Here is a 144,179-nt window from a genome sequence, read left to right on the forward strand (position 1 = left end):
TTTTCAATTATCTGTTCCAAAAAATGTAAAAAAACCGGGGGAAGAAATTTTTTAGAATCAATATTATATAGAAAATATAGGAAACTATAGATTTGGTGGTAACAATATTTTCCCCTGTAAATCAGAATGTAGTTGTCTTATTGATACAGTGTTTGCTTACAACAATGACTTTTGATGCGCTATCTCTTGATGAATGCATTATTTTCTCCATGAGCTCCATAAGGAAAGCTGTGTATTTCTATGAATATATATCCTTGACAGTGATCAAACATTTTATTTTGGCATGGTTCCCTGTTCTCCAGGCAGTAGCTCTTCTCCCTTCTGGATCTTCTCTAATATCTCCGCCGTCTGTCTGACCTCCATCAGGGACTGGATTCTCTCCTGATATCCTGGTTTGACTTCATGTTCCTCATTCTGTATCATCAGGTCAATGTATTCGGTGGTTGACAGAGGGTTTGGTATTAGAGCGATTTCACGGAGGCGCTTCAGACTCTGGGAGGACTTCTTAATAAGGTCAAACACGGCTTGTTTCACAGTACTATACTCCTTGTTTAGTTGTATGAACACCTTTTCTGCAGTCATCACCTCTCCAGAAGCTGCTTCATAATTTTTTTTCAACTCTTCATAGGTTCTTTTTTCTGTTTTAGTCACGTAATCCCACTTATATTTCTGATTGTAATGAACATTCCAGATACATTTACCTGGACACACTGTACAGTAGTTATTACACATAGCAGCACAGTTATATTTCTCTTTGTCATCAGCAATCTGACAGGGATAGTGACAGGTAAAGTGACATTTCTGGCAGTTGGTTATGAAGCCATGTGTTATCACCTCCTGTACTGGATCAGTTGTGGTTACCTCATACTCAAAGTCTTCATTTGCTGCCATACGATCCTTCTTGTGCTGCAGAACGTCCTGTGTCTTTCTTATTTCATCCAGTTTCATTAGCCCAGTCTTTATCTGTGGCTGTAAGGCCTGTAGCATAATTTGAAGCTTTTTCCGTTCCTTTAGGACTTCTTTGGTCAGTGTTAGACTTTTGGTTTCTATTTTACTCAAATCACTGAAAAATGTTTTCATACTGTGCGCCCCCATCTTCCACAACCAATCATTGACACTCATGTCACTCTGATTGTTGGCAAATAGAGCTGAATTGTTGAACTTGAAGTGAACGGGGTCATCCTCACTGTCCACAGGGCAGGGGACATCAGCTGCTTTTATGGCCTCCAGTACTGGAGGTCTCTCCCCATCTGAGAAGTTGATCAGCATCAGTATGTTGTCTCTGATATCTTTCCCAAAGATAGAGAAAATAGAATTAAAAATATATTTCTGGGTGTGTGTCAACCGAGCCAAAGAAGCCTGAACTACAAAGCACACAGCGTCTATCTGATCAATACCACCGCCAGCTGTAAAAAATGTATGAATGTCCTCTGTGATCTTCTTGTCCTGTGCTATTCCTCTTGTGTCTCCAAACCCTGGTGTGTCTATCAAGGTGAGGGAATATTCAATTTGGTAGTCACTTTCATGGTTCATCTTGTAGGCTGTAACTAGAGAGGTTTGGCTGTGAGCCTCAGATTTATTTGTGACCTCGTGTACGAGTTTGAACCTAAAGTCATCTTTCCATTCCACACCCAAGATGTAGTTGGCCATCCCATTGATCAGGGTTGTTTTTCCTGTTCCTGTAGCTCCTACTAATAGAATCACTTTATTAGGTATCTGAATATTTTCTTTTCCCAAGCTGTATTTATGATATCCAGACTCACAACTATCTGTGTAAAGCTGATATATGGAAGGCTTTCCTTTTTCTGTTCCCTTTGAGAGCATCATATTTTCTTTAATATGCTGACATTTGCTATAAGAGGATGTTTTATTTGTTGTCATATCTACAATCTTATCACTGGGAGCATTGACCCCAGAGTCACCACATTTGGCCGACACATTTGTGCCTTGTATGGCTTCAGGTGGACTAGTGGGAAGAGTTATTTCACCTTCTGTAACACTACTGGCAGCACTGAGTCCTGGATTACACACTGCAGAGTATCTGAACTGATACTTTCTATGAGGCTTTAGTCCTGTAACTGTGATCTTCTGATCTTTATTCTTTGTTATAAAATGTGACCAGTTCTCCTCCTCAGCAGATCTATAGTCTACGTGATATCCTACTATGAACTCTTTCCCAAAGTCTGCAGGGCTGAGGGTGAGCTCCATACTATCATGGGTTCTACCGCTGATAACTGGGGGATTTGGTTTAGTTGGAGGCTCAAACTTTGCACTCAGCAAATCCCCATCTGCATACAGGTAAATAGAGACTCCAGGATTACTCTGGTCAGTGATAGATGAGATAATGAATTGGGTCTCCTCACTGGATGCATTGGTGTCAGCAAATTCCTGAAATGCTCTCACACATCTTCTGGCATTCTTAACAACATCTTTGTCCTTGAACCACATTGAGATATTTTTATTCTTATAGACATCGTGTCCAGCTGTTTGGAGCCAATTACACATATCAGAAAGATATGGCTCCTCATTTAATGATGTAAAATTGTAACACAAAACATAGTCAATCAGAGGGTCAGATATTAGTTTGTTTCTTGCAGTCTCAGTTGGTAATACTTTGATACTGGGCAGCACTGTGAGATAAGAGCTCACAGTATCCATCTCCTGTTGCTTACTGCTAAAAAACTGTGTAATGTGGAGACTGTCAAATGGAGATTGTTGTATACTAATTAAGAAGTCAGCAAGTGCAGATTCCTCTGATCCCCCATCACGGATAGCGGGTAAGATCTGTGCAAGCTGCTTCTGAAATGTGAGTTTAAATCGATCACACAGCTCTCTGAGCTGAATGATGTTATTCTTGATGTCAGGAAATTTCTCTGCAGCCGGATGTCTCATCAGGTCATTGCACTGTATGGTAACATCTATCATTTCCTGTATCACCTTTTCTGTCCTGAATACAAGATCTGCACTAATATCTCTAACCAATTGGTCAGTTTGACTATCCAGTTTCCTCAGTGGATACAGCCAGACTTTCACAGGTACAGCCTTTTCCCCTCTCTCTCCTAGTAGCTTCGGGAGGTCAGTATAAATCTTTATGGCATCTTCATATGTGACCGGATTACTCTCCAGGGCGAAGTCTCCATGAAACTTACAGCTACATTTTTTAACTTCTTCCTTTTCTTTATCATCCATTTTCAGATCTCCCTTTCCTTCAATTGTAAGTGAGGGAATCTTTTTAATCATGACCTGGAGATTTCCCTGTATATCCTGACTGTTCTCTGATTTAGACAGCTCACGATCAAATATAAAGAAGGCTTGAGCACCATATAAAATACCAGTGACCACATGGGTGGCCGTCCCTTTGTCAAACACATCATGGTTAGTCATGTTCTGGACACCTACATGGTTCATGCTCAGCTGATCAAATCTTGTGGTTCTTGAGTACTTTAGGGTGACTCTGGCTTGGTTCTTAGATGTCCTAGTGTCATTTAGGTAAAGTGCAGATCCACCAACTTCTATCAGACCAGAGAGGAAACTGGCTTTCATAGATGCTGTGATATCCAGGGCTGATGATTTATCAGAAACAGTGTCTGAAGCTATAAAGTCAAATGATGTATTATCTTGCGGTGTTGATGCCACATTCTCTCCCAATGCCTCATGGTTCCATAATGTTATTCCTGAATAATAACAAAAACATTTAGTCACCTGTATCTTAACAGACTCCTTCCTGAATCTAATGTAACCTATTTATTTTACAACACATCAGACATAAACTCCTCATACAAGGAACAAGCTATGACTATATCATTGCAGCAGAAGTAATCTAACAGATAAAGACAAAGGAAGATACATATATATAGTGATTCAAAAGTCGCAATACACCCTTTTTTTTCAAAAACTGCAGAAAATGGGAAAACTGAATACTCCAGTAAGATATGGGTGAGGTGGGCTATCTTTTAGGGTATGTACCGAACATGGGCGCCATCTTGAAATCGGCCGTCTTGCGCTGCAGACACAGTGATAGGATCACTGAGGGTACATACAGCTGTTTGTGCCTCTTGATCCCCTGAAAAGTGTTTGATCAGTGTTTCTAGAAAGGAACCACGTTTTCTCCCTTTGTAAAAAATAACTACAACTTTGGGAGCGTCTAAACATACAAATTTAATTGGGCCAGTAAAGGTATTACATCTTTTGCGCCATTGAAGGTGTCACATCTCTTGATCCATCATTGGCATCATTATTCCTTGCCCTTCGGAATTTTTGTTTGGCTGGTGGAAATTATCATTATCCACCGCATTATATATGTTTAGATTTATATATACCCCTGAGGAGGTCCTACCAAAAAAACAAAACGCATGGGAGTTTAACCTAATAAGGTGATTAGGACACCGGGTATACATTGGCGAGTCCCCACCACTGAGCTCACATCCTGGGGTGGTTGGTGGCACTCATGTTCATGTCTGCTTTATGTAACCTGGTTGTCTCTTTGAACACACCTTGTATGTAATGTTGAAAGTATACATTATATTTTATATTGGATGTTACCAATAAACATCGGAATTTTACTAATCGTAGGTTTTATATCTTTTTGGTGAGAAGTTATTTTCTAGGTGAAATATCTGGTTGAGTACAACAGAGCACTGTATCCTAAAGAGATCTGGAAACTTATTCCAGGTTGGAATTCTCAATCGAGTCCAATAGAAACACAGTGAAAGAAACCAGATATATCATCAATTCTCAAACCCTATATGGACTTTTATATGGACAATTGGTTGTGATACTTTAGCACCCTCCGGGTAATTTTTTTGGTCTACATTGCTTTTGTTCCCGCTAACAGGTGCTGCTCTTGTGAAGCGCGTGAGAGGGTAAACCTTTTTGTATGTATATATATATATATATATATATATATATATATATATATATATAAAAATACGTGTAAGCAGCACTCACGAAACAGGGTATTAGCCGACTCTGGTGCCCTCCTAGGTACCAACAGCAAGGTCCCACATAGCATAGATGAAGAGGTGGCACTCAGATTGAATGAAAGATCAAACGCAGGTAGATGCAATCGACTTTTTCGTCACCAGGATAAAACAGTGTACAAAACATACCTCCTAAATAGCATTTCCCCACCCACGTGTAAGCACCGGCAAACCTGTCCCAGGTGTGTAGATGCCCACATGTGACGTCATTAACCAGAGATTGCTGCTATAGAAACCAACAATACAAAACATCCACACTAAAACAGTATTGGCTGGTATTTCATGCAAATGGAAACAAATTAGCTAACAAAGTTACATTGTAAACTGTATTAATCACGGGAACACCGTTAAAACAGTATGTAACGATTGCAGATTGCACACATTATTGTGAACACGCAATATTATACCCACTTAGCACTATACTAGGATATTTTAATATATACAACAATAGGTGAGCTGGCGCCTGAGGGTTGAGTCAACACCCTGTTATGATTCCTGTACTCCAGACCAGAGGAGATCTTGAGGCAGAGGTCTGAGTACAAGGAAAATATGCTGGTTGTGGGAGCAGGAGAGCCTAGTAACCCCTGGCGCCCTAACTCCGTTGTCTCGCCCGTGTTATCAGAAATCCCCTGCGAGACTATGGTTGCTTGAGCCCATGGCAGCCGCGTTCGAAGGGCGGATTATGTCTGCCCAACCCCGATGCCCCCGCAGGTCTTAATGGGAGACAAGGGGAAATCCGAGACAGGGTGATAACAAGGGGCCCTCTGACTAAGCAACCAGGCCAGGGGTTACAAGCTAACTAACTAAACCAAAAGTATGTGCGGACTAGCCGCCAGGGAAAAGGACAACCAAAGATCCCCTGATCCGTTACTCCTATCCAACACCGCTGGATACCAGAGTGGATCTGTGGGAGCGGAATCCTCCGCAAAAGCTCCAGAACACAAGAAACTAAATAATAAACAGTAAGCGGACAAGCCGCAACACACGGCTGGGCCGCGACTCACGAACACCACAAGATGTTAAAGGTGCTCGGTCAGACTCCAGGAACAGATGACAAACTTCCGAGTAAGGATCTCTGAGGACAGGAACAACCGGATTGAGCAGGACTGGAAACTCTCTGTAGCAGACACAGGCAAACAGGAAGCTATCACCGGCGTCTGTAAGAAGTCCTGAGGGTGCCTTTATTCAGGAACCCTCCAATCAAGATCCAGACAGGGTAATCTACTGAAATGCCGTGCAGCTTGTATGCTGCACGGCCAGCACATAATAAGGTAATCAGGACAGACCCAGCAACGGGGAACGCGGCTGAACGTGGCGTCCCCGTTGCTAAGGTCAGAGCGGCTCCATGCGCCCGGCGTCTAGCGTTGCCAGGGAGCCGGCGGCTGAACGCGCACGGCGTCCCTGGTTGCTAGGCGCCGGGCCGCACCGCCGAGCGGACCCCGGCGCCTAACAGTACCCCCCCCTTGAGGAGGGGTCAAGGAACCCCTAAAGCCAGGTTTCTGAGGAAATTCTCGAAAAAATGCCCTTTTGAGCCTTGGGGCATGAAGGTCCTCATCCAGGACCCAAGACCTTTCCTCTGGCCCATAACCTCTCCAATGTACCAAAAAATAAAGCCGACCCCGAGACAACTTGGAATCGAGAACCTTCTCCACCAAGAACTCCTGCTGACCCTGTACATTTACTGGTGATCTCCCCTGAGATATTTTACGAGGAAATCTACTGGACGAAACATATGGTTTAAGCAATGAGCAATGGAAGGTATTTCCGATCCGTAAAGTTTTTGGTAAATGTAACCGGAAAGCAACTGGATTGACTTTTTTGATAATGAGAAATGGTCCAACAAATCTAGGACCCAATCTGGCTGAGGTTTGTCGAAGTTTAATGTTGCGAGTCGACAACCACACCCTGTCTCCTACTTTAAAAGTGCACGGCCGCCGGAGCCTGTCAGAAATTTTTTTTTCCCGGAAAGCTGCTTTTCTGAGAGCCAGGTGCACTTTTTTCCAAATAAGTTTGAGATGAGAGGTCAGGGCCAGAGAGGAGACAGAGGAATGTTGAAAAAATGAATTAGCTCTGGGGTGAAAACCAAAAACTGCAAAAAATGGAGACACATTGGTGGAGGAATGACAGGCATTATTATAAGCAAACTCCGCCAATGGAAGAAACTCAGACCAGTCATTTTGGAGTTTGGCCGAGTACAAACGCAAATATTGTTTAAGAGATTGGTTAACTCGCTCAGTCTGTCCATTGGATTGGGGATGATAGCCGGAGGTTAATGATAATTTCATCTTCAACGAAGCACAAAAAGACTTCCAAAATTGTGCAATGAATTGTGGACCCCGGTCTGAGACAATATCAGTGGGTAAGCCATGGAGTCTGAAAACATGGCGGAGGAACAAGACTGCCAATCCCTGGGCAGATGGCAATCGGGGAAGAGCAATGAAATGGGCCATTTTGCTAAAACGGTCCACTACCACCCATATGACTCGGCATCCGGCTGACAGAGGGAGGTCCACCACAAAATCCATGGAGATATGCGACCATGGCCTAAGAGGAACATTCAAGGGCATAAGTTGACCTATAGGCAAAGAACGGGGAACTTTATGCTGTGCACAGACCTGACACGAAATAACAAACTCTTTAACGTCTTTGGAAAGACCAGGCCACCATACTGAGCGGGAGACTAATTCCAAAGTCTTAGCGATTCCCGGATGCCCGGCAACTTTGCTATCATGAAACTCCGTCAAAACAGTTGCTCTCAAAAACTCAGGGACAAAAAGACGACCAGCAGGAGTATTTCCAGGAGCTTGATGTTGAAGCAGCTTTAACTGGGTAAATACATCCTGTGTGAGGCCTGCCCGAATGACTGAAGACGGAAGTATGGGAGTAACAGGACTGCTGTCTTGAACTGGAAGAAAACTGCGTGACAGGGCATCTGCCTTAGTATTTTTGGAACCTGGCCTGAAGGTGATAATGAATTTGAAACGAGTAAAAAATAAAGCCCAACGAGCCTGCCGGGCATTCAGTCGTTTAGCTGATTCAATGTATTGAAGATTTTTGTGATCAGTCAAAACTGAAATGGTATGGGTCGCTCCTTCAAGCCAATGCCTCCACTCCTCGAAAGCCCACTTAATAGCCAGCAATTCCCGGTTACCAACATCGTAGTTGGATTCTGCAGATGAGAATTTCCTGGACATAAAGGCACAAGGATGTAATTCGAGGGAATCAGGATCCTTCTGAGAAAGGATAGCCCCTACTCCAACCTCCGAGGCATCAACCTCAACAATGAAAGGCAATTCTGGGTTGGGATGTCTAAGGACGGGGGCTGAGACAAAGGCTTGTTTCAAGGCCTGAAAAGATAACCCAGCTTCACGTGACCAATTGGTAGGGTCTGCTCCCTTCTTAGTCAGAGCCACAATGGGAGCTACTAGGTCAGAAAAAGAGTGAATAAATCTTCTATAGTAGTTCGCAAACCCTAAAAAGCGCTGAATTGCTTTTAAGTTGGTGGGTTGCGCCCAACTAAGGATGGCTTGGAGCTTCTTTGGTTCCATACGGAATCCCCGAGGGGAAATAATGTACCCTAAAAAGGATACCTCTGTGACATGAAATTCACACTTCTCCAGCTTGGCATAAAGGTGATTTTCACGTAATTTCTTTAGCACCTGACGCACCTGGGTAACATGTTGTTCTACAGAGTCAGAGTATATCAAAATATCGTCTAAATAGACTACAACGAACCTTCCCAGAAACTCACGGAGCACATCGTTAATGAGATCCTGGAAAACTGCCGGAGCGTTAGACAGGCCGAATGGCATAACCAGATACTCATAGTGGCCTGACTGGGTACTGAATGCCGTTTTCCACTCATCCCCTGACTTGATTCTGATGAGGTTATATGCTCCTCTCAGGTCAATCTTAGAAAAAATCACAGCCGAACGTAGCTGATCAAAGAGGACAGAGATCAGCGGCAGAGGGTAAGTATTCTTTACTGAGATTTTATTCAAAGCTCTAAAGTCAATGCAGGGTCTGAGAGAACCATCCTTCTTCTCTACGAAGAAGAAACCTGCACTTAAAGGGGATTTAGATGGCCTGATAAATCCTTTCTCAAGGCTTTCTTTCACATACTCATTCATGGCCACAGTTTCAGGACCAGACAATGCATATAACCTTCCTTTAGGCAACGTGGCACCAGGAATTAGCTCAATGGCACAATCATAAGGCCTATGGGGAGGCAGAATATCCGCATTGCCCTTGGAAAATACATCAACGAAATCCTGGTATTCCCCAGGAATAGGTGCGGGAACGGCGGCAGCTACTCGGATAGGAAGCGTAATACATTCTCTACTACAGATGGTACCCCATTGTAAGATCTCCCCCGACTGCCAATCAATGATGGGATTATGAAAGGCCAGCCAAGGGTGACCCAGAACTACAGGAACTGCTGGACAATGGGTAAGGAAAAACTCAATCTTTTCAGAATGCAGAGCTCCCACCGAGAGTAAAACAAGAGGTGTACATAGAGAAATAACCCCATTGGACAAGGGACTCCCATCTAAACCATGCATGGTGACACACCTACCCAAGGTTAACTGAGGAATACCTAAGGCCTTGGCCCATGTTAAATCCATAAAGTTCCCTGCAGCTCCACTGTCCACAAAAACAGAGACCGAGGAACAGAGGCTGCCAAAGGAAACTTTAGCAGGAACTAACAGTGAATTATTTGAGGAGATGAGCTGCAGACCAAAGTGAACCCCCTCACAACTCACTTGGTCAGGAAGTTTCCCGACTTGTTCGGACAACTACGGGCAAAATGTCCCTTACCTCCACAGTATAAACAGAGACCAGAATTTTGCCTCCTGGTTCTTTCCTCCGGAGACAATTTGGAGAGACCTATCTGCATAGGCTCCTCCATGTCTACAGGAATGGAAAGAACACAAGGAGCAGACCCGACAGATGCCCCTTTTTCAGCCCTCCGCTCTCTGAGCCGACGATCTATCTTAATAGAGAGCTCCATGAGTTTATCGAGAGTCTCAGGAGCGGGATACTGAAGGAGACTGTCTTTTATAGATTCAGATAAGCCGAGGCGAAACTGACTGCGCAGGGCTGGGTCATTCCATCCACAGTCGTTCGACCAACGGCGAAACTCCGTACAATAATTCTCTGCGGGATTCCTACCCTGTCTAAGAGCACGCAACTGACTCTCAGCGGACGCCTCTCTATCAGGGTCGTCATACAATAGCCCTAAAGATTTTAAAAAGGCGTCTACAGACGATAAGGCCGGGTCGTCTGTCTTTAAACCAAAAGCCCAGGTCTGAGGATCCCCCTGAAGCAGAGAAATAATAATTCCAACCCGCTGAGCCTCTGTACCTGAGGAGACTGGTCTTAAACGAAAATAAAGTTTACAAGACTCTTTAAAATTAAAAAACTGTTTTCTATCCCCAGAAAAACGGTCAGGCAGATGCATTTTTGGTTCAGGGATGACCCTCGGGGAAGTCCGTAACAGATCTTCCTGTGACCTCACCCGGAGGGACAGATCCTGAACCATCTGAGTAAGTTCTTGAATCTGACTAACTAGAAGCTGGCCAGGATTTGGCCCAACACCGGCGGGATTCATAAGGCCGACAAAATCTCCCAACTGAATAAGTGAAAAAAAATTAACTCCTGTTAATTAAAAAAATTTCTTTTGTCGGGCCGGTGATAATGTTATGATTCCTGTACTCCAGACCAGAGGAGATCTTGAGGCAGAGGTCTGAGTACAAGGAAAATATGCTGGTTGTGGGAGCAGGAGAGCCTAGTAACCCCTGGCGCCCTAACTCCGTTGTCTCGCCCGTGTTATCAGAAATCCCCTGCGAGACTATGGTTGCTTGAGCCCATGGCAGCCGCGTTCGAAGGGCGGATTATGTCTGCCCAACCCCGATGCCCCCGCAGGTCTTAATGGGAGACAAGGGGAAATCCGAGACAGGGTAATAACAAGGGGCCCTCTGACTAAGCAACCAGGCCAGGGGTTACAAGCTAACTAACTAAACCAAAAGTATGTGCGGACTAGCCGCCAGGGAAAAGGACAACCAAAGATCCCCTGATCCGTTACTCCTATCCAACACCGCTGGATACCAGAGTGGATCTGTGGGAGCGGAATCCTCCGCAAAAGCTCCAGAACACAAGAAACTAAATAATAAACAGTAAGCGGACAAGCCGCAACACACGGCTGAGCCGCGACTCACGAACACCACAAGATGTTAAAGGTGCTCGGTCAGACTCCAGGAACAGATGACAAACTTCCGAGTAAGGATCTCTGAGGACAGGAACAACCGGATTGAGCAGGACTGGAAACTCTCTGTAGCAGACACAGGCAAACAGGAAGCTATCACCGGCGTCTGTAAGAAGTCCTGAGGGTGCCTTTATTCAGGAACCCTCCAATCAAGATCCATACAGGGTAATCTACTGAAATGCCGTGCAGCTTGTATGCTGCACGGCCAGCACATAATAAGGTAATCAGGACAGACCCAGCAACGGGGAACGCGGCTGAACGTGGCGTCCCCGTTGCTAAGGTCAGAGCGGCTCCGTGCGCCCGGCGTCTAGCGTTGCCAGGGAGCCGGCGGCTGAACGCGCACGGCGTCCCTGGTTGCTAGGCGCCGGGCCGCACCGCCGAGCGGACCCCGGCGCCTAACACACCCTTTGTTACAAAAAGTACAATAGTAGGTGAATCTCTACAGTCTCCTCTTTTTCTTCAATATATATTCACCTTTAGTGGATTAGCAGTGACAGCCTGGTCTCTGAGTAATTACTCAGAGACCAGGCTATCACTGCTGATCCACTAAAGGTTTTCACCTAAGTGAATTCCTGCTACACCTGAGTATCTAGATTTCACTTTCATGTAGTCGACCCATGAGGATTGTCGGACGACTCAAATAGAAAGCCCCTCTGATACTAAGGGTTTTTTATATTGCTGTGTCGGGTATCCATATCAGCTTATTTTTGATAATACTTACCATACAGTTAAGATGTACCCCTGATGAAGTCTTATAATAAGACGAAACGCGTTGGAATTCTTGTTCTTCCTTTATGATGTCACCTCTGAATATATATTGAAGAAAAAGAGGAGACTGTAGACATCTTAAACGGAAATTCACTAAGTGTGGAGCGACTTATTACTCCTTTTACAAATGAACCATGGACTTTGAACTTGTTTTTATGTATATATAATACATTTTATGATGGAACATGTTGCCACCATGTTTTGACTCTTAAAGGTGTGAATCATAAGTGCCTTTTGTAACACAGGGTGTTGACTCAACCCTCAGATGCCAGCTCACCTATTGTTGTATATTTCTTTTGTCAGTTCCTCCTAGCAAGGAAATTAGGTGAATTAGGCTGCCAGTCATAAATCTTTATCACCACATTAGTTATACTCAAATAGCGCAGAGAGAGAGTATTGTTTGTGTGTATAGGATATTTGAATATTTAAGAAAGCTATAAAACCCTACTAAATCACAGCATTGTTAATAATCTGTAATGAAAAATAATTAGTAGGACTAAAGAAAGCAGTGAAGGTATGGATCCACCTGGCTTCTTTTCTAAGTAAACGTGAGGACCTATCCCCACCTCTCATTAACGGGGGTTCATGGTCAATAATAATATAACGAAGTGACAACAAGTTATGTCCTGCTTGCAAAAAATGTTGTGGAACGGGTTGGTCACTGGACCCTTTTAACAAAGCAGCACGAATTGCTGACTTATGATTCGAAATCCGTTCTCTCAGTGTCCTGTCCGACTTCCCAACATAATAAAAACCGCAGGGACATATCAGCAAATACACTATAAACTTAATTGTACAGGTGACTCTATGATTAAAATAATATCTTTTCCCACTATGCAGGTGACAAAATGAATTGCCAGTTATTAAAGACCGGAAAGTTACACAGTTAAGACACCTAAAGCATCCCTTCTGTAAAGTCAGAAACTTTTGTTCACTCTGGGATGATTGTAACCCAGTGATGTCAGTACGCATTACCCAGTCCCTAATGTTCTTACCCCTAGTAAAACAAGGCATGAGACTGGTACCACCTAGATTCAAGTCAGCATCACTGGATACAATAGGCCACAGTTGTTTGGCCATCTTCGTAATCGTCCCACTCATAACATTAAAATTATTAACCCGTGGGAGTCTTGATTTTTCCACTGTTTTTCTAGAACCTTTAAGTAAGTCACTGCGTGAACAATTCAAGGCTTTGCATTTAGCTTTTTCCAGCAGCCCATGATCATAACCACGGCTAACAAAATTAGAGATCATCCGGTCTATCTGCACTACAGCCTTATTTCTTTCACTACATATCTGTAACGCTCGGATAAACTGAGAGTAAGTAAGACTGTATTTCATAGGTTTAGGATGAAAGCTGTTAGCCTGAAGAAGTGTTGTACGATTGGTCGGTTTGCAGAACAAATCAGTCACAATCAAACAATCTACAATAGAAACCTGAACATCCAAGTAGTTAACACTTACTGGATCTATCACATATGTAAATTTCACAGGATGTTCACTCTAAGCTTTCGCAGGGCGCTGCGCCCTGCCCCTTTTTTGAGTGACAGAATGCCGCCCTGCCCGTTTGTGCCTGCCCTGCTGCCCTGCTAATGACTGCTCTTCTCCCCCCGCCGCGCTGTCACTTCTCCCCCGCGCTGTCACTTCTCCCCCCGCGCTGTCACTTCTCCCCCCCGCCGCGCTGATAGCTCTCAGCTGAAGGCGGAGACAGGGTCAGCGTGCAGTGGGGAGGAGCAGCCAACCAGAGCCTGCGGTGTCTCTCGCCAGTCCTCCGACATGGTTTGACTCCTTCTCACCATGGCGCTGCGCGCTGACCTGGGCACCGCCGTCAGCATCAAGAGACCGGCCCCGCTGACCCGGCACAGCGCTCTCCTCCGCAACGGTGAGTGCCGCTCTGCATCTGCCCTGTGCCCATCCTCCCCTTCCTCCTAGTCCTCTCTCCCTGGTGCAATGTGCCTCAGTGTTCTCTCCCTGGTGCAGTGTGCCTCAGTGTTCTCTCCCTGTTGCAGTGTGCCTCAGTGTTCTCTCCCTGGTGCGATGTGCCTCAGTGTTCTCTCCCTGGTCCAATGTGCCTCAGTGTTCTCTCCCTGGTGCAATGTGCCTCAGTGTTCTCTCCCTGGTGCAGTGTGCCTCAGTGTTCTCTCCCAGTTGCAGTGTGCCTCAGTGTTCTCTCCCTGGTGCAGTGTGCCTCAGTGTTCTCTCCCTGGTGCAATGTGCCTCAGTGTTCTCTACCTGGTGCGATGTGCCTCAGTGTTCTCTCCCTGGTGCAGTGTGCCTCAGTGTTCTCTCCCTGTTGCAGTGTGCCTCAGTGTTCTCTCCCTGGTGCGATGTGCCTCAGTGTTCTCTCCCTGGTCCAATGTGCCTCAGTGTTCTCTCCCTGGTGCAATGTGCCTCAGTGTTCTCTCCCTGGTGCAGTGTGCCTCAGTGTTCTCTCCCAGTTGCAGTGTGCCTCAGTGTTCTCTCCCTGGTGCGATGTGCCTCAGTGTTCTCTCCCTGTTGCAATGTGCCTCAGTGTTCACTCCCTGGTGCAATGTGCCTCAGTGTTCTCTCCCTGGTGCAGTGTACCTCAGTGCTCTATCCCTGGTGCAGTGTGCCTCAGTGCTCTCTCCCTGGTGCAGTGTGCCTCAGTGCTCTCTACCTGGTGCAATGTGCCTCAGTGCTCTCTCCCTGGTGCAGTGTGCCTCAGTGCTCTCTCCCTGGTGCAGTGTGCCTCAGTGCTCTCTCCCTGGTGCAGTGTGCCTCAGTGCCATCTCCCTGGTGCGATGTGCTTCAGTGTTCTCTTCCTGGTGCAATGTGCCTCAGTGTTCACTCCCTGGTGCAATGTGCCTCAGTGTTCTCTCCCTGGTGCAGTGTGCCTCAGTGCTCTATCCCTGGTGCAGTGTGCCTCAGTGCTCTCTCCGAAGTCAAAAAATATTGAAGTACACACATCACGTACAAACTACACACATATGGCTCCGTGCGCGTACTTGTTCTGCCGTGCGTGCGCATATTCGCAATTTGCGTATGATCGCTCCCGCGGTCCTGCGTATTAGTGCGTGGTATGAGTAATTACGGTAGGGTTTGTGATCGCATGGAAAAGCCATAAACACACATTACATATTTAATCCAAATAGTGCACAATGTACACATAGTCTTCCTGCACCACACCAGCAAGTTACACTAGTTTAAATGATATAAGAACAAAGGGATTCACCTTTACAGGATAGGGGGGGACAGAACTAGGTTATAATGTAGTGTTTGGTATCCAGCTGTAGGGTATATTAAGGGCAATATTCAAGTGTTTATTTGCAGACGATCGCACGCTACTGCGAATAGTTATGTGCAGGAGCAGAATATAAATATTAACTGTATGTACTGTACATTTGGTATGCGGCGGGAACCCAGAGGAGACCATCTGCAAGTACACCTGGAACAGACATCGCCCACCTATTCAAACCGACCTATGACCTCTCCTGTACTGTAAATGACCATCCCTGTGTCGTATGGTCTTCTCCATTTGCCTTTTTCTGCTTTAAAGGACCCACACTCAATTTTTATTTTAAATTGTGCGGACAATTTTAGAGTGGTTGGAATCCTGTGGCATTTGGGGGTAATAGCATTACCAATCTGACCGTGGGAACCAGTGATTTGGTGCTGTATTTTATCTATTTTTGTTCCTTTTTATTTTGAATTTTAATGTATATGGATATATCTTTTTAAGATACAATAAATTTGTGTATTTTTTTGGATATCCATCGCTTTTTATCCACATATCCATTCCATACTGGTGGTTCACCAGTGAAAATCCAGGTCTCCTCCAGCAGTGAAAGAAACCTTTCAAGGAATATAGGGCATTGTTGAAAGGTGAGTGCCCTTTCTGAGGGACGGGGCGGTGTTAAATCTCGTGTCTGAGGAATAAGGGTGTCCGAGGAGAATGTTTAAAGAAACCTTTTGAAGTATATATCCCACTTGGAGGAGGTTAGTCGAAAGGTGCGAACCTTTGCCAAACCGCGAGGTGGAAAAAGTCGTGGGATCCCTGTGGTCCAAGAATTTTGGATATTACAACCATGATATTATATGATACCATTTGATTAGTATGTTGTAGCGCTTGTGAACCTCCCCATATTTTGTATTGGACCATCCCTGTGTCCAATGGACAAAGAGATTACAGTTTCCATTGTGTTAGGTTTTGGACTATTGTATAAAAAGCTGGCTGCATGCCCGGCCCCACACAGACTCTGAAGGTCATCTACCTTGATGACTGAGGACTGGGCCGGGAAGCGCAGGCGAAACCAAAAACGTATGTACCATTGACTGTAGCCATTTTTCTATTGTATTGTTATTGTAACCCCCTTTCAGTAATTATATGTTGGTGTGTCAGAACCCGGCATTTTAAATACAATCTGGTGTCGTGTCTCTTTTCCCTGCTAAGGTTATAAGTGTATTTCAGTCACACGTGTAGCTGCTAAGTGCACACAGAGTGTCTTTGGGTGTGTGCGCGCTGCGTGTACTTTGTACGGCCAGCGCCGCGTTTGTACGCAAAGTATGTACATGGGCCCTCATTCCGAGTTGTTCGCTCGGAGTTTTTCATCGCATCGCAGTGAGAATCCGCTTAGTGCGCATGCGCAATGTTCGCACTGCGGCTGCGCCAAGTAACTTTACTATGAAGAAAGTAATTTTACTCACGGCTTTTTCCTCGCTCCGGCGATCGTATTGTGATTGACAGGAAATGGGTGTTACTGGGCGGAAGCACAGCGTTTTAGGGGCGTGTGGATGAAAACGCTACCGTTTCCGGAAAAAACGCAGGAGTGGCCGAGGAAACGGTGGGAGTGCCTGGGCGAACGCTGGGTGTGTTTGTGACGTCAGCCAGGAACGAAAAGCACTGAACTGATCGCACAGGCAGAGTAAGTCTGAAGCTACTCAAAAACTGCTAACTTGTTTGTGATCGCAATATTGCGCATACTTCGGTCGCACTTTTAAGAAACTAAGATACACTCCCAGTAGGCGTAGGCTTAGCGTGTGTAACTCTGCTACAATCGCCTTGCGAGCGAACAACTCGGAATGAGGGCCATGGTACGGAGCTCTGTACGCTAACGGTGTAAAAAGTACGGAGGCTAAGATTTGATCACAGCGGCCGCAGCGGCTCCATTTTAAAGTGTATTTAATGTGTTTTTAAAGTGTTGCTTTTAGTCCTGCATGTAAATCGACATTTACAATTGGGGGCTCCTCCAGTTTTTCACATGCTCACAGGCTAGCAGGTCATAGATTACTTTAATCTATAAGCAAAGGGTGGAAAGATATCTATGTTAAACCTTTTTCTGGTTGCTGGATGTTTTAAAACCCTATTTGTGTGCTGTTAGATTGCGTCTACTCTGTCTGTTCTGCAGAGGTGCTGATAGAACCCGTAAAACAGGGAAAAAGCTATTTAAAAATCTGTGAAACTGTTTTTGGCGCCAAAAGCGTACACAAAGGGCACCAATACCCTCTCACATTGTTGCCGCAAGGTTTAGATTGCTAGATTTGTTTAGATCTATGTGAAATCGGATACATTTGTTGCTATATATGTAAATTTGAAATAAAAGTATTTAAGGAAGTAAGTATAAAGCACAACACGCAAGTCTGGCCCAGTCATAAAGGGTTACACAGAACAAGCGTGAGTTGTGCTTGTGAGTGAGTATAGTTAGCATTGCTCACATTTATAGAGGTTGTGGGATTTGTTTTATTGCGGACGCACGGTTTTGTACATGTGGCTCGGACAAAGTACGGGACCGCGCACGTAGCGTAAAAGGCATGCACCGTCGCGTGGTTACGCAAAGTGCGTAAGAGAGCGGATGCTGAGGACAAATTACACGATAGTTCATTCAATTAAAAGGTGGGATAGTAGCCATACTACAATAGCACATAACTATCCAGTTTCAAAAGCAGATTAGTGTAAGACTTTTCGTTAAACTGTATTGCCTCTGGAGGAAAAGCTGCCGATCAGAAAGAGTGGGAACATTTTCTGTACAGAAAAACGCTGTGTATTTGTGTGAGCTTAAAGCAGGAGTGAGTGGGTTGAACCCTGTGAATTCGGGATCCCGTTGTTTGGTACACCAAGTAAGCGGAGGCTTGGCGGCGTGAGCCGGCTGACTTACGTTAGTATAGATTGAAATACGCAAATCATGAGGAGATTTGCAGAGGAGCATAATAGGGAATTGTGCATTGTGTAGTATTGAAGTAAAAAGGTTTTTTGTTACGCTCCGGCTGAGGGTCGCAGTTTGTACATTGACTCGTGGTCGTAAGGCGGCTAGGTAACAAGTACCTATACGCTATGCGGTTGGACCGCATGTTTGTGGGTGTGATACGTGATGCAACTTGATACCCCTTTTATGAGCTTTTGCGTAAAATCGCGGTATCATTAGCGCCGTGTAGATCATACGCAAGCGTGATTTGTGTATAAGGGAGTTTTCGCTGGTCTCTCTCAGGAAAATCTCCAGCGGTAGATATTTGCTGGAAAAAGGTAAGTTACTCCTAACACTTCCAGTAAATAGAAATCAATTAGGGACCTCACTGGGTACGCGGTGGTCACTATTGGAGTGAGTCGTGGTACATCAGCGGAGAAGGGGTGGGTGAAAGCGCTCTAAGAACTTTCACCGTCTATTCGTGACGTGCATTGGGGATTGTATAAAAGGAAAAAGTCCGCGATGGGATCCAATTGCACAAGCGGTGGACGTATGGTAGCCAGGGTTCAGGTTGAAGAGCCGCGGCCCAAGGGGTCAGCGAGGTTTTTTATGTGTGGGAAATATGGTCCACATGCTGAAGACTTTTTGTCTGAATGGGTACGTATGACTGCAGAAGATAGGGTATCATTCCCTAGGGTGGGCAGCTTTGAGCCAGAGGTATTACAGAACTTAAGGATAAGGATATGTCTAATAAAATCCAGAAAACAAAGGATTAGACATACAGATTGTCTAAACTTGTGGCAGCAAGAGGGGTATGTGCAAAGGGAATTAGCTCGCACAGCAGGTTCCAAACCTAGTGGGAAAACAATGGTGACCGCACCACCACCACCACCACCATATATTGATGGGGAGAAATTGGCTAGAAGCAATGGTGCATTGGTACAGGATAAGAAAGTAATTGATAAATGTACTAACGCTAACCCTTGCCAGCTGTATCCCATTTTAAATTTTCCCCAGGATTATGAGCAGGAAGATGAGCCCAGCACGATATCGACACTCTCTCTAGCGGTCACCATACAGGACACCCAGGTGGGCACGACCCAACCACCAAGAGTAGTAGCGAGGCCCCCTAGCGGAGGGATAAGTGAGGTCGTGTCCACAGGTAAGTACAGCACCATACACTATGCAGAAACAATAGCTCCTCACATTATAGAGTCAAACCAGAATGACATAATTGAATTAAATCCCGTAAGGGTGATTGCAGTCCCCAATGGGAAGACTGATGCTCAGGGAGTAACTCAAATCAGGAACATTGCCATGCATTGTCCTTGGTCCCGGGCAGAGTTAATGTCAATTATGTCAGAATTTCCCGATCCCAGAAAACATCTAGTCGGATGCCAGAAGTTCATTAAAGAGTTAGGTAACGCCCATGAGCCCATGGCCGTAACTAAGGGGGGGCTAGGGGGGCATGTGACCTGGGCGCCGTCTTGGAGGGGGCGGCGAGACTGGCACTTTAATCCCCCCTAACGCCACCTTCCTATACGGCAGCGTTCGCTTAGAAGACAGTGCTGCGCCGCCTATGAAGAAACCGAGCACCGCATCGCTGAGATGAAACTGAAAATAAACTACATTTCCCAGCAGCCCATGCTGCCGGGAGCTGTAGTTTACTTTCAGTTTCATCTGTGCAGCGTGTGATGATGTGCCCGGCAGAGCAGGATTAAAGACTGAGCACAGGGGATGTTACCCCCCTCCCTCCCACCCCGCCAGTGCATTTAATCATTGCAGACAGTGCATTGCTGCACTGCACTGGTAAGAATTATCCTGGGGTCCGAAAAGGGGGCGGGGCTAAACGGCACTTTACACAGTGCCATGCCAGCCAGGTTGTGTCTATGTTACCTTCTGACAGCCAGCCAGCCAGCAGCATGGGAAAGAGGAGAGGAAGAGAGCAGCAGTACAGCCTAAATAGTGAGTATCACTCAGGGAAGGGTCACTATATTAGAGATGAGCGCCTGAAATTTTTCGGGTTTTGTGTTTTGGTTTTGGGTTCGGTTCCGCGGCCGTGTTTTGGGTTCGAACGCGTTTTGGCAAAACCTCACCGAATTATTTTTGTCGGATTCGGGTGTGTTTTGGATTCGGGTGTTTTTTTCAAAAAACCCTAAAAAACAGCTTAAATCATAGAATTTGGGGGTAATTTTGATCCCAAAGTATTATTAACCTCAAAAAACATAATTTACACTCATTTTCAGCCTATTCTGAACACATCACACCTCACAATATTATTTTTAGTCCTAAAATTTGCACCGAGGTCGCTGTGTGAGTAAGATAAGCGACCCTAGTGGCCGACACAAACACCGGGCCCATCTAGGAGTGGCACTGCAGTGTCACGCAGGATGTCCCTTCCAAAAAACCCTCCCCAAACAGCACATGACGCAAAGAAAAAAAGAGGCGCAATGAGGTAGCTGTGTGAGTAAGATTAGCGACCCTAGTGGCCGACACAAACACCGGGCCCATCTAGGAGTGGCACTGCAGTGTCACGCAGGATGGCCCTTCCAAAAAACCCTCCCCAAACAGCACATGACGCAAAGAAAAAAAGAGGCGCAATGAGGTAGCTGACTGTGTGAGTAAGATTAGCGACCCTAGTGGCCGACACAAACACCGGGCCCATCTAGGAGTGGCACTGCAGTGTCACGCAGGATGGCCCTTCCAAAAAACCCTCCCCAAACAGCACATGACGCAAAGAAAAAAAGAGGCGCAATGAGGCGCAATAAAAAAACCACGGTTAGGTGGTATATATTATAATAATAATACAATTATGGATGGACGGACTGCCTGCCGAGTTCCGACACAGAGGTAGCCACAGCCGTGAACTACCGCACTGTACACTGGTTGATAAAGAGATAGTAGTATACTCGTAACAACTAGTATGACACTATGACGACGGTATAAAGAATGGAAAAAAAACCACGGTTAGGTGGTATATATTATAATAATAATACAATGATGGATGGACGGACTGCCTGCCGACTGCCGACACAGAGGTAGCCACAGCCGTGAACTACCGCACTGTACACTGGTTGATAAAGAGATAGTAGTATACTCGTAACAACTAGTATGACACTATGACGACGGTATAAAGAATGGAAAAAAAACCACGGTTAGGTGGTATATATTATAATAATAATACAATTATGGATGGACGGACTGCCTGCCGACTGCCGACACAGAGGTAGCCACAGCCGTGAACTACCGCACTGTACACTGGTTGATAAAGAGATAGTAGTATACTCGTAACAACTAGTATGACACTATGACGACGGTATAAAGAATGAAAAAAAAAACACGGTTAGGTGGTATATATTATAATAATAATACAATTATGGATGGACGGACTGCCTGCCGACTGCCGACACAGAGGTAGCCACAGCCGTGAACTACCGCACTGTACACTGGTTGATAAAGAGATAGTAGTATACTCGTAACAACTAGTATGACACTATGACGACGGTATAAAGAATGGAAAAAAAACCACGGTTAGGTGGTATATATTATAATAATAATACAATTATGGATGGACGGACTGCCTGCCGACTGCCGACACAGAGGTAGCCACAGCCGTGAACTACCGCACTGTACACTGGTTGATAAAGAGATAGTAGTATACTCGTAACAACTAGTATGACACTATGACGGTATAAAGAAAGAAAAAAAAATACCACGGTTAGGTGGTATATATTGTAATACAATTATGGATGGACGGACTGCCTGCCGAGTTCCGACTGCCGACACAGAGGTAGCCACAGCCGTGAACTACCGCACTGTACTGTGTCTGCTGCTAATATAGACTGGTTGATAAAGAGATAGTATACAATACATACAACAATATACTACTATACTGGTGGTCAGGCACTGGTCACCACTAGTCACACTGGCAGTGGCACTCCTGCAGCAAAAGTGTGCACTGTTTAATTTTAAATTAATATAATATTATGTACTCCTGGGGGCTCCTGCTATAACAACCTGCAGTGCTCCCCAGTCTCCCCCACAATTATTATAAGCTTTGCCTTTTATACATTGATGTGCAGCACACTGGGCTGAGCTGAGTGCACACAGACTGAGTCACACTGTGTGACTGGCTGCTGCTGTGTATCGTTTTTTTTCAGGCAGAGAACGGATATAGCAGAGAACGGATATATATTAAAATAAATAAAAGTTAACTAACAACAACTGCACTGGTCACTGTGGTAAACTCTGTCTGACTCTGCACAATCTCTCTCTCTCTTCTAATCTAATTTCTAATGGAGAGGACGCCAGCCACGTCCTCTCCCTATCAATCTCAATGCACGTGTGAAAATGGCGGCGACGCGCGGCTCCTTATATAGAATCCGAGTCTCGCGAGAATCCGACAGCGTCATGATGACGTTCGGGCGCGCTCGGGTTAACCGAGCAAGGCGGGAGGATCCGAGTCTGCTCGGACCCGTGAAAAAACCATGAAGTTCGTGCGGGTTCGGTTTCAGAGAAACCGAACCCGCTCATCTCTACACTATATGTGTGTGTGACTACTATATATGTGTGTATGAATGTGTGCTTGCGTGTGACTACATATCTGTATGTGTGCTCATGTGTCAGTGTATGTATACATGTCACTATATATGTATGGGATGTAGTTATGTAACCGGGTCACATTACCGGCACCTACATCCCGCCCCCTGAACATCCCGACAGTCAGCATGCCGACTAACAGAGACTATTTCCACCCATGGGTGTTCACGACACCCATAGAGTGGTAATAGAACCTGTGTCGAGGAAATAGAACCTGTGGAAATAGAACCTTTGTTGCGCTCATCCCCTCCCACCGCCGCCATCTTACAGCTGGGATCCCGGTGTCGGGATGCTGACCGTCGGTGAAACAGCCCCAACCCATGTGTATTTAAACAGGTGTGTGATTGTATGTATGTATGTATGTATGTATGTATGTATGTATGTATGTAAGTGAGCGTATGTGTGCGTGTATGTGTTTAGGTGTGTGATTTTATGTATCAATGTATGGGTTGTTATTTTATTTTTTCTTCATTGCAGCCCATATAAATTAAAAATAAAAAGTATGAAAATACCTAGCTATCCCCTTTGCCTTTTTGGAATTTATATTATATATATATATATATATATATATTATAGTATATGCAGAGAACGGTGGGCGGCACTCACAGGACTCTCAATAATAATCAATCAGCACGTTGTTGTGATTATTATTGAGATTCCTGTGAGTGCTGTTCTCTGCATATCGTATGGTGCATGCCCCGGGGAGGGCACCCAGGCAAGTTGTTGTTTAACCGGAATGCCGACCACCATTTGTGTGTATATGTGTATGTGTATATATATATATATATATATATATATATAAATAAACACTGACTCGGGAGGGGGGGGGGCGCCAAGTTAATGCCTCGCCCCGGGTGACAAAACTCCTAGTTTCGGCCCTGATGAGCCCACAAATAAAAATTGGCGAACAGTGCTACGAGTGTGTTTACCCTCAAATATTGACATCACGAAATTCATAACAGATTGTAAGTTAGACGCAGAGGTACCCCTCACTGATGAATACAATCAGGAGAATGTACGGCAAATCAATCTGCAATTAGGAGTGTATTTCCCTACTGTTGTCAAATGGAATAAAATCTTTTCCATAAGACAAAAGGAAGGTGAAATGGCATCCGAATATTTCCATCGGGCACTGCAGGAAATAGCTAGATACACTGGGATCGAGGATATTAAAGATAATGCGCATCACAGGGAGGTAGCTGTTTCTGTATTAATGGATGGGTTAAAGGAGGAACTGAGAACAAGAGTGCAGACCTCTCTACCTAACTGGAGAGGTATATCGGTGGCTGCATTGAGAGAGTCCACTATCAAGCACGACCGGAACATCAGTAAGCACAGGGAGTCTCAGGGGGATAAGCTGATGACAGTAAGTATACATGCTCTTACAACAAAACCACATCAGCCAAGACCCCAGACCCCTGATGGTAAGTCACGTGTAATAGTAAAGGGAATGTAGGAATAAAGGGACACATAATGTATACCGACCCCCTAGACCAGCATATGAACCACGCTATAACACTTAATTGGGAACAGGGACCACACAGAGGGGAAACACGGAGGTATCCACCTAGGAGGGACTGGCAGACCTCCGAAAACTCTCAGTTATCCCCCTCACATATCGTAGCTGCCAATGCGCTGCGGGATACTTCCACTACACAATAGGGGTTGGGCCACACCTGTAGTCTTCAGCCAGTGAAGTTGATTGCTAGCCTTGGTAGTGAACCTGAGGCCATGGTTGATGTAGCTGGTGTACCATTACCTTTTCTTGTAAATACAGGGGCGGCCAGGTCAGTGTTGAATTCCACTTCAGTTATAAAGACTATGGGAAAAATGATTTTGGCAATGGGAGTAACAGAAACGGTGCAACAATACCCTTTGAGCAGACCTGCAGTGATTACAATAGGGCCCTTGCAGAAAAAACATTCTTTTTTGCTGGCTGCATCGTCTCCGACTAATCTACTTGACAGAGACGTAAAATGCGGTGTGTCATATACTGTACTCCTGAGGGTGTCTTCTTGGATATACCTGAGAACCATGCTCAGGAAGTGCAAGATATATTAGACACCCCTCAAAGGCTAATGTCACATTCTACTGTTATAGACACATGTCCATCTCAGGTAGAGGAAATGATCTCACAAATACCGGGTTCCCTATGGACCAAAGATGGACAGGACACTGGATTGATGGCGAATGTAGCTCCAGTAGTAGTACAAGTAAAAGATGGCAGGATAGCTCCAAAAATCCCTCAGTATCCTCTGAAGCCAGAGGTAGAGTTAGGTGTGTACCCTGTCATAGAGCGGCTGCTACAGCAGGGCATCCTAGTCAGGACGTCCAGCACCGCCAATAGTCCCATCTTCCCTGTGAAAAAGAGTGGGGGGAGGGGTTACAGGCTAGCAGTGGATCTAAGGGGGATAAACAAAATAGTTGAGAGCCAATTCCCCGTAGTGCCCAATCCAGCTGTCATCCTCATGCAAATTCCCTCTACTGCAAAATTCTTCACTGTCATTGACCTCTGCTCTGCTTTCTTTTCCGTCCCTCTTCACCCTGACAGCCAATACCTTTTTGCTTTTACGTACAGGGGAGTACAGTACACCTGGACTCCCCTTCCCCAAGGTTTCATTGACAGCCCGAGTATTTTCTCCCAGGCCTTGCATGACTGTTTACAATCCTTATTGTTGTGTTCTGACTCACTCGAATCGTCCTTGAAAGATACGAAACAGCTTCCGTTTCATCTTTCCCATAAAGGACACAAGGTTTCAAAGGATAAGTTGCAGTTGTGCCGGACCAGGGTCAAATATTTGGGACAGTGCTTGACACAAGGACTTAGACACCTCACCGCTGATAGAAAACAGGCGATTCGTGACATGACTCTGCCACAAACTCAGCAACAGATCCGCACTTTCCTTGGAATGTGTGGGTACTGTTCCAGGGTTCTCTATACTGGCTTTACCATTGCAAGAAATGGTCTCCTTGAACAAAACGGAACGGATCTCTCATACAGATGAGTCCGAACTGGCGTTTGAGAGACTCAAACAGTGTCTATCACAGGCACCTGCATTAGGTGTGCCAGATTATGAGAAGCCCTTCGAATTGTACTGTATGGAAAGTGCTGGGTGCGCGGCAGGAGTCTTAACACAGAGACATGGTGATGCCAGCAGACCGGTAGCTTACTATAGTGCACAGTTGGACACTGTAGCGCAGTCTCTCCCCACTTGCTTGCGAAGTGTTGCAGCGATAGCTTTGCTGGTAAGTAAAAGCAAGGACGTAGTGTTAGGACATGACCTGACCATTCATACACCTCATGCAGTATCAGCCTTACTAAACTCCACCCAAACCAGACATGTCTCATCTGCTCAGTTTACAAAGTGGGAATTATCACTGATGGCCCAGGTAAACATCATTATTAAGAGATGCAGCTCACTAAATCCTGCAACCTACTTGCCAAGTGTGCCTGGTCATGCACAAAGGGTGGAGGATGAGAATGACGATGAAGAAGGATTTAGTGCAGATACTGATACGCATGATTGTATGGAATACCTGAACCAAACTTTCACTGCGAGACCTGACATCAGTGACAACCCACTGGAAGTAGTAGACTTTACCTTCTACACTGACGGTAGTTGCCACAGACAGACAGAGGTGGTCATTCCGAGTTGTTCGCTCGCAAGGCGATTTTAGCAGAGTTGCACACGTTAAGCCGCCGCCTACTGGGAGTGAATCTTAGCTTCTTAAAATTGAGAACGATGTATTCGCAATATTGCGATTACAAACTTCTTAGCAGTTTCAGAGTAGCTTCAGACTTACTCGGCATCTGCGATCAGTTCAGTGCTTGTCGTTCCTGGTTTGACGTCATAAACACACCCAGCGTTCGCCCAGACACTCTCCCGTTTCTCCGGCCACTCCTGCGTTTTTTCCGGAAACGGTAGTGTTTTTTCCCACACGCCCATAAAACGGCCTGTTTCTGCCCAGTAACACCCATTTCCTGTCAATCACACTACGATCGCCGGAGCGATGAAAAAGCCGTGAGTAAAAAACCTAACTTCATAGCAAATTTACTTGGCGCAGTCGCAGTGCGGACTTTGCGCATGCGCACTAAGCGGAAAATCGCTGCGATGCGATGAAATTTACCGAGCGAACAACTTGGAATGACCACCAGAATCGGGAGACTTGTGCACTGGATATGCAGTTGTAGATGACGAAGGTATCATAGAAGCTGAACCCCTTGGCCCACCGCACTCAGCACAAGTTGCTGAGCTGGTTGCCCTAACCAGAGCTTGTGAATTGGCCAAGGGTAAGTCAGCTAATATATACACAGACTCCAGGTACGCCTTTGGAGTGGTGCATGATTTTGGGGCCCTATGGCGCCTCAGAAATTTCATGACGGCAGCTGGCACACCTGTAGCGCATGCGTCCCACATCAAAAGGCTTCTGACAGCAATACAGGAACCAGACAGAGTGGCTGTTATCAAGTGCAAAGCACACACTTACATCCAAGACCCAATTTCACTCGGTAACAGCTGGGCAGACGAAGCTGCTAAATCAGCAGCAAGCACCGCCATACTCAAACATCACATCACTGATGACATTTAACACGTTCAACACACAACTATTGAGATGCAAAATTTGTGTTCCCTACAGGAAAAGGCAGTCTGGAAGTCGAAGGGGTATGGTCAGGAGTCCTCAGGACTTTGGACAGGTGGACACGGTGAGCCAGTAGCACCCAGAGCATATCTGCCAAGTCTAGCTGAGGCGGCACACGGTCTGACTCATCTGGGCAAAGAGGGTATGTGCAAGCTGGTAAGAGCCTACTGGTGTGTGCCAGGATTCTCTTCTCATGCAGGTAAGAGAGCAATGACATGTTTTAGTTGCTTGAGGAAGAAAATTGGAAAGATAATACCAAAAGAGCCATCCCATATCCCTCCGACAGACGGACCATTTTAGGTAATACAAATCGACTTTATACAGTTACCACCCTGTAGGAATTTAAAATATGTGTTAGTATGTATTGATGTGTTTTCCAACTGGGTAGAAGCATTCCCCGCTGCCACAAATACTGCTGTGTTCAATCATGGAGGAATTTGTATGTAGATATGGTATCCCTAGAATGATTGAAAGTGATAGGGGTACCCATTTTACAGGTGAAGTCTTTCAGGTCATGTGCAAACTGATGGGAATTAATAGCAAGCTGCACACTCCGTACCGACCACAGGCGAGTGCGAAGGTAGAGAGAGTAAACAGCACTATTAAGAACAAGCTGATCAAAGTGATGGCTGAGACTGGATTACTGTGGCCAGAAGCTCTGCCATTAGTGTTGTACAGCATCAGAACCACTCCCAGGTCTCCGCTTAACTTATCACCCTTTGAGATTCTTTTTGGTCGACAACCTCATGTAATGATAGACCCCCAGGATGATTTGAAATGCAATAATGAAGTGACTGTGAAATATTTGGTTCGCATGAGCCAGCAGCTGAGAAATCAACATAGAAATCTAAAGCTGGTGATTCCTGACCTACAGAACAGTAATTGTCATGACATTGAGCCTGGGGATTATGTAATGATTCAAAATTTTCTACACTCAGGTTGCCTCATTGACAGGTGGGAAGGACCGTACCAAGTCTTGTTAACCAGCACGACAGCACTAAAGGTTACCGAAAGAGAGACTTGGGTCCACTCGTCCCACTGCAAGACAGTCGCTGACCCGGAGAAAACTCGTGACAAAGAGCAGAGTGGAGAGAACCTCGTATCACTAGAGTGTTTGTTCCAGGAAAGTAGAGACGCAGGACTGTTGAGACGGCACCAGAGTGCGGAGAACAACAAGACCAGAGGCGGTTGTCGCACCAGTTTTCTTTTTCCACCTCCCACTATCCTTCTTCTCTTTCTCCCACTTCTTGTCTCCCTTCTCTTCCCTTAACAAGATGGATCTACCCCAAGAGACTGCGTTTCGGGTTTTCCTGTTAATCCTGTTTTTGACCAGGACAGTCTGTTTCAGTGAGGGTCCCAGAGAGGTCGAGCAAGGATCTGGAATGGTTTCTGATGGCAAGGATGGATTTGTAGAATCTCAGGAGCAGCACATTACTCGAGTAAAGGCGGGTATCAGAAAGCGCTCTGGTAGTCATGGAGCTCAGAGGCAATGTGAGGGGTTATTGTCTGAAGAATACTGTATTTGTAGAAATTGTGAGAACATAGTCGAAGATGGGTGCTTCCAGAGATGCCAGTCCAACCTTAATATCGACATGGACCGCCATCCGTTGAGTGATTACCACTCACTTGTGGGTAAGGTCTTAAACCAGACAGAATGCTGGGTATGCTCGCAAGTACCTCAAGGTCAGAGTAAGTCAGGATTAGTACCATACCCTTTAGCAATAGATGAGGTACTCAAATTACGGTGTGGGAGACCGGTGGACAAGAAATTCAATATCTCTAGGTCCCCTAGTTTGAAGCTCCACCAGTATCATGTAGACAGGTCCTTATTGTGCTTTCATTTTTCCAATTACCGAAAACCAGGAAATTGGGAAGTGACGTGGAATAACCAGACAATGACCTTTTCACACAGAGCTGATAAGATACCCATCAACTCTGAACTTGTACTCCAGATAGCCAACAGTGGGAGGTATTTTCGGTATAGGTATACACGTGGAAGTAAGACCATGTGGGTTGGAAAAGTATCATCAGGGTATTGTGCCCATATCATCCAGCCCAATACTTGTACTGAGCAGATGGGAGAACTAGGGACTGGTTTCTTTACGTGGAAAGTTTGCAATACGGTGATGGTACATTTTGTCCCCTATGTTCTCCCAGATGATGCCTATTTTATATGTGGGAGGAAAGCGTACAAGTGGCTTGCCCCGAGCTCTGAGGGATTGTGTTACATTGGAAGGGTACTACAGGTTGAGTATCCCATATCCAAATATTCCGAAATACGGAATATTCCGAAATACGGACTTTTTTGAGTGAGAGTGAGATAGTGAAACCTTTGTTTTTTAATGGCTCAATGTACACAAACTTTGTTTAATACACAGAGTTATTAAAAATATTGTATTAAATGACCTTCAGGCTGTGTGTTTAAGGTGTATATGAAACATAAATGAATTGTGTGAATGTAGACACACTTTGTTTAATGCACAAAGTTATAAAAAATATTGGTTAAAATGACCTTCAGGCTGTGTGTATAAGGTGTATATGAAACATAAATGCATTCTGTGCTTAGATTTAGGTCCCATCACCATGATATCTGATTATGGTATGCAGTTATTCCAAAATACGGAAAAATCCCATATCCAAAACACCTCTGGTCCCAAGCATTTTGGATAAGGGAGACTCAACCTATACCAGAGGTCATGACCATAACCCACGATAGAATGAAAGACGTTCACCGCAGCGCTCAGACTCCTTACACTCATACTCATTATGAACACATCATCAAGAGACACCTCATAGATAGGGCAGAGCACGCAGCCTCTGATTTGATCCACGAATCCACCAGGATTCAGTTCCTTCTCGCATTAGATATCACCCGTACTGCCAGAGGAACTATAAATTATAGGTATATCCATGCGCTAGCGAACTTGATAGATAATATCACTGAGATGTATGATGACACCTTCAGGTATACGGGAAGGGAGTTACAAGCCTACAAGAAGGAACTGATCCAGCAAAGGATGGTCCTTAATTATGTTACAGCCATGACAGGTGGGTACTGTGTTACTCTGGCAACTCAATATGGTGGGAAGTGCTGTACATATATTATGAACAGCACTGTGACAACCCCACGGAGATCATCGATCAGAAGATGGACGAGATCTTGCAGTTGAAGTGGGAGTTCAGGAGGAAGCACAACCTTACCTTAGCGACTGTGAGTAATGAACTGACCGGCTGGGTCTCATGGTTGAACCCACGCAAATGGTTTTCAGGTTTAGGAGAGTGGGCTCAAAATGTCATTATGAGTGTGGGAAAGTTTCTCCTTTGTATCCTGGAAGTCATCATAATTATTGGTTTGATATTTAGGTGTGTTCAAGCTCTAACACGGCGCAAGCACAGTACAAATTTGATGAGTCTAAGGATTGAGGGCGCTGTTACAGCAGCAGATTTAATTTATGATCCATCCATAGAGACAGCATTATGATAAGGATTGCAAATTAATTTCATGGCCTATTTTTTTCACCCGTTTTTCTTTGTCTCCCTCCTCTGCCCAGATACATCCAACTAGAAAAGACGTCAGCCCTACCCAAAGTGTTTATGTGAAATGTATTTTTATATATGTGTCTTATCTTCATCTCTGCAACCTCCAGTTAATAGCACACATAGTCGACAGGTGATATCCACATATACTAGCACTCACATATGTTATATGTTCCCCCTCCATGTATCATCAACTAAATGTGCACCCCATTTGTTGGAACAAGAAGCCGAAAAGAGCTCGGTAGTGTTTGTTGGCCCATTTACAGACCCTTAATATGGGATGAGAAGGATTTAATGTATACTTCGCAATACCTCAAAGCTTATTTAGAACATACTTATTTAGAAGACATGGATACATACATGCTTTTTCTATACCACTAGGTCATACATTTCCCACCTGCAACTCTCCTCCGATCATCCAAGCTTCTATATATATATATTGTATAGATATTTTTCTGTTTATTGTTTAGTTAGTGGCAGTTATTGATAACTGCCAAAGGGTGGACTGTCGAAGTCGAAAAATATTGAAGTACACACATCACGTACAAACTACACACACATGGCCTCCGTATGCGTACTTGTTCTGCCGTGCGTGCGCATATTTGCAAATTGCATATGATCACTCCCGCGGTCCTGCGTATTAGCGCGTGGTATGAGTAATTACGGTAGGGTTTGTGATCGCATGGAAAAGCCATAAACACACATTACATATTTAATCCAAATAGTGCACAATGGTGGTCATTTCGAGTTGATCGCTCTTTGCCGATTTTCGCTACGGAGCGATTAAGGCAAAAATGCGCATGGTTCGCAGTGCGCATGCGCTTAGTAATTTTACTAAGAACTTAGTAGATTTACTCACGGCAGAATGAAGATTTTTCATCGTTGAAGTGATCGTAGTGTGATTGACAGGAAGTGGGTGTTTCTGGGCGGAAACTGGCCGTTTTCTGGGAGTGTGCGGAAAAACGTAAGCGTGTCAGGCAAAAACGCGGGAGTGTCTGGAGAAACGGGGAAATGGTTGGCCGGACGCTGGGCATGTGTGTGACGTCAAACCAGGAACAAAACGGCCTGAACTGATCGCTATTTGCGAGTAGGTCTGGAGCTACTCAAAAACTGCTAAGAAATTTATTTTCGCTATTTTGCGAATATTTAGTTTGCTATTCTGCTAAGCTAAGATACACTCCCAGAGGGCGGCGGCTTAGCGTGTGCAATGCTGCTAAAAGCAGCTAACAAGCCATCAACTCGGAATGGGGGCCAGTGTACACATAGTCTCCCTGCACCACACCAGCACGTTATACTAGTTTAAATGATATAAGAACAAAGGGATTCACATTTACAGGATAGGAGGGGACAGAACTAGGTTATAAGGTGGTGTTTGGTATCCAACTGTAGGGTATATTAAGGGCAATATTCCGGTGTTGGTTTGCAGACGATCGCACTCTCCTGCGAATAGTTATGTGCAGGAGCAGAATATAAATATTAACTGTATTTACTGTACATTTGGTATGCGGTCGGAACCCAGAGGAGACCATCTGCAAGTGCACCTGGAACAGACATCGCACACCTATTCAAACCGACCTATGACCTCTCCTGTACTGTAAATGACCATCCCTGTGTCCAATGGACAAAGAGATTACAGTTTCCATTGTGTTAGGTTTTGGACTATTGTATAAAAAGCCAGCTACATGCCCAGCCCCACACAGACTCTAAAGGTAATCTACCTTGATGACTGAGGACCGGTCTGGGAAGTGCAGGTGAAACCAAAAACGTATGTACCATTGACTGTAGCCATTTTTCTATTGTATTGTATTGGTATTGTAACCCCCTTTCAGTAATTATATGTTGGTGTGTCAGAACCCGGCATTTTAAATACAATCTGGTGTCGTGTCTCTTTTCCCTGCTAAGGTTATAAGTGTATTTCAGTCACACGTGTAGCTGCTAAGTGCACACGGAGTGTCTTTGGGTGTGTGCGCGCTGTGTGTACTTTGTATGGCCAGCGCGTCATTTGTACACAAAGTACGTACACGGTACGGGGCTCTGTACGCTAACGGTGTAATAAGTACGTAGGCTAAGGTTTGATCACAGCGGCCGCAACGGCTCCATTTTAAAGTGTATTTTAATGTGTTTTTAAAGTGTTGCTTTTAGTCCTGTATGTAAATCGACATTTACACTCCCTGGTGCAGTGTGCCTCAGTGCTATCTCCCTGGTGCAGCGTGCCTCAGTGTTCTCTCCCTGGTGCAGTGTGCCTCAGTGCTCTCTCCCTGGTGCAGCGTGCCTCAGTGTTCTCTCCCTGGTGCAGTGTGCCTCAGTGCTATCTCCTCAGTGTTCTCTCCCTGGTGCAGTGTGCCTCAGTGTTCTCTCCCTGGTGCAATAAGCCTCAGTGTTCTCTCCCTGGTGCAGTGTGCCTCAGTGCTCTGCCTGGCGCAATATGTATAACGTGCTCTACCTGGCGCAGTGTGTATAGGAGGTTCTACCTGGTGCAATGTGTATAAAGTGCTCTATCTGGTGCAATATGTATAACGTGCTCTACCTGGTGCAGTGTGTATAGGAGGTTCTACCTGGTGCAATGTGTATAAGCGGCACTATTGTGTGGTAAAATGTGATTTGGTACTATTATGTGGTCACGCCCCTTCCCCACGAAACAACGCCCCTAAATTTTTGCTGTGCGCATTCGGCGCGCACTGTCCATGCTTTCACCTATAGGAATGGGAGCACCAAGCATTATAGTATGTACCTAATTTTACCCTTCTAACTTAAAAATGTGCCCTCACAAATGAAAAATGTGCCCTCACGAATGAAAAATGTGCCCTCCCCGTGATCAGCACCCTGCCCTAAAATAATCCTAGAGTGAACACTAAATGCATTATGCGTCATCAAGAGCTCTTCCAATAGTGTCTTACTACCGGACCAGATGACAAACAAGTCGTCTATATAACGAACAAATAAGGTAATATTTTCAGCAAACAACAGATTATCAAAGAATATTTCTTGTTCAGTTAAAAACATAAATGAATTAGCATACAACGGGGCCACTGAGGACCCCATCGCACACCCGGATGTTTGTATAAAGTATTTGCCGTTAAATAAAAAATAATTACAAGTTAGAACCAACTCTGAAAGATTAATACAAATCTCAATGTCAGGACCCTTGTACGCAGGATGACTAGAAATTAATCTACGAACTGCATTTAAACCCTGATCATTAGGAATGGCAGTGTACAAACTGGTAATGTCTATACTACATAAGAGAACATTATCAGGTACCCGACCTATGCCCTCCAATTTCTTGAAGAATTATGTAGTATCAAGAAGATAACGAGTTTTATGGTAAGAACTTACCTTTGTTAAAACTCTTTCTGCGAGGTACACTGGGCTCCACAAGGAATGGACAATGGGGTGTAGAGTAGGATCTTGATCCGAGGCACCAACAGGCTCAAAGCTTTGGCTGTTCCCAGAATGCATAGCGCCGCCTCCTATATCACCCCGCCTCCCTACACAGGATCTCAGTTTTTAGTTAACCAGTCCAATGCAGTAGCAGGAAAAAAGACGACAACGGTTAGTAGCCACAACACCGCATTCTCACAACAGGAGATGTGTCAGCGGCTAATGCCATACCAACCCAAAGAAGCTAAGTGCGTCAGGGTGGGCGCCTTGTGGAGCCCAGTGTACATCGCAGAAAGAGTTTTAACAAAGGTAAGTTCTTACCATAAAACTCGTTTTCTGCTGAGGGATACACTGGGCTCCACAAGGAATGGACAATGGGGATGTCCTAAAGCAGTTCCTTATAGGAGGGGACGCACTGTAGAGGGCACAAGAACCCGGCGTCCAAAGGAAGCATCCTGGGAAGCGGCAGTATGGAAGGCATAGAACCTTATGAACGTGTTCACTGAGGACCACGTAGCCGCCTTGCACAATTGTTCAAGGGTCGCACCACGTTGGGTCGCCCAAGAAGGTCCAACAGACCGATTAGAATGGGCCTTAATGTGATCAGGAGCAGAGAGACCAGCCTCTACATAAGCATGTGCAATTACCATTCTAATCCATCTGGCCAGAGTTTGCTTGTGAGCAGGCCAGCCAAGTTTGTGAAACCCAAACACAACAAAAAGAGAATCAGATTTCCTAAAGGGAGCAGTTTTCTTCACATAAATACAGAGAGCCCGTACCACATCCAAAGACCGCTCTTTGGGAGACAGATCAGGAGAAACAAGTGCCGGAACTACAATCTCCTGGTTAAGGTGGAACGAAGAAACCACCTTAGGTAGATAGCCGGGACGAGTCCTAAGAACCACCCGGTCACGGTGAAAAATCAGATATGGGGAGCTACAGGACAAAGCACCCAAATCCGACACACGTCTAGCTGAAGCGATAGCCAGCAGAAACACCACCTTAAGAGAAAGCCACTTAAGGTCAGCCGAACCAAGAGGTTCAAACGGAGACTCTTGCAACGCCTCCAAAACCACCAACAAGTCCCAAGGAGCCACAGGCGGGATATAGGGAGGTTGAATATGCAACACACCCTGAGTAAAGGTATGCACATCAGGTAAGGTCACAATTTTTCTCTGAAACCACACTGACAAGGCAGATATTTGAACCTTGAGGGAGGCCAGACGCAGGCCTAATTCTAGGCCCTGCTGAAGAAAGGCCAACAACTTGGCTATACTAAATTTGGAAGCGTCATAATCGTTAGATGCGCACCAAACAAAGTAAGAATGCCAGACCCTATAGTAAATCCGAGCCGTAGCCGGTTTCCGGGCCTGCAACAGTGTTTGAATGACCGCCTCAGAAAACCCTTTAGCCCTTAAGACGGAAGCTTCAAGAGCCACGCCGCCAAAGACAGCCGGGCTAGGTCCTGGTAGACACAGGGGCCCTGAACGAGGAGGTCTGGGCATTGTGGAAGTAGAATTGGACGCTCTGACGATAGGCCTTGCAGATCTGAGAACCAGTGCCATCTGGGCTACGCTGGAGCTTTGAGAAGCAGAATTCCTTTTTCTTGCTTGAACTTCCGAATTACCCTGGGCAAGAGTGACACCGGAGGGAATACGTATGGCAGCAGAAACCTCCACGGTACCGCCAGCGCATCCACGAATGCTGCTTGAGGATCCCTTGTCCTTGCTCCGAAGACTGGAACCTTGTGATTGTGTCTAGACGCCATCAGATCTACATCTGGAAGGCCCCACCATTCTACTAGGCGTTGAAACACTTCTGGATGGAGGCCCCACTCGCCGGCATGTACGTCCTGACGACTGAGAAAGTCTGCTTCCCAATTCAGGACTACCAGAATGAATATTGCCGATATGGCTGGTAGATGGCGTTCTGCCCACTGTAGAATCCGTGAGACTTCCTTCATTGCTAGGCGGCTTCGAGTGCCGCCATGACGATTTATGTAAGCCACTGTGGTGGGGTTGTCCGACTACTTGAACAGGACGGTTCTGAATTAAATGCTGGGCTAGGTTCAATGCATTGAAGACCGCCCGCAACTGCAGAATATTGATCGAGAGGAGGGACTCCTCCTTGGTCCACCGCCACTGAAGGGAGTGTTGCTCCAGCACCGCACCCCAACCTCGTAGACTGGCATCTGTCGTCAACAGGACCCAGTTGGATATCAAGAATGGACGGCCCCTGCACAGTTGTTGGTCCCGGAGCCACCAGAGCAGCGACAGGTGGACCTCCGAAGTTAATGAGATCATTTGAGACCTGATCCGGTGAGGCAGGCCGTCCCATTTGGCTAGAATCAGCCTCTGGAGAGGGCGAGAGTGAAATTGAGCGTACTCCACCATGTCGAATGCTGACACCATGAGGCCCAGCACCTGCATCGCCGAATGTATCGACACTTGCGGATGAGATAGGAAGCCACGAATCCTGTCCTGAAGTTTCAGGACTTTCTCCTGAGACAGGAACAACCGCTGGTTGTGAGTGTCCAATAGTGCTCCCAGATGCACCATGCTCTGAGCAGGGATCAGGGATGACTTCTTCCAGTTGATGAGCCACCCGTGGGCTTGCAGAAACTGGACCGTCACATCTAGATAACACAGGAGAAGTTCTGGGGAATTTGCCAGGATTAACAAGTCGTCCAGATATGGCAGTATCCTGACCCCTTGACGGCGGAGTACCACCGTCATCACCGCCATGACTTTTGTAAAGACTCGCAGAGCCGTTGTTAAACCAAAAGGTAACGCCTGAAACTGGTAATGGCAGTTGCCAATCGCAAATATCAGGTATTGCTGATGAGACACTGCTATAGGAATATGCAGGTAAGCATCCTGTATATCCAGGGAGACCATGAAGTCCCCAAGTTCCAAGGCCAGAACTATAGAGCGAAGGGTTTCCATCCGGACCTTGGAAACCTTCACAAACCTGTTCAATGCCTTGAGGTTGAGAATGGGCCGGGAGGACCCATTCGGTTTCGGGACTAGAAACAGCGGAGAATAGTACCCCCGACCCCTCTGAACAAGGGGCACCTGTACTACGACTCCTGTATCCAGGAGGGTCTGTACCACCGAATGTAGAGTGTTTGCCTTTGTCTTGTCCAACGGGACATCTGTCTGGCAAAATCGATGAGGGGGGCGATTTTTGAAGGCTATGGCGTAACTTCGAGTGACGATTTCCCATACCCAGGCATCTGAAGTGGTCTTCAACCATTCCTGGGTATACCCTAGAAGCCGGCCCCCAACCCTGGGATCCCCCAGAGGGAGGCCCGCCCCGTCATGCGGCCGGCTTATCTGTCTTGGAAGCTGGCTGACGGGCCACCCAGGCTCTTTTGGGTTTAGGCTTACCAGGTTTGGAAGTGCGGGCCTGCTTGTTGTACGCCTGACCTTTTGCTTTACCTGAAGGACGAAAGGGGCGAAAGGAAGTACCTTTAGCCTTCGACACAGAAGGAGCAGTACTTGGCAGACAAGCAGTTTTGGCAGTAGCCAAGTCAGCCACAATCTTTTTTAAATCCTCCCCAAACAGAATATCTCCCTTAAAAGGGAGTACCTCCAGGGTTTTTCTAGAGTCCAGATCCACAGACCAGGATCTCAGCCACAATATCCGGTGAGCCAGGACTGACGTAGTAGAGGCCTTGGCTGTCAGGATATCGGCATCTGAAGCCGCCTCTTTAATATAACGAGAAGCTGTTACAATATAAGACAAGCATTGTCTAGCATGGTCAGAGGAGATTTCAGCATCTAACTCCAAGGCCCATGCTTCAATGGCCTCTGCAGCCCAAGTAGCTGCAATTGTGGGCCTTTGTACAGCACCCGTGAAGATGTAAATCGCTTTAAGACCACCCTCCACACGTTAATCCATAGACTCTTTTAGAGACATGACGGTAGTGACCGGTAGAGCTGAGGAAACCACCATCCTAGCCACATGTGAGTTCACTGGAGGAGGCGTTTCCCAATTCTTAGACAGCTCCGGCGCGAGGGGATAGCGAGCCAGCATCTTCTTTTGAGGCACAAACTTCGTACCAGGGTTTTCCCAGGGTTCCTGACGTATATCAATTAGGTGGTCAGAGTGAGGTAAAACTTGTTTAATCACCTTCTGACGCTTGAACCTATCTGGTTTCTTAGGAGGAACGGATGGCTCGGGATCATCCGTAATCTGTAAAATTAATTTAATAGCCTACAAAAGATCAGGAACATCCACAGGTGAACCACCCTCCCCATCAGCCATATCTGAGTCAGAACCTGTGGGGTCAGTGTAAGTGCCATCTTCATCCGACGTGTCAGTGACAGCAGGGGATTGTGAGGAGACAAGCGCTCGCTTAGAGGACCCCTTGGATGTAGGCGAGCGACGGTCAGACTTTTTAGTACTTCTTTAATTGAGCAGATAAGTCGTCCGCCCACGGCGGGTTAGCTGCAGGGACCACAAACGGTTATACCGGCATTTGGGGTCCCATAGGGGGTGTTAGTTTATGAACTAGCGTATGCAGAAGCGTGGAAAAAGCGGCCCACGGCGGGTCATTATTTGCCCCCGTTGCCACCGTCCCACTGGGGGGCAAGGAGCCCATAGAGCCCAAAGCTGCTATATTCTCCCCATAAGTGCCTGTGGCTTCAGCAACACCAGCAGTGTGTTCCGCCCCAGAACCGTTACCCTCAGAAGCAGACATGATATAACTTGCAGTATCAGGTAACACAGTACAATTTGTCAGCAGCACAATACCTCTAGCCCAAACCCCTGCGCAGTGTAGTCAGCACCACCAGAGATAAAGGAGAGATATGGTGACTAAATCACAGAGAAAAATGCGTATTACAGTATATCCTTGTGAAAATCCTATATCAGATAAAACCTGACGCACCAAGCCCCCTCAGGTTATAGAATATAGGGATAGCAGGTTGAGTGAAAGACACGAAATGGACACCACTCAGCTATCAAATGCACACACAAATAGTCACCGTTTGTACAATGCAGAGGTTATTACTAACAATAATACTGCACTGGACTAGCTTACACAGCTATATAACCATAGATATAACAGTACACAGTAAGAACTGAATGTATATCACAGGGTAATTGTACTAGGAAACCCTGACTAAATGCACTCTTTCTTAACTAACACTGACTAAAAAGGCAGGTAGAATATTTAAGTAAAGTCACAGCACTGATAACCAGGCAGCTTTACATAGGAGGATTTGCCCAAGCATTCCCAGGAACAGTGAGCTGAGGGATAATGGCGCCACAGACACTGCCAGGGAGTGAGGGAGAGACAGATATGCATCTCCAGGTTGGGAACATTTGCAGAAAATGGCGCCCTGGGGCTGGGGGAGGGGCTTCAGGTCCAAGCTCTATCTCCGTGCTGGCAAAACCACCGGGTACTACGGGCTCTAATAAAACGGTTTATAGAGAAAACCTGACCTGTCCCATGCCCTGGTGATCTAGTGGAATTGCCTGTACTGCCACAGTGTCCACTGCCAGCACGCGTGGCCCGCCTCCCACTGACCGCGCCGGATCGCGATAAAGACCGGGCTCCGCAAGTTGGACCCACTTACCACCTCCCGAAGCGCGGCCACGCGATCCCGGAGAGCCCCCGTCGTGTGTGCCTGACAAGAAGAAAACCGGAGCCTCCTGCTGTAGTTACCCGGCAACCAGGGCTCGGGAGTGTACAGCGCCGCTGGGGAGAGCCGGAGCTGCAGCCGTAAATGTCCACTGACATGTAACACTGCTGCTGCCATTGAAGTCTTCACTTTTTTCCTCAGAAAAAAAGCTCTTCATAGGGCTGCCTGGAGTAGCCCCTCTGTTAAGTGCCTGCTACTGCAGAACCAACTACAAAACTGAGATCCTGTGCAGGGAAGCGGGGTGATATAGGAGGCGGCGCTATACATTCTGGGAACAGTCAAAGCTTTGAGCCTGTTGGTGCCTCAGATCAAGATCCTACTCTACACCCCATTGTCCATTCCTTGTGGATCCCAGTGTACCCCGCAGAAAAAAACGGGGATGATCACAAATACAAGGTTGTAATAATGCATGTAGATACACAGAAATACATTGTAACAAACGACCACGGGCAGCGATAATAAAGCATCCCGGGGGATCAATAAGGGACTTATGAATCTTAGGTAGCAAATATAGTACTGGAGTCACAGGATACTCCACTACTAAAGCTGTCATGAATTCCTGGGTAATTGCTCCGGAATGCACTATATATATACATATATATATATATATATATATATATACACACATACATACATACATACACACACACACACACAGGGTGATTCAAAAGTCACAATACACCCTTTTGTTTCAAAAACTACAGAAAATGGGAAAACTGAATACTCCAATAAGATATGGGTGAGGTGGGGCTATCTTTTATGGTATGTACCAAACATGGGCGCCATCTAGAAATCGTCTGTCTTGAATCTAAGTCAGTTTTTTCAAATGGAAAGGGGGTCGTGTAACATGTCAAACAGCATCAGAATTTGCTGAAAGGTTTTTTGCTGCAAACAGATTTGAAATAGCAGTTATGGTTCAAAAGTTACAACACTTTTTGTTGCAGGTAACTGAAGATGGTTTTTAAAAAAGAGAAGAGAATTGAGGTCATTTTGATGTCTGGAGAACAAAGGTTCCGTGTCATAGCTGCAGATTTTAACAACCAGAACCCAGAAAGACCTCCAATTCCACATAACTTTGTCAGGTGCCTAATTTAAAAATTCAGAGAAACTGGGACTGTTGCTGACAAGTCACGGAGTGGTCGTCCAAAAAGTGCTACAGACGAGACAACCTCAACAATGGTTGAATGGTTGAATTTTTGTTGACCAAGAGGTACAACATGTTGAACACATTAAATGACTGTCCTTTATGGAGAACAGTTCAGCTTGTAATTCAAACAGAAAAAGTGTTTTAACTTTTGAACCATAACTGCTATTTCAAATCGGCAGCAATAAACTTTTCAGTGAATTCTGATGTTTGACATGGTGACTGCGTTGGCCACTCCATTACAGACAGAATACCAGCTGCCCGCTTCTTCCCTAAATAGTTCTTGCATAATTTGGAGGTGTGCTTTAGGTCATTGTCCTGTTGTAGGAGGAAATTGGCTCAATCAAGCGCTGTCCACAGGGTATGGAATGGCATTGCAAAATGGAGTGATAGTCTTCCTTATTCAAAATCCCTTTTACCTTGTACAAATCTCCCACTTTACCAGCACCAAAGCAGCCCCAGACCATCACATTACCTCCACCATGCTTGACAGATGGCGTCAGGCATTCTTCCAGCATCTTTTCATTTGTTCTGTGTCTCACAAATGTTCTTCTGTGTGATCCAAACACCTCAAACTTCGATTTGTCAGTCCATAACACTTTTTTCCAACCTTCCTCTGTCCAATGTCTGTGTTCTTTTGCCCATATTAATATTTTCCTTTTATTGGCCAGTCTCAGATATGGCTTTTACTTTGCTACTCTGCCTATAAGGCCAGCATCCCGGAGTTGCCTCTTCACTGTAGACATTGACAATGGCGTTTTCCAGGTACCGTTTAATGAAGCTGCCAGTTGAGGACCTGTGAGGCGTCTATTTCTCAAACTATAGACTCTAATGTACTTCTTGCTCAGTTGTGCACCGGGGCCTCCCACTTCTCTTTCTGCTCTGGTTAGAGCCTGTTTGTGCTGTTCGCTGAAGGAAGTAGTACACACCGTTGTAGGAAATGTTCAGTTTCTTGGCAATTTCTCACATGGAACAGCCTTCATTTCTAATAACAAGAATAGACTGTTGAGTTTCACATAAAAGTTCTATTTTTCTTGCCATTTTGAGAGTATAATTGAACCCACAAATGTGATGCTCCAGATACTCAACTAGCTCAAAGGAAGGCCAGTTATATGGCTTCTCTAACGAGCAAACCCATTTTCAGCTGTGCTAACGTAATTGCACAAGGGTTTTCATGGGTTTTCTAATCAGCCATTAGTCTTCTACCACGATTAGCAAACACAGTGTACCATTAGAACACTGGAGTGATGGTTTCTGGAAATGGGCCTCTATACACCTACTGTATGTAGATATTCCATTAAAATCCAGACGTTTACAGCTAGTATAGTCATTTACCACATTAAGCGCTGCGGAATATGTGTGCGCTATATAAATAACTGGTAATAATAATAATTAACAACGTATAGAGTGTATTTCCGATTAATTTAATGTTATCTTCATTGAAAAAAAAAACAGTGCTTTTCTTTAAAAAAAAAGAGGAAATTTCTAAGTGACCCCAAACTTTTGAACAGTAGTGTGTGTGTATATATATATATATATATATATATATATATATATATATATATATATATATATATATATGTAAAAGAAAGGACAACAGTGCCTCCTAGTGCAATACGGATTATTACCATCCAATTGTGCAGTGCAGTCAAAGACGGTGGACCCGTACCGAATATAAATAATTTAACAGCTTATCTGAACTCTTATCAGCAAATCTGAACAGATTTGTACATACAAAGTCATCGACCACGTGCAGTTTCAAGCAATTTAATAAGATCCATAAAAAATGAAAAAAACATACACACTGTAATACAATTTACACAAACAAACGCAAGAACATAAATAATTGCCCGTACAAAATAAAAAAGAAAGAACAGTTTATCTGAACCACCAGCATACAGCAGATTACCCACCACTTTTCATCATGGAGGAGCTATGGGCCTAATTCAGACCTGATCGGTGCAGTGCGTTTTCGCACAGCAGCCGATCAGGTCTGAACTCCGCATGCGCCGGCGCATGCCAAACAACTGACGGTTGTCTCAGCCCTGCGATCGCCTCTGCCTGATTGACAGGCAGAGGCGGTGGCTGGGCTGGAGGGAGTGGGCCGGCGGTGTTTGACCGCCGTTTAGGGGGCACGGTCCGGGAAAAGCAGGCGTGCCCGGACTGTGTGGGGGGCGGACTGCGGCAGCTGCGTGATGTCACACGCAGCCGCTGCGACCAGCACAGCAATGGGTAGCTCCCTGCCAGCGCACAGGAGCTAGCGCAGCCAGGAAGCTACTCGTGGTGTACAAAAGCATCGCCGCTGTGCGATGCTTTTGTACTTCTGCGGGAAGGGAGGGCCTGACATGCAAGGCGGACTAGCCCTGTGCTTTGCGTCCCCCCACATGTCAGTGTGGCTGATCATACATGTGCTGAATTAAGCCCTATGTCCTTTCCTTCTGACTTCCTCAGGGTTGCTGAATAACCTCTTGTACACAGGAGAGGTTTTTATAAGGCAGCTTATTAGGATAATTAATTGGCAAATTGTTACTCCAAAATGGGCAAAACAGGATATACTGGAATGTGAATATGGCATATACGATGCATAGTATCTTCCATCAAAAATGCAAAAAAAGCCTATAAAATTAAGTGTGTATATTGCTGGATTAAACCGCGTACCTAAGTATAAAAGGACATAATTAAAAGTCTATATAAGACCTACTTAATCATAAAATATTAGCGTTCCCAAAAACCGGAAGTGCCGCGGCAATCACCAGAACCGGAAGTGACTATCCAGGCTTATCCAAATACCCATACATATTAATGTTAGGCATACCTCACCTAAGATGGCCGCTAAACCGAAAATGTGTCATCCAAAAAAGACACAACCGGAAGTCACCGTACACTGCATAACTGGCAATAAAACGCCAGAAGAATAAGCCCCCCAGACTTAAATAATAATGACAAAGCCAGTACATTTCATACAATCGATGATTAATAATCATCATAAGCCTATAATATTTGTTTAAAAATGGACTTTGCCGATGCCATCTTAGTTGAGGGCAAAAAATTGCCCATAAACAATATTACAATAAATATGAGGCCACATATAATTAAATTTCTAATTTTTTCAAATGGCCTCCTAGAGAACATTAATAAAAGGAGATACACACAAAAGAAAAACACATGTAAAATACTCCTGTATGTATAATCATTAATAATAAGCATGCCTCACCCAAGATGGCCACCAAGTAGCTAGTTAGCTGGAGTCCCAAGGACGGAATAGTGCAGGCTTGATATATGACCTGCTAATACAGACATGGCAGGTCCGGCTAAAGTCTATGGCTGCCCACAGGTGACTGTACAACTACGAAGAACTAGAACACTGGGGATACCAGTGCAATGATAGTTGAGTGACACTTGTGGTAGAAAACTGTTAGCTGGAAGCTGGGATTGAACCAGCAGTTCAGGGTAGCTGGATATCTGGAAGCTGGGATTGAGCCATCAGTACAGGATAGCTGGAAACTGTGATTGAGCCAGCAGTACAGGATAGCTGGATAGCTGGAAACTGGGATTGAACCAGCAGTACAGGATAGCTGGATAGCTGCAAACTTGGATTAAGGGGCCGATTCAGTAAGGTTAGCAAATTCTGCTAATCAGCAGAATTTGCTAACCATTAGCACGCATGCTGGGGGCCGCCTAGCGCTGGGCAAGGCCACCCAGCATGCTGACCGGCAGCCCCCTCCCCCATTTCTTCAAGCAGAAATTGCGAACAGCACGCAATTTCTGCTTGTTAGCAGAAATTAAGGATGACTTCTTAGCTGCGGCCGCAGGAGTCCCGGCGCCATTTTTGCTGTTGCAGCGGCTGCGCGTGATGTCACGCAGCCGCTGCGGCCGCTCCCATGACACGCCCCTGTTCAACCGTACCAGCCCACTGTTTGGGCTGGCATGCACCCGCAATGCTCCGTTTCCACCCAGAAAACGGAGCGTTGCCGCCCCCCTCCCGCCCCGCGACCGCCTCTGCCTGATTGACTGGCAAAGGCAATCGTATTTTCTGCACCCCCCGCAGAAAATGTGGGCGCATGCGCAGTAGGGCCTGCTGCGCATGCGCCCGCACTCCCTTAGCAAAAATTCAGTACGAACCGCTACTTGCGATTCATACTGAATTTGCCCCTAAACCAGCAGTACAGTATAGCTGAATAGCTGGAAACTGAGATTGAACCAGCAGTACAGGATAGCTGGACAGCTGGCTAGGACACTCAGTGATACAGGCTTGCAGATATACTGGAGATTTTATTGACCAGCGGTGCAGGTTTACAGGTATACTGGAGATAGGATAACCAGTGGTGCAGGCTTGCAGATATCCTGGAGATGAGATAACCAGCGATGCAGGTTTGCAGATATCCTGGAGAGTAGATAACCAGCGGGGCACGTTTGCAGATATCCTGGAGATGAGATACCCAGTAGTGCAGGTTTGCAGATATCCTGGAGATAAGATAACCAGCAGAGTAGGTTTGCAGATATCCTGGAGATGAGATAACCAGCAGTGCAGGTTTACAGATATACTGTAGATGAGATAAACAGCGGTAAAGGTTTGCAGATATACTGGAGATAAGATAACCAGCGGTGCAGGTTTGCAGATATCCTATAGATGAGATAACCAGCGGTGCAGGTTTGAAGATATCCTGGAGATAAGGACCAGGAAGTGCTGAAGTTGGGAATGCACTGTCTCTTTAAGCAGGAGATTGCAGGAGCTCTCTACAGGCCATACTTGCCTACCTGACCCTCTCCATGAGGGAGAAAATGCTCTGTTCCTGGACTTTCCTGGTAATGTATGATTGCCATCACCTGTGGTGAAACACCTTTCTTATCAATTACCTAGCTCACCACAGGTGATGGCAATCATACATTACCAGGAAAGTCCAGGAACAGAGCATTTTCTCCCTCATGGAGAGGGTCAGGTAGGCAAGCATGCTACAGGCTAGAGTACAACAAAGCACTGACAGCTTCCCAGTGCTTGGAGCTGCAATATATACCCCTTGCTCTCTGGAGATAGGCTGAAGGAATAACATGTCAGGGAAACACTACCTGGTTGGAGAGTTCTCTGCAGAGTAAGCTGATCAAGAAGTAACATGCAGTACTCCAGGCTAAGCTTCAGAGTGGACTGAGGCCTAGCAGGCCTGGAAGGAGCAGAAGCCTAACTATCCTGAAATGGATGCTGAGACTGACAGTGCGGGACATCAGATGGACCAGCGAATGGCGGACAGTGCTTTAGACTGCGCCGCAGGTAGGTCAAAGTGCGACTGGAAGCGCTGTAAACCTTCATTTTGTGACAGTACCCCCTCCTTTAGGAGCGGTCACTGGACGCTTTTTTGGCTTTTGTGGAAACCTGGAATGGAATCTTTTAAAAGAAGAGGAGCAGGGACATCCTCTGCAAATCTCCAGGATCTCTCCTCAGGTCCATATACTCTCCAGTCAATAAGGTACTGACGACATCTGTAGTGGAGTCCAGGATCTTTTCAATCTCGAACTCGACACCACATTGAGTGTGCACCTTAGGACCAGAGGACGGTTGAGACTAAAACCGATTCAGGATCAGAGCATTGAGTAGGGAGATATGGAAGGAGTTCAGAATGCGCAGATAAGGAGGAAGTTTGAGCTGAAAGGTGACAGGGTTGATTACCTTCTGAATGGTGAATGGACCAATGTACCCGGGAGCAAATTTCATCAATGGTACTTGAAGACAGAGGTTTCATGTGGAGAGCCACACTCTGTCACCTGCTTGAAGATGAGGAACATATTTTCTCTTCCGATACGCAAATAGTTTGTATCGCTTGGAAAACTTTTTTAATGCAAAATGGACTGATGTCCAAATTGAGAAAAAGTCTTTAAGTGCGGCATGGTCCGCTGGGACGTCCAGAGGTGGTATGGACTGGAATTCTGGGACCCGTGGATGTTACCCAAAAATGGTGAAGAAGGGTGTTGAATCTGAAGAGGAATGATAAGTATTGTTGTGAGAGAATTCGGCCCAGGGGAGTAAATCGACCCAATTATCTTGAGAGGAGGAAAGAGACATGCGGAGGAATGTCTTTAAATCTTGGTTAACTTGATCAGTCTGTCCATTACTCTGAGGATGGTAAGCTGTGGAGAATTTCAACTTGATTTGAACAGAAGCGCAAATAGATATCCAGAACTTTGCAATGAATTGGAATCCACGATCCAGAACTATTTCTCTTGCTAATCCATGAAGATGGAAGATCTCAGAGATAAACAACTTGGAGAGTTGAGGAGCCAATGGCAGACCAGAGAGTGGGATAAAATGCGCTATTTTAGAGAAGTGGTCGACGATGACCCAGACGGTGTTCTTTCCCTGTGATGGAGGAAGATCAGTGACAAAGTCCATCGATATGTGAGTCTATGGATGAACTGGAATGGATAATGGGTGTAATGGACCCAAAGTAGCTTGACGGGGTGACCTATGCTGGGCGCATCTAACACAGGAGGCAATGAAAGCTTGAGTGTCTTGTTGCATGGTGGGCCACCAATAGGATCTTCTCAGGAATGCCAAAGTTTTTTGAGTCCCTACGTGACCTGAGAAGAGAGAGGAGTGTGCCCATTGTAGAAGTTGCTTACGAAGATTGGGAGCAATTAAATTCTTACCAGGAGGAGGAGTAGAGTTCGTTTTGGTTGAAGCAAACTGCTGGATTTAGGATGGGATAAGGTTCCTCCAGAGACAGTTCAGACGAACTGTCTCCGGAGGAACCTTATCTTCAGGGCAGAGACAACGGGAGAGAGCATCCGCCTTCCCATTCTGGAAACCAAGTCAGTAGGTGAGCTTGAAATTAAAGTGAGAAAATAATTGATACCACCGTGCTTGGCGAGGAGAGCAGCATTGAAGACTCTTGAGGAACAGAAGATTACAGTGATCCATGAAAATGGTATTTGGGAATTGAGCTCCTTTTAAGAGGTATCGCCACTCTGCAAAAGCAAGTTTAATTGAAAATAATTCCTTTTCCCAATAGGATAATTCTTCTTGGTGGAAGATAATTTTCTTGAAAAATAAGCACAAGGACGGTTTCTCTAGTCGGAGAATCGCTGAGAGAGAACTGCTCCTACGCCATAAGAAGAAGCGTCGACTTCCAGAATGAATGTTTCAATTCGAGAAATGTCTGGTTGCTGAAGCACAGGGGCTGAAGTGAATGCTTTTTTCAATAGATCAAAAGCTTGTTTTGCTTCGGGAGTCCAAACAGTCGGGTTGGCATTTTTGCTAGTGAGAGCTGTGATAGGAGCTAAAAAAGTTGGGAAGCCATGAATACATTTTCTATAATACTTGGCAAACCTTAGGAAGCATGGCCGGACTGGCCATCTGACACTTCTGGCACATGCCAGAAGGGCTGATGGGCCGAATCGGTCGCTCAGAGAGGCGGGAAGGCCGCGTGCAGCGCAGCCTCCGGCTCTCTGGTTCCATGGTCTCCATGGAAATGGTGGCGTGCCACGAGTCCATGCCCCCGAACTCGTGGTGCGTCCTGCCCCCCCCAGCAACCGTCGCCGAATGGCATTACCAAGTACTCGTAATCCCCATCGCGAGTGTTAAATGCGGTCTTCCATTCGTCGCTGGCACGTATACAAATTAAATTATATGCTCTTCTTAGATCCAGTATTGAAAAAAATGTGGCTCCTTTCACCCGATCAAAAAGTTCAGTAATTAGGGGTAGCGGGTAGCGATTCTTGACTGTAATGTAATTTAACCCTTTGTAATCGATACAGGGGTGAAGTCCTCCCTCCTTCTTTTTGGCAAAAAAGAAACCTACTTCTGCAGGCGAAGATGAGGGACGTATGAAGCCCTTTTCAAGGTTCTCCTTGATATACTCGGACATGGCAGCTGTTTCCGGAATGGACAAAGGATAAGTTCTTCATATGCGTTGAAATTTGCCAGGTATAATGTCAATGGGGCAATCCCATTCTCTATGCTGTAGTAATTTGCCTGCTCCTCCCTTACTAAAGACATCAGCAAACAGGTGGTATTGCTCACAGAGATCATCAGGAATAGGAACCTTGCCTGAGAAGGTGGAATGTGAAGACACTTGTCATGACACTTAGAACCCCAGGAAAGAATTTGCATGGAAGTCTAGTCCAATTGAGGATTATGCTGCTGGAACCAAGGAAGTCCGAGAACGAGAGGATGAGTTGCTCTGGAGATAACTAAGAATGAGAGAGCCTCGGAATGTAACACCCCATCTGAAGCCTTAAATTGCAAGTGTCTTCGAGAATAGACCCATGAGGTATAGGACTACCGTCTACTGCCTTGAGATTGATGGCTTGAGAAAGCTTCCTAGTAGGTATCTGATGTTTGCACAACAGGTCAGCCGAAATGAAATTTTCTGTAGCGCCGGAATCTAGAAGAGCAGGAAAAGTTTCAGAACATGTGGGAAGCTGCAGAGAAACAGAGATAATGGAATCCTTCTTGCTCAGAGAGTTTTTTACGCTTCCTAGCTACGACCCTCCTCTGGAGACTGGGAAGGCCCGTTTTGCGGATGCTTGAAACAGGTTGTCAGTTGGTGGTCACTTTCTTCACAATACAAATAGAGATTCATCTGATGACGACGTTGTTTCTCTTTTGCAGACAATTTGGAGCGATTTATCTACATAGGCTCAACATCTGAAGAAGAAGAAGAAAGTCTAGGAGGTGGACGCGGCTTAACTCGGTCGAGACAAGATTTTTCATGAATCCTTTCTCTCAGGCGAAGATTGATTTTATTACATAAAGACATAAGATCTTTGAGAGTAGAAAGTATATCTCTAGAGGCCAGCTCATCTATGAGTTTTTCAGAGAGACCATGCCAGAAAGCCATGGTCAAAGCTTCCTCATTCAATCAGAGTTCAGATGCCAGAGTTTGAAAGTCAATTATGTACTGACCGACTGTCCTAGAGCCTTGGCGGATTCTCATGATATAAATGGAAGTGGACATTGAGCGTCCAGGCTCATAGAAGATTCCGCAAAAAGACTGTAGGAACCTTGAGTAGTCACTGAGAATGGGATCTGATCTCTCCCACAGAGGAGATACCCACTCAACGGCTTTTCCAGACAGGAGAGAAACGATGAATGCCACCTTAGAGGAGGAAAAATTTTCAGGAAGAAGCGTGAAATGCACATCACAGAGATTTGGAAATCCCCTACAATGCTTGGGATTTCCATCGAGTTTCTTTGGTGTAGGGAGGCGGATAGTCTTGGAAGATGCAGAAGCACCTTCGTAAAATTAATGGACAGTAGATTGAGATGAGGGTGTAGCCAGAGATGCTTGAAACCCATCTTGCCATGCAGCGAGGTCCTGTAAGCCTTTTACCATTTGTCACTGCGTTGTTTCCAGACCCTCCAGGCATGCCACTATAGCTTGCAGCACGTCGGCACTTAAATCAGCACTGCCTGCCGGATCCATCTGGGTCAGTGCTTACTGTCACGGCTGTTGGTACTTGTGGAACCAGACAAGGTCGAGTAGCTAGTTGGCTGGAGTCCCGAGGATGAAAAAGTGCGGGCTTGATATATGACCTGCTCATACAGATGTGGCAGGTCCGTCTAAAGTTTATGGCTGGCCACAGGTGACTGTACAACTACGAGGAACTAGAATACTGGGGATACCAGTGCAATGATAGTTGAGTGACACTTGTGGTAGAAAACTGATAGCTGGAACATGGGATTGAACCAGCAGTACAGGATAGCTGGATAGCTGGAAGCTGGGATTGAGCCAGCAGTACAGGATCGCTGGATAGCTGGAAGCTGGGATTGAACCAGCAATTCAGGATAGTTGGATAGCTGGAAGCTGGGATAGAGCCAGCAGTACAGGATAGCTGGATAGCTGGAAACTGGGATTGAGCCAGTAGTACAGGATAGCTGGAAGCTGGGATTGAACCAGCAGTACAGGATAGTTGGATAGCTGGCAGCTGGGATTGAGCCAGCAGTACAGGATAGCTGGATAGCTGGAAGCTGGGATTGAACCAGCAGTACTGGATAGCTGAATAGCTGGAAGCTGGATTTGAAACAGCAGTACAGGATAGCTGGATAGATGGATATGATACCCAGCAGTGCAGGTTTGCAGATATGCTGTAGATGAGATAACCAGTGGTGCAGGTTTGCAGATATACTGGAGATGATATAATCAGCACTGCAGGTTTGCAGATATCCTGGAGATAGGATCACCAGTGGTGCAGGGTTGCAGATATCCTGGAGATAGGAGTCCTGGAAGGAGCAGAAGCCTAACTATCCTGAAATGGATGCTGTGACTGATAGCGTGGGACACTGGATGGACCAGCGAATGGCGGACAGTGCTTTAGACTGCACTGCAGGTAGGTCAAAGTGCGACTGGGAAGTGCTGTAAACCTCCGTTTTGTGACAATTATTATCTAACAAGCTAATAAGGGGAGGGTGGAGGAAAGTATTGTGATTATGAATAGATGTGATTACATTAAAGAAGCCGAACATTTGCTTGGTGATACGAGGTCGTATAGCAAATTAAGTGAAGACCCAACAGAGGACTTCATTGTGGCATTACAGGTGGTAATTGATAGGGGTAAAGAACTGGGTTTCCTGGTTCAGGTTGAGTATAATTTTTTGTACTGTATCAGAAGTATCAAAAGATCCCTATCTTTTACTACCTGCCAAAGGTTCATAAAACCTTAGTAAATCCACTAGGCCATCCTATAGTGGTGGGTACTGATTCCCTTACTGCCCCTGTATCTGAATATGTGCAAGTTTTTATTAATAAGTATGTAAAAGATCTGCACTCACATCTGAAAGATTCTGTTTCAGTACTGAATTTGTCCAAAAATTATGTCTGGGACCCTCATTATAAATGGGTGACTATCAATGTATCAATGCCCTACATACATCAATAGAACACAATAAGGGTGTGGAAGCTGTTAAGAGCTATTTATAATGTGAGCTATTTAGAATGTGATCCCATTTTATAGGTTGGATTCAGCAAGTTCATTGGTGAATTAATGTGTTTTATACTTGAGCATAATTATTTTAAGTTTTTGAATTAATTTTACATTCAGTTATGTGGAACCGCTATGGGTACCATTATGGCCTCCATTTTAGCAAATTTATTTATGGGGGTCTGGGAAAATAATGTCATATATAATAATAATCCCTTTAAACAACATATAATTCTCTTTAGAAGATATATTGATGACATCATTATGGTATGGGATGTGTCTACTGAAATGTCCTATAAGTTTATGGAATATCTTCAAGAAAATGATTTTAATTTAACATTCACATCACAGATTAAGAAAGATGCAATTGAATATTTGGATCTTGTTTTAGAAGATCTAGATACAAAACAAAATCAATACCTGCTGCTTTATTAAGTCAGTGGTTGCAAATATTTACGCACATTATAAGAGTGGTCATTTAGAATGATGGAAATCTAACATATCAAAATCTCAGTTTCGAAGGATTCATAGGAACTGCAGTGATTTCAGGAAAGGTTGTGAACAAATACAGTTTTACAAGAATTGTTTTTTAGAACAAGGCTATCCAAAGAACTTAGTGGAGGAAGCTACCAAAGGAGCTCTTGCTCTAGATCAGGCATTCCCAAGCACGGTCCTCAAGGCACACCAACAGTGCAGGTTTTAGCGATTGCCAGGCTTCAGCACAGGTGACTTAATTAGTAGCTCAGTTATTTTGATTTAACCATCTGTGCTGCAGCCTGGATATCACTAAAACCTGCACTGTTGGTGTGCCTTGAGGACCGTGGTTGGGAATGCCTGCTCTAGATAGAGAAGAATTACTAACTTAACTCATGTAGAAATTAGATTGTAAAGAATGAGTCAGTTTCCTTCATTACTAGATACAATAGCCATGAAAAATATATTAGGAATACTTGTAGGAAACATTGGTGTGTTTTATTATTAGACCCTATATTAAGGGAAATTCTACCTGATCAACCCAACATTGGGTTCAGGAGAGCACAAAACCTGAAATATATTCTGGCTCCCAGTTTAGTTCATGATGTGAGGGTTAAGAAGCACTCTTTAAATTGTAGAGGTTGTTTTATATGTGGAAAATGTATTGTGTGTAACTATATAGCTAAACCAGGGAATTCATTTTATAATAAAGATAGAACAGTAACCTTTCCCATATGGAGTTTTGTCAATTGTAACACAAGCTATGTATTGAGATGCCCCTGTAACATGCTGTACGTTGGGAAGAATAAAAGATCTTTTAAGATCAAAATACAGGAGCATTTCAGAGCCATTAAACATAAACTCACCAATCACTCTGTACCAAAACATTTCAATACATGTCAGACCCTAAAGGTTTGACATGTCAAGCTTTTGAACATGTGAAAATTGTGGAGAGAGGTGGTAATATTGAAACACTCCTCTCTCAGCGTGAAATGTTTAGGATTTTTCAGTAAAACTCACTTTCTCCTGATGGTCTTAATGATTATTATGAAATTGCTCCTTTTCTGTAGCAAGCATGCATGTATGCGTTACATTATGTTTAGGTGTGGTACATGCATGCTAAAAAAATATATTTTTAAATATTTTCTTTATGAATTCTCTCTATATAGTTTTGTGTTTTTTATGAGACCTTTGCACAATGGTGGTCATTCCGAGTTGTTCGCTCTGTAATTTTCTTTGCATCGCAGCGATTTTCCGCTTATTGCGCATGCGCAATGTTCGCACTGCGACTGCGCCAAGTAAATTTGCTATGCAGTTAGGAACTTTACTCACGGCATTACGAGGTTTTTTCTTCGTTCAGGTGATCGTAATGTAATTGACAGGAAGTGGGTGTTTCTGGGCGGAAACTGGCCGTTTTATGGGAGTGTGGGAAAAAACGCTATAGTTTCTGGGAAAAACACAGGAGTGGCTGGAGAAACGGGGGAGTGTCTGGGCGAACGCTGGGAGTGTTTGTGACGTCAAACCAGGAACGACACTGACTGAACTGATCGCAATGGCAGAGTAAGTCCGGAGCTACTCAGAAACTGCTAAGAGAGGTCTATTCGCAATATTGCGAATCCGTCGGTCGCAATTTTACTATGCTAAGATTCACTCCCAGTAGGCGGCGGCTTAGCGTGTGCAATGCTGCTAAAAGCAGCTTGCGAGCGAACAACTCGGAATGAGGGCCAATGTTTGGAAAATTTATGTATGTGTTTTTTTTATTTTTTGTATAATTTTTTTTAATAATATGGACAATGTTGCCCTTAACCAAGATGGCGCTGGTTAGGTCCATTTTTGTTGCTATCATAGGTACATACTTACTAAGAAATTGTTAACTATATGGAGTTCATTGGTTTTATAGAATGTGTGCTCTTATAATTAAAACCTAGGTGATTGTGATTTTTGGTGTTTTTACTGCCATAAAAGCGGAGTCTAATGACTTCCAGTTTGTTCCCCTCCAGATGACATACTTCTGGTTTGGCGGTCATCTTGGCTGAGGTATGTTTACTTTTGGCAGCCATCTTGGGTGAGGCATGCTTATTATTAATGATTACACATACAGGTGTATTTTATATGTGTTTTTCTTTTTCTTTTGTGTATATCTCTTCTATTTAATGTTCTCTAGGAGGCCATTTGAAAAATGAGAAATGTGGCCTCATATTTATTGTAATATTGTTGTGTAGCAATTTTTTGCCCTCAACTAAGATGGCGTCGGAAAAGTCAATTTAAAAAAAAATATTATAGGCTTATGATGATTATTAATTATCAATTGTATAAAATGTACTAGCTTTGTAATTATTATTTAAGTCTGGGGGCTTATTTTTCTGGCGTTTTATTGCGAGTTAATCAGAGTATGGTGACTTCCGGTGTGTCTTTTTTTTGGATTACGCATTTCCAGTTTAGCGGCCATTTTAGGAAAGGTATGCCTAACATTAATATTTATGGGTATTTGGACAAGCCTGGAAAGTCACTTCCGGTTCCGGTGATTGCTGTGGCACTTCTGGTTTCGGAATCCTAATATTTTATGATTAAGGAGGTCTTATATAGACTTTTTTTTTTTAACAATGGTTTTTATTAAATTTTTACAGAAATAGAAATAAAACCAAGAAGTACAGTACATTTCATAGAAAATATCAACAAAAGTAATCAAAGTGAATGACCTGCAAAAATTCACAGAATACTTTGACATTTAGAACATAGCGTGCAGGTCGTCCATCGCGTACTCCTAATCTTGATACAACATCAACAGACAAATAAAATACATAACAGATACAATACAGAAAAACACAACTAATAATGCAGAAAAAGAAGAAGGATAGGGAAAGGTACAAAACAAAGACACACAAGGGGTAATATAAAGACAAAGGCAAAGCTCTTCAATAATTGTGTTCCTAGAGACGGCACATCCAGAGAATGGTATAGAGGATTAGACATAGGTGACTGGTACTATCAGTTAGAATCTGAATGAGGGGAATGCAATTGTGACAGGTCTGTGGAATCCGTGACAAATATAGTATGACCCTGTCGAACCCGAAAATTCCCTCCACTTCAGCCAATAACTCTGCGTTGCGGGAGGTGACATAGAATATACACCTCCCGCTGTTTCAAATAAGAAATGTTTGTGGGTGTTATTGATAATAGTTTGGATAACGGGTATTGACTGCGATTTCCACAGCTGTCCGATTGCTGCCTCAGTGGAAATTCAGTGGCACCTCCACCCCCAACACCTCCCGCATAAGGGAGAACACTTCCATCCACAGCGGTCTCAAAGGCGGGCACTCCCAGAAAATATGTAGAATATTGCCCACCTGTCCACAGTTCCTCCAACAGAGTTGGGAAATCGAGGGCCAAATGCTATGAAGCCGCTGCGGAGTAAAGTACGCCCTGTGACATAATTTGTAATACATTTCAGAGTGCTGGAGAAATTTAGAAATCTTAAAACACATTGAAGAGATATTGTCCCACTCTTCCTCTCGAAGGACTATAGAAAGATCCCTTTCCCATTTGAGCTGCGAGGGAGTTTTACCCTTTTTAGTCAGAAGGACAATATATTGATACCATTTGGATATCCCACCCCTATGACCTGGGGAAGACAATCTAGAGAACACCGAAGCAGGGAGGGGAACAAGACTTCCCGACCCTCCAGCACAAGAATGAAGCCAGTGGCGCAGTTGCAAGAACTTAAAGAAATCACATTTTGGTATATGGAAGCGGGATTGCAAGCTGGAGAAGGGCACCAAACCTCCTTCCAAACAGAGATCCCTCAAGTTCACAATCCCAGCATCTGTCCAAGCTTCAAGCGCGAGATTGGGTATAGTACCGGCAACAGTTCTAATTGATAGATCGGCCGACGGCAGCAAAATGGTTAGGTCAGACGCGACCACTGAATACCAAAGCTTCAAGGTGCTTCTAATCGCCTTCCCTGGGCCCTGCCATTGTGGAACACTATGGATAGGGAACAAAAAGAGATCTCTGATGTAAATCAGCCCCAAAAAAGACCTTTCTATGAGGACCCAGGGCTTAGTGGCATGTGTGGTGAACCAGTCTCGAGCCTGACTGAGAAGACACGCGGAGTGGTATGCCTCTAAACTAGGGTAAGCCACCCCTCCCACAGTCTTGGATAAAATCAGGATCTGTCTAGCAATGCGGGGCCTGGACCCCTTCCAAATAAAGTGAGATAAAATTTTATTAGCTCTAATGTTGAGAGGTTTGAGGAAGCTACGAGGGATGGCCCGAAACAGGTAGAGAAGCTTAGGGAGCAGTATCATTTTAGTTGCGGAGATCCGCCCCAGCCAGGAGATTTCATGGAGGAACCACTCCTTAATCAATCTCTCAAATGCATTCAATAAAGGCACGTAGTTACAATCATACAGGTCCCCGTCCAGGGAGAGATGGATACCCAAATATTTAATAGATCGCGTTTGCCAAGCGTATCTGTACCTGTCTTTGAGCAAAGTCAGAGTGTGTGGTGGGATATGAATCGGTAGGGCTTCCGTTTTAGAAGTGTTCAATTTATAGTAGGAAATTCTAGACTATTTATCAAGGATACTATGGAGGGAGGTGTCAGAGCGAGTCAAACAGAGCAAGATATCGTCAGCAAACAAGCTAACCTTGTGAGTCAGTCCTCCTATCTCAGGGCCCGTAACTGTCGCCTCAGACCTGATACTTTCAGCTGGGGGCTCAATAGCCAGAGCAAATATAAGGGGCGATAATGGGCAGCCCTGCCTAGTGCCATTCGATATAGTGAATCTTCACAACAGACACACATTTACAAACACCTTTGCAGAGGGAGTGGAGTATAGAGCGAAAATCGAGTCTAGGAACCTCCCAATAAATCCAAATTTACCAAGAACAGCTCTCAGATATCCCCAATGAAGTCTGTCGAACGCCTTTTCGGCATCCAACGAAATAATTAAAAAAAATTTTTTATGTGCATTGCAGTGCTCCATGACGTCAAATACTCTCCTAGTGTTGTCCGGGGCCTGCCTGCACGTAACAAAACCCACTTGATCAGCAGCTATTAGGGATGGTAGAAGTGGGGAGAGACGATTAGCTATAAGCTTCGCAAAAAGCTTAACGTCAGCGTTCAATAAAGCTATAGGTCGGTAATTTTGAACAGATGTAGAAGGTTTACCAGGTTTAGGGATAGCAACAATTTGTTCTTCAAGCAGTTCCCCCGGAAGCCGCCCCACATCTGACGCCTCGTTAAAAACTGACAGCAGAACTGGTGTCAATTCAGCCTTATAAGTTTTATAAAAATGGGACGGAAAGCCATCAGGCCCAGGGGCCTTATCTCTTGGGAGATTATCGATAGCCGTTTCTAATTCCTTCATAGTCCAAGGGGAGCTAAGGGACAGGCAGGTCACTGAGTCCAATGTTGGGAGGGAGATTTCCTCCAGAAAATACTGTATTTCAGCCTCCATGGGTTGGGGAGTAGCCGAGTCAGACTGCAAATTATAAAGTTGGGAATAATATTCTGCAAAGGTGTTTGCGATATCATAAGGGTCAGACACCCTGGATCCTGTGGTGGAACAAACATAATGGATTCTAGCCCTAGCTCGCCTATTCCGTAACTTCTGGGCCAAAAGACCTTATTACCAAACACCTAAAATCTCTGGTTCAGTCGTGCAATATTACGGTGCACTTCCCGAAGCAAGAATACATTTACTTTCTCCCTGGCGGCTAGCAAAAGCTTGAAAAGAGATCTATTTTGGGGATCGGCTTTATGCGCCAACTCCAGTCTGGCCACTTCTCCTTCAGCCAACACACGTTCCTGTTGTTGAGAACGTTTTAGTCGCGAAGCTGTTTGAATGGCCGAACCTCGTACTACAGCCTTAAAGGAGCACCAGTTATTAAAGATAGAGGTATCCTCGGGTTTATTAGTGTCAAGATTAACTGTATGGAACTTTGTATGGCGAGATAGGTCTCAGGGTGGCAAAGTAAGAAATTCCCCAACCTCCAGGGGCCTGGTGGAACTTTATAGGCCTCCGAGTCCCATACTACCAACAAAGGCGAATGGTCGGACCACGACATCGGTAGTATTTTTATGTCCCTAATGGACGATAACGTATCTTTAGTAGTCAAAACGAGATCAATTCTGGAATACGAGGAGTGAACATGCGAATAGAATGAATAGTCCCTAACTGTGGGATGTTTAGTCCTCCACGCGTCATAGAGGTCATATTCACCCAGCAAGTGACGAAAGCCTGCAATACTCTCAGGAGTAGTTCGATTCCTAGGCAAGGCACATCTAGTAGGACGAGATCTATCCATGATAGAATCAACGACCATATTAAAATCCCCCAATATCTAAATGGTCCCCCTAGCATGTTTCTGGATCAGAGAGCATAATTTCTTACAGAATGCCATTTGACCAGAATTAGGTTCATAGCAGGAGACTAGGGTGACCCTAACATTATCGAGAAGCCCTAACAATATAAGATACCGACCTTCAGGGTCCACAATTTGGGAGTCTAATGTGAAGGAGCAGTGCGAGGAAATTAATATCGCAACACCCGCCTTTTTCGTGGGACCATTCGCCATGTGACAGGTAGGGACCCGATTATAATGGAATCTAGGGGGGTCTAGTTTCCTAAAATGAGTTTCCTGAATCGCGACCACATCCGCCTTCATTTTATAGAAGGAGGTCAAAGCTAACTTACGCTTCTGCGGGGAATTCAATCCCTTAACATTGAGTGACACTAACTTGACCATAACTGATCAATCGGGAAGCAAACCAACCGCTCAGTCTAACAAATGCATACCTGGCAATATCCGTATCCTGAACACTTAGACAGAGTAGAACAGCAATCAAGGGGAAGACAAGACACAGAAGGGGAACAAGGGGGAAAAGGAAAGAGAAGACATAGAGAAAAGAAAAGAAACTGACCCCGTAAAGATACAGAGTCAAAGTAAGGTGCCAAGACATCCAGCGCCTCACACTACTAAGTAGGGAGGTTAGTGGCTAACCTCCCCGCAGTCAAGCAGCCGAGAAATGCAAAGATAAGTAACTATAAATTCACATTTTCACACAGCATAGATAACAAATAATGGCAGGGCAACATCGACATGATATTTTGAGCAAAACACTAGGTGTCACAACTGAGGGCCTGAGCTGACGGAAGGCAGCCTCAGTTGTAGGGGCTGAGATGTACCGGAACCTGGGAGGTTGTATCAGACCCCTGGACATGTAAGTAACATGAAGAGAAACCGCCCGAAGGCGTGACCACGACAACTTGAGTAAAAGTCAATGATATTTATTTATGAAAAACTCCATGCATCACAGTAGCAGTAAAAAGAAACATAAAAATCAGCAGAGAAATAATAATACAGTTCCTGGGTACTACAGGGTGGCAGGGGCCACAGAGCTCTGGTGGTATGAGACAGTTCTTATTATCTGCAAGTTTGAAAGTCCTTACCAGGCTCAACTGTAGCAATGAGGAAAGCCCAGGGTCGTACCAGCTGGTGTTCCAGGGAAAGCTGGACTGCTGTAGATAAAATGCTGCTGTGGGTACTGGTTAGAACCAGAGAGGTGTTGGCACGGAGTGGATACTGGCTGGAACCAGTTAAATAATAAATAAAGCTTGAGAGCGATGCAATATAGATGAAATGTAGAATTTGAGAGCGGAGAAATAATAATACCGGTGGAGAGTGGTAAACTGCAGAAAGGACACCGGCCCTTTAAGAGAAGCTGTACACTGCTGGAAGCTGAGCTGGAAGCAGGTGATGTTGTAGCTGGAAACAGGTGAGTCCAGAATGGATCGGAGAGTCAGGCTACACCGCAGATGGAATGCTGGTGCGGGTCTCTATAGCAGAAGTCTGGAGACAGGAGCTGGAACCTGGAAGACATTCACAGGAGAGACAAACTGGAACTAGGTTTGACAACCAAAGCACTGACGCCTTCCTTGCTCAGGCACAACCTATTTATACCTGCAGCAAGGAAGGCATTGGCTAGGCAATTATGCAAATTAATAATACAGACAGCAGATTGGTGAATATGATCAGATGACAGAATCCAAGATGGCTGCGCCCATGCAGACACTTGGAGGGAAGTTTGGTTTGTAATCCATGTGGTCTGGAAAACAGTAATGGCGGCGCTGGCCACCGGAGACAGGAGACGCCAGGCTGACAGGTGCACATCCAACCACGCGGACACAGCGGAGGCCGCGGCTGACGTAATCGCCACTCTGAATGCAGAAGCTCAGGAACGGCGGCGGAGGCCGCGGGAGACGCCATGCCAGATGTATAAGGCGTTACTGTGACAGCGTCCAGAGAGACAGGAGAGGATGCGGGAATATGCACATCAGGATAACAGATGGGATCCGGTCCTGGAGCGCTGAGCCAGCCTTAGGAGGCATCTGATGGGTAAGAAATGGCGTCCAGATACCCGGATCGTGACACTAAGCTTATAAAAAAACAAATTATCCTAAGGCTGTAGCAGAGAAAACAGACTGAAACCGATAGTGCATCCTCATCTCCGAAAACAGAACTCTAAACATCACATAGACAGTCATAGACTATTGCGCAGAGACAATGCCTATGAGCAGCAAAGGCAAGATCTGTAGCAATTCTGCAGCAAAACATCACAAAACAGTAGTACCAGCTCGGCAGCGGCCGGTGCTGGCAAATGGACATAACAAAGGCAAGGCCCTATTTCTCAACCCTCGACCAGTCCTGCTAAAGTCGGCGGTCTGGAGAGTCAGTCCCACGATCACCCAACAAATTCCACTTGTGCAAGAGTCTCATACCGTCTTCTACTGAGGATACAACAATAGTGGAACCTTTCCTAGAGATCAGCAGACGAGTGGGGAAACCCCATCTATAGATGATGCCAGCTTTCCTAAGACTAATGGTAAAAGGTTGAAAGGAACGTCTCTTGGTGAGAGTGTACTGCGACAAGTCTCCAAAAAGTTGAAGCGGGCCTAAGGCCTCAGCCGTGTCAGGCGAAGGTCTCGCCGCCTTGAGTAGTGACTCTTTAATATGGAAGAAGTGAACTCTCACGAGGACATCCCTTGTCGACCCCTCCGGAGCATTGCGAGCCTTCGGGACCCGATGGATTCTGTCCAGGATCAGATCTGAAGAGGTGGCTGAGGGCAGGAGTTTCTTGAAGACTTCCAAAGTATAATCATGCAAGCTACTATTGTTAACTGATTCCGGGACCCCCTGGAGCCTAAGAATGTTTCTGCACGAACGGTCTTCCAAATCCGCCACTTTATCTAGCAGAGCGGCCACTTTCCCCTCGAGGGTATCATGAGAGTCAAGAAGGGAGTTATGCGAGCCCACCACCTCACCCATCTTTGTTTACACTTGACCGGTTCTTTCACCCAAGACATCGATAGAGCTTTGGCAGGATTGCAACATTGACCTAAACTCGGACGCCACCTTATCCTTAAATTGTCGAAACAAAAGCTTCATGTTGCCCACTGTTAAGGCCTCATCATCCTCCAGACGTGGCGAGGGAGGGGAATCTTGAGTTGGAGAAGCAGTCGTCATAGGGGAGGACCGCGCAGGTAAGGGTCTCGATCTGGTAATAGGAGCCCCAGTCACCTGAGGTTTGTTGCGATAGGGAGAAGGCTTGAAAAAGGCAACCTGAGAGATCGGTTTGGAGGCTTTATGCTTCATAGGAGGCATGATGCAGCACCTTCCGGAGAAACTATCAACACCTGTAGAACGGGGGAAGCTCAGCGGGGGCCTCAATCCGGCATTGAAATGAACATGCCGCGTGTGAAAGAGTGTCGGCTAGAGTGACTGCAGGGAGGCACGTGGGGGGCACATTCTAGAGGAGGTCACATCCCACTGCTGTAACGGAGGCTCGATAGCTGGGGAGGATTGGTACACGTACCAGCACACTCGGCCCCGGTACAGGGAGACCAGCCGGCACACTTAGTATAATAACTCAACCCCACAGCAATATACACCTGAAATTATAATAACAGTGAGCAAGGGGATATTAATTATAATATAGACGTGCAGGAGCAGCACTGATACATATATAATTGGCCACTTTGAATGCCCAGCAGCACATTCCACAACAGGCTGCGTGCAAGGATAGGGGCTGCTGAGTGTCAGTTCCTTCACAGCAGCACGCTACAGGAGAGAGGAGCCAAGACTACGAATCTCCCGCAGGCAGCCGCACACCCTGCACTGCACAGGGATGAATAGAGGGAGTGAAGGGGGTCCTTGCCGCCCGGTGACAGCGGGAGATGCGCGCCCTTCCCGCCCCTCACACTGAGCCGCCCGCAGCCGCAGGCCGGCTTCTGTACTGTGGTGGTGCGCGAGTGAAGCAGCGGGGGGGGGGACTCACCGGCCGCACGGGGTCGCCGCTGTCTGCGATGCTCTATCTGGACGTCAGCCGCCAGGGCCCAGGGGGAGCAGGAGCTGCCGCTGTCACTTCACCCCACCCCTGGACAGAGGACACGTCTTCCGAGCCCCACCGCCGAGCGGCCCGCACAGCTTCACTTCCGGCCAGGAGGAGAAAATACTGCAGTCCCCGGCTACAGATGGAGGGGAAGGCCGCAACCTGCAGGTACCCTGAAAAGGGCCCCCCGGCTCCGCAACCCAAGCCCCTCAATCCCCAACAGCAGAGGGAGGTATCAGAGAATATTAGGGGGATTCAGGGCTCCGTACACCAATTTTAAACTTGGTGAAATATTAGATTAAGCAGGAGCTCACTAAAATCGCCTCCTCACACTTCACAGGCTAGGCCATGCCCCCTTATATAGACTTTTAATTATGTCCTCTTATACATAGGTACCCGGTTTAATCCAGCAATACACACATTTAACTTTATAGGCATTTTTAGCATGTTTGATGGGAGATACTATACATTGTATATACCATATTCACAGTCCAGGATATCCTGTTTTGCCCATTTTGGAGTAGCAATTTACTAATTAATTATTCTAATAAACTGCCTTATAAAAACCTCTCCTGTGTACAAGAGGTTATTCAGTACCCCTGAGGAAGTCAGAAGGAAAGGAGATAGCTCCTCCATGATGAAACGTGGTGGGCAATATTCTGCTGTATGTTGGTGGTTCAGAGAAGTTGTTCTTTCTTTTTTTTATCATGTATGGGCAATTATTTATGTCCTTGTGTTTCTTTGTGTAAATTGTACATTTTTTCCCCCAGTTTTTATGGATCTTATTAAAATTGCTTGAAACTGCATGTGGTCGATGACTTCGTATGGATCATTACAAGAATTGAGATAAGCTGTTAAATTATTTATATCCGATACGGGTCCACCATTTTTTATTGCACAATTGGGTGGTAATAATCAGTATTGCGCAAGGAGGCGCTCTTGTCCTTTCTTGTATTCTACAATTGTGGTGGAGTGGGTGTGCATCGAGACAAGGAGCTTGGCCATCCCAGATTAATGGAATTTCCTATGCACTAGACACTGTCCATTGGACTTCTTTTTGGCATTTATGATGTATACATGGGCATAGCGCCAAAAATAAAATTTTAAACCTACCAGTAAATCTATTTCTCCTAGTCCGTAGAGGATGCTGGGGACTCCGTAAGGACCATGGGGTATAGACGGGCTCCGCAGGAGATAGGGCACCTAAAAGAACTTTGACTATGGGTTGCACTGGCTCCTCCCTCTATGCCCCTCCTCCAGACCTCAATTAGAGAACTGTGCCCAGAGGAGATGGACACTACAAGGCAGGATTTAGCAATCCAAGGGCAAGATTCATACCAGCCCACACCAATCATACCATTTAACCTGGATCATACATAACCAGTTAACCGTATGAACAAAAACAGCAACGGTCCAAGACCGATTCCAACTGTAACATAACCCTTATGTAATCAACAACTATATACAAGTCTTGCAGAGTTTCCGCACTGGGACGGGCGCCCAGCATCCTCTACGGACTAGGAGAAATAGATCTACCAGTAGGTTTAAAATCTTATTTTCTCTTACGTCCTAGAGGATGCTGGGGACTCCGTAAGGACCATGGGGTTTTACCAAAGCATCCAATCGGGCGGGAGAATGCGTATGACTCTGCAGCACCGACTGAGCAAACGCTAGGTCCTCATCAGCCAGGGTATCAAACTTGTAGAATTTAGCAAAAGTGTTTGACCCCGACCAAGTCGCCGCTTGGCAAAGTTGTAATGCCGAGACGCCTCAGGCAGCCGCCCAAGAAGAGCCCACCTTCCTAGTGGAATGGGTCTTAACCGAATTTGGTACCGGCAATCCAACCGTAGAGTGAGCCTGCTGAATCGTATTACAGATCCAGCGAGCAATAGTCAGCTTCGAAGCAGGTGCGCCAATCTTATTGGCCGCATACAGGACAAACAGGGCCTCTGTTTTCCTAATTCTAGCCGTCCTGGCTACATAAATCTTTAAGGCCCTGACTACGTCCAGGGATCTGGAGTCCTCCAGGTCCCTTGTAGCCACAGGCACCACAATAGGTTGATTCACATGGAATGAAGAAACCACCTTAGGCAAAAATTGCGGACGTGTCCTCAATTCAGCTCGATCCACATGAAAAATCAAGTAGGGGCTTTTGTGTGACAAAGCCACCAATTCTGATACTCACCTTGCCGATGCCAAGGCCAACAACATGACCACCTTCCAAGTAAGAAATTTCAACTCAACCTTGTTAAGTGGTTCAAACCAGTGTGATTTTCGGAACTGCAACACCACGTTGAGGTCCCATGGTGCCACTGGAGGCACAAAAAAGGGGCTGGATGTGCAGCACTCCCTTTACAAACGTCTGGACTTCTGGAAGAGAAGCCAATTCCTTCTGAAAGAAAATCGAGAGGGCCGAAATCTGAACCTTAACAGAGCCTAATTTCAGGCCCATATCCACTCCTGTTTGTAGGAAGTGGAGAAAACGACCCAGATGAAAATCTTCCGTAGGTGCATTCTTGGACTCACACCAAGACACATACTTTCGCCAGATACGGTGATAATGATTAACCGTCACCTCCTTCCTAGCCTTTATTAAAGTAGGGATGACCTCTTCCGGAATCCCCTTTTTTGTTAGGATTCTGCGTTCAACCGCCATGCTGTCAAACGTAACCGCGGTAAGTCTTGAAATACACAGGGCCCCTGTTGCAACAGGTCTTCCCTCAGCGGAAGAGGCCAGGGATCTCCTGTGAGCATCTCTTGTAGATCTGAGTACCAGGCCCTTCGAGGCCAGTCTGGGACAACGGGTATCATCTGTACTCTTCTTCGTCTTATGATCCTCAACACCTTTGTGATGAGAGGAAGAGGAGGAAACACGTAGACCAATTTGAACATCCACGGTGTTATCAGAGCGTCTACTGCTACTGCCTGAGGGTCCCGAGACTTGGCACAATACCTCTGAAGTTTTTTTGTTGAGGCGTGGCGCCATCATGTCTATTTGAGGAGTTCCCCAAAGACGTATTATGTCTGCAAAGACTTCTTGATGAAGTCCCCACTCTCCTGGATGGAGAAGACAGCCGACAGAGCGCTCACGTGATTTTCCACACAGCAAAGAATCCTGGTGGCTTCCGCCATCGCGACTCTGCTTCTTGTCCCGCCTTGGCGGTTCACATGAGCCACTGCTGTGACATTGTCTGACTGAATCAGAACCGGTAGGTTTCGAAGAAGACTCTCCGCTTGTCGAAGGCCGCTGTATATGGCCCTGAGTTCCAACACATTGATGTGTAGACATGACTCCTGGTCTGACCAAAGTCCCTGAAAATTTATTCCTTGTGTGACTGCTACCCATCCTCGGAGGCTCACGTCCGTGGTAACCAGGATCCAATCCTAAATTCTGAATCTGTGACCTTCCAGTAGGTGAGCACTTTGCAACCACCACAGGAGAGACACCTTGGCCCCTGGGGACAGAGTAATTTTTCGATGTAAGTGTAGATGGGACCCGGACCACTTGTCCAGAAGGTCCCATTGAAAAGTCCTTGCATGGAACCTTCTGAATGGGATGGCCTCGTAGGCCGCCACCATCTTTCCCAGAACTCGAATGCACTGGTGAATAGTGATGAGCGGGTTCGGTTTCTCGGAAACCGAACCCCCCCGAACTTCACGCTTTTTACACAGGTCCGAGGCAGACTCGGATCTTCCCGCCTTTCTCGGTTAACCCGAGCGCGCCCAAACGTCATCATCCCGCTGTCGGATTCTCGCGAGACTCGGATTCTATATAAGGAGCCGCGCGTCGCCGCCATTTTCACACGTGCATTGAGATTGATAGGGAGAGGACGTGGCTGGCGTCCTCTCCGTTTAGATAGAGAGTGAGACACTTGATTTACTGGAGCATTAGGAGTACTCAGAGAGTGCAGAGTTTTGCTGATAGTTATACTAGTGACCACCAGTTTTATTTATTATTTAATATAATCCGTTCTCTGCCTGAAAAAAAACGATACACAGTCACATACCATATCTGTGCTCAGCCTCAGTGTGCTGCATGATAATATCATCTATGTATATCTGACTGTGCTGAGTAGTGCTCACTGCTCACACAGCTTAATTGTGGGGGAGACTGGGGAGCAGTTATAGCAGGAGTACATATTTAACAGTGCACACTTTTGCTGCCAGAGTGCCAGTGTGCCTGACCAGCAGTGACCACCAGTATATTGTTTGCCTGAAAAAGTTAAACACTCGTGTGGTGTTTTTTAAAATTTATTCTATAAACGCATTCTGCTGACAGTGTCCAGCAGGTCCGTCATTCATTATATTTCTATCTTCTTCATACTAGTAGTTTAGGAGTCTGCAGTGCTGACAGTGTCCAGCAGGTCCGTCATTATATAATATATACCTGTCCTGCAGTAGTGATATATATATATTTTTTATATCATTATCATCCAGTCTATACTAGCAGACGCAGTACGGTAGTCCACGGCTGTAGCTACCTCTGTGTCGGCAGTCGCTCGTCCATAATTGTATACCTACCTGTGGTATTTTTTTTTTCTATCTTCTTCATACTAGTAGTTTAGGAGTCTGCAGTGCTGACAGTGTCCAGCAGTTCCGTCATTATACAATATATACCTGTCCTGCAGTAGTGATATATATATATTTTTTATATCATTATCATCCAGTCTATACTAGCAGACGCAGTACGGTAGTCCAAGGCTGTAGCTACCTCTGTGTCGGCAGTCGCTCGTCCATAATTGTATACCTACCTGCGGTGGGTTTTTTTTTCTATCTTCTTCATACTAGTAGTTTAGGAGTCTGCAGTGCTGACATTGTCCAGCAGGTCCGTCATTATATAATATATACCTGTCCTGCAGTAGTGATATATATTTTTTAGATCATTATCATCCAGTCTATACTAGCAGACGCAGTACGGTAGTCCACGGCTGTAGCTACCTCTGTGTCGGCAGTCGCTCGTCCATAATTGTATACCTACCTGTGGTGGTTTTTTTTTTCTATCTTCTTCATACTAGTAGTTTAGGAGTCTGCAGTGCTGACAGTGTCCAGCAGGTCCGTCATTATACAATATATACCTGTCCTGCAGTAATGATATATATATATTTTTTATATCATTATCATCCAGTCTATACTAGCAGACGCAATACGGTAGTCCACGGCTGTAGCTACCTCTGTGTCGGCAGTCGCTCGTCATCCATAAGTATACTAGTATCCATCCATCTCCATTGTTTACCTGAGGTGCCTTTTAGTTGTGCCTATTAAAATATGGAGAACAAAAATGTTGAGGTTCCAAAAATAGGGAAAGATCAAGATCCACTTCCACCTCGTGCTGAAGCTGCTGCCACTAGTCATGGCCGAGACGATGAAATGCCATCAACGTCGTCTGCCAAGGCCGATGCCCAATGTCATAGTACAGAGCATGTAAAATCCAAAACACCAAATATCAGTAAAAAAAGGACTCAAAAATCTAAAATAAAATCGTCGGAGGAGAAGCGTAAACTTGCCAATATGCCATTTACCACACGGAGTGGCAAGGAACGGCTGAGGCCCTGGCCTATGTTCATGGCTAGTGGTTCAGCTTCACATGAGGATGGAAGCACTCAGCCTCTCGCTAGAAAAATGAAAAGACTTAAGCTGGCAAAAGCACAGCAAAGAACTGTGCGTTCTTCGAAATCACAATCCACAAGGAGAGTCCAATTGTGTCGGTTGCGATGCCTGACCTTCCCAACACTGGACATGAAGAGCATGCGCCTTCCACCATTTGCACGCCCCCTGCAAGTGCAGGAAGGAGCACCCGCAGTCCAGTTCCTGATAGTCAGATTGAAGATGTCAGTGTTGAAGTACACCAGGATGAGGAGGATATGGGTGTTGCTGGCGCTGGGGAGGAAATTGACCAGGAGGATTCTGATGGTGAGGTGGTTTGTTTAAGTCAGGCACCCGGGGAGACACCTGTTGTCCGTGGGAGGAATATGGCCATTGACATGCCTGGTGAAAATACCAAAAAAATCAGCTCTTCAGTGTGGAAGTATTTCAACAGAAATGCGGACAACATTTGTCAAGCCGTGTGTTGCCTTTGTCAAGCTGTAATAAGTAGGGGTAAGGACGTTAACCACCTCGGAACATCCTCCCTTATACGTCACCTGCAGCGCATTCATCATAAGTCAGTGACAAGTTCAAAAACTGTGGGCGACAGCGGAAGCAGTCCACTGACCAGTAAATCCCTTCCTCTTGTAACCAAGCTCATGCAAACCACCCCACCAACTCCCTCAGTGTCAATTTCCTCCTTCCCCAGGAATGCCAATAGTCCTGCAGGCCATGTCACTGGCAATTCTAACGAGTCCTCTCCTGCCTGGGATTCCTCCGATGCATCCTTGCGTATAACGCCTACTGCTGCTGGCGCTGCTGTTGTTGCTGCTGGGAGTCGATGGTCATCCCAGAGGGGAAGTCGTAAGACCAGTTTTACTACTTCCACCAAGCAATTGACTGTCCAACAGTCCTTTGCGAGGAAGATGAAATATCACAGCAGTCATCCTGCTGCAAAGCGGATAACTGAGGCCTTGGCATCCTGGGCGGTGAGAAACGTGGTTCCGGTATCCATCATTACTGCAGAGCCATCTATAGACTTGTTGGAGGTACTGTGTCCCCGGTACCAAATACCATCTAGGTTCCATTTCTCTAGGCAGGCGATACCGAAAATGTACACAGACCTCAGAAAAGACTCACCAGTGTCCTAAAAAATGCAGTTGTACCCAATGTCCACTTAACCACGGACATGTGGACAAGTGGAGCAGGGCAGACTCAGGACTATATGACTGTGACAGCCCACTGGGTAGATGTATTGACTCCCGCCGCAAGAACAGCAGTGGCGGCACCAGTAGCAGCATCTCGCAAACGCCAACTCTTTCCTAGGCAGGCTACGCTTTGTATCACCGCTTTCCAGAATACGCACACAGCTGAAAACCTCTTACGGCAACTGAGGAAGATCATCGCAGAATGGCTTACCCCAATTGGACTCTCCTGTGGATTTGTGGCATCGGACAACGCCAGCAATATTGTGTGTGCATTAAATCTGGGAAAATTCCAGCACGTCCCATGTTTTGCACATACCTTGAATTTGGTGGTGCAGAATTATTAAAAAAAACGACAGGGGCGTGCAAGAGATGCTGTCGGTGGCCAGAAGAATTGCGGCACACTTTCGGCGTACAGGCACCACGTACAGAAGACTGGAGCACCACCAAAAACGCCTGAACCTGCCCTGCCATCATCTGAAGCAAGAAGTGGTAACGAGGTGGAATTCAACCCTCTATATGCTTCAGAGGTTGGAGGAGCAGCAAAAGGCCATTCAAGCCTATACAACTGAGCACGATATAGGAGGTGGAATGCACCTGTCTCAAGCGCAGTGGAGAATGATTTCAACGTTGTGCAAGGTTCTGCAATCTTTTGAACTTGCCACACGTGAAGTCAGTTCAGACACTGCCAGCCTGAGTCAGGTCATTCCCCTCATCAGGCTTTTGCAGAAGAAGCTGGAGACATTGAAGGAGGAGCTAACACAGAGCGATTCCGCTAGGCATGGGGGACTTTTGGATGGAGCCCTTAATTCGCTTAACAAGGATTCACGGGTGGTCAATCTGTTGAAATCAGAGCACTACATTTTGGCCACCGTGCTCGATCCTAGATTTAAAACCTACCTTGGATCTCTCTTTCCAGCAGTCTGCTGGGGTTCAAAGAACTGCTGGTGAGAAAATTGTCAAGTCAAGCGGAACGCGACCTGTCAACATCTCCTCCTTCACATTCTCCCGCAACTGGGGGTGCGAGGAAAAGGCTCAGAATTCCGAGCCCACCCGCTGGCGGTGATGCAGGGCAGTCTGGAGCGACTGCTGATGCTGACATCTGGTCCGGACTGAAGGACCTGACAACGATTACGGACATGTCGTCTACTGTCACTGCATATGATTCTCTCCCCATTGAAAGAATGGTGGAGGATTATATGAGTGACCGCATCCAAGTAGGCACGTCACACAGTCCGTACTTATACTGGCAGGAAAAAGAGGCAATTTGGAGGCCCTTGCACAAACTGGCTTTATTCTACCTAAGTTGCCCTCCCACAAGTGTGTACTCCGAAAGAGTGTTTAGTGCCGCCGCTCACCTTGTCAGCAATCGGCGTACGAGGTTACATCCAGAAAATGTGGAGAAGATGATGTTCATTAAAATGAATTATAATCAATTCCTCCGTGGAGACATTCACCAGCAGCAATTGCCTCCACAAAGTACACAGGGAGCTGAGATTGTGGATTCCAGTGGGAACGAATTGATAATCTGTGAGGAGGGGGATGTACACGGTGATATATCGGAGGATGATGATGAGGTGGACATCTTGCCTCTGTAGAGCCAGTTTGTGCAAGGAGAGATTAATTGCTTCTTTTTTGGTGGCGGTCCAAACCAACCCGTCATTTCAGTCACAGTCGTGTGGCAGACCCTGTCACTGAAATGATGGGTTGGTTAAAGTGTGCATGTCCTGTTTATACAACATAAGGGTGGGTGGGAGGGCCCAAGGTCAATTCCATCTTGCACCTCTTTTTTCTTTCATTTTTCTTTGCGTCATGTGCTGTTTGGGGAGTAGTTTTTGGAAGGGCCATCCTGCGTGACACTGCAGTGCCACTCCTAGATGGGCCAGGTGTTTGTGTCGGCCACTTGGGTCGCTTATCTTAGTCACACAGCTACTTCATTGCGCCTCTTCCACAAAGAGGGTTGAGCAGTAACCTCTTCCTTGCTGGTTCATGGGAACCCTGATTATCACTTGCTGTATACACAGCGTTTGAATTGCAGCTAACACTACATCCTGTTCTGACGTGGAAACTGGTAGGGCCGACTTGAAAAATCGGCGCGGGGGCACCTCTTCGAATTCCAGTTTGTAACCCTGGGAAACCCAGGGATTCAGGTCTGAGCTGACCCAGACCTGGCTGAAAAGTCGAAGACGTGCGCCCACCAGTGCGGACTCCCCCAGGGGAGTCCCGGCGCCATGCTGTGGGTTTTGGAGTAGCAGGGGAGGACTTTTGTTGCTGGGCGCCTGCCGAAGCAGGTGCTCTTTTACCTCTGCCCTTACCTCTGGCAAGGAAGGAGGATCCCCGACCTCTTCTGGACTTGTGCGACCGAAAAGACTGCATCTGATTGGGTGGCATTTTCTTTTGCTGTTGGGGAATATATGGTAAAAAATTTGATTTACCTGCTGTAGCTGTGTAAACCAGGTCCGTCAACCCATCCCCAAACAATACATCACCCTTACAGGGTAGTACTTCCATATGCTTTTTGGAATCCGCATCACCCATTCATTGGCGAGTCCATAAGGATCTTCTCGCTGAGATCGACATGGCATTGGCCCTAGAAGCCAGCAATCCAATGTCTCTTTGAGCATCCCTCATAAATAAGACTGCGTCTTTTATATGGGCTAGAGTTAAGAATATAGTATCCTTATCCATATTTTCAAAATTATCTGTCAGCTCATCTGCCCAAGCTGCAACTGCGCTGCACACCCATGCCGACGCAATCGTCGGTTGTAGTACAGCACCCGTATGAGAATAAATACACTTTAAGGTAGTTTCTTGCCTGCGATCTGCAGGGTCCTTAAGGGTAGCTGTGTCAGGAGACGGTAGCGCCACCTTCTTGGAAAAGCGCGTCAGGGCCTTGTCCACAGTGGGAGGTGATTCCCAAATCTCCCTGTCCTGTTTAGGGAAGGGGTATGCCATATAAATTCTTTTGGGGATCTGGGGCCTCTTCTCCGGAGTCTCCCTAGCTTTTATAAATAATTCATATAATTCATGAGATGTGGGAAAATTAATAATCTGTTTCTTTTCCTTAAACATGTGTACCCTTGTGTCGGGGACCGAGGGTTCATCCTCAATATGCAAGACATCCCTAATAGCCACAATCATACACTGAATGGTTTTAGTCACCCTAGGGTGCAATTTTACTTTGTCATAGTCGACACTGGAATCAGAGTCTGTGTCGGTAGTAGTATCTTGTGTCAAGGGACGTTTTTGAGACCCCGACGGGCCCGCTGAATCGGTCCAATCCGAGGATTGACCCCCTGATGTTCCCCTTAATTCAGCCTTATCAAGCCTTTCATGTAAAGATGTCACACTTGCATTTAACCTATGCCACATGCTCATCCAATCCTGAGTCGGCACCAGCGACCGGGACACACCACTCATTTGCTCCACCTCCTCCTTGGAGAAGCCTTCCGCTTCAGACATGTCGACAAACACTTACAGACACCCCACACACACAGGGAGTTACCTATAAGGGGATAAAACCCCAACCAGGCCCTTAGGGGAGACAGAGAGAGAGAATGCCAGCAGACACCCAGCGCCCAAACACTGGAATATATGACCAGATAGCGCTTTTATATATTTTTAATGTTAATCTCCACTCACTGCGTCGCCAATGTGCCCCCCTCCTCTTTTTTCCAGCCTGTGAAGCTCAGCAGGGGAGAGAACAGGGAGCCAGCGTTTTCTCATGCAGCCTCTGTGGAGAAAATGGCGCTGGTTAGTGCCGAGGATCAAGCCCCGCCCACCCAACGGCCGGCTTCGGTCCCCTCATGATATTGTAAGAAAATGGCGGGGGTACGTGGATTTACTGTCCCACAGCCTAATCCAACATATTTATGCCCAAATTGAGGTTTATTGCTGCCCAGGCCCCCCCCCCCCCCTGCGCCCTGTACCCTACAGTGCCTCTTGTGTGTGTGTGACAGGGAGCAATGGCGCGCAGCTTACCACTGCGCGCTTACCTCATGAAGATCTGATGTCTTCTGCCGCCTGAAGTCTTTTCCTCAATACTCACCCGGCTTCTATCTTCGGCATCTGTGAGCAGTACGGCGGCACGGCTCCGGGACGAACCCCAGGTGAGACCTGTGTTCCGACTCCCTCTGGAGCTAATGGTAGCCTAGAAGCAGTGCCCAACCTTACAAGCCAGCTCTGCTTCTCTCTCCTCAGTCCCACGATGCAGGGAGCCTGTTGCCAACAGGACTCCCTGAAAATAAAAAACCTAACAAAATTCTTTAAAACAGCAAACTCTTAAGAGCTCACTGCTTTGTACCCTTTCTCCTCTGGGCACAGAATCTAACTGAGGTCTGGAGGAGGGGCATAGAGGGAGGAGCCAGTGCACACCCATAGTCAAAGTTCTTTTAGGTGCCCTATCTCCTGCGGAGCCCGTTTATACCCCATGGTCCTTACGGAGTCCCCAGCATCCTCTAGGACGTAAGAGAAAATATGTATGTATATATATATATATATATATAATATATGCAAAGACATTATTTTTAAGTCTTAAACAGAAATGGGAACTTCCTCTGTGATAAAAGTGCCAGTAAAGGAGATAGAGATGAAAGGGTACAATTTCCGATGAACCGAACCCCCCCGAACTTCTCAATCCAAACGGGCTCCGAGTCCGGCTCGGGACTTCCCGCCTTCCTCGGATCCCAAAACAAGAAAAAATGTCATCTTCCTGCTGTTGGATTCTCACGGGTTTTGGATTCTATATAAGTCCCGGTGATCGGTGCCACCTTCACTATGGCTTTAGATGTTGTACAGCACGGATGTGTCCATACTGTCTGCTGCTGTGGCCTCACATTTAGGGCTGCTGTGACATCTAAGGGGCTGCTGTGACATCTTTCTAAGGGGCTGCTGTGACAGCTAAGGGGCTGCTGTGTACTCACATTTAGGGGCTGCTGTACCCTCATACAAGGGCTGCTGTGTTCTGCAAGGGCTGCTCTGTTTGTCAACAGGGTGCTCTGTCAATTGGGTACGCTCTGTCAGTCCATCCAGGGGCTTTGCCCCAGTGTTAAAAAAAAATAAAAATGTAATTCTATTTTGTGCTTTACCGCAGTCAGTATACATCCAGAGGCTGCTGCTTTGTCCATCCATCAAGGGGCTGCTCCATCCATGAAGGGGTTCTCTGTCCGTCAATCCAGGGGCTCTGCCACAGTGTTAAAAAATAAATATATATATATATATATATATATATATATTTAATTCTATTTTGTGCTGTACCCCAGTATACATCCAGAGGCTGCTGCTGCGTCCGTCAATCCAGGGGCTCTGCCCCAGTGTTATAAAAATATACACTTCTATTTTGTGCTTTACCCCAGTATAAAGCCAGAGACTGCTGCTGTTGGTCCATCAAGGGGCTGCTCCATCCATTAAGGGGTGCTCTGTCCATCCATCCAGGGGCTTTGCCCCAGTGTTTAAAAAAATAAAAAATAAATATATTTAATTCTATTTTGTGCTGTACCCCAGTACAGAGGCTGTTGCTGTGTCTGTTCATCCAGGGTCTCCTCCCCAGTGTAAAATGAAAATAATAAAAGCTAAAAACAAAAATCCTAAAATTATAATGCTAAAACACTATATCTATTTTTTGTTTGTACTGTACCCCAGTGTACTATACAATTTTTATTCTATTTTCATAAGTACTGTGGCACTGCCGGTCAGACCGCAGTATATTATTTCCTACTCATAAATGCATTGAGAAATGCTGTCTGTGTAGTCAACCGAAGTGTGTAATTATTATATATATTTCTGATTAATTTGTGACACTGTAACCACCAGTGTGTGATATAAAAAATAATAATACATATTTTTGACTCATTTGTGCAACACTGTAACCGCAGTGTGTGCTATAAAAAAATTATATATATATATTTTGATTTTAATTAATATTTTGTGCTGTTATTCTAGTATACATCCAGGAACTGCAGCTGCTCCGTCCATCTAGGGGTGTTCAGTCAGTCCACCCAAAATAAAAGACATCTTTTTAAAAAAAAATTGTGCTATATCCTTCCAGAATACATCCAGGCGTTCTCCGTCCATTTCAGGATGTGGTGTCCATAGCTCATATTCTTATGTTATAACTTATTGTCTTATTTTCATAATTCTTCTTATCATCACATTGTGATTATTTCAAATTAATATTATTAATAATAATTATTATAAATTAGCTAAACTGAAATTAAATGAATATAAATAAGCTCTCCTTATTTATATACTGAACTTTCTGTATATCAAAGATATATCTTTTAGTAAATGAAGAACCCTATATAAATAAAATAAATTCAATTCAAATAAATTAAAATTAAAATAAATGAAATAAAATAAAATAAATCTATAATAAACGTTTTCATTCTTCTTTGCCTTAATCATCTTTTTGTGAACTGAAATCTTAAGCCTTGCCTAATGCATATTTTTTTTTAAATACATTATTTTTTAAAAATATTTTGTCCTCCTAGTATATACATCCAAGGGCTGCTGCTCCTCCGTCCAACTACCTCAGTGCAACCTTTTGGCCTAAACTGGATAAAAACAATATTGTGAGGTGTGAGGTGTTCAGAATAGTCTGGAAATGAGTGTAAATTAATGTTATTGAGGTTAATAATACTGTAGGAACAAAAACACCCACAAATTCTGCTATTATAGCTGTATTTATGATTTTTTTATCCAAAAAAATAGAGATCTAAAACCAAAAACCACAAGGGCGGTTTTGGCAAAACCAATACAGATCCAAAACACGAAGGAGATACCGATCCAAAACCAAAACACAAAACCTGAAAAATGGCCCGGCGCATATCCCTAAAAGGAAGACAGAAAGAAGAGAAAGGATGTAGATGTTTAAAATTAGAACAGAAAGAAGATATGTGCTTACCTGGAATAAGCTTATCATGGCAACAGTCATACAGCATCCCAAGGGAGAAGGGGCGTCCCAGAGCCGGTATTTCTATGGTCATTGTTTTTTTTGTCTGATGACATCGCACAGGTTCTAAATTTTTGGTTTGATTAAGTGTTGGATCCATGGCCAGGTGAATAGGCTAGGCACCTGTAATGTAAGTCCACATTCATTAGGTGCACATAAACCGATTATCTGTAATATTAGAAAAGATACACAATAAAGACATAATGTTTGGTCATATCATGTGATCTAATCTTGGTGAACTGCACATTACATTATGGAATATTAATAATAGTGATTGGGATAGTGTTGTGGACTCTTTAGTATAGTTGCTCAGACTTTTGTGAATAGGAATAAATTTCACCAAATTTCACACAATGTCTTCCTATTAAAATCATTACCCTTTTTAATTCTAAGCTTAATCATGTTGAGAAGCGGTGGCTCGCAAAAAGCCACTGCTTAGTAAATGTACCCCACATACTGCATTGTGTGAGAGACAGCAATCTCGGTAAATGGAGGTCTTGAAACTAAACCTAATCAAATCATATAATAAATAGAATATTGGTAACATCTGTGCACATGGAACAGCAAATAGGTCAAGAACCCTTTTTGGGGCATTCCCATTACTATGTTTCTCACTATAATCATCATGTGTTGCCATCACTATTTTTCTCCCTATTATAAAGTACTGCCATCACTATGTTTCTCCCAATCATCATAATGTACTTCAATCAATATGTTCCTCCCTATCATCATCATCATGATCATGTATTGCCATCAGTGTAATCCCCATATTATCATCATGTACTGCCATCACTATGTTCCCATATCATCATCATGTACTGCCATTGCTATGTTTCTCGCTATCATCATTATCATCATGTACTTCCATGAGTGTGTTACCCATAACATCATCATTTACTGTCATCACTATGTATATCATCATCATGTACTGCCATCTCTATGTTTCTCCCTATCATCATGTACTGCCATCAGTGTGTTTCCCATATCATTATCATGTACTGCCATCACTGTTTCTCCTTATCATCATCATGTACTGCCATCAGTGTGTTTCCCATATCATCATCATGTACTGCCATCGCTATGTATATCATCATCATGTACTGCCATCGCTATGTATATCATCATCATGTACTGCCATCGCTATGTATATCATCATCATGTACTGCCATCGCTATGTATATCATCATCATGTACTGCCATCGCTATGTATATCATCATCATGTACTGCCATCGCTATGTATATCATCATCATGTACTGCCATCGCTATGTATATCATCATCATGTACTGCCATCGCTATGTATATCATCATCATGTACTGCCATCGCTATGTATATCATCATCATGTACTGCCATCAGTGTGTTTCCCATATCATCATCATGTACTGCCATCGCTATGTATATCATCATCATGTACTGCCATCGCTATGTATATCATCATCATGTACTGCCATCAGTGTGTTTCCCATATCATCATCATGTACTGCCATCGCTATGTATATCATCATCATGTACTGCCATCGCTATGTATATCATCATCATGTACTGCCATCGCTATGTATATCATCATCATGTACTGCCATCAGTGTGTTTCCCATATCATCATCATGTACTGCCATCGCTATGTATATCATCATCATGTACTGCCATCAGTGTGTTTCTCCCTATCATCATAAACTGCCATCAGTGTGTTCCCTATATCATCATCATGTACTTCCATCAGTGTGTTTCTCCCTATCATCATCATGTACTGCCATGCACAGCATCTATTCACAGGAGACAGAGGGACAGGGAGCATGGCCAGCAGCTCACAGAATGCTGGGCATGCCCCCACAGTGATGGACACAGGAGGTATGGCTTGCGATTGCGGCATTCCGGCAAAGCCAAGCACCCTTTTAACAACTCCATGACCCCTTTTACCTACTGCATGCCCCCTTTTCAGGTGCTCGTGGCTTCACCGCGCAGGAATCCCCAATCACTGGTCTTGCAAGCAATGTACACTTGTATTGAATTATAGATTAAGGTTAAGAAGCAGCAGTGGAACTAGTGGTGGTGCTGTGGGTGCATTGCATTGGGGCCCACCGCAGTGAAGGGGCCCAAAGCTGCCTGCATTAAAATGAGTCACAATGACTCATTGTATGCCGCTGCCAGTGCTGTGCTCACCGCCAGTGCCACTGTCTGTATATTCAGGTCCCGGCTGGAACGGGACAAGGGGCTGCTCTTCCCTCTACTCTCAAGCACCTCCTCCCCCCAGAGGCAAGAATTGACCAGCTGGAGGGGGAGGAGGAGCCACTCTCCCCTCCTCTCAGCTCCTCGCCTTGACTTAGTGCTGCTTACGAAGAGGGCCCAGCTGGAGTGGGAGGAGGGGCCATTCTCTCAGCTCCATCCCTTTTCGGTTGGGGCTCAAGGCACCGCATGCTAACCACAAGGCCACACACTATAGTACCAGGGCTTGGCAGCAGCTATTCTTGGCTGCCCGAAAAGAGCATCTCTGTATCCAGTTATACTGTATTCCTGGATGCCAGAGGGTGAGACTGGAGGAGGAGAAAGTGAAGAGAGCAGGTAAACACCTAGGGGAGGGAGCAGACTACAAATTATAGGGAAGTGAGGAGTCTAGACACAATAATGTATATAAAGACTAGAGATGAATGGATTCAGTTTGTAGAAAACCGAACCCACCCGAACTTACGGATTCCGAGGAGATTGAGTCCTGGCAAAATTTTTGGAATCCAAAACGAAGGTGAAAGTCATCCTCCCCAGTGTCGGATTCTCATGGGACTTGGTATCCATAAATGGCGCTGTTGCCGGGACTCAGCGCTATTTCCATCTAGTGCATGCTACTGTTAGCTGCATTGTACTCTGCTGAAAGGGCTGTGTATATAAGAGGCATGCTGCTAGGGGTCTGAGAACAATCACTGTGTATAGGGGGCACGCAGCTGTATGCCCTAGACTCTGCTGTATACTGTTCTGTGCCAAGACTCACAAGGGGCTGGGTATATTCACTGTGCGAAGGGGGAACGCTGCTGTATGCTGTGTTAGACTCTGTTGTAAATTGTACTGTTTTGCGCACTTTGTTCACATGAATTTTGAGGCCATGTGATTCCACGCAGTTTTTTTCTGTGCAGCAAGTTCAAAAGCAGAAAAAAAAATTATACTTTTTTTTTTGCACTGTTTGGTGCACTTTACCCTATTACACTGTGTTCAAGTGCATCTATAAGACCTGTGATTTCACATAGTTTCAACAAGCCTGCAAGTTCAAAAGCATAAAAAAAATATATATATATTTTTAGCCCCGTGACTCCATGCAGTTTGTACCGAGCTACAAGTTCAACCAATAAAGTATTTTTTTTTAAATAAATCTATTGTTTGTACTGTTTGGTGTACTTTATCCTAGTGCACTTTGTTCAAAGCCCTGTGACTCCACTTAATGATCTGCAAATTGCAAAATGGATAATGACCAGTTTACAGAAGAGCAACCAATACTATTGCAGCTGCTACCACTAGTCATGATGATGACACTAGTCATCCAATGTCATCTACTAAATTCGATGCTCAAAGGAATAGAGGGTCTAAGTCAGGGCATCTTAAATCAAGACAACAATATACAGTTGTAAAGAAAAACAAACATGTAATAAAGGTAACATTTGTTGCAGAAAAACATAAAATTGTCAACATGCCATTCACCACACGCAATGGCAAGGAAAGGCTAAGACCTTGTCCTTTATTTATGACTGGTGGTTCTCCCTCTTATGATGATGTAAGCCCTTCTCCCTGTAGAAATGTCAAATAAATTAAACTTGTTAAGTTACAGGAACCAACTGTGTGCTCATAAACATTACAAATCCCAGAGGAGAGTCTACGTGTGTCTGAGGGTGCCATTTGTGAGCCTGACCTTTCTGTTATGCACACCAGTGCCTGCAGGAATGTACTGGTGTCAGAACTGTTATACATTCCAGTGCCTGCAGGAATGTACTGGTGTTTGAACTGTTATGCACACCAGTGCCTGCAGGAATGTACTGGTGTCTGAACGGATAGGTATGCAAAACAAATGAACTCACAGACAGACTGGGGAATATGACATTACGTACACAGAAGGTGATAGGGTAACAAAATACACACAAAGTAAACAGAGAAGCCCAGAGGCTAAGGAACTGGGTGTCTCCCTAGTATTAGTAATGCTCAGATGGGAAAAGCAAGATGTTGTGTTTTAATACATAGAGAACCCGAAATGCTGTTGCTAAGGGCAACAGCAAAACCCTAAAGGGTTACCAATGGGTGTGGCAGTAAACTCCTTGGTCAGAGATGAAATGATAGACACAAGGAGAGTCTCCACAATCCTAATTCTCACTTGCAGTGCACAGGTTCAGCTTACTGCCACTAAACTGACACCTGACACCTTGCACAGTGAGACAGGATTTAGGCAGGCAAGTCTTAGAATACAGCCGCAAACTTGCTAAGTTCACAGAGTAGTAAAAGAACCCCAGCAAGCTAAACGACTGACTCCAGTCTTACTGCTAGGTCTGGATTGGCAGAGTGTAGTACCAAATCCCCAGGCCTATTTGCAGTAAGCAACAACAAATACAAAGCTACACAGTACTGGCTAACTTTCAGGAACTGACTAACCAACAAAGATTCAGCAGCATCTGCTTAACCTGAGAAGAGGCCTTATAAAGCAGGTGCTGTCCACGCCCCACTCAGACCTCACAGACTGTGAGCACAAAAACCAGCACCGGATCCCCTGCCGTGCACAGAGCCTGTAACCACTGCACAGCAAAAGACCCGAACCGGAGTATCAGCTGCGCTCAGGTTACTCCGCTAGCACTTGTCTCCCGGTTGCCATGACGACGTGGCAGCACAGGGCAGGAGACCCTAACAGTACCCCCCCTCTGACGAGGGGTCAAAGAACCCCTACCACCGGGTTTATCGGGGAACTGCGAGAAGAAAGAGCGTATCAGTCTGGGGGCATGAAGATCACAACTGCGCACCCACGACCACTCCTCCGGGCCATACCCCTTCCAGTGCACCAAAAATGACAGCCGACCCCGAATCATCTTGGAGTCAAGAATCCTTTCAACAACAAACTCCCTCTGGCCACGTATCAGAAGAGGGGAAGGTCTTCCACTGGAAGAAGGATTACTAATCGCCCGTTTTAAAAGGGAACAATGAAATGTTTTATTGATACCCAAAGAACGGGGCAGATCTAACTGAAATGCCACCGGATTGATAACCCTGGTGATCTTATAAGGGCCGATGAACTGGGGGCCTAACTTATGAGATGGCTGTCTCAACTTCAAATTCTTGGTAGACAACCAGACGAAGTCTCCTAATTTGAAGCTGCAGGGTCTTTTCCGCTTATCAAAAACCCTTTTGGTCACTAATGACACAGACACAAGGGCTTTCTTCACTTTCCGCCAAATACCTCTAAGGACCGAAACCACAGAGGAACCACCAGGCGTGGAGTCCAGGGGGGCAAAAGAATTGGCCTTAGGATGATGCCCATACACACAAAGGAAGGGAGAGATCCCTGTAGCAGAGTGAGCTGCGTTGTTATAGGCAAACTCCGCCATGGACAGATGAGCAACCCAGTCAGTCTGACACTTGGAGACATAACACCTGAGGAACTGCTCCAAGGACTGGTTCACCCTTTCAGTCTGCCCATTAGACTGCGGATGGTAGCCTGACGACAAGCTGACAGAAATCTGGAGATCGGAACAAAATGCCCTCCAGAATTTGGCCACAAACTGGGATCCGCGGTCAGAGACCACATCAAGTGGCAACCCGTGGAGACGCACAACATGCAGCATAAATAATTCAGACAGGCATCTGGCCGATGGCAGCCCAACCAGTGGAACGAAGTGCGCCATCTTCAAAAACCTGTCAACGACAACCCAGATGGCTGTCATCCCCGAGGATTTGGGCAAGTCCACCACAAAATCCATTGAAATGTGGGTCCATGGCTTAGATGGGATAGAGAGTGGATGTAATGGGCCAACAGGAACCCCTCTAGGAGTCTTATTTCGGGCACAGATGTCACATGCCCGAACCCACTGATCCACATCCTTAGCCACCGAGGGCCACCACACAGCCCTAGATAGCAACTCCCGAGTTCTGGCAATACCCGGGTGACCTGCCGACTTCTTGGCATGGAATTCCAGGAACACTCGCTGTCTTAACCTAGGAGGCACAAACAAAAGACCTACCGGAAGGTCTGGAGGAGCCTGCTCCTGTGCTCTAAGGACTAATGATAAGAGGTCCTGGGTAATGCCCACTTTAATACATGATGGGGACACAATGGGCAACGGCTCCTCGGTGGTCTCCTGGATTGGAGCAAAACTCTGCGAGAGCGCATCAGCCTTGATGTTTTTTGACCCAGGGCGATATGTTATCAAAAAATTAAAGCGAGCAAAAAACAAAGCCCATCGTGCCTGCCTGGCATTGAGACGCTTCGCTGACTCTAAATATGCCAGATTCTTATGGTCGGTGAGAATTGAGACCACAAACTTAGCCCCCTCAAGCCAGTGTCTCCACTCCTCGAGTGCATCCTTAATAGCCAACAATTCCCGGTTACCCACGTCATAATTCATCTCGGCAGGTGAAAATGTACGGGAAAAGTAAGCACAGGGATGAAGGCGATTATCAGACACTCCCATCTGAGAAAGCATTGCCCCAATACCCATCTCAGAGGCATCCACCTCCACCACAAAAGGACGCTCTGGATCTGGGTGTCGCAGCACCTTGGCCGATACAAATGCCCTTTTGAGACGGGCAAAAGCCGCTTTAGCCTCACAAGACCAGTGAGCAACATCCGCCCCTTTCTTAGTGAGTGCCACCAAGGGCGCCACTATAGACGAAAATCCAGCGATAAATCGTCTATAAAAATTCGCAAAGCCCAGGAAACGCTGAAGCGCCTTCAAACTAGTGGGCTGCACCCAATCCAGGACTGCCTGTACCTTGGAACCCTCCATTTGGAAACCTTCTGGGGAGATAATATATCCTAGAAATGCGATTTGCTGAACTTCAAATTCGCACTTCCCCAGCTTCGCCCCAAGCCGGTGGTCTCTGAGTTTCTGGAGGACTAAGCGTACATGCTTCCGATGTTTCTCCAGGGAATGGGAGAAGATTAGGATGTCATCTAAGTATACAACTAAGAATCTATCCAAATATTCCCTGAGCACATCATTCATGAAATCCTGGAAGACTGCCGGGGCATTACAGAGCCCAAAATGCATCACCAAATATTCATAATGCCCTGAGTGGGTATTAAAGGCAGTCTTCCATTCATCCCCCTCTCTGATTCGGATTAGATTGTACGCACCGCGTAGGTCAATCTTAGAAAAAATGGTGGCAGTACGAAGCTGGTCAAACAAGACCAAAATGAGAGGCAGTGGGTATGAGTTTTTAATCGTGATACGGTTCAATTCCCTGAAGTCGATGCAGGGTCGCAACGAACCGTCCTTTTTACCCACGAAGAAGAACCCCGACCCAACTGGAGATTGTGAAGGTCTGATAAATCCCTTAGCCAAGTTCTCCTGAATGTACTCTGCCATAGCCTGAGTCTCAGGACGTGACAGGGAGTACAACCTGCTCTTGGGAAGCTTAGCATTTGGCAACAAATCAATGGCACAGTCATAGGGGCGATGGGGAGGTAGTACCTCTGCAACTTTTTTGGAGAACACGTCCGCAAAATCTGCATAACACCCTGGCAATCCTGGCAAACTTAGCTGCGAGAGCCTGACTGGAAGGCTCAAGCAACTCCTGAAACAATCAGTACCCCAACTAAGAATCTCCCCAGAGACCCAGTCAAATTGAGGATTGTGGGCCCTTAACCAGGGTAACCCCAACACCAATGGGGCAAAAGTACAGACAGTCACATAAAAGGACAATTTTTCAGAGTGTGTGGCTCCAATAAACAAAGAAATCTGGCTAGTGCAAGAGGTAATTTTACCTTGGGATAATGGTTCCCCGTTTAACCCACAAATCTCAATTTCCGATGCCAAGGGTACTAAGGGAACAGAGTGTTTCAGGGCGAATTGGCGGTCCATAAAAACCCCGTCGGCCCCACTGTCCACAAAGGCCTCAGTCTTGACAGTTTGACCGAGGATCTTCAAGGTCACCGGAATGATAAAAGTCTTCTTGGGAAATTCTGACTTCTGGCCTGACAGGATATTTCCCATCACCCTCAGGCCCTGAAGTTTTCCGGCTTTTCTGGGCATGATACTACCACATGACCTTTATTCCCACAGTAGAAACACAACCCCTGCTGTCTCCTCCGCGTCTTCTCACGCGAGGAGAGGCGGGTAGCCCCAATCTGCATAGGCTCCTCGGAAAATTCCTCAGAGTCTGAGGTTCCCTTGGGAAAGAAGGAAACCTCAGTCTCCCTTTCAAGCCTACGCTCTCTCAGCCGTCTATCCACCCGGATGGATAACTGCATGAGCTGATCCAAGCTATCAGGCAAGGGATATTGTACCAGTTGGTCCTTTATCTGGTTAGAAAGACCTCTTTGGTACTGGTGTCTCAGGGCTGGGTCATTCCACTGGGTATCATGGGCCAACCTCCGAAACTCCGTACAGTAAACCTCAACTGGCCTTCGCCCTTGCTTAAGGATCGAAATCTGAGCCTCGGCTGAGGCCGTCTTGTCAGGGTCATCATACAACATGCCCAGTGCCGTAAAAAAAGCATCAACACTTTTAAGCGACGGACAGTCAGGCTGCAACCCATATGCCCAGACCAGTGGGTCTCCTTGCAGCAAGGAAATCACTATGCCCACCCGCTGAATCTCCGACCCAGAAGACTGAGGCCTAAGCCGGAAGTATAGCTTGCAGCTCTCCTTGAAACAAAAGAACTGCGAGCGATCTCCAGAAAAACGATCTGGGAGATTTACTTTCGGCTCCTTAACCCCTGAAGGTGCTGCTGCTGCGGGAGCTCCGCCAGCGGCCTCGGAGGTGTGCATTTTAATGGACAAATCATTAAATTGTCGAGTCAGGACCTGCACCTGATCGACCACCTGTTGCAACGTATTTTGAGGGGTATGCTCCATATTCCCACAAAATTTCAACAGGAGTATTAGGCTGCTGGATATGTTATGCACACCAGTGCCTGCAGGAATGTACTGGTGTCAGAACTGTTATGCACTCCAGTGCCTGCAGGAATGTACTGGTGTTTGAACTGTTATGCACACCAGTGCCTGCAGGAATGTACTGGTGTCTGAACGGATAGGTATGCAAAACAAATGAACTCACAGACAGACTGGGTAATATGATATAACGTACACAGAAGGTGATAGGGTAACAAAATACACACAAAGCGAATAGAGAAGCCCAGAGGCTAAGGAACTGGGTGTCTCCCTAGTATTAGTAATGCTCAGATGGGAAAAGCAAGATGTTGTGTTTTAATACATAGAGAACCCGAAATGCTGTTGCTAAGGGCAACAGCAAAACCCTTAAGGGTTACCAACGGGTGTGGCAGTAAACTCCTTGGTCAGAGATGGAATGATAGACACAAGGAGAGTCTCCACAATCCTAATTCTCACTTGCAGTGCACAGGTTCAGCTTACTGCCACTAAACTGACACCTGACACCTTGCACAGTGAGACAGGATTTAGGCAGGCAAGTCTTAGAATACAGCCGCAAACTTGCTAAGTTCACAGAGTAGTAAAAGAACCCCAGCAAGCTAAACAACTGACTTCAGTCTTACTACTAGGTCTGGATTGGCAGAGTGTAGTACCAAATCCCCAGGCCTATTTGCAGTAAGCAACAACAAATACAAAGCTACACAGTACTGGCTAACTTTCAGGAACTGACTAACCAACAAAGATTCAGCAGCATCTGCTTAACCTGAGAAGAGGCCTTATAAAGCAGGTGCTGTCCACGCCCCACTCAGACCTCACAGACTGTGAGCACAAAAACCAGCACCGGATCCACTGCCGTGCACAGAGCCTGTAACCACTGCACAGCAAAAGACCCGAACCGGAGTATCAGCTGCGCTCAGGTTACTCCGCTAGCACTTGTCTCCCGGTTGCCATGACGGCGTGGCAGCACAGGGCAGGAGACCCTAACACTTTCCAAAACTGGAATCAAAAAGGAGGCTCCTTCCACCATTTGTGTGGCCTCTGCAAATGTGGGGATAAGCAGCACAATTCAACATGCTAACATAGAAATTGAGGATGCTGCCGTAGAAGTGCACCAGGATGAGGAGGATATTTGTGTAGCTGGAGCTAATAAGGATGTTGATGATGAGGATGTTGTTTGTGTAACTCAGGCACCAGTGGAAACAGTTGTTGCCCATGGTATTAAAAAGCCCATTGTCATGCCTGGGCAAAAGACAAAAAAATCCACCTCTTATGTGTGAAACTATATCTACCTAAATCCAGACAGCAATTGGCAAGCTATCTGTTTCCTTTGTAAAGCCATAGTAAGTAGAGGTAAGGACCTTAACCATCTAGGAACCTCCTCCCTGTTATGTCACTTGCAGCGCATTCATCAAACGTTTTTGACAAATTCAGAAACTTTGGCTAAAAATTTAACAACCAGTCCAGCATCACCTAGCTCCCTTCTCTCTGTTAGTTCCAAGCACCTGCAATCTCCACAACCAACACCCACATTTCAATATCCTCAATCATGATCAAAAATATTCCTGCATCCAATTTCATAAGCATGACTGACTCCTTTCCTATCCGGGATTCCTCAGAAGGATTCTTCATCCCAGAAGGTCTCCAGGATGACTACTTGAAGTAGTTTAACAAAACAATTGACTGTTAAACAATCCTTTGCAAGTGGGATTAAGTATGACAGCAGTCACCCAGTTGCACAGTGGATTACTGACACCATAACAACTACAGTATGCTGGTATTAGATGTGCCTCCAGTATCCAACATAAATGCAGTGGGGTTTAGACAGTTGATTGAGGTACTGTGTCCCCGGTACCAAATCCCATCTAGATTCCACTTCACTAGAAAAGCAATTCCCAGCCTGTACAAGGACATTTTAAAAAGCATTATTAGTGTCCTCAGAAATGCCGTTGTACTCACTGTCCACTTAGCCACGGATATGTGACCAAGCCAAACAGGGCAAACTAAAGACTACATAACTGTGACAGCCCAATGGGTAGATGTATTTCCTTCAGTATCACCAACAGCAGCAGCAGCTTGTCACAAATGCCAGCTAATTCAGAGGCAGGCTACTCTGTGCATCACCATTTCATATAAGAGTCATACTGCTGACAACCTCTTAGAAAAACTCAGGGACATCATTGCACAATGGCCTACCCCACTTGGACTCTCCTCAGGATTTGTGGTAACTGACAATGCCACCAATATTGTGAGACTTACAACTAGGCGAATTCCAACATGTCCCATGTTTTGCTCACACAATTAACTTGGTGGTGAAAATTATTTTTTTTATAAATGACGGGGATACAGGAGATGCTGTCTGTGGCCTGGAAAATTTCGGGCCATTTTCACCATTATGCAAGTGCATGTAGAAGATTGCAGCACTCGCAAAAACTGTTGAACTTGCCCTGCCATCAGCTGAAGTTAGAGGTAGTAACGAGGTGGAATTCAACCCTCTATAATGCTTAAGCAGATGGAGGAGCAGCAAAAGGCCATCCAAAGCTACTTATTGACCTATGACATAGGGATAGGTGCAGGAATGCAGTGGAGAATAATTTCTGTGTCGTGCAAGGTTCTCAAACCCTTCGAGGTTGCAACAGGTGAAGTTAGTTCAGACACAGCCAGCTTAAGTAAGGTCATTCCTCTTAATAGACTCTTAGAAAAGAAGCTGGACAAATTGAAGGAAGGAAGAGCTGAAAGGAAGCTGGTACACTAAGCATTTCGGACTTGTAAATCAAGCCCTTCATTGGCTTTGCCAGGATTAAAGGTTCATTAATCTCTTGAAATCAAATAACTATATTTTGGCGACCATATTTGATCCTACGTTGTATATTTCTATCTGAAGAGATGCAAAGAGAAGTGTCAGCTCAAGTGGAACGTGACATGGCAACATCTCCTCTTTCAGTTTCTCTGTCAACTGTGGCTGCAAGGAATAAACTAAATTTTCCTAATAGACCCACTGGCAGTGATGCAGCTCAGTCCAGAAAAACTTTTGACATCTGGTCCGGACTGAAGGTCCTGACTGGGGTAGATGGAGCTTTCCCACTGCGCAAAAAATGGCTGCTAATGTGTGAAATGGAAGGAGTGTCAGCTCCATTGTTTACATATGGTAGACCATCAGAAGGGGTACGAGTCATCACCTTAACATTGACATTGATTTTATTCATTATCATATTACGCTATGTTCATATATATTTTTTTGAGGTATTGAGGACCATTGATTTATGTGAACCCCGAAAAAGAAAAGAACCAGTTCTGTTTGGGCCATTCATTTGAGGAGTTGTGCGCTTTTTGTGTGGTGGTATTTCATTCCATTATATTAAAGGTCCTGACTGAAGGAGCTGCCTTTAATTACTGACATGTCTACTGTCACTGCATATGATACAGTCACCATTCAAAGAATGGTTGATGATTATTTTAGTGATAGCATCCAAATAGGCATATCAGACTGTCTGTTTCAATACTGGCGGGAAAAAACGGCAATTTGGAGGCCCTTACACAAACTGCTTTCGCTTTACTTAAGTTGCCCAGCCTCCAGTGTGTACTCAGAAACAGTTTTCAGCGCAGCCGGAAACCTTGTCAGTGGTTGATGTGGGAGGTTACTTCCCCAAAATGTGGAAAAGATGATGTTCATCAAAATGAATTACAAATTCCATAAGGAAGACCTTCACCAGCAATTACATCTAAAAAAATAGAGGGACCTGTGATGGTGGATTCCAGTGGGGACAAATTAATAGTGTGTGAAGAAGAGGCAGGGCCGGCGCTACCACTAGGCAGCTTTAGGCAGCTGCCTATGGGCGGCGACCACTGGAGGGCGGCACTGCTTAGCCTCAGCCAAGCCAAACTCCTCCTTTTCTTTAAAAGACAGAGGAGCAGCTTGTGGGCGCCCACCAGCTCAAAGAGTGAGTTTACTATGTGTGATAGTCCCTGATTGATTCAGCAAACCTGCCCCCCCACACCTCTCTGCGACAGTGTCAGTGTGTGTGGGATGTGTTTGAATTGTGTTCAGGCTGCCGCCTGTCTGCCGCATGTTGTGATCCTGTCCTGAGTCCGGGGTCCGGGGTGGGGTCCATACCGTTATTTATCACATATGAGCTCTCACGTCTCTCACCGCAGCCTCAGGTCCGACCGCAGCTCCCCCACACGATGGTCTCCGGCCGCCCGCGTCATGCCCCGTGCCCGGCGTCCCCCGCCACCCCTGCATTTGGCCACATCGTGAAAGAGTGGCCTGGTCCGCTCCCGCACTGTTACTGAGTGCTCCGGCGCCGCCTCCCCACTACGATCGCCTGCAGCCGCAGGCTGCAGCTTGTCATTTGCGCTCCCCCTCCCTCCCTCCCTCCCTCCCTCCATTAATTCCCGCGACTGGCCTCTTGTGAACCGCTCCCCGGCTCCCCCGGCCCCACAGTTATATTCAGCTCCCACTGCCCCTTCCCCCCCTCGCCTCCTGCACCTTGCCCCCTCATCTCCCCCCCCCCCTCCCCCGCAATTGGACTCCCGGCATCGGCTACCCGGCAACTGGTGAGCAGAGGGTAACTGATGGAGGAGAGTGTCAGGGTAGGGACAGTGTATGTGTGTAAATGTGGCTGTGTGTGTAAATATATTATATATGCATGTGTGTATACTGTATGTGGCTGTGAGTATGTAGATATGTGGCTATGTATGTGGCATAATGTGAATTTCGGCTCATTCCATGTGGCATAATGTGAATTTGGGCTCATACTGTGTGCTCTAATGTGAATTTTGGCTCATACCGTGTGTTCTAATGTGAATTTTGGCTCATACCATGTGCTATAATGTGATTTTCAGCTCATGCTGTGTGGTATAATGTGAATTTTGGCTCATACCATGCGCTATAGTGTGAATATCGGCTCATTCTATGTGCTATAATGTGAATTTCGCCTCAAACCATGTGCTATAATGTGAATTTCGGCTCATACAGTGTGCTATAATGTGAATTTTGCCTCATACATTGTGCTATAATGTGATTTTCGGCTCGTACCGTGTGCTATAATGTGATTTTCGGCTCATACCGTGTGCTATAATGTGATTTTCGTCTCATACAGTGTGCTGTAATGTGAATTTCGGCTCATACAGTGTGCTATAATGTGAATTTCGGCTCATACAGTGTGCTATAATGTGATTTTCGGCTCATACAGTGTGCTATAATGTGATTTTCGGCTCATACCGTGTGCTATAATGTGAATTTCAGCTCATACAGTGTGCTATAATGTGATTTTCGGCTCATACAGTGTGCTATAATGTGATTTTCGGCTCATACCGTGTGCTATAATGTGAATTTCGGCTCATACAGTTTGCTACAATGTGATCTTCGGCTCATACTGTGTGGTATAATGTGATTTTCGGCTCATACTGTGTTCTATAATGTGATTTTTGGCTCAAAGTGTGTGGTATAATGTGAAAGGGGCACCAGTATAGCACCTTAATCAATTTGATTTAACCATCTGTGCTGTGCCATGGATATACCTAAAACCTGGACTGGTGGGGTGCCTTGAGCACCACGTTTGGGATCCTCTGCCTTAACACAAACTGCTAAAACAACCCTAATATCCTATCCCTAAATTTTACCAGAGGGCTCTGTATTTTGGCAGGGGGGGGGGGGGGGGGGCTGACTATTTGCCTAGGGTGCTGAGAAACCTTGCACCGGCCCTGAGAAGAGGATATACACACTGATGGGGGTGAGGAATCAGATGCTGATGCTTGCCTATGTAGAGTCAGTGTGTGCACTGCCCATTGCCAGATTGTTTTATGGGGGTCCAAACAAACCAGAGCCAGCCCTAGCTTTAGGCAAGCTAAGCAATTGCCTAGGGCATTTGGAATGCCTAGGGGTATGCAAGCATGTCTGCAGGATTTCATGCTGGGATGGAGTAAGGAACAGTCTGCAAACTATTTCCCACGTTACTTTACAAGTGTATTCAAACACTGTTGATTACACATTGTGACAGGAACACTGGAATAGTGTTTGAGGGCAGGTATGTTTGTCCCAGGTTCTTGTCCTACATGTTTTAGAAAAAAAGAAACTTCCAGGAAAATGTTTGTTTTGTTAGCAGCTTTTCAGTCTGTTGGAAAAGCTGGATAAGGGTCCTGGGAGAGAGAGGGGGGGCAAGTTCCAGCCATTGGGCCCAGTTCGGGTCTTTGGCCTCACAGAGGGCTAATCAGGGCTTTCAGCTGTGTAAGAGTGTTATAGGGCTGCTAGCCTGATCAGTGTGTGCAGACTGCCTGGGGAGAAGCAGCAGAATCTTCGTGAGGGAAACCTGCTTCCTTATACAAGTGAGCCACACAGTACTTACTGGAAAAACTCTGTGTTTTGTTAAGAGACAGTCAGGTACATCTTGTGTATAGTTAGCGCCGGACAGGCAAGGCATTTTCTTTTGTTTATTTTTATTTTCCGCTTAATAAAACTGGTTGCAGCCAGTTGCACCACAAAACTGGACTTGTATGAGCTCTCAGCTGCTGCACACTGCTGTCTACACCAGGAGATGGCACCTGTTCCCCTACAGTGTTACAAGTTGGTGGAGAATGCGAGCATTCCGTTCTGCGCATAAGTGAAAGCAGCAGCTTTATGAGACCTGCAGAAAACTGTGGTTTATGCAGATACAGCCCAGTGTGAAGTTGCTGAGACTCACCCCTGAAGATTCAATATATGTCCTGGGCAGAGGCGTCAGAACTGGGGGGGCAAGGGGGCAGCTCGCCCCCCCCAAACATAGAGAAGCGCCGATCATGTCCAGGAGGAGCGGAGTAGTGATGTGCGGTCAGGTGAAAGACCGCACATTACATCCTTCGCTCCGTGCAGTCAGTGGCGTAACTACTGCCCCCGCAGTCCTTGCGGTGGCTTGGGGGCGAGGAGCTGCGAGGGCGCCACTGACTTTGCACAGATTGACATGCGGACGAGCATCCGCATGTCAATCTGCGGTCTCCTTCCCTCCGCTGCTGTGTTGGAGGGACACTGAGGGCACAGCGCGCGCCTCTCCTGTGTCCCTCCTGGCTCTCCGGCCGGTCTAATAAAGGAAGTGCCGTTTGCGAGCTCTGATTGGCTCACGAACCGGCACTTCCTTTATTAGACCGGCCGGAGAGCCAGGAGGGACACGGGAAAGGCGCGTGCTGTGCCCTCAGTGTCCCTCCAACACAAAGAAGCGGGGCGGGGGGGGGGGGGGGGGTTGGGGAGAGCAGGCACTGTGGGGTAATATCTGGCACTGGGGGCATATACCTGGCACTGTGGGGGAATATCTGGCACTGGGGGGAGCAGGCACTGAGGGGGCATATGTGGCACTGTGGGGGAATATCTGGCACTGGGGGCATATGTGGCACTGGGGAAGTATATTTGGCACTGGGGGCATGTACCTGGCACTGTGGGGAAATATCTGGCACTGGGGGCATATGTGGCACTGGGGGGGGGGTATATTTGGCACTGGGGGCATGTACCTGGCACTGGGGGCATATGTGGCACTAGGGGGTATATTGGACACTGGGGGCATGTACCTGGCACTGTGGGGGAATATCTGGCACTGGGGGTATATACCTGGCACTGTGGAGGAATATATAGTAGTCTTTTCCTGCAATGCCACGCCCCTTTATGCGAAGCCACACCCATTTCAACAAATCCACGCCCCCTTTTTGGCGGCACGAGCCTTCGACGCTCATATTTGTTCCTTTACTAGTGCCAAATATGGGGGGTATTTGGGGGGGGAGGGAGGTTCAGGGTAGTGGCTGCAGTGTAGTGGGGGTGCAGGGGTAGTACGTACCTGTCCTGTGCCTGGCAGGTAACTGGAAGCACCATTGAGGCTTATGGAGTGCACGCCATAGATGCGGGCACACTAGGCACGCCATCCATGTCATGATGATGAGTGTGGCTACATCTGTCCATGAGGAAGCCAAAACAATAGTATGCTTTTCTGGTTGTGGGAATTTAGTGTTGATCTGGCCTTTAGCGATTCAGCAATTTAGGGGCGCCAAATTGAGATTATATCTTGCCCCCCCAACCTAAAAACATTCTGACGCCCCTGGTCCTGGGTGAAAGTAGCTACAAAGCAGCCCGAAAAACCTGTTGACATGGAGGAACTTCTTAAGGCCTTGCTGCAAGCTACAGCAGCTCAGCAGGAGGCCAACAGACAACAGCAGGTGGCAATTGAGGAAAATAGGAGACAACAGCAGGTGGCCATTGAGGAGAATAGGATACTACAGCAGGTGGCTCTTGATGAACTTTACAGGCAACAGCGTCAGGATAGAGAAGACTTAACAGAAGTGGTGCAGAGCCTTGCAGCATGGACTGGAGATGTCGCCGCCAGTGCTCCGACCAGCTCTAGTTCTGACCACGTCTGGCTATCTGACCACGTTTGAGAGGACTGCCAAGCGTGAGAACTGGCCTAAAGCACAGTGGGCCAGTCTGCTAGCACCTTTTCTTTCAGGTGAGCCCCAAAAAGCATACTTTGATTTAAGCCCTGCCGAGGCTCGGGACTATGAAAAACTAAAACTGAGATCCTGACCTGCCTGGGAGTCACGCTGTCAGTACGGGCACAACGGGTGCACCATTGGGTGTATGCCATGGAGAAGCCTCCTCGCTCACAGATACACGACCTTATTCACCTAACCAAAAAATGGTTACAGCCAGAGACATTAACTGGTCCCCAGATGGTTGAAAGAGTCGTCATGGACCACTATTTGAGATCCTTGCCCATGGTCCTGCGCAAGTGGGTGAGCCATGGAAATCCAGATACAGATGACCAGTTAGTGAACATGGTTGGGAGGTATCAGGCGGCAGAGGAATTACTGATGACTACCCAGCAACCCCTAGAACCACGACAGCGCCCTTCAGTAAATACTGGTAAGACTGTTCTGTGGGAAAACGTTGCTGGGCGGTTAAGAAAATGCAAAACTGGAGAGACTGTAAATACTGGCCCTGGAGACAGGATGTTTTAGATGTGGTATGACAGGTCATGTTGTTACCAATTGCCCAGTCACGCAAGAACCCATGCAATGTGATGCTGCCTTTGAATGTCGCAGAATGTCTTTCTTTGCTAGGTTAGCCTGTACTGTTGTACCTTCACCTGAGCTGGAAAAACAAATGTGTGTAGTGTCCCTAGATGGTAACTGGGTAGAGGCGTTGCTAGATTCAGGAAGTTTAGTTACCCTTGTGAAAGCTGGCTTAGTAAAACCCTTAAAGGTCCAGCAAATAACTATTGGGGTAACTTGCATAAATGGGGATACCCAACACTATGTCACTGCTGAAGTGAATATAGAAACCTTTTGTCGGTCAGCAATTGTTAAAGTAGCACTGGTCCCCACCTTGGTGCATGGGGCCACAATAGGGAGGGATTTTCCTAATTTTTGGAAAATGTGGGAATTCCGTTTAGCAACAGGTGGGAGCAGTAAAGAGCCATTTGACAATACCGGTGATTTTATGGCTGTACGTGTGTCCTCTGAACTTTCTGACCCTTTACCTTTTGCTAGTTTGGCTTGGGAAGTGACAGATGGGGAGTCCTGTGAGGACCCTCTTGCTGGGAACAGAGACATAGTAGTTAGAGCTGAAAGTGTGCCTGACCTTGAGGTAAAGAAGGATCTGTTTGGGTCTGAACAGTTAAGGGATCCTACTTTAATAAAGGCTAGAGAGAATGTTAAGTTTATTAATGGGGAACCTGTGGTACCAGGTGACAGGAGTACATATCCGTACATTGCCATCTGTAATGAGCTCTTGTACCAAATGGCCAAAGGGGGTGAGGATGTGGTGGAACAGCTGGTAGATCCCCAGCCTTATAGGAGAACAGTGTTAGACTTAGCTCACAGTCACATTACAGCAGGACATTTAGGAGCAGAAAAAAACCACTGAGAGAGTTTTACAAAGGTTCTTTTTGCCAGGAGTTTATAAAGAGGTGTCTGAATATTGTTCTTCCTGTCCTGAATGCCAGTATCATGCCCCCAGACCCCATTTCTGGAGCCCACTAGTTCCCATGTCTATTATAGAGGTCCCGTTTGACAGAATAGCCATGGATCTCGTGGGGCCGTTGTTAAAGTCTGCTCGGGGCCATCAGTATATCCTGGTAATTATGGACTATGCCACTCGATATCCTGAGACTGTCCCTTTACGCACTATCACAACCAAGGCAATAGCTAGGGAGCTGGTGCAGGTTTTTAGTAGGTTGGGAATACCAAAAGAAATCTTGACTGACCAAGGTACCCCATTTATGTCGAGGGTCATGAAAGAATTGTGCAAATTGTTTAAGGTCACTCACCTCAGGACATCCATCTACCATCCCCAAACTGATGGGTTGGTAGAAAGGTTTAATAAAACATTAAAAAGTATGTTAAAAAAGGTTGTAGATAGAGATGGGAAAAACTGTGATTGTTTGTTGCCATAGTTGTTATTGGCCATCAGAGAAGTTACTCAGTCCTCTACTGAGTTTTCTCCAATTGAGTTATAGTACGGTAGACACCCCAGAGGGCTGCTGGACATTGCCAAAGAGACATGGGAAGGACAGCCTATATGCTTATAAAAGCATTATTGAACATGTAACACAAATGCAGGATAGGATTGCAGCCATGGTACCTATTGTCAGAGAGCACATGGAACAGGCCCAAAGTGCTCAACAGAGGGTATATAACCGGAGTGCCAAGATACGGGAATTTGCTCCTGGAGATAGAGTTCTTGTTTTGGTACCCACTGTGGAAAGCAAGTTCTTAGCTAAATGGCAGGGACCATTTGAGATCAGGGAAAAATTTTATGAGGTTAACTATAAAGTATGCAAACAATTTGGAAGCTGCTCAATCATACCTGGAGATAATTATATATCAGGTGCTGGAAGGGGGAGGGGTCATAGACAGACAAACAAAGAGGAAGGGGGGTGCAAATCCGCACCCCCAAATTCCCTTCCGCACACTGAAAATTACCTGTAACCATCCCTGAATCTATCTGGTAATAAAATTCAGAGAATTTGTCACAAATGTTTGCAAACACATGTTTAAGCTGCTGGCCACTTCACGACTTCTCTGATACAGCAGTCCTAACTACTTAATAGCAGTGCCCACATTGTCTAACTATAAAGTATACCAACAGGGAAAGAGAAAACCCAAACAAATTTACCATGTTAACCTAATAAAACCCTGGAAGGATAGGTTGTCTCTGTCAGCTGAGCCTTGCCCTTCTGTGTCTTCACCTCATTTGCTTCCAGCAGTAAAGGTGTCAGAGACACTATCAGCTGATCAGAACAACCAGGTTTAAGAGTTTCTCATCCGAAATAGGGAGATATTTTCATAGTTGCCTGGCCGAATGGTCATAATAAAACATGACATTGTCACAGAACCAGGGGTCAAGGTCAATTTAAAGCCATATAGGATTCCTGAAGCTCAGCGAGAAGCTGTCTCTAGAGAACTTAAAAACATGTTCGAACTTGGAATTATAGAGAAGTCTAACAGTGAGTGGTCCAGCCCAATAGTTGTAATCCCGAAACCAGACGGTAGCATACGCTTTTGTAATGATTTTTGTAAGTTAAATGCGGTGTCCAAATTTGATGCATACCCCATGCCCCATGTGGATGAGCTTATAGAAAGGCTGGGAACAGCCAGGTTTCTCACCACGTTGGACCTGACCAAAGGTTACTGGCAAATACCTTAAACTGATAGCGCAAAAGAAAAAACAGCCTTTTCAGTTCCGGAGGGGCTGTACCAGTATAAGATGTTACCCTTTGGGTTGCATTAGAAAGTATGCAGCTGCCTATTTGGATGATGTGGTAATTCACAGTCCGGACTGGGGGTCCCAGTTGGTTAAAGTACAAGCAGTGCTGGACTCAATCAGAGAGGCAGGGTTAACTGCTAACCCAAAGAAGTGTTGCCTAGCGATGGAGGATGTGAAATACTTGGGCTTCACCACAGGTAGAGGTCTGATTAGACCCCAATTGAATAAAATTGACGCTATTCAAAACTGGCCTCGTCCAGTAAATAAAAATCAGGTAAATGCTTTTTTAGGAATAACAGGGTACTATAGACGATTTTTTCCTAATTTTGCGACCACAGCAGTGCCGTTGTCAGACCTTACCAAAGGGAAGCAGTCAAATATGGTGAAATGGATCCCTGATGCAGAAAAAGCATTCCAAGCGTTAAAAGTGGCTTTATGTTCACAACCTGTATTGATAACACCAGATTTTTCAAAATAATTTGTTGTACAGACAGATGCCTCAGAGGTAGGAATAGGGGCCTTGTTGTCCCAAACAGAGATGGGGAGAAACACCCTATAATTTATTTGAGTAGGAAACTCAATGAGCATGAAAAAAGGTATGCTATTGTGGAAAAGGAGGCTTTGGCCATTAAGTGGGTATTAGATACTTTGAGATATTACCTCTTGGGTAGACAGTTCAAACTAGTGACAGATCACGCCCCTTTAAAATGGATATATGTAAATAGAGGTCAGAATGCTTGTGTAACTAGATGGTTTCTAGCTTTGCAAGATTTTAAGTTTACTGTTGAACATAGGCCGGGTACACAATTGGCTTATGCAGATGCGTTGTCCCACATCTTCTGTTTAAGGGCTACAAGTGTTCCGGCCCATAGGTCAAAACAGGGGAGGGGGATATGTGACAAGAACACTGGAATAGAGTTTGAGGGCAGGTATGTTTGTCCCATGTTCTTGTCCTACATGTTTTAGAAAAAAGAAACTTCCAAAAATGTTTGTTTTGTTAGCAGCTTTTCAGTCTGTTGGAAAAGCTGGATAAGGGTCCTGGGAGAGAAAGAGGGGGCAAGTTGCAGCCATTGGGCCCAGTTAGGGTCTTTGGCCTCACAGAGGGCTAATCAGTAGAGATGAGCGGGTTCGGTTCCTCGGAATCCGAATCCGCCCGAATTTCATTTTTTTTTACACTGGTCCGAGCGACTCGGATCTTCCCGCCTTGCTCGGTTAACCCGAGCGCGCCCGAACGTCATCATCCCGCTGTCGGATTCTCGCGAGGCTCGGATTCTATCGCGAGACTCGGATTCTATATAAGGAGCCGCGCGTCGCCGCCATTTTCACACGTGCATTGAGATTCATAGGGAGAGGACGTGGCTGGCGTCCTCTCCGTTTATAGAGAAGAGAGTGAGACAGTAGAGAGAGACACAGTAGTAATTTTGGGGAGCATTAGGAGGAGTACTAGTAGTTACTTGCTGAAGTGATAGATAGTGTGACTGTATTATCTGACTTGTGGGGGAGACACTGACAGTGGGGAGCAGTTAGAGTCTGAGAGCAGGACTCAGGAGTACATATAACGTACAGTGCACACTTTTGGTGCCAGAGTGCCACACTGCCATTGTGACCACACTGACCACCAGTATAATATATATTGTGATTGTCTGCTTAGGAGTACTACTTGCAAGTTGCTGATAGTGTGACCAGTGACCTGACCACCAGTTTAATAATCACCACCAGTGAGTTTAATATATATATATATATATATATATATAATTGTATATAATATATATATAATATTGTATACCACCTACCCGTGTTTTTTTTTTTCTTTCTTCTTTATACATACTACTATAGTAGCTTACTGTAGCAGTCTGCGGTGCTGCTGAGCTGACAGTGTCCAGCAGGTCCGTCATCAGTCATTACATAATAAATATATATACCTGTCCGGCTGCAGTACTAGTGATATTATATATATATATATATTGATTTCATCTCATTATCATCCAGTCTATATTAGCAGCAGACACAGTACGGTAGTCCACGGCTGTAGCTACCTCTGTGTCGGCAGTCGCTCGTCCATCCATAATTGTATACCACCTACCCGTGGTTTTTTTTTTCTTTCTTCTTTATACATACTACTATAGTAGCTTACTGTAGCAGTCTGCGGTGCTGCTGAGCTGACAGTGTCCAGCAGGTCCGTCATCAGTCATTACATAATAAATATATCTACCTGTCCGGCTGCAGTACTAGTGTGATATAATATATATTGATTTCATCTCATTATCATCCAGTCTATATTAGCAGCAGACACAGTATGGTAGTCCACGGCTGTAGCTACCTCTGTGTCGGCAGTCGCTCGTCCATCCATAAATGTATACCACCTACCCGTGGTTTTTTTTTTCTTTCTTCTTTATACATACTACTATAGTAGCTTACTGTAGCAGTCTGCGGTGCTGCTGAGCTGACAGTGTCCAGCAGGTCCGTCATCAGTCATTACATAATAAATATATCTACCTGTCCGGCTGCAGTACTAGTGTGATATAATATATATTGATTTCATCTCATTATCATCCAGTCTATATTAGCAGCAGACACAGTACGGTAGTCCACGGCTGTAGCTACCTCTGTGTCGGCAGTCGCTCGTCCATCCATAATTGTATACCACCTACCCGTGGTTTTTTTTCTTTTCTTTCTTCTTTATACATACTACTATAGTAGCTTACTGTAGCAGTCTGCGGTGCTGCTGAGCTGACAGTGTCCAGCAGGTCCGTCATCAGTCATTACATAATAAATATATATACCTGTCCGGCTGCAGTACTAGTGATATTATATATATATATATTGATTTCATCTCATTATCATCCAGTCTATATTAGCAGCAGACACAGTACGGTAGTCCACGGCTGTAGCTACCTCTGTGTCGGCAGTCGCTCGTCCATCCATAATTGTATACCACCTACCCGTGGTTTTTTTTTTCTTTCTTCTTTATACATACTACTATAGTAGCTTACTGTAGCAGTCTGCGGTGCTGCTGAGCTGACAGTGTCCAGCAGGTCCGTCATCAGTCATTACATAATAAATATATCTACCTGTCCGGCTGCAGTACTAGTGTGATATAATATATATTGATTTCATCTCATTATCATCCAGTCTATATTAGCAGCAGACACAGTACGGTAGTCCACGGCTGTAGCTACCTCTGTGTCGGCAGTCGCTCGTCCATCCATAATTGTATACCACCTACCCGTGGTTTTTTTTTTTCTTTCTTCTTTTTACATACTACTATAGTAGCTTACTGTAGCAGTCTGCGGTGCTGCTGAGCTGACAGTGTCCAGCAGGTCCGTCATCGGTAATTACATAATAAATATATCTACCTGTCCGGCTGCAGTACTAGTGTGATATAATATATATTGATTTCATCTCATTATCATCCAGTCTATATTAGCAGCAGACACAGTACGGTAGTCCACGGCTGTAGCTACCTCTGTGTCTTTTAGTTGTGCCTATTAAAATATGGAGAACAAAAATGTTGAGGTTCCAAAATTAGGGAAAGATCAAGATCCACTTCCACCTCGTGCTGAAGCTGCTGCCACTAGTCATGGCCGAGACGATGAAATGCCAGCAACGTCGTCTGCCAAGGCCGATGCCCAATGTCATAGTACAGAGCATGTAAAATCCAAAACACCAAATATCATTAAAAAAAGGACTCCAAAATCTAAAATAAAATTGTCGGAGGAGAAGCGTAAACTTGCCAATATGCCATTTACCACACGGAGTGGCAAGGAACGGCTGAGGCCCTGGCCTATGTTCATGGCTAGTGGTTCAGCTTCACATGAGGATGGAAGCACTCAGCCTCTCGCTAGAAAACTGAAAAGACTCAAGCTGGCAAAAGCACAGCAAAGAACTGTGCGTTCTTCGAAATCCCAAATCCACAAGGAGAGTCCTATTGTGTCGGTTGCGATGCCTGACCTTCCCAACACTGGACGTGAAGAGCATGCGCCTTCCACCATTTGCACGCCCCCTGCAAGTGCTGGAAGGAGCACCCGCAGTCCAGTTCCTGATAGTCAGATTGAAGATGTCAGTGTTGAAGTACACCAGGATGAGGAGGATATGGGTGTTGCTGGCGCTGGGGAGGAAATTGACAAGGAGGATTCTGATGGTGAGGTGGTTTGTTTAAGTCAGGCACCCGGGGAGACACCTGTTGTCCGTGGGAGGAATAGGGCCGTTGACATGCCTGGTGAAAATACCAAAAAAATCAGCTCTTCGGTGTGGAAGTATTTCACCAGAAACGCGGGCAACATTTGTCAAGCCGTGTGTTGCCTTTGTCAAGCTGTAATAAGTAGGGGTAAGGACGTTAACCACCTCGGAACATCCTCCCTTATACGTCACCTGCAGTGCATTCATAATAAGTCAGTGACAAGTTCAAAAACTTTGGGCGACAGCGGAAGCAGTCCACTGACCAGTAAATCCCTTCCTCTTGTAACCAAGCTCACGCAAACCACCCCACCAACTCCCTCAGTGTCAATTTCCTCCTTCCCCAGGAATGCCAATAGTCCTGCATGCCATGTCACTGGCAATTCTGACGAGTCCTCTCCTGCCTGGGATTCCTCCGATGCATCCTTGCGTGTAACGCCTACTGCTGCTGGCGCTGCTGTTGTTGCTGCTGGGAGTCGATGGTCATCCCAGAGGGGAAGTCGTAAGCCCACTTTTACTACTTCCACCAAGCAATTGACTGTCCAACAGTCCTTTGCGAGGAAGATGAAATATCACAGCAGTCATCCTGTTGCAAAGCGGATAACTGAGGCCTTGACAACTATGTTGGTGTTAGACGTGCGTCCGGTATCCGCCGTTAGTTCACAGGGAACTAGACAATTTCTTGAGGTAGTGTGCCCCCGTTACCAAATACCATCTAGGTTCCACTTCTCTAGGCAGGCGATACCGAGAATGTACACGGACGTCAGAAAAAGACTCACCAGTGTCCTAAAAAATGCAGTTGTACCCAATGTCCACTTAACCACGGACATGTGGACAAGTGGAGCAGGGCAGTGTCAGGACTATATGACTGTGACAGCCCACTGGGTAGATGTATGGACTCCCGCCGCAAGAACAGCAGCGGCGGCACCAGTAGCAGCATCTCGCAAACGCCAACTCTTTCCTAGGCAGGCTACGCTTTGTATCACCGGTTTCCAGAATACGCACACAGCTGAAAACCTCTTACGGCAACTGAGGAAGATCATCGCGTAAATGGCTTACCCCAATTGGACTCTCCTGTGGATTTGTGGCATCGGACAACGCCAGCAATATTGTGTGTGCATTAAATATGGGCAAATTCCAGCACGTCCCATGTTTTGCACATACCTTGAATTTGGTGGTGCAGAATTTTTTAAAAAACGAGAGGGGCGTGCAAGAGATGCTGTCGGTGGCCAGAAGAATTGCGGGACACTTTCGGCGTACAGGCACCACGTACAGAAGACTGGAGCACCACCAAAAACGCCTGAACCTGCCCTGCCATCATCTGAAGCAAGAAGTGGTAATGAGGTGGAATTCAACCCTCTATATGCTTCAGAGGTTGGAGGAGCAGCAAAAGGCCATTCAAGCCTATACAATTGAGCACGATATAGGAGGTGGAATGTACCTGTCTCAAGCGCAGTGGAGAATGTTTTTAACGTTGTGCAAGGTTCTGCAACCTTTTGAACTTGCCACACGTGAAGTCAGTTCAGACAATGCCAGCCTGAGTCAGGTCATTCCCCTCATCAGGCTTTTGCAGAAGAAGCTGGAGGCATTGAAGGAGGAGCTAAAAGGGAGCGATTCCGCTAGGCATGTGGGACTTGTGGATGGAGCCCTTAATTCGCTTAACAAGGATTCACGGGTGGTCAATCTGTTGAAATCAGAGCACTACATTTTGGCCACCGTGCTCGATCCTAGATTTAAAACCTACCTTGGATCTCTCTTTCCGGCAGACACAAGTCTGCTGGGGTTCAAAGACCTGCTGGTGACAAAATTGTCAAGTCAAGCGGAACGCGACCTGTCAACATCTCCTCCTTCACATTCTCCCGCAACTGGGGGTGCGAGGAAAAGGCTCAGAATTCCGAGCCCACCCGCTGGCGGTGATGCAGGGCAGTCTGGAGCGACTGCTGATGCTGACATCTGGTACGGACTGAAGGACCTGACAACGATTACGGACATGTCGTTGTTATGCACACCAGTGCCTGCAGGAAAGTACTGGTGTCAGGACTGTTATGCACTCCAGTGCCTGCAGGAATGTACTGGTGTTTGAACTGTTATGCAAAACAAATGGACTCACAGACAGACTGGGGAAAATGACATAACGTACACAGAAGGTGATAGGGTAACAAAATACACACAAAGTGAACAGAGAAGCCCAGAGGCCAAGGAACTGGGTATCTCCCTTGTACTAGAACTGCTCAGATGGGAAAAGCAAGATGTTGTGTTTTAATACGCAGAGAACCCGAAATGCTGTTGCTAAGGGCAACAGCAAAACCCCAAAGGGTCACCAACGGGTGTGGCAGTAAACTCCCTGGTCAGAGATGGAATGATAGACACAAGGAGAGTCTCCACAATCCTAATTCTCACTTGCAGTGCACAGGTTCAGCTTACTGCCACTAAACTGACCCCTGACACCTAGCACAGTGAGACAGGATTAGACAGGCAAGTCTTAGAATACAGCCGGAAACTTGCTAAGTTCACAGAGTAGTAACAGAACCCCAGCAAGCTAAACGACTGACTCCAGTCTTACTGCTAGGTCTGGACTGGCAGAGTGTAATACCAAATCCCCAGGCCTATTTGCAGCAAGCAACAAACAAATACAAAGCTACACAGTACTGGCTAACTTTCAGAAACTGACTAACCAACAAAGATTCAGCAGCATCTGCTTACCCCGAGAAGAGGCCTTATAAAGCAGGTGCTGTCCACGCCCCACTCAGACCTCACAGACTGTGAGCACAAAAACCAGCACCGGATCCCCTGCCATGCACAGAGCCTATAACCACTGCACAGCAAAAGACCCGAACCGGAGTATCAGCTGCGCTCAGGTTACTCCGATAGCACTTGTCTCCCGGTTGCCATGACGACGTGGCAGCACAGGGCAGGAGACCCTAACAGTACCCCCCCTCTGACGAGGGGTCAAAGAACCCCTACCACCGGGTTTATCGGGGAACTGCGAGAAGAAAGAGCGTATCAGTCTGGGGGCATGAAGATCACAACTGCGCACCCACGACCGCTCCTCCGGGCCATACCCCTTCCAGTGCACCAAAAATGACAGCCGACCCCGAACCACCTTGGAGTCAAGAATCCTTTCAACAACAAACTCCCTCTGGCCACGTATCAGAAGAGGGGAAGGTCTTCCACTGGAAGAAGGATTACTAATCGCCCGTTTTAAAAGGGAACAATGAAATGTTTTATTGATACCCAAAGAACGGGGCAGATCTAACTGAAATGCCACCGGATTGATAACCCTAGTGATCTTATAAGGGCCGATGAACCGGGGGCCTAACTTATGAGATGGCTGTCTCAACTTCAAATTCTTGGTAGACAACCAGACGAAGTCTCCTAATTTGAAGCTGCAGGGTCTTTTCCGCTTATCAAAAACCCTTTTGGTCACTAATGACACAGACACAAGGGCTTTCTTCACTTTCCGCCAAATACCTCTAAGGACCGAAACCACAGAGGAACCACCAGGCGTGGAGTCCAGGGGGGCAAAAGAATTGGCCTTAGGATGATGCCCATACACACAAAGGAAGGGAGAGATCCCTGTAGCAGAGTGAGCCGCGTTGTTATAGGCAAACTCCGCCATGGACAGATGAGCAACCCAGTCAGTCTGACACTTGGAGACATAACACCTGAGGAACTGCTCCAAGGACTGGTTCACTCTTTCAGTCTGCCCATTAGACTGCGGATGGTAGCCCGACGACAAGCTGACAGAAATCTGGAGATCGGAACAAAATGCCCTCCAGAATTTGGCCACAAACTGGGATCCGCGGTCAGAGACCACATCAAGTGGCAACCCGTGGAGACGCACAACATGCAGCATAAATAATTCAGACAGGCGTCTGGCCGATGGCAGCCCAACCAGTGGAACGAAGTGCGCCATCTTCGAAAACCTGTCAACGACAACCCAGATGGCTGTCATCCCCGAGGATTTGGGCAAGTCCACCACAAAATCCATTGAAATGTGGGTCCATGGCTTAGATGGGATAGAGAGTGGATGTAATGGGCCAACAGGAACCCCTCTAGGAGTCTTATTTCGGGCACAGATGTCACATGCCCGAACCCACTGATCCACATCCTTAGCCACCGAGGGCCACCACACCGCCCTAGATAGCAACTCCCGAGTTCTGGCAATACCCGGATGACCTGCAGACTTCTTGGCATGGAATTCCAGGAACACTCGCTGTCTTAACCTAGGAGGCACAAACAAAAGACCTACCGGAAGGTCTGGAGGAGCCTGCTCCTGTGCTCTAAGGACTAATGATAAGAGGTCCTGGGTAATGCCCACTTTAATACATGATGGGGAAACAATGGGCAACGGCTCCTCGGTGGTCTCCTTGATTGGAGCAAAACTCCGCGAGAGCGCATCAGCCTTGATGTTTTTTGACCCAGGGCGATATGTTATCAAAAAATTAAAGCGAGCAAAAAACAAAGCCCATCGTGCCTGCCTGGCATTGAGATGCTTCGCTGACTCTAAATATGCCAGATTCTTATGGTCAGTGAGAATTGAGACCACAAACTTAGCCCCCTCAAGCCAGTGTCTCCACTCCTCGAGTGCATCCTTAATAGCCAACAATTCCCGGTTACCCACGTCATAATTCATCTCGGCAGGCGAAAATGTACGGGAAAAGTAAGCACAGGGATGAAGGCGATTATCAGACACTCCCATCTGAGAAAGCACTGCCCCAATACCCATCTCAGAGGCATCCACCTCCACCACAAAAGGACGCTCTGGATCTGGGTGTCGCAGCACCTTGGCCGAAACAAATGCCCTTTTGAGACGGGCAAAAGCCGCTTTAGCCTCACAAGACCAGTGAGCAACATCCGCCCCTTTCTTAGTGAGTGCCACCAAGGGCCCCACTATAGACGAAAATCCAGCGATAAATCGTCTATAAAAATTCGCAAAGCCCAGGAAACGCTGAAGCGCCTTCAAACTAGTGGGCTGCACCCAATCCAGGACTGCCTGTACCTTGGAACCCTCCATTTGGAAACCTTCTGGGGAGATAATATATCCTAGAAATGCGATTTGCTGAACTTCAAATTCGCACTTCTCCAGCTTTGCCCCAAGCCGGTGGTCTCTGAGTTTCTGGAGGACTAAGCGTACATGCTTCCGATGTTCCTCCAGGGAATGGGAGAAGATTAGGATGTCATCTAAGTATACAACTAAGAATCTATCCAAATATTCCCTGAGCACATCATTCATGAAATCCTGGAAGACTGCCGGGGCATTACAGAGCCCAAAAGGCATCACCAAATATTCATAATGCCCTGAGTGGGTATTAAAGGCAGTCTTCCATTCATCCCCCTCTCTTATTCGGATTAGATTGTACGCACCGCGTAGGTCAATCTTAGAAAAAATGGTGGCAGTACGAAGCTGGTCAAACAAGACCGAAATGAGAGGCAGTGGGTATGAGTTTTTAATCGTGATACGGTTCAATTCCCTGAAGTCGATGCAGGGTCGCAACGAACCGTCCTTTTCACCCATGAAGAAGAACCCCGACCCAACTGGAGACTGTGAAGGTCTGATAAATCCCTTAGCCAAGTTCTCCTGAATGTACTCTGCCATAGCCTGAGTCTCAGGACGTGACAGGGAGTACAACCTGCTCTTGGGAAGCTTAGCATTTGGCAACAAATCAATGGCACAGTCATAGGGGCGATGGGGAGGTAGTACCTCTGCAACTTTTTTGGAGAACACGTCCGCAAAATCTGCATAACACCCTGGCAATCCTGGCAAACTTAGCTGCGAGAGCCTGACTGGAAGGCTCAAGCAACTCCTGAAACAAACAGTACCCCAACTAAGAATCTCCCCAGAGACCCAGTCAAATTGAGGATTGTGGGCCCTTAACCAGGGTAACCCCAACACCAATGGGGCAAAAGTACAGACAGTCACATAAAAGGACAATTTTTCAGAGTGTGTGGCTCCAATAAACAAAGAAATCTGGCTAGTGCAAGAGGTAATTTTACCTTGGGATAATGGTTCCCCGTTTAACCCACAAATCTCAATTTCCGATGCCAAGGGTACTAAGGGAACAGAGTGTTTCAGGGCAATTTGGCGGTCCATAAAAATCCCGTCGGCCCCACTGTCCACAAAGGCCTCAGTCTTGACAGTTTGACCGAGGATCTTCAAGGTCACCGGAATGATAAAAGTCTTCTTGGGAAATTCTGACTTCTGGCCTGACAGGATATTTCCCATCACCCTCAGGCCCTGAAGTTTTCCGGCTTTTCTGGGCATGATACTACCACATGACCTTTATTCCCACAGTACAAACACAACCCCTGCTGTCTCCTCCGCGTCTTCTCACGCGAGGAGAGGCGGGTAGCCCCAATCTGCATAGGCTCCTCGGAAAATTCCTCAGAGTCTGAGGTTCCCTTGGGAAGGAAGGAAATCTCAGTCTCCCTTTCAAGCCTACGCTCTCTCAGCCGTCTATCCACCCGGATGGATAACTGCATGAGCTGATCCAAGCTATCAGGCAAGGGATATTGTACCAGTTGGTCCTTTATCTGGTTAGAAAGACCTCTTTGGTACTGGTGTCTCAGGGCTGGGTCATTCCACTGGGTATCATGGGCCAACCTCTGAAACTCCGTACAGTAAACCTCAACTGGCCTTCGCCCTTGCTTAAGGATCAAAATCTGAGCCTCGGCTGAGGCCGTCTTGTCAGGGTCATCATACAACATGCCCAGTGCCGTAAAAAAAGCATCAACACTTTTAAGCGACGGACAGTCAGGCTGCAACCCATATGCCCAGACCAGTGGGTCTCCTTGCAGCAAGGAAATCACTCCGCCAGCAGCCTGGGAGGTGTGCATTTTAATGGACAAATCATTAAATTGTCGAGTCAGGACCTGCACCTGATCGACCACCTGTTGCAACGTATTTTGAGGGGTATGCTCCATATTCCCACAAAATTTCAACAGGAGTATTGGGCTGCTGAATATGTTATGCACACCAGTGCCTGCAGGAAAGTACTGGTGTCAGGACTGTTATGCACTCCAGTGCCTGCAGGAATGTACTGGTGTTTGAACTGTTATGCAAAACAAATGGACTCACAGACAGACTGGGGAAAATGACATAACGTACACAGAAGGTGATAGGGTAACAAAATACACACAAAGTGAACAGAGAAGCCCAGAGGCCAAGGAACTGGGTATCTCCCTTGTACTAGAACTGCTCAGATGGGAAAAGCAAGATGTTGTGTTTTAATACGCAGAGAACCCGAAATGCTGTTGCTAAGGGCAACAGCAAAACCCCAAAGGGTCACCAACGGGTGTGGCAGTAAACTCCCTGGTCAGAGATGGAATGATAGACACAAGGAGAGTCTCCACAATCCTAATTCTCACTTGCAGTGCACAGGTTCAGCTTACTGCCACTAAACTGACCCCTGACACCTAGCACAGTGAGACAGGATTAGACAGGCAAGTCTTAGAATACAGCCGCAAACTTGCTAAGTTCACAGAGTAGTCACAGAACCCCAGCAAGCTAAACGACTGACTCCAGTCTTACTGCTACAGTAGGTCTGGACTGGCAGAGTGTAATACCAAATCCCCAGGCCTATTTGCAGCAAGCAACAAACAAATACAAAGCTACACAGTACTGGCTAACTTTCAGAAACTGACTAACCAACAAAGATTCAGCAGCATCTGCTTACCCCGAGAAGAGGCCTTATAAAGCAGGTGCTGTCCACGCCCCACTCAGACCTCACAGACTGTGAGCACAAAAACCAGCACCGGATCCCCTGCCATGCACAGAGCCTATAACCACTGCACAGCAAAAGACCCGAACCGGAGTATCAGCTGCGCTCAGGTTACTCCGATAGCACTTGTCTCCCGGTTGCCATGACGACGTGGCAGCACAGGGCAGGAGACTCTAACAGTCGTCTACTGTCACTGCATATGATTCTCTCACCATTGAAAGAATGGTGGAGGATTATATGAGTGACCGCATCCAAGTAGGCACGTCAGACAGTCCGTACTTATACTTGCAGGAAAAAGAGGCAATTTGGAGGCCCTTGCACAAACTGGCTTTATTCTACCTAAGTTGCCCTCCCACAAGTGTGTACTCCGAAAGAGTGTTTAGTGCCGCCGATCACCTTGTCAGCAATCTGCGTACGAGGTTACTTCCAGAAAATGTGGAGAAGATGATCTTCATTAAAATGAATTATAATCAATTCCTCTGTGGAGACATTGACCAGCAGCAATTGCCTCCACAAAGTACACAGGGAGCTGAGATGGTGGATTCCAGTGGGGACGAATTGATAATCTGTGAGGAGCGGGATGTACACGGTGATATATCGGAGGATGATGATGAGGTGGACATCTTGCCTCTGTAGAGCCAGTTTGTGCAAGGAGAGATTAATTGCTTCTTTTTCGGTGGGGGTCCAAACCAACCCGTCATTTCAGTCACAGTCGTGTGGCAGACCCTGTCACTGAAATGATGGGTTGGTTAAAGTGTGCATGTCCTGTTTATACAACATAAGGGTGGGTGGGAGGGCCCAAGGACAATTCCATCTTGCACCTCTTTTTTCTTTCATTTTTATTTGCGTCATGTGCTGTTTGGGGAGTGTTTTTTGGAAGGGCCATCCTGCGTGACACTGCAGTGCCACTCCTAGATGGGCCAGGTGTTTGTGTCGGCCACTAGGGTCGCTTATCTTACTCACACAGCTACCTCATTGCGCCTCTTTTTTTCTTCTTTGCGTCATGTGCTGTTTGGGGAGTGTTTTTTAGAAGGGCCATCCTGCGTGATACTGCAGTGCCACTCCTAGATGGGCCAGGTGTTTGTGTCGGCCACTAGGGTCGCTTATCTTACTCACACAGCTACCTCATTGCGCCTCTTTTTTTCTTCTTTGCGTCATGTGCTGTTTGGGGAGTGTTTTTTGGAAGGGCCATCCTGCGTGACACTGCAGTGCCACTCCTAGATGGGCCAGGTGTTTGTGTCGGCCACTAGGGTCGCTTAGCTTACTCACACAGCTACCTCATTGCGCCTCTTTTTTTCTTTGTGTCATGTGCTGTTTGGGGAGTGTTTTTTGGAAGGGCCATCCTGCGTGACACTGCAGTGCCACTCCTAGATGGGCCAGGTGTTTGTGTCGGCCACTAGGGTCGCTTATCTTACTCACACAGCTACCTCATTGCGCCTCTTTTTTTCTTCTTTGCGTCATGTGCTGTTTGGGGAGTGTTTTTTGGAAGGGCCATCCTGCGTGACACTGCAGTGCCACTCCTAGATGGGCCAGGTGTTTGTGTCGGCCACTAGGGTCGCTTAGCTTACTCACACAGCTACCTCATTGCGCCTCTTTTTTTCTTTGCGTCATGTGCTGTTTGGGGAGTGTTTTTTGGAAGGGCCATCCTGCGTGACACTGCAGTGCCACTCCTAGATGGGCCAGGTGTTTGTGTCGGCCACTAGGGTCGCTTATCTTACTCACACAGCTACCTCATTGCGCCTCTTTTATTCTTCTTTGCGTCATGTGCTGTTTGGGGAGTGTTTTTTGGAAGGGCCATCCTGCGTGACACTGCAGTGCCACTCCTAGATGGGCCAGGTGTTTGTGTCAGCCACTAGGGTCGCTTATCTTACTCACACAGCTACCTCATTGCGCCTCTTTTTTTCTTCTTTGCGTCATGTGCTGTTTGGGGAGTGTTTTTTGGAAGGGCCATCCTGCGTGACACTGCAGTGCCACTCCTAGATGGGCCAGGTGTTTGTGTCGGCCACTAGGGTCGCTTAGCTTACTCACACAGCTACCTCATTGCGCCTCTTTTTTTCTTTGCGTCATGTGCTGTTTGGGGAGTGTTTTTTGGAAGGGCCATCCTGCGTGACACTGCAGTGCCACTCCTAGATGGGCCAGGTGTTTGTGTCGGCCACTAGGGTCGCTTAGCTTACTCACACAGCTACCTCATTGCACCTCTTTTTTTCTTTGCGTCATGTGCTGTTTGGGGAGTGTTTTTTGGAAGGGCCATCCTGCGTGACACTGCAGTGCCACTCCTAGATGGGCCAGGTGTTTGTGTCGGCCACTAGGGTCGCTTATCTTACTCACACAGCTACCTCATTGCGCCTCTTTTTTTCTTCTTTGCGTCATGTGCTGTTTGGGGAGTGTTTTTTGGAAGGGCCATCCTGCGTGACACTGCAGTGCCACTCCTAGATGGGCCAGGTGTTTGTGTCTGCCACTAAGGTCGCTTAGCTTACTCACACAGCTACCTCATTGCGCCTCTTTTTTTCTTTGCGTCATGTGCTGTTTGGGGAGTGTTTTTTGGAAGGGCCATCCTGCGTGACACTGCAGTGCCACTCCTAGATGGGCCAGGTGTTTGTGTCGGCCACTAGGGTCGCTTAGCTTACTCACACAGCTACCTCATTGCGCCTCTTTTTTTCTTTGCGTCATGTGCTGTTTGGGGAGTGTTTTTTGGAAGGGCCATCCTGCGTGACACTGCTTTGCCACTCCTAGATGGGCCAGGTGTTTGTGTCGGCCACTAGGGTCGCTTAGCTTAGTCATCCAGCGACCTCGGTGCAAATTTTAGGACTAAAAATAATATTGTGAGGTGTGAGGTATTCAGAATAGACTGAAAATGAGTGGAAATTATGGTTTTTGAGGTTAATAATACTTTGGACTCAAAATGACCCCCAAATTCTATGATTTAAGCTGTTTTTTAGGGTTTTTTGAAAAAAACACCCGAATCCAAAACACACCCGAATCCGACAAAAAAAATTCGGTGAGGTTTTGCCAAAACGCGGTCGAACCCAAAACACGGCCGCGGAACCGAACCCAAAACCAAAACACAAAACCCGAAAAATTTCAAGTGCACATCCCTACTAATCAGGGCTTTCAGCTGTAGAACAGAATTTATCAGACCTGCACCAGATACAGAATAATTTTTCTTAGCATATAACTTCATATTTCTAAACCAACATATAAAAATAAATTCAGCTGTGTAACAGTGTTATAGGGCTGCTAGCCTGATCAGTGTGTGCAGACTGCCTGGGGAGAAACTGCAGAATCTCTGTGAGGGAAACCTGCTTCCTTATACAAGTGAGCCACACAGTACTTACTGGAAAAACTCTGACCCTCATTCCGAGTTGTTCGCTCGCTAGCTGTTTTTAGCAGCATTGCACACGCTAAGCCACCGCCTACTGGGAGTGAATCTTAGCATCTTAAAATTGCGAACGAAAGATTCGCAATATTGCGAAAAGACATCTCTGTGCAGTTTCTGAGTAGCACGAGACTTACTCTGCCAGTGCGATCAGTTCAGTGCTTGTCGTTCCTGGTTTGACGTCACAAACACACCCAGCGTTCGGCCAGACACTCCTCCGTTTCTCCAGCCACTCCCGCGTTTTTCCCAGAAACGGTAGTGTTTTTTCGCACATAAAACGCCGTGTTTCCGCCCAGAAACACCCACTTCCTGTCAATCACACTCCGATCACCAGAACGAAGAAAAAACCTCGTAATGCCGTGAGTAAATTCCTAACTGCATAGCAAATTTACTTGGCGCAGTCGCAGTGCGAACATTGCGCATGCGCAATAAGCGGAAAATAGCTGCGATGCGAAGAAAATTACCGAGCGAACAACTCGGAATGAGGGCCTCTGTGTTTTGTTTAAAGGTACATCTTGTGTATAGTTAGTGCCGGACAGGCAAGGCATTTTCTTTTGATGTTTATTTTTATTTTCTGCTTAATTAAACTGGTTGCGGCCAGTTGCACTACAAAACTGGACTTGTATGATCTCTCAGCTGCTGCACACTGCTGTCTACCCCAGGAGACAGCGCCTGTTCCCCTACAGTGTTGCAACATGTATAGTGGAAAGTAGATTGCAGCTTGTCTCTTACTCTCAGCGTGACATGTGAGTGCTCAGAGACAGAGAAAATGCAGAGAAGGGAGCCAGCAGCAGCATGGTAACTGCATTAATGCATAAAACGTTTTTTTTCTCTCAAAAGTATGCAATTCTTGGACCTCACTGTGAGTTTAGCTGGATGGCTCCACTTCATACCACAGGTGTATTTTGGCAGACTGCTCCAAATATTACTGACACATCACCTATACAGCTTGCGCTTAAAGGGTACATATGGGGGATAGGGACCCTGTCATCCTGTGTGTGACCCTTATACCTGTACAAACCTCAGGTGACTGCTAGAGATGAGCGGGTTCGGTTCGTCGAGATCCGAACCCCCCCGAACTTCACCAATTTTACACGGTTCCGAGGCAGACTCGGATCTTCCCGCCTTGCTCGGTTAACCCGAGCGCGCCCAAACGTCATCATCCCGCTGTCGTATTCTCGCGAGATTTGTATTCTATATAAGGAGCCGCGCGTCGCCGCCATTTTCACTCGTGCATTGGAGATGATAGGGAGAGTACGTGCAGCGTTCTCTCAGTTGTATTCAGTGTGCTGCAAATATATGTGCTCAGTGTGCTGCAAATATCTAGAGATGAGCGGGTTCGGTTTCTTTGAATCCGAACCCGCACGAACTTCACTTTTTTTTCCACGGGTCCGAGCGACTCGGATCTTCCCGCCTTGCTCGGTTAACCCGAGCGCGCCCGAACGTCATCATGACGCTGTCGGATTCTCGCGAGACTCGGATTCTATATAAGGAGCCGCGCGTCGCCGCCATTTTCACTCGTGCATTGAGATTGATAGGGAGAGGACGTGTCTGGCGTCCTCTCCATTAGAATAGAGATAGATAGATTAGATAGAGAGAGATTGTGCAGAGTCGCAGACAGAGTTAGTTTACCACAGTCAGTGACCAGTGCAGTTGCTAGTTAACTTTTATTTAATATAATATATCCGTTCACTTCTCTCTGCTATATCCGTTCTCTGCCTGAAAAAAAAAACGATACACAGCACAGTCAGTCACACAGTGTGACTCAGTCTGTGTGCACTCAGCTCAGCCCAGTGTGCTGCACAGTCATCAATGTATAAATTAAAAGCTTATAATTAATTGTGGGGGAGACTGGGGAGCACTGCAGGTTGTTAGCAGGAGCCAGGAGTACAATTATATTAATTAACAGTGCACACTTTTGCTGCAGGAGTGGTGACCAGTGCCTGACCACCAGTATAGTATTGTTGTATACTACTAATATCTCTTTAAATATCAACCAGTCTATATTAGCAGCAGACACAGTACAGTGCGGTAGTTCACGGCTGTGGCTACCTCTGTGTCGGCACACGGCAGGCAGTCCGTCCGACCAGAATTGTATTATTTATTATTATATACCTACCACCTAACCGTGGTTTTTTTTTCATTCTTTATACCGTCATAGTGTCATCCTAATTGTTACGAGTATACTACTATCTCTTTATCAACCAGTGTACAGTGCGGTAGTTCACGGCTGTGGCTACCTCTGTGTCGGCACACGGCAGGCAGTCCGTCCGACCAGAATTGTATTATTTATTATTATATACCTACCACCTAACCGTGGTTTTTTTTTCATTCTTTATACCGTCATAGTGTCATCCTAATTGTTACGAGTATACTACTATCTCTTTATCAACCAGTGTACAGTGCGGTAGTTCACGGCTGTGGCTACCTCTGTGTCGGCACACGGCAGGCAGTCCGTCCGACCAGAATTGTATTATTTATTATTATATACCTACCACCTAACCGTGTTTTTTTTTTCATTCTTTATACCGTCATAGTGTCATCCTAATTGTTACGAGTATACTACTATCTCTTTATCAACCAGTGTACAGTGCGGTAGTTCACGGCTGTGGCTACCTCTGTGTCGGCACACGGCAGGCAGTCCGTCCGACCAGAATTGTATTATTTATTATTATATACCTACCACCTAACCGTGGTTTTTTTTTCATTCTTTATACCGTCATAGTGTCATCCTAATTGTTACGAGTATACTACTATCTCTTTATCAACCAGTGTACAGTGCGGTAGTTCACGGCTGTGGCTACCTCTGTGTCGGCACACGGCAGGCAGTCCGTCCGACCAGAATTGTATTATTTATTATTATATACCTACCACCTAACCGTGGTTTTTTTTTCATTCTTTATACCGTCATAGTGTCATCCTAATTGTTACGAGTATACTACTATCTCTTTATCAACCAGTGTACAGTGCGGTAGTTCACGGCTGTGGCTACCTCTGTGTCGGCACACGGCAGGCAGTCCGTCCGACCAGAATTGTATTATTTATTATTATATACCTACCACCTAACCGTGGTTTTTTTTTCATTCTTTATACCGTCGTAGTGTCATCCTAATTGTTACGAGTATACTACTATCTCTTTATCAACCAGTGTACAGTGCGGTAGTTCACGGCTGTGGCTACCTCTGTGTCGGCACACGGCAGGCAGTCCGTCCGACCAGAATTGTATTATTTATTATTATATACCTACCACCTAACCGTGGTTTTTTTTTCATTCTTTATACCGTCATAGTGTCATCCTAATTGTTACGAGTATACTACTATCTCTTTATCAACCAGTGTACAGTGCGGTAGTTCACGGCTGTGGCTACCTCTGTGTCGGCACACGGCAGGCAGTCCGTCCGACCAGAATTGTATTATTTATTATTATATACCTACCACCTAACCGTGGGTTTTTTTCATTCTTTATACCGTCATAGTGTCATCCTAATTGTTACGAGTATACTACTATCTCTTTATCAACCAGTGTACAGTGCGGTAGTTCACGGCTGTGGCTACCTCTGTGTCGGCACACGGCAGGCAGTCCGTCCGACCAGAATTGTATTATTTATTATTATATACCTACCACCTAACCGTGGTTTTTTTTTCATTCTTTATACCGTCATAGTGTCATCCTAATTGTTACGAGTATACTACTATCTCTTTATCAACCAGTGTACAGTGCGGTAGTTCACGGCTGTGGCTACCTCTGTGTCGGCACACGGCAGGCAGTCCGTCCGACCAGAATTGTATTATTTATTATTATATACCTACCACCTAACCGTGGTTTTTTTTTCATTCTTTATACCGTCATAGTGTCATCCTAATTGTTACGAGTATACTACTATCTCTTTATCAACCAGTGTACAGTGCGGTAGTTCACGGCTGTGGCTACCTCTGTGTCGGCACACGGCAGGCAGTCCGTCCGACCAGAATTGTATTATTTATTATTATATACCTACCACCTAACCGTGGTTTTTTTTTCATTCTTTATACCGTCATAGTGTCATCCTAATTGTTACGAGTATACTACTATCTCTTTATCAACCAGTGTACAGTGCGGTAGTTCACGGCTGTGGCTACCTCTGTGTCGGCACACGGCAGGCAGTCCGTCCGACCAGAATTGTATTATTTATTATTATATACCTACCACCTAACCGTGGTTTTTTTTTCATTCTTTATACCGTCATAGTGTCATCCTAATTGTTACGAGTATACTACTATCTCTTTATCAACCAGTGTACAGTGCGGTAGTTCACGGCTGTGGCTACCTCTGTGTCGGCACACGGCAGGCAGTCCGTCCGACCAGAATTGTATTATTTATTATTATATACCTACCACCTAACCGTGGTTTTTTTTTCATTCTTTATACCGTCATAGTGTCATCCTAATTGTTACGAGTATACTACTATCTCTTTATCAACCAGTGTACAGTGCGGTAGTTCACGGCTGTGGCTACCTCTGTGTCGGCACACGGCAGGCAGTCCGTCCGACCAGAATTGTATTATTTATTATTATATACCTACCACCTAACCGTGGTTTTTTTTTCATTCTTTATACCGTCATAGTGTCATCCTAATTGTTACGAGTATACTACTATCTCTTTATCAACCAGTGTACAGTGCGGTAGTTCACGGCTGTGGCTACCTCTGTGTCGGCACACGGCAGGCAGTCCGTCCGACCAGAATTGTATTATTTATTATTATATACCTACCACCTAACCGTGGTTTTTTTTTCATTCTTTATACCGTCATAGTGTCATCCTAATTGTTACGAGTATACTACTATCTCTTTATCAACCAGTGTACAGTGCGGTAGTTCACGGCTGTGGCTACCTCTGTGTCGGCACACGGCAGGCAGTCCGTCCGACCAGAATTGTATTATTTATTATTATATACCTACCACCTAACCGTGGTTTTTTTTTCATTCTTTATACCGTCATAGTGTCATCCTAATTGTTACGAGTATACTACTATCTCTTTATCAACCAGTGTACAGTGCGGTAGTTCACGGCTGTGGCTACCTCTGTGTCGGCACACGGCAGGCAGTCCGTCCGACCAGAATTGTATTATTTATTATTATATACCTACCACCTAACCGTGGTTTTTTTTTCATTCTTTATACCGTCATAGTGTCATCCTAATTGTTACGAGTATACTACTATCTCTTTATCAACCAGTGTACAGTGCGGTAGTTCACGGCTGTGGCTACCTCTGTGTCGGCACACGGCAGGCAGTCCGTCCGACCAGAATTGTATTATTTATTATTATATACCTACCACCTAACCGTGGTTTTTTTTTCATTCTTTATACCGTCATAGTGTCATCCTAATTGTTACGAGTATACTACTATCTCTTTATCAACCAGTGTACAGTGCGGTAGTTCACGGCTGTGGCTACCTCTGTGTCGGCACACGGCAGGCAGTCCGTCCGACCAGAATTGTATTATTTATTATTATATACCTACCACCTAACCGTGGTTTTTTTTTCATTCTTTATACCGTCATAGTGTCATCCTAATTGTTAGGAGTATACTACTATCTCTTTATCAACCAGTGTACAGTGCGGTAGTTCACGGCTGTGGCTACCTCTGTGTCGGCACACGGCAGGCAGTCCGTCCGACCAGAATTGTATTATTTATTATTATATACCTACCACCTAACCGTGGTTTTTTTTTCATTCTTTATACCGTCATAGTGTCATCCTAATTGTTACGAGTATACTACTATCTCTTTATCAACCAGTGTACAGTGCGGTTTTTTTATACCGTGGTTTTTTTATACCGTGGTTTTTTTATACCGTGGTTTTTATACCGTGGTTTTTTTATACCGTGGTTTTTTTATGCCGTGGTTTTTTTATACCGTGGTTTTTTTATACCACCTAACCGTGGCAGTCCGTCCATAATTGTATATATAGTATACTAGTATCCAATCCATCCATCTCCATTGTTTACCTGAGGTGCCTTTTAGTTCTGCCTATAAAATATGGAGAACAAAAAAGTTGAGGTTCCAAAATTAGGGAAAGATCAAGATCCACTTCCACCTCGTGCTGAAGCTGCTGCCACTAGTCATGGCCGAGACGATGAAATGCCAGCAACGTCGTCTGCCAAGGCCGATGCCCAATGTCATAGTACAGAGCATGTCAAATCCAAAACACCAAATATCAGAAAAAAAAAGACTCCAAAACCTAAAATAAAATTGTCGGAGGAGAAGCGTAAACTTGCCAATATGCCATTTACCACACGGAGTGGCAAGGAACGGCTGAGGCCCTGGCCTATGTTCATGGCTAGTGGTTCAGCTTCACATGAGGATGGAAGCACTCAGCCTCTCGCTAGAAAAATGAAACGACTCAAGCTGGCAAAAGCACAGCAAAGAACTGTGCGTTCTTCGAAATCCCAAATCCACAAGGAGAGTCCAATTGTGTCGGTTGCGATGCCTGACCTTCCCAACACTGGATGTGAAGAGCATGCGCCTTCCACCATTTGCACGCCCCCTGCAAGTGCTGGAAGGAGCACCCGCAGTCCAGTTCCTGATAGTGAGATTGAAGATGTCAGTGTTGAAGTCCACCAGGATGCGGAGGATATGGGTGTTGCTGGCGCTGGGGAGGAAATTGACCAGGAGGATTCTGATGGTGAGGTGGTTTGTTTAAGTCAGGCACCCGGGGAGACACCTGTTGTCCGTGGGAGGAATATGGCCGTTGACATGCCAGGAGAAAATACCAAAAAAATCAGCTCTTCGGTGTGGAGGTATTTCACCAGAAATGCGGACAACAGGTGTCAAGCCGTGTGCTCCCTTTGTCAAGCTGTAATAAGTAGGGGTAAGGACGTTAACCACCTCGGAACATCCTCCCTTATACGTCACCTGCAGCGCATTCATAATAAGTCAGTGACAAGTTCAAAAACTTTGGGTGACAGCGGAAGCACTCCACTGACCAGTAAATCCCTTCCTCTTGTAACCAAGCTCACGCAAACCACCCCACCAACTCCCTCAGTGTCAATTTCCTCCTTCCCCAGGAATGCCAATAGTCCTGCAGGCCATGTCACTGGCAATTCTGACGAGTCCTCTCCTGCCTGGGATTCCTCCGATGCATCCTTGCGTGTAACGCCTACTGCTGCTGGCGCTGCTGTTGTTGCTGCTGGGAGTCGATGGTCATCCCAGAGGGGAAGTCGTAAGACCACTTTTACTACTTCCACCAAGCAATTGACTGTCCAACAGTCATTTGCGAGGAAGATTAAATATCACAGCAGTCATCCTACTGCAAAGCGGATAACTGAGGCCTTGACATCCTGGGTGGTGAGAAACGTGGTTCCGGTATCCATCATTACTGCAGAGCCAACTAGAGACTTGTTGGAGGTACTGTGTCCCCGGTACCAAATACCATCTAGGTTCCATTTCTCTAGGGTTGCGATACCGAAAATGTACACAGACCTCAGAAAAAGAGTCACCAGTGTCCTAAAAAATGCAGCTGTACCCAATGTCCACTTAACCACGGACATGTGGACAAGTGGAGCAGGGCAGGGTCAGGACTATATGACTGTGACAGCCCACTGGGTAGATGTATGGACTCCCGCCGCAAGAACAGCAGCGGCGGCACCAGTAGCAGCATCTCGCAAACGCCAACTCGTTCCTAGGCAGGCTACGCTTTGTATCACCGGTTTCCAGAATACGCACACAGCTGAAAACCTCTTACGGCAACTGAGGAAGATCATCGCGGAATGGCTTACCCCAATTGGACTCTCCTGTGGATTTGTGGCATCGGACAACGCCAGCAATATTGTGCGTGCATTACATCTGGGCAAATTCCAGCACGTCCCATGTTTTGCACATACCTTGAATTTGGTGGTGCAGAATTTTTTAAAAAACGACAGGGGCGTGCAAGAGATGCTGGCGGTGGCCAGAAAAATTGCGGGACACTTTCGGCGTACAGGCAGCACGTACAGAAGACTGGAGCACCACCAAAAACGCCTGAACCTGCCCTGCCATCATCTGAAGCAGGAGGTGGTAACGAGGTGGAATTCAACCCTCTATATGCTTCAGAGGTTGGAGGAGCAGCAAAAGGCCATTCAAGCCTATACAACTGACCACGATATAGGAGGTGGAATGCACCTGTCTCAAGCGCAGTGGAGAATGATTTCAACGTTGTGCAAAGTTCTGATGCCCTTTGAACTTGCCACACGTGAAGTCAGTTCAGACACTGCCAGCCTGAGTCAGGTCATTCCCCTCATCAGGCTTTTGCAGAAGAAGCTGGAGACATTGAAGGAGGAGCTAAGACAGAGCGATTCCGCTAGGCATGTGGGACTTGTGGATGGAGCCCTTAATTCGCTTGACAAGGATTCACGGGTGGTCAATCTGTTGAAATCAGAGCACTACATTTTGGCCACCGTGCTCGATCCTAGATTTAAAACCTACCTTGGATCTCTCTTTCCGGCGCACACAAGTCTGCTGGGTTTAAAAGACCTGCTGGTGAGAAAATTGTCAAGTCAAGCGGAACGCGACCTGTCAACATCTCCTCCTTCACATTCTCCCGCAACTGGGGGTGCGAGGAAAAGGCTCAGAATTCCGAGCCCACCCGCTGGCGGTGATGCAGGGCAGTCTGGAGCGACTGCTGATGCTGACATCTGGTCCGGACTGAAGGACCTGACAACCATTACGGACATGTCGTCTACTGTCACTGCATATGATTCTATCACCATTGATAGAATGGTGGAGGATTATATGAGTGACCGCATCCAAGTAGGCACGTCACACAGTCCGTACTTATACTGGCAGGAAAAAGAGGCAATTTGGAGGCCCTTGCACAAACTGGCTTTATTCTACCTAAGTTGCCCTCCCACAAGTGTGTACTCCGAAAGAGTGTTTAGTGCCGCCGCTCACCTTGTCAGCAATCGGCGTACGAGGTTACATCCAGAAAATGTGGAGAAGATGATGTTCATTAAAATGAATTATAATCAATTCCTCCGCGGAGACATTGACCAGCAGCAATTGCCTCCACAAAGTACACAGGGAGCTGACATGGTGGATTCCAGTGGGGACGAATTGATAATCTGTGAGGAGGGGGATGTACACAGTGATATATCGGAGGATGATGATGAGGTGGACATCTTGCCTCTGTAGAGCCAGTTTGTGCAAGGAGAGATTAATTGCTTCTTTTTGGGTGGGGGTCCAAACCAACCCGTCATTTCAGTCACAGTCGTGTGGCAGACCCTGTCACTGAAATGATGGGTTGGTTAAAGTGTGCATGTCCTGTTTTGTTTATAGTTACAACATAAGGGTGGGTGGGAAGGGCCCAAGGACAATTCCATCTTGCACCTCTTTTTTCTTTTATTTTTCTTTGCGTCATGTGCTGTTTGGGGAGGGTTTTTTGGAAGGGACATCCTGCGTGACACTGCAGTGCCACTCCTAGATGGGCCCGGTGTTTGTGTCGGCCACTAGGGTCGCTTATCTTTCTCACACACACAGTCAGCTACCTCATTGTGCCTCTTTTTTTCTTTGCGTCATGTGCTGTTTGGGGAGGGTTTTTTGGAAGGGACATCCTGCGTGACACTGCAGTGCCACTCCTAGATGGGCCCGGTGTTTGTGTCGGCCACTAGGGTCGCTTATCTTTCTCACACAGTCAGCTACCTCATTGCGCCTCTTTTTTTCTTTGCGTCATGTGCTGTTTGGGGAGGGTTTTTTGGAAGGGACATCCTGCGTGACACTGCAGTGTCACTCCTAGATGGGCCCGGTGTTTGTGTCGGCCACTAGGGTCGCTTATCTTTCTCACACAGTCAGCTACCTCATTGCGCCTCTTTTTTTCTTTGCGTCATGTGCTGTTTGGGGAGGGTTTTTTGGAAGGGACATCCTGCGTGACACTGCAGTGCCACTCCTAGATGGGCACGGTGTTTGTGTCGGCCACTAGGGTCGCTTATCTTTCTCACACACACAGTCAGCTACCTCATTGTGCCTCTTTTTTTCTTTGCGTCATGTGCTGTTTGGGGAGGGTTTTTTGGAAGGGACATCCTGCGTGACACTGCAGTGCCACTCCTAGATGGGCACGGTGTTTGTGTCGGCCACTAGGGTCGCTTATCTTACTCACACAGCGACCTCGGTGCAAATTTTAGGACTAAAAATAATATTGTGAGGTGTGAGGTGTTCAGAATAGGCTGAAAATGAGTGGAAATTATGTTTTTTGAGGTTAATAATACTTTGGGATTAAAATTACCCCCAAATTCTATGATTTAAGCTGTTTTTTAGTGTTTTTTGAAAAAAACACCCGAATCCAAAACACACCCGAATCCGACAAAAAAAACCCGGTGAGGTTTTGCCAAAACGCGGTCGAACCCAAAACACGGCCGCGGAACCGAACCCAAAACCAAAACACAAAACCCGAAAAATTTCCGGCGCTCATCACTACGTGTGCTGAAAATATCTACGTTCTCTGCCTGAAAAACGCTCCATATCTGTGCTCAGTGTGCTGCATATATCTGTGCTCACACTGCTTTATTGTGGGGACTGGGGACCAGCAGTATTATATAGGAGGAGTACAGTGCAGAGTTTTACTGACCAGTGACCACCAGTATTATACGTTGTCTGCCTGAAAAATGCTCCATATCTGTGCTCAGTGTGCTGCATATATCTGTGCTCACACGGCTTTATTGTGGGGACTGGGGACAAGCAGTATTATATAGGAGGAGTACAGTGCAGAGTTTTACTGTCCAGTGACCACCAGTATTATACGTTGTCTGCCTGAAAAACGCTCTATATCTGTGCTCAGTGTGCTGCATATATCTGTGCTCACACTGCTTTATTGTGGGGACTGGGGACCACCAGTATTATATAGTAGGAGGACAGAGCAGAATTTTGCTGACCAGTGACCACCAGTATTATATCAGTACAGTACAGTAGTCCACTGCTCTACATACCTCTGTGTCGTCAAGTATAATATCCATCCATACCTGTGGTGCATTTTAGTTGTGCGCAGTATATATAGTAGGAGTACAGTGCATAATTTTGCTGACCACCAGTATATAATATATAGCAGTACGGTACAGTAGGCCACTGCTCTACCTACCTCTGTGTCGTTAAGTATACTATCCATCCATACCTGTGGTGCATTTTAGTTGTGCGCAGCATATATAGTAGGAGTACAGTGCATAATTTTGCTGACCACCAGTATATAATATATAGCAGTACGGTACAGTAGGCCATTACTATTGATATATTACTGGCATATAATTCCACACATTAAAAAATGGAGAACAAAAATGTGGAGGGTAAAATAGGGAAAGATCAAGATCCACTTTCACCTCGTGCTGAAGCTGCTGCCACTAGTCATGGCCGAGACGATGAAATGCCATCAACGTCGTCTGCCAAGGCCGATGCCAATGTCATAGTAGAGAGCATGTAAAATACAAAAAACAAAAGTTCAGTAAAATGACCCAAAAATCAAAATGAAAAGCATCTGATGAGAAGCGTAAACTTGCCAATATGCCATTTACGACACGGAGTGGCAAGGAACGGCTGAGGCCCTGGCCTATGTTCATGGCTAGTGGTTCAGCTTCACATGAGGATGGAAGCACTCATCCTCTCGCTAGAAAAATGAAAAGACTTAAGCTGGCAAAAGCACAGCAAAGAACTGTGTGTTCTTCTTAATCACAAATCCCCAAGGAGAGTCCAATTGTGTCGGTTGCGATGCCTGACCTTCCCAACACTGGACGGTAGAGGTGGCTCCTTCCACCATTTGCACACCCCCTGCAAATGCTGGAAGAAGCACCCGCAGTCCAGTTCCTGATAGTCAAATTAAAGATGTCACTGTTGAAGTACACCAGGATGAGGATATGGGTGTTGCTGGCGCTGAGGAGGAACTTGACAAGGAGGATTCTGATGGTGAGGTGGTTTGTTTAAGTCAGGCACCCGGGGAGACACCTGTTGTCCGTGGGATGAATATGGCCATTGACATGCCTGGTCAAATTACAAAAAAATCACCTCTTCGGTGTGGAATTATTTTAACAGAAATGCGGACAACAGGTGTCAAGCCGTGTGTTGCCTTTGTCAAGCTGTAATAGGTAGGGGTAAGGACGTTAACCACCTAGGAACATCCTCCCTTATACGTCACCTGGAGCGCATTCATCAGAAGTCATTGACAAGTTCAAAAACCTTGGGTGACAGCGGAAGCAGTACACTGACAACTAAATCCCTTCCTCTTGTAACCAAGCTCCTGCAAACCACACCACCAACTCCCTCAGTGTCAATTTCCTCCTTAGACAGAAACGTCAATAGTCCTGCAGGCCATGTCACTGGCAAGTCTGACGAGTCCTCTCCTGCCTGGGATTCCTCCGATGCATCCTTGAGTGTAACGCCTATTGATGCTGGCACTGCTGTTGTTGCTGCTGGAAGTCGATCGTCATCCCAGAGGGGAAGTCGGAAGACCACTTATACTACTTCCAGTAAGCAATTGACTGTCCAACAGTCCTTTGCGAGGAAGATGAAATATCACAGCAGTCATCCTGCTACAAAGCGGATAACTCAGGTCTTGGCAGCTTCGGTGGTGTTAAACATGTGTCCGGTATCCAGCGTTAATTCACAGGGAACTAGAGAATTGCTTGAGGTAGTGTGTCCCCGGTACGAAATACTATCTAGGTTCCATTTCTCTAGGCAGGCAATACCGAGAATGTACACAGATGTCAGAAAAAGAGTCACCAGTGTTCTAAAAAATGCAGTTGTACCCAATGTCCACTTAACCACGGACATGTGGACAAGTGGAGCAGGGCAGACTCATGACTATATGACTGTGACAGCCCACTGGGTAGATGTATTGCCTCCCGCAGCAAGAACAGCAGCGGCGGCAACAGTAGCAGCATCTCGAAAACGCCAACTCGTTCCTAGGCAGGCTACGCTTTGTATCACCGCTTTCCATAAGAGGCACACAGCTGACAACCTCTTACGGAAACTGAGGAACATCATCGCAGAATGGCTTACCCCAATTGGACTCTCCTGGGGATTTGTGACATCGGACAACGCCACCAATATTGTGCGTGCATTACATCTGGGCAAATTCCAGCACGTCCCATGTTTTGCACATACATTAAATTTGGTGGTGCAGAATTATTTAAAAAATGACAGGGGCGTGCAAGAGATGCTGTCGGTGTCCCGAAGAATTGCGGGCCACTTTCGGCATTCAGCCACCGCGTGCCGAAGACTGGAGCACCAGCAAACACTACTGAACCTGCCCCGCCATCATCTGAAGCAAGAGGTGGTAACGAGGTGGAATTCAACCCTCTATATCAGGGCTGGCCAAACCAATCCTCGAGATCTACCAACAGTTCATGTTTTCCAGGCCTCCTGGAGATCTGTAGAATTGTCAGTTAGGAATGAATGCAGCACATCTTAATTAGTAATGACTACACCTGTGCACCAGCTAGGTGGTCTGGAAAATGTGACCTGTTGGTAGATCTCGAGGACCGGTTTGGCCAGCCCTGCTCTATATGCTTCAGAGGATGGAGGAGCTAGCTACGATATAGGTAAAGGAGGGGGAATGCACCTGACTCAAGCGCAGTGGAGAATGATTTCAACGTTGTGCAAGGTTCTGCAACCCTTTGAACTTGCCACATGTGAAGTCAATTCAGACACTGCTAGCCTGAGTCAGGTCATTCCCCTCATCAGGCTGTTGCAGAAGAAGCTGGAGAGATTGAAGGAGGAGCAAAAAAGGGAGCGATTCCGCTAGGCATGTGGGACTTGTGGATGGAGCCCTTAATTCGCTTAACCAGGATTCACGGGTGGTCAATCTGTTGAAGTCAGGGCACTACATTTTGGCCACCGTGCTCGATCCTAGATTTTAAACCTACGTTGTATCTCTCTTTCCGGCAGACACAAGTCTGCAGAGGTTCAAAGACCTGCTGGTGAGACACTTGTCAACTCAAGTGGAACATGACCCGTCAACAGCTCCTCCTTCACATTCTCCCGCAACTGGGGCTGCGAGGAAAAGGCTAAGAATTCCGAGCCCACCTGCTGGCGGTGATGCAGGGTACGAGGTTACTTCCACAAAATGTGGAGAAGATGATGTTCATCAAAATGAATTATAATTAATTCCTCCGTGGAGACATTCACCAGCAGCAATTGCCTCCAGAAAGTACACAGGGACCTGAGATGGTGGATTCCAGTGGGGACGAATTAATAATCTTTGAGAAGGAGGATGTACACAGTGAAAGGTGTGAGGAATCGGACGATGAGGAAGAGATGGACATCTTGCCTCTGTAGAGCCAGTTTGTGCAAGGAGAGATTGATTGCTTCTTTTTTGGTGGGGGCCCAAACCAACCGGTCATTTCAGTCACAGTCGTGTGGCAGACCCTGTCGCTGAAATTATGGGTTTGTTAAAGTGTGCATGTCCTGTTTATATAACATAAGGGTGGGTGGGAGGGCCCAAGGACAATTCCATCTTGCACCTCTTTTTTCTTTAATTTATCTGTGCATCATGTGCTCTTTGGGGACTATTTTTTTGAAGGGCTATCCTGCGTGACACTGCAGTGCCACTCCTAGATGGGCCAGGTGTTTGTGTCGGCCACTTGGGTCGCTTATCTTAGTCACACAGCTACCTCATTGCGCCTCTTTTTTTCTTTGCATCATGTGCTGTTTGGGGACAATTTTTTTAATCTGCCATCCTGTCTGACACTGTAGTGACACTCCCAGATGGGCCAGGTGTTTGTGTCGGCCACTTGTGTCGCTTAGCTTAGTCACACAGCTACCTCATTGCGCCTCTTTTTTTCTTTGCATTATGTGCTGTTTGGGGACTATTTTTTTAATCTGCCATCCTGTTTAACACTGCAGTGCCACTCCTAGATGGGCCAGGTGTTTGTGTCGGCCACTTGGGTCGCTTAGCTTAGCCACCCAGCGACCTCGGTGCAAATTTTAGGACTAAAAATAATATTGTGAGGTGTGAGGTGTTCAGTATAGACTGGAAATTAGTGTAAATTATGGTTATTGAGGTTAATAATACTATGGGATAAAAATGACCCCCAAATTCTATGATTTAAGCTGTTTTTGAGGTTTAAAAAACACCCAAATCCAAAACACACCCGAATCCGACAAAAAATTTTCAGGGAGGTTTTGCCAAAACGCGTCCGAATCCAAAACACGGCCGCGGAATCGAATCCAAAACCAAAACACAAAACCCGAAAAATTTCCGGTGCACTCTCTAGTGACTGCAGGAACATAACATGGGCAGTGTTCTCCATTATTTCTCAGTCCACTCTGTAAAATTCCCCTGCCACCCAGCACTGTAACGTTGCACTATTTCTATGTGAAACATCAGTGCAGCACGACTTTCGTACAAAGCATTTCCATTCCACAGTATAAAATAAAGGACATGTGGTTGCCGGGGGCAACAGACACCAACAAACACACTGAACAGTGAAGAGAGTGGATAATGGCTACATGTTTGTTACTAATCTTTCTGTGTAACCAGCAAGTATGGCAGTATCTGGACATTCCTGCCATCTGTGCCCAGCCAACAAGTGCACAATATCTGGACAAATGTATTTGCACCCAAAAAGCACAAATAATGGTTGAGGCTTGCAAAGGATGGCATAACCTGTGAGGTCACATCCCTTGTAGCGAGGACACTCCCCATTTGCGGGTGCAAGCGCAAGCACGCACCCACCCTGCGAATACCACGAGTTGCATGCTGGCCACTCCCCCTTTCACCTCTCATGGTGCCCACCCCCTGTCATTTTGTTCTGGATTTGCCCCTGAGTGTAGGTCCTGCTTTGGGCGGCTACCACAATCAGAGCTATCATCTTCGATCGGGCAACTCAGCCTGGAGCTGGCGCTGATGGGTCAGGAACAGTCAGTGAGGGCAGCTGGGAGCATCAAAAATGGCTGCAGGAGGAGGGCTGCTGCACATGACCAGCAGTAGCATCTCCTCCTCCCATGGGCCTTTGCAGAAACTCTGTTTCTTAGCAGATGCAGCGTCTCCCACCCCCGCCTCACAAAGCGCAGTCACTGATTCTGGGAGCTGCAGGGGCGCACGCACTGACTGCCAGGAAGCAAAAGAAAGTTTTATTAAAAAAAAAAAAGCTACTAGCATTACTAATGTGGGGCATACAGCATACCTCCCAACTGTCTCGTTTTTCGCGGGACAGTCCCGTTTTTTGGGGACTGTCCCGCTGTCCCACCCGCGGGCCGCAGTGTCCCGCGGTGGGGGGGCAGTTGGGAGTCTCTGTCTCTCGCTGCCCTGCTTAGCAGAGCAGCGGTGAATAGACGCTGTGCGCATGCGCACAGCGTCTATTCTTTGGAGACAGAGGGAGAGGGGGCATGCCAGCGGCTCACAGAGCGCTGGGCATGCCCCTTCAGTGACAAAAACGGGGCGTGGCTCGCGATCGCGGGTCCTCCACGAAGCCACGCCCCTTTTTCGTTGGCCACGTCCCCTTTTCGGGAGCGCGCGGCTTTGCCGCGCATATGTCCCTCTTTACAGAGGGCAAAAGTTGGGAGGTATGCATACAGTATGTGTAAGGGGCATTATTGTGTGGAATTGTGTATTATGGGCATTACTAATGTGGGGCATACAGTGCATCCGGAAAGTATTCACAGCGTTTCACTTTTTCCACATTTTGTTATGTTATAGCCTTATTCCAAAATGGAATAAATTAATTATTTCGCTCAAAATTCTACACAAAATACCCCATTATAACAACGTGAAAACATTTTTTTTTAGATTTTTGAGAATTTATTAAAAATAAAAAACTAAGAAATCACATGTACATAAGTATTCACAGCCTTTGCAAAATGATGCACCTTTGGCAGCAATTACAGCCTTAAGTCTTTTTGAATATGATGCCACAAGCTTGGCACACCTATCTTTGGGCAGTTTCGCCCATTCCTCTTTGCAGCACCTCTCAAGCTCCATCAGGCTGGATGGGAAGTGTCGGTGCGCAGCCATTTTCAGATCTGTCCATAGATCATAGGCAGGGTTGGACTGGCCCACAGGGGTACAGGGGAAACCACCGGTGGGCCCTACTGCCTGGGGGCCCAACCCCTCTTCTAGGGATCAGGTTCTAGACTGTACTGTTACTAATCGAGTACATTGTCATGCATGCACTACAGTATTTACTGTATATATTTATCTAGGGGACCAACACTTGCAAAATGGTTAGGCAAACCAATGTGGTGGCTGGGCACACCCCCTCTAGAGACTGGCTACACCCCTAAACATGGGCCCCTACCACTGCATTCCCCCGGTGGGCCCTACATGCCCCAGTCCGACACTGATCATAGGCGTGCGCATGAGGGGTGCCTGGTGCACACAGGCACCCCTAATATCCAGCACCCCCCTCACACACGCCTGCAATAGTGCTGCTAAAGTTATAGCCGAGCGTCCTGCTCATTCTTGTGTCCCACTGCCAGCTGATGTATATTACTTTACTGGTTGATGGACGGATGCCCGGGACAGGTTAATTATTGGGAACACTGATGACGTCACGTAGCCCTCCTCCCGGCTCTGTTCCTAGCGCTATGTGATGTGATGAAACGCCGCACATCGGCGCTCTCTCCTCTCATGTGGCGGCCAACACTACAGTGGTACTGTCATTTTACTAATGTACTGTACTGTAAACTGCTGCAATTGAGCCTACTTTTCAGGGGAAAGAGAGGGGGCCAGCCAGAGGGAATATACTGAGGCACAGAGTGAAGGGTGAGATGCTAAAAGGCACAGAATAGTGAGAGGCATAGACGTGGGAGGCTGAGAGGTGTGGAGTGAAAGGGGGAGGCTGAGAGGCACAGAGTGAAGGGTGGGAGTCTGAGAGGTGCGGAGTGAAAGGAGAAGGATGAGAGGCATAGAGTGAAGGAGGAAGGCTGAAAAACACAGAGGTTGGAGGCACAGAGTGAAGGGTGGGTGGCTGAGAGGCAAAGAGTGAAAGGAGCAGACTGAGAGGCAAAGAGTGAAGGGGCAGGCTGAGAGGCACAGAGTGAAGGGGAGGCTGAGAGGCAAAGAGTGAAAGGGAACAGGCTGAGAGGCAAAGAGTGAAGTGGAGCAGGCTGAGAGGCACAGAGGTGGGAGGCTGAGATACACAGAGTGAAGGGGCAGGATGAGAGGCACAGAGTGAAGGGGAGGCTGAGAGGCAAAGAGTGAAGGGGAGCAGGCGGAGAGGCAAAGAGTGAAGGGGAGCAGGCTGAGAGGCACAAAGGTGGGAGGCTGAGAGACACAGAGTGAAGGGGAGGCTGAGAGGCAAAGAGTGAAAGGGAGCAGGCTGAGAGGCAAAGAGTGAAGGGGAGCAGGCTGAGAGGCACAGAGGTGGGAGGCTGAGAGACACAGAGTGAAGGGGCAGGCTGAGAGGCACAGAGTGAAGGGGTAAGGCTGAGAGACACAGTGAAGGGTGAAAGGCTGAGAGGCACAGAGTGAAGGGGTAAGGCTGAAAGACACAAGGTGGGAGGCTGAGACACACAGAGTAAAGGGGGTGAGGCTGAGAGGCAAAGAGTGAAGGGTGGGAGGCTGAGAGACACAGAGGTGGAGGCTGAAAGACACAGAGTGAAGGGGGCAGGCTGAGAGACACAGAGGTGGGATGATGAGATGCATAAAGTGAAGGGGGTAGGCTGAGAGGCACAGAGTGAAGGGGGAAGGCTAAAAGACACAAAGTGCCAGTTACACTGGTGAGCAATGCAGACGGGAGATGATGGCGTGGCAGAGAGATGCATTTGAGAGATGATGGTGTGGATGACGACGCAGGTGGGAGATTTTGGTGTAGCTGAGAGATGCAGGTAGGAGATGTTGTGGCTGAGAGACGATGCAGGGAGGAGGTGATGGTGTGGCTGGGAGATGACTTGGCGGAGATGATGGTATGCTGAGTGACGTCTCAGGGAGCAGATGATGGTGTGGCTGAGAAATGCAGGCTGGAGATGATGGTGTGGACGAGAGACGATGCAGGGAGGAGATCATGGTGTGGCTGAGAGATGACTCGGAGGAGATGATGGTATGCTGATAGACGTCGCAGGGATGGGAGAAGATGGTGTAGCTGAGAAATGCAGGTGAGAAATTAAGGTGTGGCTGAGAGACACAGAGGTGATGATGGTGTGGCTGAGAGATGCAGAGGGCAGGAGGAGACATGACTCTGGTTGAACCTCTTTTGTATGATGATGACATTGGTTATATTCCTACACAAACAGGCATCTTCCGGACCATGTGATATCCTACATGAATAGTGATTACCGACTGAAGACGATATCTGCCCAGGAAGGATATATTTCTTCAGAGGTTGCCCTTTGTGAGAAACCACCATATAGGTAAGGTGCATATGGAATTAAAAGGAATGCAAATAGGTGGTGCTAGACATGCCCAGTAGGTGGTGCTAGACTCCCCACCCCGGTGCACCCCTAATAAAATGTGCTGCGCACGCCTATGCCGGAGATGTTCAATCGGATTCAAGTCTGGGCTCTGGCAGGGCCACTCAAGGACTTTCACAGAGTTTTCCTGAAGCCACTCCTTTGATATCTTGGTTATGTGCTAAAGGGTCATTGTCCTGCTGAAAGATGAACTGTTGCCTGAGTCTGAGGTCAAGAGTGCTCTGGAGCAGGTTGTCAGATTGTGTTTGGTCTGTGTCCCCGGAGGGGGCGCTAGTGGGTCAGTGGAGGTAGGAGGAAAGAGACGAGGAGGTTGTAACACGTTCTTGCGCATGAGCGCAATGGTATTTATTCAGCAGATAATTATAACAGAAATGCAGCAGAAATAATAGCAGATGAAAAAGTCAATACTTGAAATGATAACAAAGTCTATGGCAATGGGTGATAGGTGAATTGAGAAATCATATCCAGAATTATAAACAACGGAATGAAAGTCAATGGAATGATTCTGGTGTGGGAACCAGAGCAGGGTTTAAAACGGAGAACTAAGACAGATGATAAGTATTGCAAACCTGAGCATTAGCAGGAGACCAACTCACAGTGCAGGTGATGGGGCACTGGCAGCAGCAAGCTGTGTCACAGGTGGAGGAAATGAACACACCTGGAGTTTAGTCTTCAACCGCAGGCTGAAGCACACAAGGTGGTGATGAGTGTGAAGCCCAATGCAGGTTGCTGGTATTGCTGAGCCTTGAAGTTCCACGGGAGTAAGCAGAATCACCAGGAGTATAAGTTCTAGCAGGAACTCAGGAGAGACAGGAGCTGATCCTTTCATGCAGGTTGTCAGAATGACACAAAGTCCAGGATGCCTGTGAGGTGAAACTGTGCCTCCTATATACCCCACGGTGTGCAGGGATTGGATGGAGAAAAGGAAAGTGGGTGCGGCCACGCACCGGATTGGCCGCAGCATACTAGCTGTTTGGAGACTGTCATGGCGGCGCCCACGCCGCGGCCTAGCGGGGACGCGGCGCGCACACGCCCGCTGGTTCAGGAGTGCCCCCAGGATCCAGATGATGTCCCATGGCAGGGGCATAGGTGACAGGTGACCGCAGGGAGCCAGGACGGAGTCCGCAGCGGCGGACGGATGCCAGTCTGGTAAGACGATTCCTGACAGTACCCCCTCCTTTAGGGGTGGACACCGAACACCCACGTGGTTTGGAGGGATAAGTACTGTGGAAAACACGGACCAACCTAGGAGCATGGACATCAGATGAATTCACCCAGCTTCTCTCCTCTGGGCCATAACCGAACCAATCGACCAGGTACTGGAGACGTCCATACCGGCAACGAGAGTCCAGAATCTTGCTGATCTCAAATTCCACGCCCCGCTGAGTTCGAACCTTGGGACCTGCTGGAAGAGTATTCTGGAAGCGGTTTAGGACTAGAGGTCTGAGGAGAGAGATGTGAAAGGCATTAGGAATACGAAGTGTAGGTGGTAACTTTAACTTGTAAGCCACTGGGTTGATGACACTCTCAATAGGGTAAGGACCAATGAAGCGTGGTGCGAACTTCATGGATGGAACCCTGAGACGAAGGTTGCGGGTTGATAACCAAACCCTGTCCCCCGGTTTCAAATGGGGAACCGCACGTCTCTTACGGTCGGCATAGACCTTGTAACGACTGGAGGCTTTTTTGAGGGAAACGTGGATTCTTTTCCAAATGGAGGAAAACTGGGTCAGAGCAGTAGTGGCAGCAGGAACATCTACGTGAGGAAGTTCTTGAAACTCAGGTACTCGGGGATGTTGCCCATAGACTGCAAAGAAGGGTGTCGTGTCTGTAGCAGTGTGGTAACGAAAGTTATGGGCAAACTCGGCCCATGGGAGCAGATTAAACCAATCATCCTGGGAGGATGTCACATATAGCCGTAGGAAAGTCTCAAGTTCCTGATTGACTCTCTCTGTCTGCCCATTCGTCTGAGGATGGTATGAAGACGAGAATTTCAATTTTATCTGCATGGCAGAACAGAGGGCCCTCCAAAACCTAGCAACAAACTGTACCCCCCGATCAGATATTATTTCGGAGGGTAACCCGTGTAAACGGAAGATCTCCTGTAGGAAGATCTGGGCTAGTTTCGGGGCAGAAGGGAGACCTTGGAGAGGAACGAAATGAGCCATCTTGGAAAATCTGTCCACTACAACCCAAATAGTGTTATGTCCCTGAGAAGATGGAAGATCAGTGATAAAGTCCATTGATAGATGAGACCAAGGACGACTGGGGACTGATAAGGGTTGTAACTGACCTGCTGGAGACTGACGAGGAGTCTTGTGCTGCACACATTTTGGACAGGATGCCACGAAATCCTGGATGTCCACTTTCATCTTTGGCCACCAATATGACGCAGAAAGGAACTTGAATGTCTTCAGGACACCAGGATGACCAGTAAACTTGGATTGGTGGGCCCAAGCTAGCAACTTGGGACGGAGTTCTGGGGAAACAAAAGTCTTACCCGGAGGTGGAGCTGGAGAGACTTGAGAGGTAGCGAAAACCACGGGACTCAGGATGGAATGTGGCACAGAGTCAGATGTTCCCTCTTCTGATTCCATGGACCGGGATAATGCATCGGCTTTCACATTCTGTGAACCTGGGCGGAAATGAAGCCTGAAATTAAAACGTGAGAAAAACATAGCCCACCTGGACTGGCGGGGGTTAAGGCACTGAGCTGCTTTTAGGTATAGCAGGTTCTTATGATCCGTGAAGATGTTAAACGGATGTTTGGCCCCTTCTAGGAGATATCTCCATTCCTCGAGAGCCAGTTTGATTGCCAATAACTCTTGATCTCCCATGGAGTAGTTAGCTTCTGCAGGTAGAAACTTGCGAGAGTAGAATCCACAAGGGTGGACTTTCCCATCAGATCCCTTCTGGGAGAGAACAGCTCCAACCCCAACATTAGAGGCATCTACCTCCAACTCGAACGGCCTGTTGACATCTGGCTGTGACAGCACTGGAGCAGACATAAAGGCTAGCTTGATCTTCCGGAAGGCTGCCAAGGCTTCTTCTGACCAGTTGGAATGATCTGCCCCTTTCCGAGTCAGGTTGGTAATAGGAGCGATGAGAGTGGAGAATCCTCGAATAAATTTTCTATAATAGTTGGCAAAACCCAGGAATCGCTGGATAGACTTGAGGGAGTTTGGAATGGACCAATTGGCAATGGCTTCCAATTTTGCCGGGTCCATCTGAAGATCCGATCCGGAAATTATATACCCCAGGAAGGGTATAGAGGGAACTTCGAAGGTGCATTTGGATAACTTCCCGTAGAGACGGTTCTCACGAAGACGTCGGAGAACTTCACAGACTTGTAGGCGATGAGATGGAAGGTCTTGAGAAAAGATAAGAATATCATCTAAGTAAACAACGAGGTACTTATACAGAACATCACGAAAAATCTCGTTTACGAAGTGTTGGAATACCGCTGGAGCATTACTCAACCCAAATGGCATTACCAGGTATTCATAATGGCCATCTCGAGTGTTGAAGGCTGTCTTCCACTCGTCACCACTCCGGATTCTGATGAGGTTATAGGCACCGCGGAGATCTAACTTGGTGAAGATGCGAGCCCCCTTAACTCTATCAAACAGTTCGGTAATGAGTGGTAAGGGATAACTATTCTTGACAGTAATGTCGTTGAGACCCCGATAATCAATGCATGGACGCAGTCCTCCATCCTTCTTTTTGACAAAGAAGAAACCTGCGCCAGCGGGTGACGATGACGGACGGATGAATCCTTTCTGAAGATTCTCTTTAATGTAGTTACTCATCGCCTCTGTTTCAGGAACAGACAAAGGATAGGTGCGCCCCCTGGGTGGCTTCTTGCCAGGAAGGAGATCAATGGGACAATCCCATTCCCTATGGGGCGGCAGGATATCAGCAGCTTTTTCGCAGAAGACGTCTGCGAAGTCTTGATAGACTGCTGGGAGACTTGGCTGTGACTTCACTTCGGTGGACTTAAGAGGACACACTTGGGCTAAGCAGGATTGATGACAGTGTGAACCCCATGAGGTAAGCTGCAACGTTGTCCAGTCGAACTGTGGGTTATGTAGCTGGAGCCAAGGCATACCCAAGACAATCTCCTGGGTGGCTTGAGGAATGACCAGGAACTTGATAATTTCTGAATGGAGAAATCCAACTCCCAGGACCACTGGGGTAGTTTGATGTGAAATGTTCCCTTTGGTGATTCTACTACCATCCACAGCAGTAATGTAAACAGGACAAGAAAGTTCACAGGTAGACAAGCAGAATTTGTTTACCGCAGCTTGGGAGATAAAATTTCCTGCAGCACCGCAGTCCACTAATGCTGACGCAGACTGGAGCCCAGCAGAAGTTTCTAGCGTCACTGGAAGAATGAGATCCTGTTGAGAAGGAGCTTGACAGAATGATCCCAACTTGACTCCTTCCATACAAGTCAGGACCTGGCGTTTCCCGAACGCATTGTGCAGGAGTTAATTTGATGACCCGCAGCAGCACAGTATAGGCAGAGCCTCTCTCGTATTCTTCTTGCCCGTTCCTCAGGGGTTAGGCGGGACCTATTTACCTGCATAGGCTCGTCAGAAGAAGAGGGAGGCTGAAACTGTACAGGAGGTATGAACCTTACTCTGCGAGACTCACTCCGAGCGCGTTCATTATTGCGTTCGCGGATGCGAGAGTCCAGCTTTATACACAGGGAGATCAAGTCAGACAGTTGAACAGGAATGTCACGGGTTGCCAGTTCGTCCTTGATCCGATCCGAAAGTCCGTGCCAGAAGGTTGCTACCAGGGCTTGGTTGTTCCATTGGACCTCTGCAGCCAACGTCTGGAACTGGATGACATATTGTCCCATGCTTCGATTACCTTGACGAATTTGGATTAGGTCTGCCGAAGCTGATGTTGCACGACCGGGCTCGTCAAAGATCCGTCTAAAGGTTGACACGAAGTCAGAGTAGTTACTGATCAGGGGATCAGCACGTTCCCACAGGGGAGACACCCAATTCAGAGCAGATCCAGAGAGTAAGGAAATGATGTAGGCAACCTTGGACCTTGGTGTAGGAAAGTTATGTGGCAATAACTCAAACTGTATTTCGCACTGGTTTAGGAACCCGCGACATGATTTAGGACTGCCATCATATTTGCTCGGCACGGGCAGGTGCAGACGTGACACTGGAGCTGATGCAGCCGACACAGAAGAACTTACAGCACTGGCAGGTGCTGGGGTAACAGTAGGTGAGAGTACACTTGGCAGAGACTGCTGCAGTGTATCCAATCGGGAGGACATCCCTTGTAGAAAGTGAAGCATCTGCTGCTGCGCAACCTCTTGACCATCCAGACGGGAGACCAGATTTTGCAAGGCCTCTGACCCCACACTCCGTCCACCATCCGAGTCCATCGATCCTGGACTTACTGTCAGATTGTGTTTGGTCTGTGTCCCCGGAGGGGGCGCTAGTGGGTCAGTGGAGGTAGGAGGAAAGAGACGAGGAGGTTGTAACACGTTCTTGCGCATGAGCGCAATGGTATTTATTCAGCAGATAATTATAACAGAAATGCAGCAGAAATAATAGCAGATGAAAAAGTCAATACTTGAAATGATAACAAAGTCTATGGCAATGGGTGATAGGTGAATTGAGAAATCATATCCAGAATTATAAACAACGGAATGAAAGTCAATGGAATGATTCTGGTGTGGGAACCAGAGCAGGGTTTAAAACGGAGAACTAAGACAGATGATAAGTATTGCAAACCTGAGCATTAGCAGGAGACCAACTCACAGTGCAGGTGATGGGGCACTGGCAGCAGCAAGCTGTGTCACAGGTGGAGGAAATGAACACACCTGGAGTTTAGTCTTCAACCGCAGGCTGAAGCACACAAGGTGGTGATGAGTGTGAAGCCCAATGCAGGTTGCTGGTATTGCTGAGCCTTGAAGTTCCACGGGAGTAAGCAGAATCACCAGGAGTATAAGTTCTAGCAGGAACTCAGGAGAGACAGGAGCTGATCCTTTCATGCAGGTTGTCAGAATGACACAAAGTCCAGGATGCCTGTGAGGTGAAACTGTGCCTCCTATATACCCCACGGTGTGCAGGGATTGGATGGAGAAAAGGAAAGTGGGTGCGGCCACGCACCGGATTGGCCGCAGCATACTAGCTGTTTGGAGACTGTCATGGCGGCGCCCACGCCGCGGCCTAGCGGGGACGCGGCGCGCACACGCCCGCTGGTTCAGGAGTGCCCCCAGGATCCAGATGATGTCCCATGGCAGGGGCATAGGTGACAGGTGACCGCAGGGAGCCAGGACGGAGTCCGCAGCGGCGGACGGATGCCAGTCTGGTAAGACGATTCCTGACACAGGTTTTCATCCAGGATGTCTCTTTACATTGCTGCATTCATCTTTCCCTCTATCCTGACTAGACTCCCAGTTCCGGCCACTGAAAAACATCCCCACAGAATGATTCTGTCACCACCATGCTTCACTGTAGGAATGGTATTGGCCTGGTGATGAGCGGTGTCTGGTTTCCTCAAAACATGACGCCTGGCATTCACTCCAAGGAGTTCAAGTTTTGTCTCATTTAGGGAGGCCAATCCTGGGATCGGGATCGATGGGATCCCGGGATTTAGGCCAAAAAATTGCCGGGATTCAATCCCAGGACTGGAAGCTCCAATCCCGGCAATTGAGGGATCAGCGTTGAGCATCCTCTGGATGCTCAGACTCTGCCTGGCTTCCAGCTCCCAGCTCCCCCGCGCAGTGTGACATGCAGTGAGAGGTCACGCTGCGCCATCAGACCCTGCTGGGAGCCGCCGGGAGAGAGCTGCTAAAGTGTCACACACGTCCGCCCCCGGTGTATGGTGAGTTATGTGTGTGGGGTGGGCGGGGCGAGGGGACGGCCACACAGTAAAGCGCCAATCCTGGGAATTCCGGGTTTGACCATTTTTCAATCCCGATACCCGGGATTGAAAAAATGGCCCGAGATTGGCCTCTCTAGCCTCATCAGACCAGAGAATTTTGTTTCTCATGGTCTGAGAGTCCTTCAGGTGCATTTTGGCAAACTTCAGGCGGGCTGCCATGTGCTTTTTACTAAGGAGTGGCTTCCGTCTGGCCACTCTACCATACAGGTCTGATTGGTGGATTGCTGCAGAGATGGTTGTCCTTGTGGAAGGTTCTCCTCTCTCCACAGGGGAATGCTGTAGCTCTGACAGAGTGACCATCGGGTTCTTGGTCACCTCCCTGACTAGGGCCCTTCTACCCCAGTTGCGCAGTTTAGATGGCTGGCTAGCTCTATGAAGAGTCCTGTTAGTTCTGAACTTCTTCCATTTATGGATGATGGAGGCCACTGTGCCCATTGGGATCTTCAAAGCAGCAGATATTTTGCTGTACCATTTCCCAGATTTGTGCCCCGAGACAATCCTGTCTTGGAAATCTACAGACAATTCCTCTGACTTCATGCTTGGTTTGTGCTCAGACATGCACTGTCAGGTGTTGGACCTTATATAGACAGGTGTGTGCCTTTCCAAATCATGTCCAATCAACTGAATTTACCACAGGTGGACTCCAATTAAGCTGTAGGAACATCTCAAGGATGATCAGTGGAAACAGGATACATCTGAGCTTAATTTTGAGCTTCATGGCAAAGGCTGTGAATACTTATGTACATGTGATTTCTTAGTTTTTTATTTTTAATAAATTTGCAAAAATCTCAAAAAAACTTTTTTCATGTTATCATTATGGTGTATTGTGTGTAAAATTTTGAGGGAAAAAATTAATTCATTCCATTTTGGAATAAGGCTGTGACATAACAAAATGTGGGAAAAGTGAAGCGCTGTGAATACATTCCAGATGCACGGGGCATTACTGTGTGGAATTATATGTATTATGGGCATTACTAATGTGGGGAATATGTGTAAGGTGCATTATTGTGTGGAATTAAGTGTATTATGGGCATTACTAATGTAGAGCATATGTGTAAGGGACATTATTGTGTTACATTACGTGAATTATGGACATTACTAATGTGGGGCATGTACTGTATGTAAGGTGCATTACTGTGTGGAATTATGTGTATTTTGAGCATTACTAATATGGTGCATATGTGTAAGGTGCATTACTGTGTGGAATTATGTGTATTATGGGCATTACTAATGTGGGGCATATGTGTACGGTGCATTACTTTGTGGCATTATGTGTATTATGGGCATTACTAATGTGGAGCATATGTGTAAGGGGCATTACTGTGTGGAATTATGTGTATTATGGGCATTACTAATGTGGGGCATATGTGTAAGGGGCATTACTGTGTAGAATTATGTGAATTATGGGCATTACTAATGTGGGGCGAATGTGTAAAGTGGATTATTGTGTGGCATTATGTGTATTATGGGCATTACTAATGTGGGGCATATGTGTAAGGTGCATCACTGTGTGTTATTATGTGTTTTTATGGGCATTACTAAAGTGTGCCATAAGTTTAAGGTACATTACTGTGTGGCATTATTATGTGCATAAGGGCATAACTAATCTGGGGCATATGTGTAAAGTGTATTAATGTGTGGCATTATGTGTATTAGCTACGCTATTACTGTGTGGCATGTGTATAAAGGACACTACTGAGTGGTGTAATTTGAATTGGGGGTACTATTGTTTGGCCACTGTTCATATTTCGAATACAAGGGTGGGGTCACCAATGCTATTGCAGGCAAAGGGCTCCAAAATGAGGATTGCTATGGGTGAGGGGTGTTGCTGGCAGCTGCTGTGATCTGTGGTGCTTGATGATGGGTGCTGTGCTGGGAGAATGGTGCTGAGTCCAGTGGCAAACGCAGGATTTGCATGGGGGGGTTTCCAGAACTGGGTGGAGCCAAGCACCGGGGGTGGGGACTGAGGTGACCCAGTATATGCTGGGTCCGTAAAACTAGTGTGTCTGTATATATATATACATATCTACACATATATATACACCGTATATACACCTATATATATATATATATACATATACACATATACATATACACATAGGATATTAAACATGCATACATACATATATATATATATATATATACATACAGTACACATATATATACGCATGTATATATATCGTGTGTGTGTGTGTTTATATGTATGTATATACATGTGTATATATGTATGCACAAATTGCACATGGATATATATGTACTATAATTAAAATAAAGTAAACTTTTATTAAACACTTACAAGTGCCACCAGGCAGACAGCAGGCTGCAGAGGACACTAGACAGCCATTAATAATACTCATGCAACAACAACAACAAAAAAGGAAATATTTTTTTTGGGTGGACGGGGGTTTCTGGGTGCTCGGAAACCCCCCTGGGTGTGCCACTGGGGTCAAAAGCAGGACTAGTGGTGGTGCTAGGGGGCACCAGCCAAATTCTTGCCTAGGACATCAAATTGGCTAGGGCCGGCTCTGGTAGAGCCAACCCTAGGCATATGCAAACTAGGCAAATCCCTAGGGCATTTGCAAAGCCTAAGGGCATGCTAGGATCGGCTCAGCTAGACATTGGGCAATGGCAGTATTGTTTTTAAATCTTGCAGATTCCAGCAGCCGATGAATAGGAGCCCTGCCCCCTAGTGGCTATATGCCGCAATTCATAGGTAGGTGGTGAGGGCTGGAGCCAATTTTACTGGTTTCTCTTAGAATGGTGTCATATTGGCTCTGTCCCCTCCCCCACTGACCTGCGAATTGCGGTATATAGCTGCGAGGGGGCAGAGCCTAATAATGAAAGTGCCCCGGGCCCTGTAAAACTCCCAGCACTGCCAGCAGTGATCTCCTACTGCAGCATCCGATCTCAGGGCAGGCTCCAGCCTCAAGGTGTCAGTGTGTGTTTGTGTGTATAATGTATGTGTGTATCATACTTACCTACTTTTTAATTCTCCTCTCCGGGAGAAGCCCGGAGAGGAGATGCAGCAGGAGTCTTCGGGGGGCGGGGCCGGACGGTGACATCACTAAGCCCCACCCCCGCATCAGGAAATGCCACGATTTGCGGGTCCGCGGGAAGGGGGCGGGGCTAAAATGACGCGATTTGCGTCATTTTAACCCCTTCTCCACCCGACGGACCCGCGAATGCGGGAGGTTATCTCTCATCCTGCTCGCATCACTAGGGTGCGAGCAGGATGCGGGAGACCTGCCCACTCTTCCGGGGGCGCGGGGGGCTACCCCAAAAAATGTGAGCCTCCCGCAGCTTCCGGGAGAGTAGGTAAGTATGGTGTGTATGTGTTGTACGTGTGTTTATATGTATGTGTTCTATGTGTATGTATATGTATGTGTTATATGCATAGGCATGTGCATGGGGGCTGCCTAGTGTTCACAGGCCCACCCTAATGTCAGGCAATCCCCAGTGTTAGTCTGTTACATACAGTATGCTGGCATCGCGGTTGCAGTAAAGCGGGTCCACTAAGGATCGTGGGGAAGTGGGTGAGTTACTACTCCGCAGGTGTCGTCTGTACTCCTATCAGCACCCCCCTGTGCTTGTGTGACTTGACCATGTGTGATTCTTTTTGCAGGATGCCGTAGCTGCGTGGGCAGCTGATGTGATGGATGGAGCTGAGCGCACGGTGAAAAAACTGATGAGGGTCCTGGACTCAGGGCAGGGTGAGGTGTTGGTGGAGCTGAGCCAGCTGGAGGTGCTGGAGAGAGTTGCCACCCACATCCCAGGTTGGTCCCACTTACCCAGCTCTCTGCTTCATGCCGACTCTTCCCCCTGTCTATCAGTGCTCCAAATTAGCCAGTGATGTGTTCAGGGTGACCTTTGCCTTCTCTCAGCTTTTTCATTAGGATCATTCCTAGTACAGTCCCACCTGCTGCCCACACAGGCCCCACTCTCCCCTCATAACTCCAAATGCCCATCTGCGGCACCCCCAACCCTCCTCTATGTCACCCACTATGTGTCACTAGTGTCTCCCTATGCCTGTCATCCATTACATGTCCCTAGTGTCAGTGCTGGATTTAGGAATCTAGCTGCCCTTAAGAACAACATTATTGCCTCCCCCCCCCAAAAAAAGAGTGCTTGCCCAGCTGTGCAGGGTACACGGTGGCATCATTCTTGTAGGACAGGAAGCTATGGATCAGGAGGCATGACAGTGCGGGAAGCTGGGGATTAGCATTGTGCGGGCTGGAGTTACCGAGAGCTCTCAGCCGGCTCCCTCCAATACTGGTATCCTCAGGTGCTGCAGGGAGGGGCAGCGACGGTTCCTCTCAGTGACAGGGCACCATGGGACACATGTAATACACAGGGGTATCACAGTATTTACCAGCTTCCAGGATAAGTCTCCATTGATCACTTGGTTTCTGTTCAGTATTGGAAACTATGAGGTAACCCTTTCAGAGAACACCCCAATATACATACAGTAAATTCTGGTTTACATTAATTAATCTGACTCAAATAATAGAATATTTATTCAACTGGATTCTGATTTAAGAGTCATTCCAGTTAGAGCTAGCTAGATACAGTAGTCTACGTTGGAGTTCTCAGTTTGTGATCCAGTTGCCAAGTCTGGTTAAATATAAGTCTTGCAAGGTTAAACTGGCTGTAATCCAAGAACAGATTTTTCCCTTTCCTGGCAACTTTGTACCCTCCTTCCAATACTGGCAGCATCAGTAAACTTTAAGGGAAAGTGCTCTCTTCCTATCAGTTCTGGTAGAAGTGAATGCTCACTGGTTACAAACACTGCTGGCTATATGATAGCTGATAATAACAACGTGTTGCTGTCCTGCTAGGTACTGGCAGTTCATAGCTGAAACTGATTCACTGTAGCTGTCACTTAGGGGCATATATATTAACGTTATTTTTACAAAAATATTTTAGTTTCACCTAAATGTACTAAAGGGGATTTGGAGAAGTCTTAAAATTCTCCTCCAAACCCTAATTATCACTTTTTTTAAGAAGACAGATCGCATTTACCATAACTGTAATGGGAAATGTGATCAGCCCAAATTTACTAAGCTCCAATTGTTAAAAATGATCAGAGGTGAGCCTTGAGCAGAGGCGTAGCGTGGAAACATGACACCCGGAGCAGGGTTATGTCACAGCGCCCCCAACCACCACCAACACACATACATACATACATACATACATACATAGATTCACACACATTTAGGCACAGACATACATAAACAC

The 144,179-nt window shown here is 46.4% G+C and overlaps 1 protein-coding gene across 1 annotated transcript; it reads right to left on the reverse strand.

Annotated features, from left to right (window-relative positions):
- Positions 1 to 273: 273 nt before the first annotated feature.
- Positions 274 to 76,741, reverse strand: LOC135057170 (uncharacterized). The gene is made up of 2 exons (XM_063963069.1): positions 76,576 to 76,741; positions 274 to 3,674 (listed from the first exon to the last, which is right to left on the reverse strand). The coding sequence occupies exons 1-2, from the start codon at positions 76,721 to 76,723 to the stop codon at positions 274 to 276; spliced, it is 3,549 nt and encodes a 1,182-aa protein (XP_063819139.1). The 5' UTR covers positions 76,724 to 76,741.
- Positions 76,742 to 144,179: the final 67,438 nt, after the last annotated feature.

Source organism: Pseudophryne corroboree, chromosome 3 (genome assembly GCF_028390025.1).
Source record: "Pseudophryne corroboree isolate aPseCor3 chromosome 3, aPseCor3.hap2, whole genome shotgun sequence".
NCBI classification, from domain to species: Eukaryota; Metazoa; Chordata; class Amphibia; order Anura; family Myobatrachidae; genus Pseudophryne; species Pseudophryne corroboree.

Bases quoted from the DNA above. Each gene is read 5' to 3' on its own strand.
- LOC135057170 (XM_063963069.1), bottom strand. From the start codon at position 76,723: ATGGATCCAACACTTAATCAAACCAAAAATTTAGAACCTGTGCGATGT. The intron at 3,675-76,575 runs GTAAGCACATAT...GTTATTATTCAG, and splicing joins CCATGATAAGCTTATTCCAG to GAATAACATTATGGAACCAT.